Raw genomic sequence first — 121,896 nt, 5'->3', positions numbered from 1 at the left:
ATTGTCATTCCGAACATTTTATTCCGATCATTGGTTGTCATGGCTTCAGCGTGTTTTTTTACATGCACACAGCAGCGCCACATATGAATGGAATTGAATACGCTAATTAAGATCGGAACTCAATCGGGTCAAAAAAGTATTCATGTGAATATACGCTGCATACGGGTGAACGTGTAAACACATACAGTCATGTGAAGGTACCCTAACACACCTGAGTTGAGTCCATATGGCTATCAGAAGGATCGTGTGCATCAAATTCAGCCATATGAATGTACTCTTGTACTGCTCTGTATTGTAATGATGGCACCCTTTCATCAGTGCCATTGTTGTTAAACTATTGATGTTTGGGAGGAGGGTAAGACTTAGTACATGAACAAACAAGGCTTAGATTGTGGCATATGTTATGTTATATATTATGAATAAACACAACTTGTATATTCACCTTCATTTTTGTCCCAAAAATGATGCAGAAGCATCTATGTGAGTGCAAAGGTAAAGCACTAGTGACTCCCTGCTTCAACCATGGCTCTAGTAAAAGGGTCCTTTACTGAAATCCATGCCTACATCAGTACCTGTATCTATATCTGCACATGTATCAGTACCTCCTTACAGGCTGGATAATATGAAGAAGTGTATATAGATCACGGGACGCTGATTTAAATGTCTATGGCTTGCTCAGCTGACTTTACATTAGGGGTTGTGACAACAAGGACAGTCATGTCAATGAGGACGTCGTCCATTGGGATTGGCCAGTAGCAGCGTGTGGGTGCGGCAGGCAGAGCACAGCTGGATGGGGAGCATCTGGAGGGGGCGGCTCAGGCTGCAGGGCTCATTGGCTGAGGCTGGGGGCGCCTGCTGCCTGCAATAAAGTGAATGGCACAAGTGAATGGGAGCTAGACGCCTGGAATCTCTGCTCTGCATGAGAGATACAAGCTCAGCCAGGTCCAGGGAGCCCAGGAAAGCAGGGAAGGACTTACCTACCCCCAATAAATCAGCTCCACCAGTCCAGGGATTACACCAGGAAATCTTCTTCTTAGCCCTGTAAGTCACTATCATTTATTATACCCTATGGGGGAGCTGTATATAACTCTGAAGAACATAGGAACACGTGTTCCTCTAGCATCTAACCCTGATAATGAGAAACCCCCATATGTGACATATACAGTATATGTAATATATGCATATTAGAACATATGTTATAACTAGATCCTATATGTGTGCATATCTATAAATATGTATAGCATATGTAGTGAGGCAGTGGCACAGTATACACTGTATATCAATCTATAGAACATATGCACAAGAGTTCTTAGAACATCTCATTCTATTATGTATGTGATATATCATCGTTCCGTGACATAAGGCATACTGTTTTTTTAGCTGCTACATATCAGGGTTATCTTGTGAACTATTTGTCTTTTAAAGGATATTAATAATTAATAACAATAGTTATATAATAATCATTCCAGAAATTCCTAGTTTAAGATGAAGCCATGACTGATCAGTCTATAGGGGTTCAGTGAGGGGTCCCTGTGCAGAAGTGGAGGCTTGTGTCTGTAGACAGCTGCGGGAGGGATGATATTTATATAGAGATCTGGCTCTTGTTTACACCAGAAGTGAACAATTCTTGGGCTGCACAGAAAACTGTTTATGTGGGAACTAGTTATGGACAAGACAGAAAATCTCGAGTTTTCCTGGTTGGAAAAAGCAGAACACAAAAAAGCAAAGCAAATGACAAAAGTAGTCCATAAGTTCTTTAAGTTCTTATATGAGAGCCAATGGAGTGCTTTACTACGGATTCTGGAACATAACTAATTTTGTCGCAAATGTAAAGAATTCTGACACAACTTTAAGATGTTTAATTAAAAGTGCTGTGAGAAAATATAACGAATTTTGACAGAATTCTGCCAGGAAGGATCATTTACGGAATCAAATAGCATTTTATTGTCTGCACTCCTATTGTATAATATAACTAGGTTGGCTGAGATAATGTGATAGTTATGGAAGTACAGTTTCCTCTGCTATATGTCAGCTTTTCTGTACATTTCCCTCTGCTATATGTCTGCTCTTCTGTACATTTCCCTCTGCTATATGTCTGCTCTTCTGCACATTTTCCTCTGCTATAGGTCTGCTCTCCTATACATTTCCCTCTGCTATATGTCTGCTCCTCTGTACATTTCCCTCTGCTATTTGTCTGCTCTTCTGTACATTTTCCTCTGCTATAGGTCTCCTCTCCTATACATTTTCCTCTACTATAGGTCTGCTCTCCTATACATTTTCCTCTGCTATAGGTCTGCTCTTCTGTACATTTTCCTCTGCTATATGTCTGCTCTGCTGTACATTTTCTGCTTATTAGAGATGTGTTTACAGTACTGGCTATAACAGCTGCAGTATTGAAAGATCTCCCGGCAGCTGCTGCGGGCTGACATGCCAGGAGAGCTGAGAACTCCGGAGAGCCCGGCTGTAGCCATACACCGCCTCCTATACTGGGTATATATTATATACACATTCTGCACTGGGCAAAATCAGCCTTGCTAGAAATATAGCAATATGTTTACTATATTTATATATAGGAGGACAAAAATGATGTGCTCCCCTGTTAGCCAGAAAAAGCATTGTAATATTAAATACTCTTGTATAAAAATGACAAATATATTATTATAGAGGTGATACCTTTATTGGCTAACCAGAAAAAATATTTTTGCAAGCTTTGGAGGCTACGTAATGCATCTTTATCAGGCTCATCAATAAAGGTATCACCTCTAGAATACTTTTGCCTTTTTAATATAAGCGTATTTAAGATTACAGACGCATATAGGAGGGCAAAAGTAAATAAATCATTTTGAAGCTATATAAAAAGTGTTAGTATGTTATATTATATTACTTTAAACTGTATCTTCTATAGTTTCCATGTACACACGTAACTAATTAAGTAAATGGATATAAATGAATATATCACAAGCACTTATGAAGTAGGCAATCTCTATAAATGTAAAATATAGCTAAAGAAGCAATCTCTAGAGGTGTAAAAGATAGATAAATAGATTATATAAGTATCATATAAGTATGACAAGATGTGAGACAGAAGATAGACAAGACATATATATATATATATATATATATATATATATATATATATATATTATAAGTCACCACCTCAAAACAGATAGTGATATAATAATGTTAATATATGATGCACAACACACATTTAGCGTAAATATATCTAAGTAAGGAAGTTGTGTGATGTAAAATTTGGAATCGGAGGAAGAGGGACTGATATTATTTGTCTTTCTGTATCCCCGCTATGTTGCATTCTGCTGTATTTTATATATATATATATATATATATATATATATATATATATATATATACACTTGGTCTGCAGCTGTGAGTCTGGGCTCCCTTGGGATGTTTGCAGAGAAGTGCTGGGGTTTGGGGTCAGTATTGTATGTACATGGTTGTGGGATTGGGCACACCTGTCACTTAGAAGCCCCTTGGACGATTTATGAATGCTTCAGGAAGGAAATGCTGGTAAAATCTACTCTGAGATTTTCATGATTTAACAGGAACCAGACTGTAGCCTGGGATTACCACCCATGGATAGCAGGCAGCATACTGTATGGTACAGTATTTACAGGCCCCTGCTCCCAGTCATCAGTCACTAGGAACATCCATAATATAGAGTCACTTCATCATGCACACTTATTTCTTATATTAACTCTTTAGCACTGCGCGTCTACCAGCTGTGTGGTCCAAAAGGAGTGGTGTTAATTCTAACATGGGGTCAACTCCAGTAGTCATTAATCCCCTTTGTAAACTCTTAGGACATATCATGGGCACTTTGATTTTAATTGAAATCTCAAAGTGCTATCTATCTATCTATCTATCGCGAGTTTTTATGTACATATAATATATCTCAAAGTGATATATATATATATATATATATATATATATATATATATATATATATATATATATATATATATATATATATATATATATATTTCTTTTTACTGCACTGGGTCACACATTATCTGTGATATGATGTGCTCTATGGTGTACTTTCAAGTATACATTGTTTTCTTTTTGTCATCCATCTGATTGTGAAATTGTAATTTGGATAGCAGATTGTTTATCTCTGGACATTGGTGGTGTAGATCAGCCGATCTAGTTCTATCCTCTCAATCATTTATGTGTAGATCTCAGTGCAATCTGTGGTCCACTACATATTATAGAAGGCTGTATATACTATATCTTCATCATTATTTGAGCAATTCCCAATCCCACCCAGACATTCCTTGTAACACCCATATAATAAAATATGATAACATTTCTCCAGTGCTGAGATCCGGCAGCCGACATCTGATAGTCCACAGGTCGGGCAGTTCTAGATACATTAGTAATGGGCAAGTCATATAATAATCTGGGGGAGTGCAGATTTCAGCATCCGCCACAATATAAAGTTTTGTGCTGAAACAAAGGCTGGATGTGCTGCGAGTTCAGCTCTGGTCACCGCAGAGAAGTGACAGCTGCAGGTGCCGCTCTCACCCGGGGCCCCAGGGGCTCATGGAAAAAACGCGCAAGCATTATCCACACTGCCAGCTAGATCTACTCAGGACCTGGCCGGCTGATCTCTGCTTCCCGATTGTCCCAGAACACATGATTTATACGGGATTATGATAGTCAATATAAAGGTTACATAATACCCAGAATATTAGTAATATAACCAATGTACAAAGGACTGATAGTATTACGCATCGTAGCTGGATATAAAACCATACAGTAATTATAATAACTGTAAACATAACATCACAGCATATGGTAAGGTAGTAATAATCGCTATGGATGGGAAACATCAAAAGCAAGTTCTATATTAACTGCTGCTATTAACAATATTCATGATAATCCTGGTAAAATAACATCACCGCCTAGGACAAACAGGATGCTAATAATTTATAGAAAACACCTATACGCCTCAAAGTACTTTAGATCTGCATATATAAGATATTGGTTGGTTACCGGCTCACACAGCTTTATGTGTAGTACCCTATTTAGCTAAAAGATGTGTACCACTGTACAGAAAAAGTAGTTTTCTTTACCTTTTGTGTTACCCCTGTTTCCTCAGTTTGTAAGCGCTTGCAAGTATTCATTCCTATTGTTTATTGGTCTAATCTTCTGTGTACTACCTAATTTTGGATTTAAATGTTCCCTTTGATTGGTAAAGCGCTGCAGGATATGTTGGTAGTACAGTATTGTGCAAAAGTTTTAGGCAGGTGTGGAAAAATGCTGCAAAGTAAGAATGCATTGAAAAAATAGAAGTGTTGATTTTTTTTGTCAATTAACAAAATGCAAAGCGACTGAACAGGAGGGAATAAATCAAATCGGTATTTAGTGTGACCACCCTTTGCCTTCAAAACAGCATCAATTCTTCTAGGTACACTTGTACACGTTTTAGAAGGAACTCGACAGGGAGCTTGTTCCACACATTTTGAAGAACAAAGCACTGATCTTCTGTGGATGTAGCTTGCTCAACTCCTTCTGTCTTTTCATGTAATTCCAGACTGACACAATGATGTTGAGATCAGGGCCCTGTGGGGGCCATATCATTACTTCCAGGACTCCTTGTTCTTCTTTAGGCCACCTTCACACATACAGAATCTACTGCAGAATTTTTGCTAGCAGAATCATTTGAGAAATTCCATAGTGTTTACAGTACAGGCCAAAAGGCAAAATTTTTCTGCTGCGAGAAATTTCAAAAAGCACTGCGGATTAGGAATCCATTGCATGCCTATTTATGCAGCAGATTTTCACCATAGAAATCAATGAAAAACATAAAAGCTGCACCAAAATCCGCAAATACACTTTTGAAGCACTTCCACTCTGGAAACTGCTTGGAAATCTGCATTTGTTGATGTTTGAAAATGAAGTTTCCCAGTAAGAATTTTGTGCAGGAAGTACTTCTATCATATCACAAAAACACAACACATTTTGCAGCAGAAAATCTGCATATAAAAACACAGGTACATATGCAAAATCTGCAACAAAAATTGCAGCCTATTCTGTAAAGCTTGTTAACTGGCCATCTGCAGAAAAGCAACAGAAATTCCACAGCTCAGACGTGTGAGGGTAGCCTAACGCTGGAGATAGTTCTTAATGACTCGCTGGATGTTTGGGGTAGTTGTCCGGTTGCAGAATAAATTTGGAGTCAATCAAACACCTTCTCTTTTTGAAAAAAATGTTACTTTTGCAACATTTTTTTCCACACCTGGCTAAACCTTTTGCACAGTATTGTATATAAGTGAAGGAAGGGTTAATATAATTAAGGTTATAAAATGACAGATCACACTCCTACTAATATACTATACAGGCAGACTAGACATTTCAAAGTTAATAACAATTTTTTTTTTCTTTGCAATGATTGCACTTCATCCTTTATAAATGAAAATATTAGAATTATCATGGCAATGAAATTATTAGAAAGATGAGTATTGGAGTCACAGTGGGAGAAGTACATCAATGACACATGGCTGAATGGGGGTGAGATGATTCCATAGTTGATCCGAAAAGATATTCCTGGGATCTTGTTGCAGGAGGTGACACTGGGGTTATATATTTGGAAATAGACACAGTTCTATATCATACAACATAAGAAAGTATGTATTCCTTATTTGCAGGCAGTAGATACTGTAACACGTTTCCATTTGTAGAGTCACACAGCATCAGATACACAGCAGATTTAAAGTTCTGTGTAGGTAAAAACATTACACTCGAATATATTAGATTCGATTTTGATATAAAGCTAAACTTGATGATTTAACACGTGTATATCTTGTCTATATTGTAATTGGTTTTGATATAACATTACACTACATTGTCTAATATGTGTGGATATTATATCACTGTGTTGGACACTTATAACAAGTTTATATTTGTGTCAAGTATTACACTGTTCTGGACACTGTTACAACAGCTTCACATTGATATGTATAGTGTTATTAAGTTAATATTTTATTATGATATAATCGTTTACTAAATATTGTTGAAACGTATCAGTGTGTCATACTGCAGTTTTCTTGCGTGGACTACCAGTGTAATCAGTACCATTAGGTCAGGCTTATATTTGTGTGCATGATGTAGCATTGTACTGGATACTGTTATAAAAGCTTGCCTACATCGTGTATAATACAACCTTGCACATGTGTACATGATGTTCAATATGAAAAGGTCTCTATATACTGTATATGTATTCACTAACTACTGATATTTAGAACTGGTTAACCCTGCAATAACTGTTAGAATGTATAATGCTCAACAAGATATATGTTATGCCAGTCAGATTGATCCTATAACGGGTTTCTATTCAGATACCATTATAATAGGTGGATATACTTGTGTGCGGTCTTATAGTGCACCGCATTCTGTTACACATATTTACATTTGTATACATGATATAACGTTGCATTGAAAACTAATAAGGGGAGGTTTATGTATATGAATAATAATATGTTTATATCTGTTGATAAAGCTTATATCTGTCCGTGGTATTATACTGCACTTGATACTATTGAAACAGGTTTATACTTCTTTTCATAGTGTAACAATACAATGGACATTATAGTTTGTGGTATAATACTCCAGTTCATACTTTACAGCAGGTTTTTGTGTATGAAGCAAGAATGCACTAAATACAGTTATATCAGGCTTGTATTTGTGTATCTGAATAGCACATTAGATACTATTACATCGGGCTTATGTTTGTGTGTATGAAATAGTAAACTGGATGGTATTATATCAGGCTTATATTTGTATATCTGAAGTAATAGTACACTGGATACTATTATAGCAGGTTTATATATGTGTGTATGAATTAATAACATATTGAATATTATTATATCAGGTTTATATTTGTGTCTATGAAATAATAGTGCACTGGATACTATCATGAGATGTTTATATTTAGGTATATGAAGTAATGGCACACTGGATACTATAATATCAGGTTTATATTTGTGTGCATGAAGAAATAGCACACTGGATATTATTATATCAGGTTTATATCTGTGTGAATAAAACAGCACACTGATATTATTATTATTATTATAGTAGGTTTACATTTGTGTATATGAAATAATAGTGCACTGAATATTATAAGTTATTATATGTTTATAGTTAGGCATATGAAGTCATAACACACTGGAAACTATAATATCAGGTTTATATTTGTGTATATGACGTAATAGTACACTGGATATTATTATATGAGGCTTATATTTGTGTATATGATGTAATAACACACTGGCTACTATAAATAACTGGTTTATATTTTGGGTAATGAGGTTATAACACACTGGATATTATTATATCAGATTTATATTTGTATGTGTATAAAGTAATACGGCACTGGATAGTGTTATGAGAGGTTTATATTTGTGCATATGGCATATCAATGCAACAGATACTATTTTAACAGGTTTACAGTATACTTTATAATATCATAATGCTATATCTGTGTATAGTGAAGCATTGCTTTGAACATTATCTTATATTTGTGTGTATGGTTCAGCAGTGCACTGAAAAAGTTTTAAGACATAAAACTTGTGGGTGTAATATAATATTGCAGTGGATAGTATTATAACAAGGTACTTCAATGTATAACTTACCTTTCACTTGTGTATAATAAAACTATTTTCATGGCTGCATAACTTTAAAAGAATATGACTTTTATATAGTATACAAGGAATGTGATCTTCTTGCTGGAATTATTAATCCATCTCTTCTACAAAGATGCCACTTATGTCTTGTGAGCATCATGTTTTATTGCATGCAGTGCTTATTTAGATATGGAATCTACAGGGCATCAGTGCTATATTGTGTAGATCATGTTTTTCTCTTAACTGTAAATGGAGATCAGTATTAGTTAGAATATTGTGTAACATGTATGTAATAACTTGTCAGCACTAGGCAGTCTACATTAGATGACAGAAGTTTCTTGGAAATGGAGAGCTCGGTAGTCACAGGATTGCTTATTGGATGACCTGTCTACATATAAACATGTGTAATGATAGATCCACTGATAAATTAAGACTGGGTACATATGCATCCTCTGCTACCAATGTGTCACAGTATAAAGCATTCACTAATCTCCCTGCTGAGCTGGTTTATTTGATTTGCAGCTCTTTGACAAAGTGGAAGAAAAGGATTGTGGGATAGCCCTTTTGATTTGACAAGTCAATGCCCGGGATAAGGCCCATTTACATGAAATGAATGTTGCTCAAAATTTGCTCAAGCAAATGAGTGTGCGATAATCGTTATATCTAAATGTGAGCCATCATGCACTTTTTTGTCCGCTTTCTGTTTGTCACTCAGTTTCAGCTTGCATAAAAATCATCGCTGGCTCGCTTACTTCTCGTTACATCTAAACGCTCCCCGATCAGTGTTTTCCATAGAAATATGAGCACTGAACAAGAAGTGAACAATTCTCAGCGGTGATCAACCTGTCTAAACATTCTGCACAAGCGTGAACAATTAGCGGTGACATCACTCGTTTGTGCACTCATTCAAACGTGAATTGTCCTGTGTAAAATGGGCAATACATTTTCCTTGGCAGGAATGATAAATCATTGCTCATGTACTGATTTCATTAAAGGGTTTATATGAGAGTAGAAAAACATTGGTTCATCCTTCCAGGAATAATGTCAGTCTCTCTCATAGGTTGTGCTTGCTATTGTAACAAAGCTGCATTTACAAACAATTCCTTTAAAGAGACCCTGTCACCTACTTTTTGGAGTGTAAGGTACAATACGTCACTAAAAGGGTTCCTGACCACGACTTTAGGTGCAATTAGATGGAACAATTATCATTCCAAAATTCGTTCAAATGAACCAAAGTGAACCATAATCATTCAGTTTATACATGAGCCAAGACTGAACGACAAACGAGAATCATGCGCTTCTCATTCGTCGTTCAGTTTAAGCCAGCATAAAAATCATTGAACGATAAGTGAACGAGAAATTCACGATTCCAAATTATGATTTGCCTGTCTAAACAGGCTTCCCGAGCCTGAAGAAGCTGGTGATGACGTCACCAGCTCGTTCAAACAAGAATTGTGAGGTTCTCGTTACGTGTAAACAGAGAATAAAAATTGGTGTTTTGCATTTTTCTACTCAAAATCTGCACTCCAACCCAGAAGTTTGCTCATAAGTAGTGCTCCTATTGTCAGCCCTTTACAAGTAGTCGGTGGTACATAATGTAATCCAGAGATCCCCGCCCATCTCCCTCCAATAACAGCCACCCTGCTAACTATGTCACCAACAGGGACACTACAAATCCTGTACAGTGAGTCATCAGCTCCGAATCATTGCGCTTTCATAAATGGATCAACAGGTGATGGTGTCTGCTGGGTACCAGTATTTACGCTACATTTGACATGGCTTCATAAATCAATCTGCGTATGTCTGAGATTTGAAGACAAATAGCACTTTGACGTTGCAGTCCAGAGAGGGGGCATGGGCGGGCTAGGACCTGAAAAAAATGAATATGCATTACAAGGGCAGAGCAGAGTGAAAGAAAGGGTGTCAACAGAGGAATGATTGACAGGAACTTTATGGCCAAATTACTAGCAAACAGGGGTGGGAATTAAAAAAGTAAATGTATTGCAGCGCTCCTCGTCTCTCATAGAACTACAGGTTTAGTGCAGCTTGGGGAGTAAAACTAGCTGACAGATTCCCTTTAAGATCATACTTTTTCTATATACATTTGACAATTTAATTTTTAAGATATTTCTATACGCACAGGGGACTTCGAACATTATTTTTAATACATAATACATTGTCTGATCAATTTAAAAAAAAAAAGTATCAGTCGCGAATGATCATTTTACCCATTTATGTGAACTTTTCATTAAGTGAAAAATAGCTTAAAGGCCATCTACATACGGGCTGTAAATGCTGTGGATTTTCTGCTGGCGGAATCACAGTGGACATTCACCAGCGTTTACAGCACCAAACTGCAGTACTTTTAGAAGATGCTGCTGTTTCCAAATCCGCAGTATGTCAACTTATGCTGTGCATTTATGCTGCGGAATTCAACCCTTGCAATATAAGGGCAAAAACAGACGAGTGCTTGCGCTATTACGCTCTGTAGTGGCAAGCATATTAGCACATGAACTAGTTTATTTTTTGACTATTCAAGCTCCGCGCAAGAGCACATGAGTTTGAAGAAAAAAAAATGGGATGATAGGTCCCGCCCTATCTTTCTTGCATGTAGTATGAATCCCGATAGTGGAAACAAAACCATTGAAATTAATGATTTGATTTTATCCTGATTTTCACAGGACAAAAACAGGTCATTCTGTTTAAGCCCTAAGGGCTTACTCACATGGGCATATATCGGCCGGGTTTTCACGGCCGGCCGATATATGCTGCCCTTCTGATGCATTGGTTTACAATGCATCAGTGAACAGGGGCGTATATGCAAGGGGTTAAAGCGCCCGGTCAGGCGCTTCTACGCCACCGCTGCTGCCAGCTGCATAGACTCCTATGGGAGACAATGACAGCTGCCAGAGAAGGGAGGTGGGAGGGAGTTTAGCAGCATGACAACTAAACTACCTCCCCTTTCTCTTCTCCACTCCGCCCCTTCCTGCTGTTTGCAATGGGAGGGCCGGGGGCGGCCTCCACACCCCTCCAATTGCAAACAGCGACAAGGGGCGGAGATGGGGTGGGAGCTCAGCACACTAGCTCCCACCTGTCCTTGCACAGAAACGGTGAGGGGGAGGGAAGAGCTTAGCTGTCTTTCCCTGCCTGACAGCATATATGCCTAGCCCTGCACCCCTAAGGGCTTATTCACACGAGCGTATATCGGCCAGCGTTTTCACGCTCGGCTGATATACGCTTCCATCTAAGCAGCTCCCCCTTCCCTCCCCCTCACCGGCTCTCTGCCTCTCTCCTCCCCTCTGGCTGTCTGCAATGGGAGTGGGCGGGGCGGAAGTGGAGCTAAGCTTCTGCCTCCTCCCTGCAGCCAGCAACGGGAGTGGGCGGGATGGAGCAGAACTTAGAACTTGGAACTTAGTGGGTTCTATTCGCTGCGTATTGTGTGTGCAAATTTTTTGTGCACAATATGTTGTGCAAAACATCCATGTGAATCTATAGGTGCGGATTTGGCTTGTGCAATTTTGCATTGGAAGGCCTGCAGCAATTCTGCTACCTGTGTAGGTGGCATTAACCCCTTATGGTTGTGGCTCTTTTAATTTTTTTGTTGATTTTTGGTTTCTCTTCCCCACATTCAAGGAATCTTAACTCTTTATTTTACAGCCAACATAGCTGCTTTTTGCGGGACGAGTTGTATTTTTCAATGGTACTATTTAATGTATCATATAATGTTCTGAAAAACTTAAAAAAAATTCTAAGTAAAGTGAAATGGAGCAAAAACACAATTTTGCCATCTTTTGAGGGAGATCTTGTTTTTATGGTACACACAGTGTGACAAAACTGACATGATAACTTTATTCTGTGGGTCAGTATGATTGTGATGATACAAAATGTATTTAGATTTTTTTGCTGCACTAGTTTTTATAATTATTTTTTTCTGTTGCCATCTTCTGACCACTATAACCTTTTTTTATCTTTCTGTCGCTAGGGTTGTGGAGGGGCTTGTTTTTTGCGGGACGACTTTTGTTTTTATTTGGTATAATTTTGAAGTATTTATAACTTTTAGGACTTATTCACATGAGCGTATATCGGCCGGCGTTTTCACAGCCGGCCGATATACGCTACCATTGATGCACAGGCTCGGCATATATGGCAGCTTAGCTAGTGTGCTGAGCTCCCGCCCCCTCTCCGCCCCTTGCCACTGTTTGCAATGGGAGGGGGCGAGACAGGGTGGAGCTTAGCTCTGCTAAACTCCCTCCCACCTACCTTCTCCAGCCGCTGTCATTGGCTCCCATAGAAGTCTATGGCAGCGTCCGCAGTCCTGCCAGGAAGATAGTTCCAAGACTATCTTTTACACTATAGGAATACGCCTGTGTGATCTGATGCATTGGAATCCAATGCATCAGATGGTAGCATATATCGGTCGGTCGATACCCTCGTGTGAATAAGTCCTCAGATAGCTTTTTATAAATTTTTTTTTTAGTGACAAGGTGACCAAAAAATGCTCAATTCTGCTATTGTATCTTTTCTTTTGTTGACATACACTTTGTGGGATAAATAATGCATTATTTTACTAGATCGGACTTTTACGGACACGGCGATGCAAAATATGTTTGTTTTTTTAAGAATACAGGTGAAAGGGTTTTTAAAATTTTTTTTAATATCCTTTATTTTTATAATATTAAAAAAATTGATTTTCACTTATTCTTCCTATTTTTCAGTCCCCATACGGGACATAAACTTGAGATCGTTTGATTGCTTAAACCACATTCTGCAATACTTCAGTACTGCATTATGCAGTACATCTCCCTGCATTCTATTAGGATGGGCCACAGGCCCGTGCTAATAGATGAAAATAAATGACAGCCCTGGGAGCCTTCAGAAGGCCTGAGGCTGCCATGGCAACCGAACAACATCTCATGATCTCATCGCCGGAGGGGACGTTTGGGACCCCCGAACTCCAATCAGGGCATTTAAATGGCGCTGTCAGAATTGAATTCCGCAGCTATTCCACAAGTAAAAACATCATCAAATCTGCACCCTTTGGGTGTGGATTTGGCCGCTATGGAATTCTTGCGGCATTGCTGCATGTATTTTGTTGCTTAATGCCCGCTGTGATTCTGCCACATGAGAAGGCGACCTTAGACACATGGGCATAAGTACATTTACCTGCGCATTTGCACTGCTTATTTGCCCAATCGGTGTTATGTTTTTCGTGCGCCTGTGCGTGTTTTTGCTATATTTTTTTTGCGTGCCCATGTCATGTCGATTTGCGCATGCAAAAAAGCACGCAATCATGCTGCCATTGAGTTTAATGGGCAATTAAGTTAAATTAGTTTAGTATGTGCTATGTTCATGCAAATGCACACAAAAATAGAACATGCTGCGTATTTTTTTGCACAAACAAAATGCATGAATAAAATACAATCATGTAAATGAATCCATTGAAATGAATTGGTTTTATTCACTGCTTACTGCGCGCAATACGCTGCACAATTGTGTTTGTGTGAATAAGCGTTATTCTTCTTTGAAACATCAGATTGAATTGAATTGAATACTACCATTCCACCTGTCAATGGGGCATGTCTCTACACATTTGACCATATTCATATAGACAAAGGTATTCATACATTTCCAGGAGGAATAAAAGAGGAACAACACAAAACATAGTTATAAGAAAATATGCTTCAGAAATGTTATTTTAAGGGGAATACAACTGATTATGCTAAAACAGACATAGCAGATAGGTCTTCTTTAGGTGTCTTTATTCTGTGTCTCGCCATAAATTGGGACATACTTTATTAATCACATCAGTACATTAAATTGTCTTTATTATAATGGAATTGTGTTTCACCGAAAATAAAACAGTGTCTTATATTTATTTTTGCCCCAAAATATGCGCTAGGGGATGTCTTATTTTGAACTGGATGAGCGGCGGTAAACGATGTCCGCAGCCCAGCCAATACAAAAATATCTCCCTCCAACAGCGATGGCTGTGATTGGCTGAGCAGCCGCCCAGCCAATTACAGCCATTGCTTTGCACATTGAGTGTATGAATTGGCTGAGCGGCGGTGAGCGATGGCCACGACTGAAATTCAAAAGTCCCTCCCCCACACAATGATGGCTGTGATTAGCCAATTCATACACTTAATGTGCGCAGCCAATCACAGCCACCGTGTGTAGGAGAGGGATTTTGGAATTGGCTGAGCCGCGACCATCACTCACCGCCACTCAGCCAACTCATACAGTCAATGGGCCAAGTGATGGCAGTGATTGGCTGAGTGTGGCTGCTCAGCCAATCACAGACATCGTTGTGTGAGGGAGGGAATTTTGAATTGGCTGAGTCTATAGCGGGCGCTCAGCTAATCACAGACATCGCTCAAAGAACCAATTACAGCTATCGCTTCCTGAAGGTTGGATTTATTAATCCAGTCACCAGAAAGTGATGTTCCATGAGCTCTGAGGACTACAGGAACTGTGCAGGCCTCCGGAGAGCAGCAGGAGGGATCTGGACGAGCCTTCTAGGTAATGTATAACTTTTTTTTATGTAGTATAGCTAGGGCTTATTTTGGGGTAAGGCTTATATTTCAAGCCTCCACCCAAAAATCATGGTAGGGCTTATTATCGGGGTATGTATACATACCCTGGCACTTGCGCATCCAAATTTTGGACTAATATACTGAGTTAAAGGATAGGTGGAAAGACCAAAAGAAGGCTGTCAACTAGGGCACCATTAGGGAAAGAACAGAATTTATGGATTAAAGCATAAAGTCCCCACAAAACTTTGCCTTTTAAAGTGAAGCTGTCATCAGAAAATGTGCTATTATATAAACCACATTTTTGTGTTAACCATATTTTTTAATACTTTTTGGTGATTTTTTTTTAATATTTGGTCACTATCAATATTTTTAAAAGTTCCCAAAATTCAACATTTTTCACACTGACCACAGAGCCTAATACTAGTCTGTCACTGCCTGATCTGCAGAGAGAACTTTTCAGCAGTCATCGCAGGCATGTGACACCTCTATGTAGATAACACAGGATCCACCATTCACAATAGATGATCAGCTGTGACTATCTACTCCCCATCTTATAAAATGAACCCCGCACAGGTAACAGAGCACATCTAGAGCAGTCTCCCATACAAGTTAATGGGTCCCTTTCTGTCCATTGTGTGAATGGCCAATGAAGCTGCTGTAAAGCATATCTCTAAATGCTGTTAAGTGTAGCTCAGGAAAGATGGCCGCCCCATTGTCATGTACAGACAACAGAAAAAAACATTCAATGCTCAGAAAATAGAAAGAGTTTCGAAAAATGTTTCTCTTTCTAGTTTTAATTAGTAAAAAATGTGATATATTTCCTTTAAGTTTCTGTTGTTTGGAGGGTCCTGAGGTGGGCCACCACATGAGCTGTGCCAAGGATCTGAACATATTGAGTGAATGGGAGTCTACCAATTTCTGACAACTGTATTTTCCATATACCTTAGTTGAACCAGGGCCACACGCAAATGTAGCCACCTTTCTATTGAAGTATATGGAGAATGCAGCGGCAAAAAATTTATGATCAGGTAATGTTTGCAGGTAGCTGTACAGGGACCTCTAAAATAAATCTTACTGGTGGGCCTTGGGCACCTCAGGCCAACACTGGATGCAATGATGACGTTGTTACACAGGGACATGTGACCACTGCAATTAATCACCAGCCAAAGTGAACCAGTAATTCCCTGCAGCGGTCACACATCCCTATTGTCTGGATTTCATTACTGCAGCAGGAAATAGAGAGCGGCGGATGACGGGGCACTGTCGGAACAATGATCCATCCATGCAAGATGATTAGAAAAAGTACATCATAAGCATCCATGTAAAAATAACATTTCAGTTGGGTTTGTTTGATGAGAACTGAGAAGAATAGATGGGCAGCCAATTAGCAGAGAACCTGCTCATGGTTTATTCTTATTTCTCTTTGATGTCCACACTCATTATTAGTACTACCGGTATATGTAACATAACAGGGGCAATGGAAAATAATTCTCTATCAACTAGCTCTTTTTTAATATTTACCCTATTGCCTACCATTTACATATTAATTTGACAGAGCCAGTCACAGAGCCTCTGCAATAGAACTAATAATGATATCCACAGAGCAAAACCTGTCGAAATGTCCTAATAACAGAACAATATATGATCCCCCACCCACTAAAGGGTGATCACCTGAGATAACAAAGAGTGGGCAAAGAAGCAGTAATCCCTCCTATCCTTACATATAGCAGCTGTGTACATTCAAATGTACTGTTTTATGCTTTGTATCATAGTGGCAATAGTAGTGAAGAAAGTTTTTAGACTTTTACTAGGTTGCCTGGCCTTGAATCATAGCCAATATGTGCATGTTTGGCAGATTTATCTAACACTGATCTGTACTGACCTCAAAGCATATAAGCATGCTCTATTGAAATAGCTTTGGCATTGTAAATCTGTATCCTAGACACTTGGTCATCTAAACCTTACCAGTTCTATCATCAGAAATTTATGGAGCCCAAACAGTGAGACTGTTTAAGGCCCATTCCAACATAATAAAAATGTATCAAAAAAAAAGAACAGCATCCCTCAGACATAAGAAACCAACAAATGTGCAGGAACAGAGTCACCTGGTATAGTGGGGTCGCCCCTGCATGTGCGGGTGCACCGCAACACCTGACAGCTTGGATGGCCTTTTGTATAAAAACTCAATGGGTGGCAAAGGATCCTCATCTAATGTGGACATCCACCGTGGAGAGTGCCAGTTACAGCTGTCTGATCCAATCCAATTGTGTAGGATATCAGGTAGGAAAGAAAAACAATAAAGGAGGCAAACATTGCTCAAGGACTATCCTCTATGAAAGCAACTGATTAGTAGGTGAAAAAACTAAAAGGTAGATTACTTACTTCATCAGGATGGTACATAGGCCCATGGGGACCCTCTGTGTTCAGACAGGCAGTTATCCAAGTGGATGGTTCGAAATGACAGGAACCGACAATTCAAGTGGTGAAATGCTTACAATGTGTTTATTGGAGGTGAAACCAATAAAAACACAATGAAATGATGAATTGATGACATAAAACAATAAAATAAAATAAAATGAACATAAAATAAGGATGAATAAATAACATGGGTATATTAAAAATTGAGATATTCTGAAATGTGTTTCGGGGGTTAAAACTAAGCCACCCCCCTCTTGCAAGCAGTTCGCTCAGCTTTATATTCAGCCTTTAATGCATATACTCTAGGTCTGCCAATTCCCCACATATTTAGGACAACCATAGAAAGTATAGCTCTATTGCTCTGATGGCCACTTGGATCCTTTAGCAATCGGGGAAATGATTTGCATACTTTAGGTAGGTCAACAGGTCAACTCTAAAGATCCAGAAATGCTAATGTGTAAAAAAGGTATGCTACAATAATCTTATAATTCCTCACTGATGAATAAATGAGACTTGTGTCCTGTATTTCACTGTAGAGATCTATAAGCATGGTGCAATGTAAAAAAATAAACTAGAGATTAATCATGAATACAATGACAGAACAGCATGCTCAGTGTCTTGTAAACGTCCCATCCTGCTGTAAATCTAAGACCTTCCCAGGAAGTGTTAAAGTACATGTGAGTACAACTCAGGATTTACAGCATCCACGTCAGCAAGGGGGGACTATTAAAAGGTTATATTTTCTGCCCTGTAAGAAACAAACAAGTGAATGTTTACATACTCTTTTATGCTTTTTATGATGTTTTAGTTCACTAGGTTACTATATTTAAAACGTTTATAGTTGTAGGGCATATTCACATGTAGCAGATTTATTGCAAAAATGTATGCAACTAAAACAGATCCAAGCATCTGAATGGGGTTGATATGGAAGCAAGCACATGGATTTCTGTAAGCCCCATTTAGATGAATGAACTGTTGCAGAAATGTTTGCAACACATCTGCCACATGTGAATATACCCTTATGATATACAAACAGGAGAATGCAGTCCATGGGATGGCTATGGAGCTTTTGGAAAGAGGTCCTAGCTTAGCCTCCTTGTTCATGGTAGCACATGCTCCTCCCTGCCCCCCCCCCCCACTTTCACATTTGTATAAACCCCCTAAACAAGTATTCCCACATGGGCCTAGAGTTGCCACCCGGCCGGTAATTCACTAGCCTGGCCAGTATTTCTCCCACCCAAGTGCCGGTATTTTTTTTTTACATATTACAGGTTGGTATTTTAGTTGGGGCCATTCTGCTCGTTCTTTGGTGGGGAGGTCCATAAAGATCACTTTGAGAACGATAATGGAGACTTTACTGAGCACTTTAGATCCGGGATAAGGGACGTTTTGGGGGAGGACCTGCCTGTCAGTGACAGCCTGCAGAAAGTTACTGGGAGAGTCGTGTCATAGACTGCGCACTGCACTGACCTGTTGGGATCTGTACGGGGATTCTGCTGGCATGCGATACAATTGATTATTGAAATGTAAATATAACAAGTCTGTAATAGCAGTCATCAACTCTTGTGAAACTACAGCTTCCATCATGCTGTGTTATTCTGCAGCTGGCAGAGCATGCTGGGACTTATAGTTTCACAGGAGCTGGAGGTTAGCAGGTAGGGGATGACTTCCTCGGTGATGCACTCAGACCTGTGACATTGATGCGGCTGGGGTGACAAGTTAGTCGCCCCCAGAACTGCAGCAGTGATGAATAATAAAGGAGGAAAAAAATGCCACAATAAGCCATGCGCCCAAGCCACGCCCCCTTTTTTAACCATGGCCGGTATTTTTTCGTGACAAAGGTGGCAACCCTACCTGGACCCACTACCGCGTCCTGCTCCACCTCTTTGCTCTCCGCAGCATCCAGGCTCGAAGAGGTAGCTTGGTTTTAGAGAAACAGCTGAGCATCCTGTGCCAAACAGTTTCTGTAACTCCCATAGAAGTGAATAAAGGTTTCATAAACAATGAGGCAGAGCAAACTTTCCTTTTTCCACATCAAACAAGTTATGAAAACAGTGTAGTTCACTCTGCTACAGTGTAACTTCCTTGGGAGTTATGGAAAGAGCGTAGCACATGGTGCTTGTCTGTCTCTGTACAACCCCGAACTACCTCTCAGAGCCTGGATGTGGATGAGGTGAGGATGGAGGCTCCTCGTACTAGGAAAAAGTGCGGGTTCAAGAGTGCGGACAGTAATCCATCAAACATATATGGCTTATAGAGATGAGCGAGCGTACTCGGAAAAGCACTACTCGCTCGAGTAATTTGCTTTATCCGAGTATCGCTGTGCTCGTCCCTGAAGATTCGGGTGCCGCTGCGGCTGACAGGTGAGTCGCAGCGGAGAGCAGGCGGGAGAGAGGGGGAGAAAGATCTCCCCTCCGTTCCTCCCCGCTCTCCCCTGCAGCTCCCCGCCCCGTGCCGGAACCCGAATCTTCAGGGACGAGCACAGCGATACTCGGATAAAGCAAATTACTCGAGCGAGTAGTGCTTTTCCGAGTACGCTTGCTCATCTCTAATGGCTTATCCTGCGAATATACCATAAATCTCCGAGCTGTGAACACCCTTTTAATACAAGTAGAATCTTGGGGACTTTGGGTGCACAGGAAAATAGATCATGTTGTGTTTTCTTTGCACTACTGAAATGCGCCAAAAAAATATGCACATGTGAACGAAGCCATTGATATCAAAGCATTCTTTTCTCTGTGTATTTTACGTGCACAAATACGCTCATGTGAAAAGTGCCTAAGGCAAAATATAATGCTAGGATAAGGAAGCTGACCAGACAGCATGGGCGGTTTTATATCTGCGTCAGAACCTTTGGTTGGAGGTTCCGTCACAGATTCGGCTGAAAATACCGGAAGAAGCAGCACCTTTTCTTCCGGCCAAAAGCCGGGCAGCTAGGCATAAAGCAGGCGAACCCTATTATAGTCATTAGGGTCTGCCCGGTGCTGTTCAGTTCCATCCAGTGACGGAACCGTTTGGCCACAGGAATTCCCCTTTCCTTCTCCCTATATGGAGTAAGAAAGCGGAATCATCATCGCATGTGGGAAAGCACACTAAAATTCTATACAATTGTTATTTTGTCAGGGACCCAAATAGTTTTCTTAAAGAGTACTTGCATTTTGCACAAACTTTTGACATGTCAATAGTATTGATCAGCGGGGGTCCCGCTGCTGAGATCGCTGTTGATCACTAGAATGAGGGGGCTGCAGGAAGAGGCCTATAAAATGCTTCTATAGACCTCTATGTGGTTGTCTTCAACTGTCAGGAGGAGCCAAAAAGCAGCGAAGACAGCTGAGCAGGGACAGCGCTTGGGTGAGCACTGCAGCCCCTTGTTCGAGTGATCAGCAGGAGTCTCAGCAGCTAGACCCCCACTGATCAAAATTTTTGACAGGTCTATATGATACTTTTTTGGCTAACCAGAAAAATTATATTTGCAAGCTTTCTTTCTCTACAAATGTATTAACATCCCATAGATTTTCCTAGCTAACATGGTATCAAGCTATTTCTGCTCTAAATGCTGAAGTAAAAATGCCGACCAAAATACTGATGTGTGAGAAGGACCTTAAGACCATGCTTCTGTGGGTATTTGCACATGTAAAATATATCTGCGCAAACACAAGGAAGAGAACTAGAGATGAGCGAACTTACTCGTTTAGGGCGTTTTTGCACTCGAGCACCGCTTTTTCCGAGTAACCGACTACTCGGGCGAAAAGATTCGGGGTGCGCCGGGGGTGAGCGGGGGGTTGCAGAGGGGAGTGTTTGGGGGGGCGGGGAGAGAGAGAGCTCCCCCTGTTCCCCACTGCTACTCCCCGCTCCACCACGCCGCCCCCCGAATCTTTTCATCTGAGTAGTCAGTTACTCGGAAAAAGCGGTGCTCGAGTGCAAAAACGCCCTAAACGAGTAAGTTCGCTCATCTCTAAAGAGAACCCATTGATTTCAATGGGTGCGTTCTAATGAGCGCGTTTTGCACGCGAGGTAAAGAGTAGGACCTGCTCTATCTTCATGCGTTTTGGTCAGCAAAGGATGATCACCACTATGGGAGGTGCGCAAATACAAAAGGAGAAGGGTGAAACACTGCGCAAAAGGTGGGGGAAAAACACGTCTGTGTGCAAAATAGGTTGTGCTGCGTTCCTAAAAAAATGGCTGGTTAAAATATGGCCATGTGAAAAGTTACATTGGCTCCATATAGCAGTCGGGAGCTGAAATATGCTTGTCTGAAAGCTGCCTAAGGAGTTACGTCATGAAGAAAACTTTTTATATAGTCACTTTTGCAATCAGCTGATTGAAACAGATTCAATGGATCCTGGAATGGTGCAAGGAAGAAGGAAGGAAATATAGTGCTCATGTCAACCATACAAACGAACGGCTTACCATGTAATATCTGGGCTGGCCGTTACCGTTGGAGCGGTAGTACTAGTCACCCTTTGCTGGCTGCACCCTGCTTCGGCTCATAGCTTTGTATCTTTTGTATTTCTCTCCTTTTTGGCGTAAAGTTTCTTTTTGCTAAGAAAATGGTCTTACATCTTTGATGTGAATCACAAGCTGCTCTCATAAAATAAGTGTTAAATCTTCTGTCTTTGTTTAAGGCGGTAATATTACATAACGTCTGCTCACTCCTTAGAGCATGCTTTATAGTGACAAGAGAGACCGGTATTTTAGGAGTGAGGGATTACTCTTGTCCCGGACTGGAGGGTGTAGCCGCGGTACTCAGCATTTTCTGCTTACTACAATATCCCGCCTGTCACTCCACAAAACGAAGTGAATTGTTTATTTGACATTTATGGGCGTGTTTTGAGATGAAAACTTGGTTCTACCAAACAGGTGGCAGACCAGTCCCTCCCAGTCCACATTTTGTATCTATATCAATCCATATTAACCTGTTCAATACTAGAAAAGACCTATTATCTGTTTTTTGTTAGGACATTTCTATTTTAAACCTTCTGAGATTTGTTTAGGTGCTTTCACAAGGGACGGAATATTCCGCAACAGCGTTGCTTTATATGCTGGCATGGAATTTCACATCAAAATTTGCACTCCTCCGATGGTCGTTTCCTGGTAATAACCAGGAATTCTGAATTCTTTCATCACACATCGCAATTATTCTTCAAAAGGGCTCAGTCACACGAGCGGGTTTTTTTTGCGCACCTATGCATGTGACCGAAGCTTTGTGCCCATTGCTTTCAATAGGGCCGGCACTACTGCCGCCCCATTGAAAGTAATGGGATACAGGCAACCCCCACAGTGATTAAATCCTCGGCCAGGAGAAAGTGCTTCAGAACAGTTCCAGGGAGCCAGCGAGAAGACGAAGTTTTAGAATTGCCTAAATGCTTTAAGACAATCTGTATAGAGATGAGCGAACGTACTCGGTTCGGGTGTTTTTGCACTCGAGCACCGCTTTTTCCAAGTAACTGATTACTCGGACGAAAAGATTCGGGGGGCGCCGGGGGTGAGCGGGGGGTTGCAGAGGGGAGTGGGGGGGGGGGAGAGAGAGCTCCCCCTGTTCCCCACTGCTACCCCCCGCTCCACGACCCCGCCCCCCGGCGCCCCCCGAATCTTTTCGTCCGAGTAGTCACTTAATCGGAAAAAGTGGTGCTCGAGTGCAAAAACACCCAAACCGAGTACGCTCGCTCATCTCTAAATCTGTAGGACAAGACAGTTTTAAAAGTACTTTGACATAAGGTCATGCTCCGGCTTTTAGGTTTTGGGTTTTCTTTGTAACCCTATTCTAATAATTTTAGATGCTATTTAGTACATGCGGTCCTGCGAGACCCGATTTGCTGTTTGTTTAAAAAATAAACAAATCTCAAAAAAAAGATTAAACATAAATTTTGCACTGCTAACTGCGTATTTTGGTAAGGCAATATAAATAGTGATAACTGATAACATGTGAAATGTTTTGAGGTATATCCAAAGAAAGTAGAAGGAGCAGCAGACCGGTGCAAAAGTAGAAATTCACATCCTCAGAGCACAGAGGATGCCTCTTTATTAGATTCCACTGAGAAACATAGACAACGTTTCGGCTGGACACCCAGCTTGAAAAAGGCTTGAAAAAGGCTGGGTGTCCAGCCGAAACGTTGTTTATGTTTCTCAGTGGAATCTAATAAAGAGGCATCCTCTGTGCTCTGAGGATGTGAATTTCTACTTTTGCACCAGTCTGCTTCTCCTACTTTCTTTGGAAGTGCTTGAAGATTGGATCCATGGATCTACTTGGACCGTGCATCAGTTGTTCGCTTCCCACCAAGTTTGTGGTAAAAGTGTGTGCTGCTTCTCACATACAGTTATGTTTTGAGGTATAATTTGGGGGCCTGGTCTGGTTAACATATTGATGCTTAGATGTTTGTTACATTATATCCTATAGGGATTTTTTTCTTTTTGAAGTGTGATTTGGCAGAAAAGTGTGTCCTTACTTGAACCTTTACATGAGGCTGGTAAACGTTCATGTTTTGGGGGGAGGAAGGTAGGTTGCCCATTCAGAAATCTGCTAATAGGCCTAGGCTTTTCTGGCTATATATATATATATGAACCCCTGACACTCTATGTCCATCCCTGTTTAGAGATGAGCGAGCGTACTCGGAAAAGCACTACTCGCTCGAGTAATTTGCTTTATCCGAGTATCGCTGTGCTCGGGTCTGAAGATTCGGGTGCCGGCACAGAGCGGGGAGCTGCAGGGGAGAGCGGGGAGGAACGGAGGGGAGATCTTTCTCTCCCTCTCTCCCGCCCGCTCTCCCCTGTTCCCCGCTGCGACTCACCTGTCAGCCGCAGCGGCACCCGAATCTTCAGGGACGAGGACAGCGATACTCGGATAAAGCAAATTACTCGAGCGAGTAGTGCTTTTCCGAGTACGCTCGCTCATCTCTATCCCTGTTCAAGACAAAAATGTCCCTTTATATCCCCTTATAAAAATCTGTCTCATTAGAACTATTAACATATATGAACATGCAGTTTGTGTGCTCTGCCATAACAGTTATAATGTAACACTACTAATACATTTACATATTTAGAAAATTGAACTCCTTGTATATTTCATGTCTATGTGTCCACTGAATGCAGACAGATTCTTAAAGTCTGAATGGCTGGAAACAGAGATTAACAGCTATTTTGTGAAAGAGCATTGTAAAAAGCATTAGGCCCTTAAATGTAGGGCAGCTTGGCATGAACCTTTCTGTGTATGCCCTTTTCATATTGGATCAGATGGTATTTTAAGTTCACTGATCCTTCAAGTATGTAGACTGTTCTGAGAAAAATTAGTCACATTGGACAGGAGGCTTACTGCTGAAGACTGCTGACAAGTTAATCACCATGAAGACCGCTTCACACGGACATATGCGCAATTGCACGTGCCTTAGCGCAACGTTTTTGTGCTACAAACAATGCTTTTTTGTGCGCACATCGACATACTTTACTGTACTTTTTTTTTACCTCCAAGGCATGTTCATGTTTGCGGGACACAAAGACTCACTGATTGAAATGGCTAATTCGTATAATGAGTTCCAGATGGAATTATGCAGTGTTTCACACATCTCCTTGCGTATTCCATTTGCTCAACTTCCATTTACTTCCATGGTGACCTTTGGCATGCAAAAATAAAAGATGTTCTACTTTTTTTCCCGAAACCGAAATGAGCGTGCAAAATACAGAAATGTATACAAACCCATTGAAATCAATGGGTTCTAGTTAAAGATGAGTGAGTATACTCGCTAAGGCTAACTACTCAAGCGAGTAGTGCCTTAGTCGAGTATCTGCCTGCTCGTCTCTAAAGAGTCTGGAGCCGGCGCGGGTGACAGGTGAGTTGCGGGAGTGAGCAGGGGGGAGCGGGGGGGGGGGGGGGAGAGAAGGAGAGAGGGATCTCCCCTCCATTCCTCCCCGCTCTCCCCCGCCGCCGGCACCCGAATCTTTAAAGACGAGCGGGCAGATACTCGACTAAGGCACCACTCACTCGAGTAGTTAGCCTTAGCGAGTATACTCGCTCATCTCTAGTTCTAGTCTCTGTGTATTGTGGAAATGTAATTTTCCACATCAGAATTCTGCAGCAGAAAGATGCAGATTTTGCAACGGTTTTTAGAGTTGGAATTCATGCGGAAGATTCGACGGTTAATACTGCCGTGTGACCATACTCTTAGGGTACTTTCATATGGGACGGAATATGCCATCCCAGAATTCCATACCCGAATACACACTGTAGATTTTGATACAGAATTTTTAATTCTGTACCAAAATCTGCATGTTAGCCGTCCGGATTTTGGGGCTGAATATTCCGCAATAGGGCATATTCTGCAACATGGTTGCGAAATACTCTGTTCTGGGAAAAAGGTCACTTACACAAGCGTAATATCACTGAGCATTGCTAGCAACAGGGATTGGGGCCGTGACAAAGTCTTCATTTTCAGAACAGAGTCATAAAATACCATATGACACGCATGAACTCCCAAGTCATATGCTACTGCTTTGGGACACCATTCATGCTTTATACAGTCTCCAGGGTTTGACCTCTGGTTTGCATCAGCTTGTCTGTGATATGGAGTTCAGCAGGACACGTTGTATATCAGCTGCTACTCATTAATAGGTGCAAATATGTCAGAAATATGGCTGCTTACTGACTTCCATTTCTAGAACAATAAAGGAAAGCAAGCCCTCAGCATCTGCTTCCCAGTGCAGGTAGGTCAAGCGCTGGTTCAGTGGGTTCACAGCACTTATCAAGTGATCAGTCAGTGTTATCTTTAAACTGCGGCCTGTTCTTGGTTCTTGAGGACAGATTAAAAAAACTCACTGAGCGAATACAGAGTCAGCCGGTAACCCGGGGTCATCAGCGAGATAATCATCTAGGCCTGGTGTTTCCAATTCAGTCTCATTTTTTTCACCAACTTTGGGTGTAATAGAAAGACTTGATGATCATATCACCCGCTGTCATCTATGCTAATATTTGCTGGATTATGGAGACTCTGTAATGGACATGCATGTAGCTTCAACCTCTGACTACCAAGGAAGAGTCCAAGAACCGGATCCAGGATGGCTAACAGGTTAGATCACATTTTGTTTCTTAAACACAGACATTCAAAAGTCATTGATGTTATAACATAAGGAGTGTTCAGGATAAACACTCATTCTTGGGCCGGGTTCTCTTTCCAATCTTATGTTGACAGATAGACTTATGTAATTGTTGCAATTATTGATAGTCACTCTTACGCCCACAGATGTCACCGTGATGATCATAAAAGTGTAAAAATTCAGGATGTACGTGATGATCGGGACATACGGATAGAGGGATGCATCGATGGTAATACGGAAGTATATGCTGAAAATACCTATGAACACAATGGGGCAGATCTCTTAGGGTGGCTTTGCGCTTGCAAAATTTGTGCAGACAATACGCACACAGTGAATAGAAATCATTGGTTTCAATAGGTTCATTCACATGCATGTATTTTTAGGGCGCATTTTCGGCCCCCCCCAAAAAAGAACATGCTCTCTTTTTGCAGATTTGCAAAGGTCCCCATAGAAGGCAATGCGCTTGTAATATGCAGGAAAGTGTGTGAAACACTGCCTAACTCTGCTGTGCGCAGATGAACGTGTCCTGGACGCAGAAAATGTACAGTGAACTGCGCTATGTGTGAAAAAAAGCCTAGTTTATAGCGCAAAAAAGTTGTACTAAGATGTGCACAATTATGCTTACGCTCATGTGATGCCTGTCTAATATTAAGACTAGAGATGAGCGAGCATACTCGGATAAGTCAGTTACTCGAGCGAGCATCGCTCTTCTCGAGTAACTGCATACTTGTCCGAGCATATGCTCGGGGGCGGCGGGGGGGGGGGGGGAGCGGGGAGGAGTGGGGAGGAGAGTGAGAGAGATCTCTCTTTCTCTTCCCCCCGCTCCCACCCGCTCACCGCCGCTCACCCCCGCCGCCCCAGAGCATATGCTCGGACAAGTATGCAGTTACTCGAGACGAGCGATGCTCGCTCGAGTAACTGACTTATCCGAGTATGCTCACTCATCTCTAATTAGGACCAAACTGGCAGAAACTGCATGGAATTCATCACAGTGGCACACACTGTGTGGTGGATTTGGCACATCTTGATAGACGTGCTAGATTTATTTGTAGGCACTTTTCTTTTACACCGCCTTTTGGTTGGCTTATTTTACAGCATTATTTTGCAGAAAAATTGTGGCACACACTATTAATACATTTTGGTACAGTTAAAGGGGTTTTCCAGGCAGCCCTGACTGTCAGTGATGGGCTACAGCAGGGTCGGAGCAGAAGGCACTTCACCGACCCCTGCGTAGTGGCCGGCAGTCGTAATTGCAGGCGTAGTTCATAATGAAATCCATGGGAGCTGTGCTAGTAATTGCAGGCTGGGGTCCTATTGATTTCATTGGGAGCTGCGTCTGCAATTCTAAGCACTGGCTACTATACAGAGGTCGGAGTAGCAGCCTGGCACTGATAGCCAATGCTGCCTGCTAAACCACTTGAATGACTGCAGTTAGCCGTGCCCCTTTTCTAAACACTTTGCAAAACTAAAGCCCAAAAGTGTCTAGAACACATAACAAATGTGGCATGAACATCATTTTTTAATGCAATTTGGGCCAGAATGCCGACACATTTGACTTAATAAAACTCTTCCAATGTGTCAGCCTCTACTAGCAGTCTATTCCCAGAATACAGGATGCCAACAGTAGTTCCTATATTGCACTGATGGTTTTTAAAGTTATATTACAATTATGATTTATAGGGAACAGTAATAGAGCTTCCATAGAGGTCCATGAGCCATGCAGAGGGTTTACGGTTACATCCTATATGAATCCAAATTCATCTTGGCATACCCTATGGGATTCTGCATGTACTGTGGTACTCTTCTCTTTGACATCCACCCGCAACAGCAGTCATCAGCACTCACGCTTCATGGTTGTTAACTGTTTAAAAGCCCTGATCAGAGTTCAGGTATCCTGAACAACCCCTTTAGTGATAAGGTCACAAGGCACTATTTGGTTATGGCAGCCCAGGGCCTTTTGAATGTCAGCAAGAAAACCATATACTGCAATATTGAAGTTAAAGTCCCCTGAAAAAGCTAAAAAAAGTAGAAATTAAAGTTTTTTATTATAGAAAAACAAAGGGTATTAAATTAAAAGAAAATTCTCGTATGCCTAATAAAAAAATCAAAACATATTTGGTACAGCCACGTCCATAAATGTCCAGTCTATAAAAATAAAGCATTATTTATCCCGTATGCTAAACATTTCCAGAAAAAAAACCAACAGAATTGTGCTTCTTTGGTTACCGAGTCTCTAAAAAAATGTAGTAAATAGCGATCAAAAAGTTGGATGTATTCCAAAATTGTACCAATACAAAGTACTAGTCATCCTGCAAAAAATGAGTCCTCACACAACTATATCGAAGGAAAGATACTACAGTTATGGTGGTTAGAGGATGGAAAATGTTTCTTTTAAAGGTATTTAATTATAAATTAATTTGGTATCTTCATAAACGTACTGACCCATTAAATAAAGCTATCACATCATTTTTGTCCCAGTGCATGTGAATGTATATAAAAACAATGTGTGCCACCCACCCGAAAAAAATGGTGGAATTGCATTTTTTCTCATTTCACTCCACAAGTTTTTCAAAGGTTTTTAAGCACATTATATTGCACATTAAATAGTATCATTGAAAAATACAACTTGTCCCGCCACAAAACAAGCCTTCATACAGCTATGTCAATGGAAAAAGTAGGAATTATGAGAAAAAACTGACAAAAGAAAAGGTTGCATCCTTAAGAGGTTAATTACTTGTGGCTCAACAACATTGGGAAGATGGAGCTCTATAGAAAAATGTACAAAGGGCCCCTTCCATGTATCCAGTGTTTGCTTACCGACTGGAGGGGAGAAGCTCAGTGGAGAGCTCCCCTGCTCTGTGCTTTTCGCTCTTGTTTGCTCATGTTGCAGTTTGTGAAGAAACGGCTGTGTTCACATTCATGACTTCTATCAGAATAAAGCTGAGCTGACCCCTCTTTTTTGGCTAATAGCAGAATCATGGGCTACCTCTATGGAACATATGTTCTTGCTGAATTCCGCATGTTGCATCCCCACTTTAGTAGTTAATCATACTAGATGGGTGCATATTCTACTTCTGTATTGTGGTATCATTCGAATGCTGGTCATCCTCTCAGTCCTTCTTTTCATCCTGTAAAGGTCCATTCACATGGAGCAAGAAATCGTTCGAATGAGTGAGCGATGATGGAGTTGTTTGCTTTAAACATGCAGATAATTATTTCCAATTTTTTTGTCATTCGCTCATTCACTTGAATATTGGTCTTTCAGAGGTCTCTGCTAGTGAATGGGAACAACTGAACAATTACTTTTCACAGGTAACGACTTGTGAATGGCTGGACTACGATTTTTATGCTTGCATAAAATGAACGACGAATGATAAGTGAACAAATTATTTTTCATCGTTCAATCATTGGCCATGTTTACATGATTAGAGTTCAGATTCTTATGGTCCACCAATTTTTTTTAATGATCATTCTGTGTAAAAGAGCCCTAGGAAATCTCATTTATGTTCAATCAATATGTTAATGGAGGAAAGGGGGGAGGGGTACTTGGATATGATAAATGCTGGATGAATAATTATTAAACAATTACCGTGTTTATATGGTCAGATTCAGTACTTCTAACTCAAATTTCCATTGTAATTAGCACATTTGTTACTGATAATTACTACAGTTAAAGGGGTTATCCCACAAAAATATTGTTTATATTTCAATCCAGCTTATAATTATAAACATTATATGTATTTACATTTATTAAATTTTTTTTCCAGGACTCATGTTCGAATAGCGCCACCTGTTGTTTCTATTGAAGATCCTTTCTGTGTCCAGTCCATCTTAGTTAGGCAGGCAGCACATGACTAGGTCAGATACCAGATGTGGGATTTTGCAGCAGAATCTGACCCTGTGCCCGGCTGGTGACCCTCCATACCTGTCTTCCTTATCTGTACTGCAGATGGCTCGCTGCCCGACATGCGCAGTACAGATTTTCCCACGCTCTCGCTGGGTAAGGACGCGGAATCCGTGACCTGTCTGCAATGTTATTTGCGGACGGGCCATGGGTTGGAAGGCTTCCATTGACTTCAGTGGTAGCCGTCCATGTGGACACTGCACAAAAATAGTGCATACCGCTATTTTTCCTCCGCGAGCGGAAAATCGCACTTGATTTCCGCTCGTGTGCAGGAAAAATCGCCTTTTAATAGCATGCTATGGAAGGTATTCGCTGCAGAACCCTGAGAGCGGATGCCCGCCCCAGATTCCACAATGTAAATATGCCCGTGTGCAGGCGGGCGGCCTAAATGTTCCAAGGTGGACACACCCACTCAGGCTTGCTTCTATACAGTGGATCAGGGAGAGAAGCAAGACTGAGCAGATGGAACAATTACTGAGGTGGACACAGAATAGACACAGCAGGTGGCGCTATTCTAACATTAGTTCTGGAATATCTGGGGAGTGAAATATTTTGTAACCCCTTATGGACCAGGGTGTTTTGGTCCAGACATCTTTTAGGGATTTTACCCATGCGGTGGTTTTATTGCCCTATTTTTTTTTCTTCAGCTACCATAATTATTTTTATTGCTTTTTTTTCCATGACATAATTTAGTCTTAAAGGGGTTAAATAACTATAAATACATAAAAAATGTATAATTATGGGTTGGATTTAACTAGAAGCATTACATTTAGTGTGACAGCCCCTTTAATAACTGTGTATACCATATACCGTATAAAAGTTTATTTAAGAAATGACATAATTCAATAATTTTGTGACTTAATCTAATATTAATTTTCAGCAGTAATGCTCTTTATCCAGTGTGTGACTTGTCCATATTCATGTTCTGTTTTTGGTTATGTTAGCAGTGAAGTTTCTAGTGGTAAGCGTTCCTCTCTGTTTGCATGTTGTTTCCTCTGACTAATATGACCTTTTCCTCTTACTGTGGTTCCTATTTTAAATAGCCTGCATTGGAAATACACTGCTTTGTCTTACACGATGCTAGGTTACTGCTAAAGATTTGCTGTGACACAGGAGTAGATGGAAGACGCCACGCCACTAAGAGAGAATGCTGCTTCATCTCCTTCCCCTCCTCTTTCTGAATATTAATGTCACTTGGCAGATTGGATAATTATGTGACTGGGAATTGAATGAAGCTGGTTATTAGATGCCGCATACCTTGTCTGTCTAAGATGTTAAAGTAGGAGAGGTTCAGGACCTGTGATTTGGCTGAGATTCTGTAATGGAATGGTTTCATCTCATATGTAACAAAAGAAAAAAAAAGGTTTCGTGAACAGTGAATGAAGAAATGCTATCATTGAGCTATTACTTTTGAAAACTGTAAACATGAAAAAGTTTATTAAAAATGAATGTGTCATGTGATCTACTCGCATCTTACTTTGTCCCACTAAACCATGATGTAAATCTATTAACAATTTTGTACATAGGAATCATAAGATAAAAAAGTATGGTCCTGGTACTATAGACACAATAGCAATTGTGTATCCGCTCATCATTGATCACTTTGGAAACACAGTAGATTATATATATATATACACACACACACATATATATATATATATATATATATATACATATATGTTGTTAGCCGTTTAGCCGTTCACGACCCTCGTTGACCCTATATTCGCGCTCCCTTCATGTTTTTCGGTCTTGCACTGCTTCTTTCAGTTGTCTGATATCCATGCCAGTATCAGCTTTGATATATATATATATATATATATATGCATATATATTTATTTTGTGTATATACATATATATATATATATATATATATATATATATATATATATATATATATATATATATATATATATATTTATGCCAGTATTAAACTTTTTCTTTATTACCTGCATTATTCATAGTGTTTGAACTGAAAACAATATAAAGTTAATACAAAATGTGATCATTTAGTTTGCACGATATCCCAAGGCTTGAGTATATCCGTTCACATATGCAAGCATAATGCTGGAAGATGTGAATATATAGGGGTCCGTTTAGACCTTCCAATTTCTTGTTTGAACAAGTAAACAATGTCAGAGTTCGCTCATTCGCTCTTACAGCCTGTTTATACAGGCAGATACATCGTTGGTTAATTCAAATGACAAATCGTTCAGTCGTTCACATTCACTGTGTAAGTGAACGAGAACGGCCAAACGATCTGTATTTGAAGCAAACGATTAGTGAATGAGCCAACAATTATTTTTATGTTAGTATAAAATGAACGAAAAGCACTGAATGATTATCATTTATTTTTGCTCCTTTGAACGATTTTTTTGAACTATAATCGTTCCGTGTAAAAGGGCCTGTAGTCTATACTTATAGTTATACGTTACATTTTCCCACTTACTTAAAATTAGACAGGTGTGAAGTTCCTGTCATAAAGAGTTTATCATATAAACTAATTATTGTAAACATAAAACAAAATGTGTGAATAAAAAAGCTATGCTGTCATCAGTGCCGATAGAGATATGACATAGAGCTAGCGGAATAGGATATAATCTGCACAGCAAACAGGGAATTTAAGTGTGATTTGTGGAGTGTGATTGAAACATAGGAGGCTAAGTGAATTCCACAGGTAGATGTCAGAAGGAATTATACTATGAAGACAAAGATAATATTTAACAAGCAGTTTAGGAAATAGCAGTTTCTTGTAGCATTCACACTTGCATTTGTTTTGTTTTTTTTACTTTTTTTTCCTGTTTTGTCAGAAAACATAAAGGATCCTTTTTGATGGGTTCAATTCACTGGGATGCAAACTGATGCAGAAATGTATCATCCTGTATTTTGTATCAGTTCAGGCAGGATGTCTTTTTTCAGTATGAAATAACAAAATGCTACATTGTTGGGCTTCAGAATAAACACAAATTCTTTATCATTTTTATACATCATTTGTTCAAACAATTCAGATCAAATACACAAAAACATGTAAAAGAATAGCACAGAGACACCGCTGTGATCATGAATATGTTGTAATTGATATCAGTTTGTATTCCTGTGACGTGTAAGATCAAGCATGTTGTAATTTAAAAGAAAAAGAGAACATAAAAAGCTCTATAAATCCACAATGTGAGAATTTCATAAAGGCTTTAATGCAGTGGGCAGAACACTAGGAAAAAAACATCTTGGATGAGTTCAATGTGGCACGTATCTGGAATTTGGTGCCTGTGATTGTATACAGAGACATGTAGAGGATTATTTTCACTGATTCTATATAAATTCCTGAGCAAGAAATTGTGCCGTGCTCTAACGTCTGCTGTTTTAGGGCTTCTTTGGATGACTGTATTTTAGCGCGTTTTTGCATATGGAATAATCCTGCGAGCAATACTTAGAAATGAAAATGAACCCATTGAAATTCAATAGGTTCTATTCTCCATTTTTTGTGTGCACGATTCTGGTGGGTGCAAAAAGTAGGATCTGCTCTATTTTGTGCGCATTTGCACACGAAGGAGCCCAATAGAAGTATATGGGAGGTGTATAAATGCGCACATATGTACGCAAAATGCTGCACAAACCCTCGAACACTGGCATATTATTTGACTTAATAGCCATTTAATTCGAATAAAAATTCTATTACTTTCAATGCAGCCGGTGCTGCTGCCTCCCCAAAGCAATGGGATGAAGGCAACCCCTACAGCGATGATTTTCGGAGGGGGGGGGCTTGAAATATAAGCCCTACACCGAAAATCATCCCTAGCTGTCAAAAAAACCCAAAGAACGTAACTCTCCTAGAAGCACTGTCCAGGTCTTCTGACCATCCCCGGCAGACTTCTCTGTATTCTGGTGGCCGGAGATTAAAAAATACTCGCCTCCAGAAAGTGCTGCCTCTGATTAGCTGAGCGCTGTGACCAATCAGAGGCAGTGCTCAGCCATTCATTGAAGCCCCCCAAAAATCATCGCTGCAGGGGTTGCCTTCATTCCATTGCTTTCAATGGGGCGGCTGCAGCACCAGCACCTTTGAAGGCAATGTGATAGCATTGCCGTCCCCACAGGGATATAGGAAGTCCCTGCCATAACTGTCACAGTTGTGACAGGGGAGCGCGATGTACTCCCTATGTTTTCAATGGGGCTAGTGCTGCTGCCGCCCGCCCCATTCACTACAAGGTGAAACCCCTGGATGTGACAGTATCCAAAAGAATCCCCTGCTGCAGCTGTCACAGCCGCAGCAGGGAATAGCGATGGCACCACACTTTATGTAGAAATTTAAAAACGCATTTGCCGCTTCGGTCACACAATTTTTATACATGCGTTTTGTCCCAGAGTGGACTGTTCTGCTTATCAGGATTACAGGTGTTCTCTGCTGAGACACCCCTGTGAAGTAAGTTCCTCACTGGAGTCATATATTTTACAGAAGTCTTATTCACTAACTGGAGCGCTGGGGCTTTTTTATCGTCTAACCATAGCCTATTTTTTGCATTGAAAGGGAAAGACACTGACAGCCACAGATTGCCTATACAGTGGCTGCTGCGGTAGAAATATAGCATTACATGCTGGTCATGAAAATCCACACGTAAAATCTGCAGCAAATCCACCTTGTTTCAATTCAGTCTAGAACCTGAATAACACGTGTAGTTTTTGTAACAGTTTGAGTTTTTTTATACAAAGTAAAGAGAAATATCAGTCTTTCCTTTACACTGGGTTCGCAGACTTAGACCGGTTTTAGTCGAGCATATTGTAACGTGGATCCGTATTACAGAGGTTCTACAGATGACATTACATTGTTTGATCAGTGTTTGCCTCTGTATATTCTATTTTCTACTTCGCAAATAATGAACTGCATTCGCCCAACAGAAAATAATAGCAATACCGAGGCAAAGATGGGAAAAATAGATTATGTTGCATTTTTAAAAAATTTCTGTGAAAAATACATGGGAATTGATACAAAAATATTTACATTAGCTTCATATTACGGTTCATAAAACATGGACCAAATACGGAGCTAATATATGCTCGTCTGAAAGCAGCCTGAGGGCTCAGTCAGACAAGCGTTTTTTTCCCACATCTATAGGTGTGAAAAAACCCCGACCCTACTAGAACATATGCTTTCCAATGAAAGCGGTCACAAGCAAATGAAATTTGCTCCCGAAAAAAATAGGACAGCATTTTGCGATTTGCACAAAAACGCAGTTTTCATGTGAATAGATTCAAATTTGTCAATAGGAAATCCTACTGTCAAAGCCCTTAAATAAGCCCTAGCTGCAGGAAAAAAAAAAAATTCATCACCTAGAAATGCTGTCAGCATCGGCGCGTCTTCTCCTTGGGTCCCTGTAACTCTTCTTCATGTTCTTCTGGCTGTGGATAGAAAACCTCCTGCCTCCTGGAAGCGCTGACTCTGATTGACTAAGCGCTTTGACCAAATGGCTATGATTGGTCAAAGCGCTCAACCAATCAGAGGCAGCGCTTCCAGGAGGCGGGGATTTTCCATTCCCCAGCCAGAAGAACATGAAGAAACGTGCCTGGGACCTGAGGAGAAGACGTGCCAGAGCTGACAGTGCTTCTAGGTGATGTATTATTATTAGGGATGAGCGAGTATACTCGCTAAAGCACTACTCGCTCGAGTAATGTGCTTTAGCCGAGTATCTCCCTGCTCGTCCCTGAAGATTCGGGAGCCGCTGCAGCTGACAGGTGAGTCGCAGCGGGGAGCAGGGGAGAGCGGGCGAGAGAGAGGGAGAGAGAGATCTCCCCTTCGTTCCTTCTCACTCTCCCCCGCAGCTCCTTGCCCCGCGGCGGCTCCTGAATCTTCAGGGTTGAGCAGGGAGATACTCGGCTAAAGCACATTACTCGAGCGAGTAGTGCTTTAGTGAGTATACTCGCTCAACCCTAATTATTATTTATTTTATTTTTTTCCAGCATATGGGGCTTATTTTTAGAGTATGGCTTATATTTCAAGCCCCATTCTCCAAAAATCCCTGCGGGGGTTCCCTTCATCCCAATGCTTTCTATGGAGCCACAGCAGGGCCCACACCATTGAAAGCAATCGGATAGCATCGCACCCCTCTGAAAACACCTGTGACAGGGAAATACTTCATCCCGCGCGGAGTCTCCTCCTCAGTGAACACTGTGACAGTGCTTCTCCCTATGTTTTCAATGGGGCTGGCACTGCTGCCGTGGGCCCCATTGACAACAAGGTGAAACCCCTGGATGTAACAGCATTCAGAGGTTTCACATCCAAGGAATCCCCTGCAGCAGCTGTCACAGCTGCAGCAGGAGATAGCAATCCTCTCCCGTTGCTTTCAATCAATTTTAGGATTGTGTGACTGCATGACAAGTGTGAATAAAAACCGCGTCTGGTGCTTTACTCATGCATTTTTTATATATGCGTTTTGCGTTTCGTTTTCACGGACCTATACATGCGTGAAAAAAATGCTCATCTAACTGAGCCCTAATGAAAAAAAAAAACGCTTTAAATGCTGTTATTTTAGCTCAAAAACATTGTGGACAGATGTTACTTTGAATCTATCATGATATATACTTTTTTGTAGCCTTTCCAAACCGCAGCATGCTCTGGGTATGATTTTTTCCCCACAGGTTTCTTTATAGAAAAATGTAAAAAAAAAGTGAAAAATGCCAAAAGACAATGCATGTTTAAGGCTGGGTTCTCACGGGGCGAATACTCGGCGGAAATCTCGCGGCTTGGCTGCAGCGAAAAACCGCGGGATTTCTGCTGGGAGAACCGCTGCTTCAAAACCTGCGGCGGTTTTGAAGCAGCCCGGCCGCTTACTCTTCCGCTGCGGCCGGCGCTCTCATAGAAGAGAGCGCGGCCACAGCGAAAAAAAAAAGGACATGCTGCGGTCAGCTTAGCCGCAGCGGATGTGCTGTCCCGTGTGGACGAGATTTCTCAGAAATCTCGTCCACATGGCTGGCTAATCCCAGGATTAGCAGCCGCATGTGGATTTGCCGCGGTGAAATTCCGCACGGAATTTCCACGGCAAATCCGCCCTGTGTGAACCCAGCCTTAAATTTTACCAAATAAAAGATACCACCAAATGTTCTTTAAAATCGGTTGAAATTAGAGATGAGCGAACGTACTCGTTTCAAGTACTTACGCGCCCGAGTACCGACATTTTCGAGTACTTCAGTACTCGGGTGAAAAGATTCGGGGGGCGCCGGGGGGCGGGGAGAGGCGTGGCGGTGCGGGGGGTAGCAGCGGGGAACAGGGGGGAGCCCTCTCTCTCTCCCTCTCCCCCCCACTCCCCACTGCTACCCCCCGTGCTGCCACGGCGCCCCCCGAATTTTTTCGCCCGAGTACGGAAGTACTTCGGAAATCGCGGTATTCGGGCGAAAAAGGGGCGTGGCCGAGCACGTTCGCTCATCTCTAGTTGAAATGCATGGCATTTTTTACATACATTTGAAAATGTAGCAAAAATATTTCTATGAAGGAGACTTTATACTCTTTTTTTTTAAGATCCACTGCTGTTTTTGACTCAATTAATGTATCAATTCTTGCCTAAAAATGGCAAGTTGGGTTGGGGGAACGGGGGGGACTTTCCTTGTAGCCCATTTTCTATAAAGAGACATGGGAAGGGACGCCTTTTTTGTCTATGAGTGCACACAGTATTGCCATGTGTATACTCTTCCCAGAAGTGTGCGTCACGTACGTTTTGCAGAATTTCGTAACATTACACAAAGGACTTTTAAATAAATAGATTTCTGGTAACAGTCATTATTTCACATGTCAATGAGAATAGTGACAAATTATAGATCTGATTTTCTTTTTTAAGAAGAAACGTCATAACGTTATATTTAGGAGTTGGATTTCATCTTTGTTCATTTTATTTGGATATACATTGTATATTACTGACCCTCAGCCCTCTACTTCCATAGCAGTCAATTGCATATTCATATGCATAAATACATCTTTATATGTTTTGCATATTCCACAATCTGTGCATCTAATTTGTAAACAAGATATACTTTAATGCTAAAAAAAAAAAAGAACATCCCGGCTCGGCGGCCGATCTGCTGCTCACGGCAACCTCGCAAAAACGAGTTACTTCGCTGAAATGATTGCTTAGTTGCACAAATAATGTGACCGGCTTCACCAGACATGAGTGCTATTAAACAAATTGGCAGGAATATTAATATACTCACGTTACTCGGTGGGATTGATGAGCATATTGTTTTTATTCTTCCGCTCTCTGGCTAAATAGCAACGAAAGTGAGTCTCTTGCTCACTAGACTAATACATTCTTCTGATCTGAATCTGAAATAAAGTATATCTGATAATACGGAATTTTTGCTTCCAACACAGAACTGCACAATACATTTTATTTTCTCTTCCTTTATCCTTATAAACGCATTTCTTTAGTTTGCATCTTTTGTGATGGAGGTGAGTCAGGCCTTTTTTATTATTTGGGGTAAGGGTGCATTCACACGAACGTACATCGGCTCGGTTTTCACGCCGAGCCGATATACGTTGTCCTCGTGTGCAGAGGGGGGAGGATGGAAGAGCCAGGGCCAGGAACTGTGCTCCCGCCCCCTCTCTGCCTCCTCTCCGCCCCTCTGCACTATTTGCAATGAGAGGAGGCAAGACGGGGGCGGGGCTAATGTCCGGGAATTAGCCCCGCCCCCATCCCGGCTCTCCCCATTGCAAATAGTGCAGAGGAGCGGAGAGGGGGCGGGAGCACAGTTCCTGGCCCTGGCTCTTCCATCCTTCCCCCTCTGCACACGAGGACAACGTATATCGGCTCGGCGTGAAAACCGAGCCGATGTACGTTCGTGTGAATGCACCCTGAAGATAAGTCAGTATTTAACTTATAAGAATGTTTTTCCATCAATCACTAATTACCAGTCCTAACACATAGAATACTAAGTATGTGAATGCATGGTCATTACACACAGAAAATGAGTTTATATAGGTCTAAATCTCAGGATGCTAATATGGCCCTTCAGCGATGAGTTGAGGCCTTATTCACACGAACGTATATATGCCACTATTTAGCAACATCAAAAAATTGTGACCATCTGAAACATTGGATTCCAATGTATTCATTCAGATAAATGATTTTTGGCCGCACAAAAAAACGCATCGGGAAGCGCATTTATACAGTCCTGTGAATAAGGCCTCAGGCACAGGGATCATCATCTTATGTGGCAGCATTGAAAAGGCCTGATAATTCACTGGTTATAGTGGGGATGAAACTCTGGAGACATTTTTCCTCTATTTTAAAAATTTATATATCTTTATGCTAGGTGTGGATTGTGAAGATCTTTATGATATTTAGCTCCAGTGCAACTACCAACTTTGTCTGATAATCGGAGAGTAATATTAGAGGCTCCTTTGACACTAAACTAATTAAAGGATGCAGTAGCAACACTTCCTAATGAAAGATCGCCCGGCTTTGACGGGCTTCCAAACAAATTTTTTTAAATGCTATCAAGATATGCTTCTACTGGATTTACTAACAGTTTTTAATTAATCACTGCATCAAGGTATGCTTCCACTATCAATAAGAGATGCTATAATTGTCTTAATTCCTAAACTAGGATAGGATTTGTCTCTTCTTCATTCTATCATCCAATATCTTTACTGACCACTGATGTAAAAAATTCTAGCAAAGGCACTTGTAAACCGATTACTTTTGGTTATGACTCATTTAATACATGAGAATCAGTCTGGATTTATGGCGAACAAATCAAATGCTACAAATTTAAGGAGGCTATACTTGAATTTCCAGGCGAAACATTGAGTCAATGGGGGCAGGGCTGTTTTTCATAGGATGCGCTTTGGTGGTACATTTTTGGCATGGATTGAACTGCTTTATTTAAAGCCGGGTAAAAAGTCATATTTATGGATGGATGGTGTTAGAGAGGGGAACAAGGTAGGGGTGTCCCCTCTTCTCTTTGCCTTGGCAGTCGAGCTCCTGACAGTTTTCATGAAGCAATGGCCTGATATAGTTGGATTGCAGTATGGAGAAATTGAGCAATGTGTCTCATTATATGCAGAGGATCTGTTCTATATGGGGAATATGAGTAAATCTGTGGGTCTTTTTATATCTATTTTTGATATACTTGGTGAGATATCAGATCTTACTATTAATTGGGGAAAGCCTGTAATTCTATCTTTAGTTCCATTTCTAGTGGATTTTTCATTGGAACATACATGGCCTAAAATGGTGAAGCAGTTCAAACATTTGGGAGTTGTGGTATCTTCTAAACCCCAAGACTTTATTTCTGCCAACTTGTTTCCATTTATATGAAAGTTTGAAGATAAAGTTAAGATTTATTAAAATGGATTTGATGCCACAATTCCTCTATATATACTTCAAAATTCTGAAATAAGAAATCTGCTAAAATTAAACTGGAGACCCTTCAAAGGAAGAAACGGTCAGGTGGATTAGCAATTCCAATTGTTTGTATGTATTTTTGGTGTCTCGATTGCAACAGTTGAAGGGATGGGGAGGAAGAAATGGTGTGGGGTTGAATGTCAGATTAGTTTAAAAAAAATGTAGGTTTTAGCCCCTCTATATTGGTATGTGAGAGAGGGATGAAAGAAGGAGAACCATATCCAATAATTACTTTAATGATTAAATTATGGAATACATTTAAGTTAATTTTACAACTAGATGGATTTACTATTGACACCCCCCTTTGGAGAAACCATGGTAGGAGAGGGGTAATTTTTTTGGAACAGATACATTCAGGGGGACTTTTTTTATAGCTTTGAACAATTTAGAGAGCTCTTTGATGTTCCCCGTAGTTATTATTTCCAGTTCTTTCAGCTATGACATGTTTTCTGTCCAGGCATGGTCCATATTTGTGCTCACAATCGAACAGCCTTTGGTGAATTTTCTTGGAAGTTATGAAGTTATGAAGGCCATAACATTTTATTTATATAGATGGATCCTTTCTATAAAGGTAAAAGAAAAATGGGAAAAAGACGGGCCAAATTAAATATGATAAATGGGCCACAGTGTTGTGTACGATTCCTATGATATCTCTGTCTGGAAGTCAATGAGTATCGTAATTGTATTTAGTGCATAGAGTTTATCGTACTCCATTAAAGTTGATCTGTGTAAAAGCAGCTCTTATATTCTTTCCCTGATTCCTCTGTTTGCTGTTTTTTTAAAAATTAAATTTATTAACAACATCACTTGGAGACAGTTATGTGTAGATGTATTTTCTTAATAGTTAAAGGGGTTGTCCCGCGCCGAAACGGGTTTTTTTTTTTTTAAACCCCCCCCCCCGTTCGGCGCGAGACAACCCCGATGCAGGGGTTAAAAAAACAACCCCCACAGCGCTTACCTGAATCCCGGCGGTCCGGCGTCTTCATACTCACCTGCTGAAGATGGCCGCCGGGATCCTCTGTCTCCATGGACCGCAGGGCTTCTGTGCGGTCCATTGCCGATTCCAGCCTCCTGATTGGCTGGAATCGGCACGTGACGGGGCGGAGCTACACGGAGCTACACGGAGCCCCATAGAGAAGAGGAGAAGACCCGGACTGCGCAAGCGCGGCTAATTTGGCCATCGGAGGGCGAAAATTAGTCGGCACCATGGAGACGAGGACGCCAGCAACGGAGCAGGTAAGTGAAAAACTTTTTATAACTTCTGTATGGCTCATAATTAATGCACAATGTACATTACAAAGTGCATTATTATGGCCATGCAGAAGTGTATAGACCCACTTGCTGCCTCGGGACAACCCCTTTAACTTTGGTAACAACTGGTAAAACACACACACTTGTCATGTTGTGATCAGTTGGTTGGGGGCTTCAGAAGTTGGCATTGAGGGTTGCATGTTGCCCCTGGGTCACAGGTTGTGTATCCCTGCTTCAGACCATGTTAATGCAGTGCACTTTTAGTGCAGTTCTTTCAATCAAAGTGGGAGTAAGTTTAAAAAGAAGCCTTAGGCTGCCTGTCCACGGGCGGGTTTGCATTGCGTTTCCCGCGGTGATAATCCTTCCGCGGGGAACGCAATGCACGCATTCCATAGCGTTGCTATGGAAAGCGCAGCTCCCCTGTCCACGAGCGGAGAATCATTGCGATTCTCCGCTCGTGGCCGGCAATTCGCAGCATGCTGTGAATTGCCACGATTCCCCACGCCCAGCCTATCCGTCAGATAGGCTGACCACGGAGATCCGTCTGCCAGCTCCTGCTCACAGGCGGCAGCTCCCGCAGCGGATCTACCGTCACGGCGGCTACCGCGGCAGATCTACCGCAATGCCTGTGGACAGGCAGCTAAAGTCTCCATTCACATCTGCGTTGGATACTCTGTTCAGAGCCTACAATGCATATTTATCTTGAAATGCCGGATAAAAAAGTAATGCATGTAGGAACCGAACGGACCCCATTATAGTCAATGTGGTCTATTCGGTATGGTTGGCTTCCGTTATAAGACTGATCGGTTCATCCAGCAGCACAGTAAAAGGGAGTAGATCTAGCGTAGGATAAAAATACTTTCTCTTTATTGAAAAATCCAGATCTAGAGGAACAAGAAGCACGCACCGTCTTACATGTGCTGATCAAGTCCTGATCTTAATTAGCATTTTCTTGTCTATTCACACGGGTGGCATATCAGCGAAAGAATACTCTGCAACGTGGAAATCCTTCAGTCGGCAGAAATCCTCAGAATGACTGTCAATGCTGAAATAGAGCCAGCTGTGTTCTTTTCCCAGTGTTGGACGCAGCTAAACTCCCTGTGCAAGACCTATCTTTTGACGCGCCATATAAAAGCGTTCACCGTTTTCGGTCACTGATGTGGTTTTTTTTCCCCGGTGGGATTTTTTTATATACTTAACATTTGCTCATCTGAATGAATACATTTGAATCCAAAGCTTAAGATGGTCTCGATAAACTGCGTGTATACGGTTGTGTAAATAAGGAGTTATTCTTTGTGTGTTTTTATGGGAATATCTCTAATGAACCCAAAAGAAGCGGATAGCAGCAGGCAGCAGGGAAATACTGTGCCAAGACTTCAGAATGATAGGCATCCACCAATGTAAGACTTGCAGAAAACTTTGTGGAATTCACTTTCAGTTCTTCTTGAGGAGCATGCATGGCCTGCTAGCTGCTCTCTTCCAAGGAATGCTGCCATCCAATAGGTGGCGCTGCAGAGGTATTGTTCCATCTTCCTTATTTGCATATTTCCCAGAGGAGCATGCATAACCTTTTAAGTCTCCTCACTCACCTTCTAGGTGCTCTCCTCAAGGAGAGATGATACCCCTCCTGACTTTCAGTTCTGTAACGTGATGAAATCTGTCTACTTTCACATCTGCATTTGGGGGTTCTGCTTCCTGCTTCATTATGGGACCTGGAAAGGGGAATCTCCTGGACGAACGGATTCCTAAAGAAGGAAGGGGGTGGAGGGGGACAGTGTTTCTAACCGGTGAAATCAACCCAAAAATCATGTTAAATGTCAAGGAATACGCATATATAAGTCAGTAAGCAGTAAAAACCACAAGACATTCTGCTGTTTAGCTTAACTACTTTGTTGTATTAAAATCAGCATAAGTAGACGTGTTTTGGGGATGTGGCGCCCCTTCCTCAGTGACAAAAAACATTCTTGAAAGGGGGAAGGGAGGGGGGAGGTTTACAAATGCAAATAACATGGTACCGTTTTGCATGAAATGGAATAAGAATAAGATACAAACATATACATTAAATATTGAAAAAGGCCATAGAATAAATGAGGAGCAAAGATAATAAAAAAAAAAAAAACGAGAAAAAAAACTCTGCACATTTAACAAATGAACAAATAAATACATAGTTTCAAATTAAATTAGTCCATTAACCCTAACTTTCCAAAGACAAAGGGAGTAATTCCCCTTGCTTAAAGAGACAAAGGCAAATCAGCCTTATATATAGTTTATAATGCACATTTGTAATTGATAGTCTTTCATTTAAAAACAGAGCTAGCTGATCAAAATAGCATAACTAATAAAAATGCTTTATTAACTCTAGAATTAAAGTCAAGTTTATAACCTAAAAGCAAATATAAAAAACCGTGACAAATGAGATCAATTTAAAAAAAACAGTATCCAAGTTCAAAAGATAATTTATCTAATATAGAAACCACATTGCTCAACAAAAGAGGCAGCAATGGAGTGCGCATAATGGTATACAATATATATATATATCACTATGCTTGACTTGCTGACAACAGAAACTATTTGGGCTGTGCAAAGCTCTATTCTCACTTTAGTTCTTTTCTATCAATTGTCTTTTCCATTTGAAGGGTCAGATTAGTGTAGCATGTGGTGACATTACATACAGCAAAATAATAAAAAGCAATCCTGACGGACCGCCTGCAGACGGGCGGGTCGGATCCGGCGGCGAGAAGTCTCGCTGCGGGACCCGACCCGAGCGCCTGCAGGGAGGAGCGTGTATTCACCCACGCCCGGCGGCCCCGACTCTTTCATGTGCCGGCTGCCGGGCAGCCGGCACATGCGCAGACCGGAGCCGGCGGACGGGTGAGTGACGTTTCTGTGCGAGGCTCTGCGAACCCCGCACAAAAATAGGACATACCGTTGTTTGTTTGCCGTGCGACATTTCGCGCGGCCAAACCGCGGCCGTCTGCATAGGAGTGCGTATTGTAACGCACTCCTATGCAGGCTTTCAGTGGCGGAAATCCCGCCGCGGGATTTCCGCCGTGTGCAGGCGGCATCAAAGGAGGAATAGTTACTTATTGAACATCTCAATGGACTCCATAGAGAAACTTGGACACTATGGCATGATCATTATTTCACCACAACTCATAAGTGATGTTGAGTTGTTGTGTAACCCCAGTCTTACTGCACTGTCTCATTTTATTTTAGTATTTGAGAATTTAGAAGGTATTAAAGGGATTGTCTAGTCCTTAGGGCTTTTTTTCTATTGATGACCTATCCTCAGGATAGGTTATCAACAGTTGATCGGTGGCATCTGCTGCTTGGGATCACTGCTGATCAGCTGATTTTGTAGTGCTAATGTCAATGTGGCCAGCACTGGAAACACTAACAACATTGCAGCGGCTGGGTTCAGTACAATTGAATTAAATTAGAGTTGCACCTGCAATACCAACTCTGGCCACTGTACTATGGACAGTGCAGTCTGTTTTCTGCATTGTCCCTGCTGATAACCGCTGGGAATCAGCTGATTGGCAGGGATCCAGAGTGGTGGACCACCGCTAATCGTGTATTGATGATATTGATGACCTATTCTGAGGAACATGACATTGCAGGTCGAGAAGGACACTACGGCACTCTGTTGAACAATGCACCCTCTTCAAATAGCTGATTGGCTGGGAAGTATTGGTACTCCGCCCCACACACATATATATATGTATATGATATATATATGATACTGAAGACCTATCCTAAGGAGAGTTCATCTGTGTATTTAGATTCCAGAAAACCCCTTTAAGGGTACATTTACATGCTGTGGATAGTCTTCAGTGGAAAATCCACGTCAAAATCTGCATTTCCACATCAAAAACCACATCAAAATCCTATTAAAAGAGTGGATCCACACCAATGGTGCAGCTTTTGATGTGGAAATGATGCAGAGTTTGCTGTGGATTTTCCACTGTGGGAAATCTGCAGGATTTCCGCTAAGGGCTTAGTCACACGGGCGCATCGGCAGGTAGGAGACGGCCGCACTTCAAGACGGATGTCTCTCTGCAGCACCGGGAGAAAGAACATGTGACCGACTTCATTGCCGGTCATGTGTTCTTTCTTCAGTGCTGTGGGGAGTCATCCGTCTTGAAGTATGGCCGTCTTCTTCCTGCACTAAGTTCTCAGTCACACGGGCGCATCGGCGCTTGTGTACGGGTGCTGATGCGCCCGTGTGACTAAGCCCTAAATGTAAATGTAACCTGTGGCTGAGCATTTACACATGTATGTATAGGCAAATTTGGGTGGCTCTTATCTTGTGTGAATGCTGCCGATTTCCACAACAAAAAACGCATCAAAATTGGCACCATTGGTGTGGAACCACACTGATTCCACCCTTTCAATAGGATTTTGAAGTGGTTTTTGATGTGGAAATGCAGATTTTGCCGTGGATTTTCCACGCCTGTCAATCCGCAGTTTAAAATCATTGGCCAATCCCATATATATATGCATATTTATGGGAATGGCTGGTGATTTTATACTATGCCGTCTATCCTATTATTGTGGATGTTAGGATAAAGAGAGATTGTACATTTTGGATTACTCTCTGCGTAAACGTGTCCCGGACCAAGCAGAGGGGGCCAGTTTATGGTGGGGAGAAATAACTGTCACCTATCTTTCGACACTTAATGTCTTTGGGGTGTACAACTCCATGTCCTCCAAAGAGTAGGATTGCTCCACGATGCTGAAGGGGATAAAATTCTGTTCTGGATGTTATTGTTCTAATGTAGTAAATTGTTTAGGCATCATTTTCATCTCGAGGAGTGAATTATGCCATTATAATGATCCTAAAGGGATGTTTTATTTCAGACACACTTAATATTGTTTGAACATCTCGTGAAGTCGCTGTAGGGAATCAATCTTTATTTCTTCTTAAATCTGGACCACAACTCACTCCTAAAGGAGAGGAAATTGTGCTTGACAGATGCAATCATATGCAAATGGCTGTAGAAGAGGTGAAATTATCATGTGCAAACATTGGGCCGAAATTCCATCTGCCACCTTCTGAAGAAGGGCTCTTAATAAATTCTAAGACAGCAAAGTGACACACATCTTAATCAAGACTTAATCCCAGGAATTAATTCTATGTGAGTTTATGCATAATTCTAGAAGCGATGCTTGAAGAAAAAAAACCATGGCAGTTTTAGTGGCAGATGGACTCTCTGGACTTCATGCAAAGGCATTAAAAGGAGATAGAGAGTGGGAGACCCCTGAAATGTCAGACCCTGTACACAAATACTGGGCGCTGCAAAACCTTCAGCTTCTATTGCCGACTTCAAAGGTTGGACTTCCAATTATGCTGACATGAGAACAGCATACAAATGAATGTAAATACATCTCCTGTCGGGCTATGTCTCTTGAAAAGTCAAATCTGTAAAAGGGAAAAGAAAGGCCTTGTGTGCATACAAGCCTGGTCACTGCTCCGGAGAGGTTAAGAGTAGGCTTTTCATACGTAAATCATTTCGGTCGTGAGAATAAGGATGCAAATTTTCTGTTTATTTGGGGTCACTTTATATAAATATGTGTTTGCAAAATTGTATATATAGTGCACAGAATTACTTTAGAAAAGGCACCCTAAAGCCGTGATTTCCCGTATGAGAGATTCTCCTTGGGATTTTATACATAATATGGTGCAGAAAACAGGTATTGTGGTGTCTTATTGCAGTGTGAGGTTCTGATTCACTGACCAAGGTTTCCTCTAGAGCACGTGTCAAACTCAGGACTCCCTGGCCAAATCTGGCCCGCAAAATCATTTTAGATAGCCTGCGATGAGGATCATACGCAGAAAGACCAACTCTCCACTTTGCCACTTTGGCAGAGGGGGCGGCACAGGGAGCGGGTGTCATCAGGAGTTTGAGCTGTGGCGCACATCGATCTGTTCAACAACTCACAGGGGGGACAGCTCTGACCCCCTAGCCACCCTCCAAGGTAGGACACTTTGTACTAAAGAGGTGGAAGGAGAGAAACTCATCATAGAGCTCTATAGCCATGTTAAGGATTAGTTACATTTAGGGCTCATTCACACAGGTGGTTGCAGTTTTGGTCTGTGAAATGCACAGCGTTTTCACAAGCCGAAACTGTGTTCATTTTGACTTTTTTTTTTTAACCTTTCTTTTGCATGCATATTTACTGCATTTTTCATGTGCGCAAAAAAACGGCAGGTAGGTCCCATAAATTTCTCCTGTCTTCATGCAGTGAATACAGATGTATCAAGCTTATTTACGTGATCACATTGATTTAATTGGCAATTTCAGTCTGTAACGCAAACCAAAATAGGATATGCTGCAATTATTTTATGCGCAAAATACAGAGCGCAAATACAACTGTGTGAATGATCCCTCATAAAAGGCCCTTTGAAGGCAACCATAATGCTGATGTGGCCCTTGGTGAAGATGAGTTTTACACCCCTGCTCTGAAAGTACCGAAATCAGCATGTAGGAGAAAAGTTGCTCTGATATATGGCATGTGATAGAACATGTCGCAACCTTTTTAAAATGTGGAGTCTGTGTATTTCCACTAAGATGCGGTGACGCTGTCTTGTATTTCAAGATCCATATGATTCACATCCCAAATAGCTTCTGGTTTGAGTACGCAGAATAGGAAATTTGGTTGAAAATATCTCTATCAGGGCTCAGTCAGACTGGCGTTTTTTCGCGCGATTTGCGCATGCGCATGCGTCCGGCGATTTTATAAAACCATTGCTTTGCAATGGTATCGGACACATGAGCGCTTTTTATGTGCTCGTCCGATAAATTATAGAACAGAAATCGCAGATCGCACCTATCTGCGATTCCTGTTCTCTTCTCTATATGCGCTCAATGGGGCCGGCGGCAGCAGCGCCGACCCCATTGAGAACATATAGTAACAGCTGTGGAAGAGAAGAATGATGTTTGCCCATTGAATTCAATGGAGCCGGCAATACAGCCGGCTTCATTGAAAGCAATGGGCTGCCGGCGATCGCACGATGAATTTTCGGGAAGCGCTTAAAAATATAAGCCCTTCCCGGAAATTCATCCAGAAATGTGTAAAAACAAACAAAAAAAATATACTCACCTTGTCCCGGCAGACGGAGTTCAGCCGCGGCCGGCCGGCAGTTCTCCTGAACTGCTCTGAGTAGTATTCAGCAGCCGGGGATTTAAAATCCCCGCCTGCTGAATGAGCTGCCTCTGATTGGTCACAGCCTCACCAATCAGAAGCAGCTCTCACTCACCCATTCATGAATTCATGAATGGGTAAGTGAGAGCTGCCTCTGATTGGTGAGGCTGTGACCAATCAGAGGCAGCTCATTCAGCAAGCGGGGATTGCTGAATACTACTCAGAGCAGTTCAGGAGAACTGCCGGCCGCGCTGAACTCCGTCTGCCGGGACCAGGAGAGTATATATATTTTTTTTGTTTTTACACATTTCTGGATGAATTTCCGGGAAGGGCTTATATTTTTAAGCCCTTCCCGAAAATTCATCGTGAGATCACCCGCAGCCCATTGCTTTCAATTGGGCCGGCTGTATTGCCAGCTCCATTAAATTCAATGCGCTGGACAGCTCCGGCCCGTTTCTATTGAAACGCGGCTAGGAGCAGTTTTTCCGGGCGATTTTTCGGCCCCGGTCACGCGATTTGCGGATGCGCATCCGTGTGACTAAGGCCTCAGGGCTCCTGCAGATGCTTCTGCGCAATGTGTCTTTTTTGCACACATAGCAGCTCCCTGTAATCACCCATAAATATTCACCATGTGCAGCGTGTCGCCATCCTGTGAGGCTTCTGGTACTTTCTGGGTTTGTGAGAGAGCAGCTGAGGTTGGAGACGTCTTCTGATGACGAGGATGTTCTTTTGCTTTGGTTGCTATCATGCAGATATGGGCGTCACCTGAGCGGAGGATGTTCCTAGAAGGAGGAGTCGGCGGTTCTGGGTTCATCCTCTGCTGTCCCGGGGTGCTGGCCTCCGCTCAACTAAATTGTTGAGCATCTCCACTCAGTTGAGTATCCAAAATGAGACGATTCTAAACAATTTCCAAAATGTCTACCGTGCCTTTCCCGTAATTAGCTGTAAACTTTATAGTGTCCTGACAGGTGGCTGCAAAATTTTGCCGCTATGTTTCTTTGCCTGTTCGTGTGTAGTTCGTGCGCATTTGCGTGTCCCCATACACTCCTATGCGGGCCATTGGTGCGGACAAAAATAGAGCATGTTGCATATTTTTTCGTCCGACGGAAATGCGCATGCAAAAACTAGCAATGTAAGCAAACCAAGTGAAATCAATGGGTTATATTGTCTACAGTTTGCACGAGTGTATTTCCGTATGCAAAAACGTGTGCAAGTACCCTGTGTGAAGGAGCCCTTACACCACTTTAACATCTAAGTCAAAAGCAAAATTTTATTTATAGGACAAGTTTAATGTATTGGTGAAAGAGAACCTGCCCCCTTTGGGCTCACGCGCATAGTAATTGGATGCACAACCCCAGGAGGACATGCCGATCCTCGTTTGAACAAAAAAAATGACGTCCTCATTAGCCCGTTCGCTCTCGTGTAGTCTGTTTAGACAGGCAGATACATCGTTGGCTCATTCATAGGAGAAATCGTTAAGAATCGTTCAGTCTTTCACATTCACTGTATAAGTGAATGACTGAACTAGCGCTATTTAAACCGAACGATTAGTGTACAAACTAACGATGATTTTTATGTTGCATAAAATGAAAGATGAGCAAAAAGTGAGTGGTTATCAGTCGCTGACTTGTGTTTAGACGGAATGATCATTCACTTGTTTGCACGATTTTCTGAACGATAATCGCTCTGTCTAAAAGCACCTTAATTCTCCTACTGGAGTGCCTGATTCATACAAGAGCCAATGGAATTTTTTTTTTATTGGACTTGAATGAAACCCAAGAGACAAAAGCCGCCATAAGCATCTGTAGGTATATATAGGTACAGTAAGGCCCCATATGCTAGTATGGACGCTGTGCTACTACTACTTGGAGGCTGTACAAGGCTTCAGCTCTGCACAATTAGGACGTTACATGAGTAAATACATCTATTAGACTCTCTGTAGGAAATGCATCAGTGATTGACACTGGATCTGTTATATGGCAGCCCAAATCTATGTTCGATTTGCAGACATCAAAGTAATATGCATTAATGGGCCTCTTGGCACATAAGTTAAATGCTTTCATACCATTGACCATGTTGCATTGCTCTTTAGCCCACAACCCTTTTAATAGTGCCGTTTGAGAACATTATAGTATAGCAACCTGAATGTCCTCAAGTGCACCAGTGAAAGTCCTGACCTTTCTTCCATGTGCTGTACAATTTGTGGCATGCTCCAACATCTGAGATCAATAGATAGTATCCAGGCTACTTGGGAGGGCTGAGTGTACCCGAAAACTGGTCGAAAAAAGCTAAACAAAATAGACACAAATTAACTTATTAAGGAAGCTTTGCAATATTTGATGTATGGAAATGCCACATTGCTCCAAGCCCGGGCTCACAGGATCGCAATATGTAGCGTTTTACATGCGCATTGAATGGCGTATCCATGCGTATTTACGCACAGGCATGCATTTTTGCGCAAGCACGGAATGATGTCAGAAGTTGCCCAACCCAATGGAAACACCCTTCTAGCACTCATGATCACACAGGCGCCATATTCTTGTTAGCGCTCTGAAAGCCATGTCTTCACTAGAGGATGACGCTTTATTGGCTTGACAGTTTTTTTCCAATTTTACACAGCCACGGTAGCCCAAAAATGTAGCCATGGTATGCATATAATGTCCTCCAATATCCACAGACAACAATGAGTGGGTGCGGTGCCCCCTACAGGCTCCTGCACTGTCTGCTTACAACTTCCTGGTTTCTTTAACTTTTTTCGCATGTGTCCTAGCAACATGTGTAAAAAACATCCCAAATACTCACCCATAGAGAACAATAGGACTTTTACGTGTGTAATATGCAGAAAAATAGAACATGCTGTGTTTTTTGTTTTACGTGCGTAACATATGTATTAAATATACGCAATTGTGAATGGAACAATGAAAGGCAATGTATTATCGCTGATGCCGTTTCGTGCCTATTATACTCACGTATATTGCATGCATAATACGCAATGAAAATACTGTTGTGTGAGCCCGGCCTAAGATAGAAGAGATGTCCAGGCTAAATAAAAATATTCATTTTTACTTATTTATTCCCCAAAAATGTAGACTAGTAATGCTTTTATTTGTTCAGTGCCAATAAAGTATATATTGTTATATATGTATTCTCTCCCATCATCTATTTATACGCAGGACTGTAGGGGGCGCTCTAGTAACTATGTATAGATATATCAGGGGACAATACAGAGATCTCTCTCATCATCTGTTTACACCCAGGACTGTGACTGTAACAAGGGGGCATCCACTACATCTAGAGGAAAGAAGGTTTCTACACCAACATAGCAGGGGGTTCTATAGTGAGACTGTGGATGTGATGATGGCAAAGGATGTAAGGAATTTTTTTCACTTAAATGAGAAAAATTGGCTTCTATCCCATTGCTTTTTTTTGCCTTCCTCTGGATCAACATGGGGGGGGGGGGGGGGGGTAATAGGCTGAACTGGATGGACATATGTCTTTTTTCAGTCTAACATACTATGTTACTGTGACTTGTTTTGGCCTTTTTTTCATTGACATGGCTGTGTGAACCGGTCTTTTATGGACGAGAAATTATAGTTTTTAGGTGGTGTTTGTGGGTACATATCATCTACTATTTATTTTAAAGTTATAATATATTTATATACTTCTACATAGTAATGCATTGTGCTGTGTCATTTTGACATAGACTACTGTTAAGGCAACACTTAAAGGGTTTATCCAGGCAGCGGCCACCAGGAAACATTGGTGTCGGACCCCTGTGTATTGGCCGGCACCCGTAATTGCAAGCGCAGCTCTCCCTGAAATCAATAGGAGCTGCGCTTGTAATTGCTGCAGCAACTCCCATTGATTTTAATAAGAGCTACGCTTGCAATTACAAGCGCTGGCCACTACACAGGGGTTGGAGCAGTGCTTCCACTGTGATACAGGTGTATCCTGGCTGACACTGCCTGGTTAACCCCTTTAAGGCTGTCATACACATTAGAGTTAAGTTGGCCAAACCTGCGGATAATGGCAGAGCAGAATGAACCACTGATGTGTATGGGGATGGCTCAACTTTCCCACAGCAGATGATGTCGGAAGAAAGAAGGATCAGGGCCATTGAATTTCAATATTTGATCCTTTTGGCCATGCTGAACATTCCTGTATATGGGGGAGTCGGTGGAAACAGCTAACAGTATCCATGAACTTGTATGGCCAGGTTGAAGAACTGTGATTGCCAATATGGGCTAAAACGTGTATGCTTGTGTGTGTCTGTTCATCCGATGGTCATTTGTTCAATGGCTGTTCAACCATCAACCTACTTCTATCTAATGTGTATGGTCACTTCTAGTGTACAAATAACCCCTGGGGTCCTTTTTAGGTCAACAGTACTGACTACACGGGGATTGCCCAGTCCCCATTAGCGTCACCAGGAAACATGATGAAAGGAGGGGAATCCCCTTTGTTCATGTCAATGTCCCTCTTCATTAAAAGGTTAAACTTTCTAATACCGGTCGTTAGGGTAGGGTTTAGTCTGTCGTTACGCAGGTCCATCATGTTGTACTTTATTCTTTATTGTGCGGTAACAATTTAAATGTAAAAAGAATAAAAGCAAGCATTTAAAATACATTTATACAGTATATTGAGGGCTGTGGCCAACAGAAATGCCGGGCACCCAAAGAATCATAGACTACTTTTTATGTAGCAATGTATTGGTGAAAACATAATACTAACTTTGTATCAGACTCATTTTACATGGGCTGAGCAAGTTTATCGGCGCTCATTTAATGCCGTTCACACACGGTAGAAGATTACTGACATGGGGAAGAATGATCATTACTATAATCATATGTCCCCGTATAGCTATCATTGGTTGGCTGCAGATTTCACAGCTTACATGCAGCCAATGAGTGAGCATTTTTATGCTTGCATACAAGAAACAAAAGTTAGTGTTTGCTCGTTGATTGGCTGATCATGTACATATTTATACGGCCCAATGATGAGCAAATGTTTTTGTCTGATCATCAGGCAATGTGAAGGGTCCTTAAGGTAAATGATTGAAGACACATTTGTATAGTGGAGAAGGTTGACTGAGATAATGGGACTTTTTTGTGCTTTAGGTTTTGTATGTTTAAAGGGGTTGTCCCGCGGCAGCAAGTGGGTCTATACACTTCTGTATGGCCATAATAATGCACTTTGTAATATACATTGTGCATTAATTATGAGCCATACAGAAGTTATAAAAAGTTTTATACTTACCTGCTCCGTTGCTGGCGTCCTCGTCTCCATGGTGCCGACTAATTTTCGCCCTCCGATGGCCAAATTAGCCGCGCTTGCGCAGTCCAGGTCTTCTCCTGTTCTCTATGGGGCTCCGTGTAGCTCCGTGTAGCTCCGCCCCGTCACGTGCCGATTCCAGCCAATCAGGAGGCTGGAATCGGCAATGGACCGCACAGAAGAGCTGCGGTCCACGGAGACAGAGGATCCCGGCGGCCATCTTCAGCGGTAAGTATTGAAGTCACCGGAGCGCGGGGATTAAGGTAAGCGCTCCGGTAAGCTTTCTTTACCTCCCTGCATCGGGGTTGTCTTGCGCCGACCGGGGGGGGGGGGTTGAAAAAAAAAAAAACCCGTTTCGGCGCGGGACAACCCCTTTAATTAAAAAAAAAAAAGTGCAAAAGCAAGTATGAAATATTTAGCACTTTTTCTCCATGAAGATAGGGCATTTCCCTGTGTATGAAAAACAAGAAGAAACTTCTAGGCAAGGCCTTGTTATTCCACATAGTAGCTTTGTTGTAGCAAAGGTGGAAAACCTAGATCTTGACAGGAGGGATGGATGAGAAATGAGATCCTAGTGCTTGGGAGAGGTGTTAACTGCCCTTGGATAAAGACATAACTGCATCTTCAGATCTCCATTACGTATTTTGCTCATAATGTTGCTATTTCAGTCTGAATGTCACCTATAAAAGAAGAGGCCTTGCTCTCCCAGGGAGCTCTAAATAGAAGCCTTGCTAGATAATCTTTGATTTATGGTCTAGTGAGGCCTAGGGTTTAGAGTGAGTCTGCAATCTGCCAGGGGGGTTTCCAAGCCAAGAAAGCACACTGGGTTGGCAGTACATTGGGGAATTTATGTGTCTAGTAGCTGAGTGGAATGCGCAATTTAACCCCTTAATAATACTATGATGTAATATAAAGTGTATGTCCTTTATTTGTTTCAGGTGTTAACAAGTTAAATAGTTAGATAATTTGCATAATAACCATTAGGTCCAATTATTTAAGAATGTGCAAATAATTTTAATAGTGCAATACTGAAGCAATAATAATAGAAAGCATTAACATAGGCATAGGTTTCTAAATCTATTTTAAAAGTAACTCAAATTTGTTGACTAAGTGGCTATAGAATGCTTTAAGAAATGTTGGTTGGGGAGGGTATCATCTCTACTTAAGGAGAGCACCTAGAAGGTGTGTGGAGACACCGAGGAGGAGTGAGGAGACTTATTAGGCCGTGCAAGCTCCTATGGGAGACATATGCGAATAAGGAAGATGGAACAATACATCTGTAGCGCCACCTATTGGATGGCAGCATTTCTGCAAATCAATGTCAGACCCTTTATAGAAAACTTTATAACAATGATTGGCAAAAACTCTGAAACAGCTGTCTGTATATGGTTTTCTGGCCTGTGGTCAATTCCCAATCAAAGCAGTGACATTTATTACATTTTAATTTGATGTTTGGGTATTTTATATCTTATCGATCAGAGTTTGTGAGAGACAATAGAGTGATGTGGCAATATAAGAGCTTTAACTTTATTTGGTAGACTATTAACTTTTTACCCGTGGAATCCAAAGCAAGGCAGTGACTGTATGAATCCACTGTTCCAAGTTTGGAACATTGGCAGATAAAAGATTAAGATGATTATATGGCTATTGTTTGTGACTAAGTTATCTTTTTGCTCATTTTATATAGATTGTTATAGCAAGAGTTATTAGCGATTTAGAATGTGAGAACTGTTAAAAAATAAAAGAATTGCGTATTCTTAGCTATTATTTTTAAAATCAAATAATTTGGCCGTCAATACATTTTAATTCGTTATAGTTACGAAGTTGCAGCTAGGCTTTCTTTCACCCAGGGCAAACAAAAAAATTCAAGTCATGGCAGAGTGGTTTGCAGACCCCCACTACTCCCATGGCAGCAGAAACCTTGGGCACAGGCTAGCTAGCCTTCCTTATGCCCCTGCGGTTAAGGTACAAGTAGTGCTTATATGTTGTTTTTATACTATTCATATTGTTATTTATTTAGAATTTGTACACAATGTGTTCCAAAGAGTCAGAAATCACCTTTGAGGGACAGTATATAGTATTTTTAAATGACATTTCATTTGTTACATTGCAGTCTATATAATTGGAGCTGCTCTGTGAACTTGTCTTTAGAGCTGATCTGGCATCCTGGCGATCACAGGATCACTCACATTATCATCAGGACTTAAGGGGATTTTGTCACCTACTTTTAGCCCTATGAGCTAAGTTTATGAGCTGAAAGTAGGTGACCCGCTGAGTCTGTCAATGTACATGTTATACTTACCTTCCTTATCATTTACTAGAAGCCACTGCTCGGTGCATTGAGTGGCGCTGCTCTCATTTTATAATGGGTGGACTACTTAGCAGTGCGGCTCAATGCATTGAGCAGCAGCTTCCAGTGCTGACAATGGGGGAACGACAGGGAAGGTAAGTATAAAGCTTGGTTCACATGGGGCAAGATTGCCACGGAATTTCCGTGTGGAACGTCCCCACCGCAATTCAGCCCATGGCTCCTAATCCCAGGATTAGCCAGCAAAGTGGACGAGATTTTACAAAAATCTCGTCCACATGATGCGGCTAAGCTGCTCAAAAAAGTCAAGCGGCGCAGAATTCAATTCTGCAGCATGTCAATTCTTTTCTCTTTTCCTCAGCGGCCTCTCTCCTCTCTATGGGAGAGAAAGCCGCAGCGGAATGCCAACTGCGAAACCGCCCCAAAGCCTGTGGCTAAAGGCCACAGGTTTTGAAGTTGCACTTTTCCAGCAGAATTCTCACGGTTTTTCGATGCTGCCATTTCACGAGAATTCCACTAAAATTCCGTCCCGTGTGACTCCAGCCTAACACTTACATCCCCAGACTCAGTGGGTCACCTACTTTTAGCCCATAAGCCTAGCCTATAGGTTTAAAGTAGGTGACAGAATTTCTTTAAAGAAGTGTCTCTGCCGCCTCTTCTATTACACACACAGCTTTACAACAATAGTAGTTCTGTTTCAGTGAAGTTGGCTGGTAGAATGTTTACTAGTTTGACCCGCTCATGTATTATCCACTTATTGCAATGATGCTCTGTTTCTTTTCAGTTGTCACTTTGTGGTGCCTCATGGATTTCAACCTTCTAACTGACTCGGAGGCTCGCAGTCCTGCCCTCTCTCTGTCTGATTCCGGAACACCTCAACATGATCACAGCTGCAAGGGGCAGGAGCACAGTGGTAAGTACAGTCCAGCAACGTACTGCTAGAAATCATTAGATATAACCAACTTTTAATTGTAAGAATTCTGAGATTGAGTTTGGATAGTTGGACTGTTCTTGATCAGGACAAGCCCTGTATAGCATTCGTGGTGTAGATTCCATTCTGAAAGGCATTATCATTGACAAATGACTCTAAACCTGAGATCATAGTTTGACTTTTATAAATATTAGATCAATATCAAATTGATCAATCAAGTCGGGAGAGACTGGCAGGGAGCCACCCAGATGACTCTTTCCTCCGTTCCCGGCTGGTTTGCAAGGAGGGAGCCTGTCTGTATTTCATGCTACCATTGTTCAGATGGCATAAATCTCCCGGAAAGCTATATTTAGAAGCTAAGGCACTTTATTCTACGAAGCTCGGTTGGATTTCTGAGACATTGACCCCAGTTTGTGTATTTTGCACATTTGAAATCGGAGAGGGAGGTTGACAACATTTGCTCCTGACTTATCAAAAAATGCACAACTCTTTAAAAAAATCTGGAGCATTTCTAATTGTCCATTTGAATCTTTTTTATGTCTATAAATAAAATAATCATAAAGTTATCCGTGCCAAGACATCAATTACCCTGCTGCTGCTGCAGCTGACTTATAGCTTCTACCTCGCCATTAACATGTGAAAAGCTGATCACAACTTAAAAGAACCTATTAAGAGAGCAATTCGGTGCGCAAATAGGTGAAATAAATGAGTAGTAATCAACACTAACACTGTTAGTCCAAACCTTAGGAGAATGCAATAAATAAATGCCACGTTCATTGTACCTAAGCATCCACTATAATGGAACTACAGTAGCGTAAAAGCATGAAAAAGTGCCCCGAGCTGCTTGCTGGACTTCATTAGGTTCAACGGTTAATTGCACTAATTGGAAGGGTGAAGAGTCTTTCTTGAGGCCCTTATTGCTATACATACTTTGGAGTCGCATGTTGCCTATCCCTGCCTATTTTTTTTCAAACGCGTTGGATTTAGGGTTCAGCGGCTTCTGTATCACAGAAGTTAGATGCCAGCAGCTGGAGCGCCTCTCACAATATTGCTGACTTCTATTAGGCAGTTCAGGCAGACTTTCTATCTATCCTTATAGTGGGAGAATTTTACCCAGTGCTGATGAACTTGCAATTATGAACAGCGCGTCCCGCATGGTTTTCACTTTCTCACTGGTCAGATAATATATATTGATACTATTGTTTTGAATGTCACCTCTCTTGTTTAGCTCTGTTATAATTGCTTTTATTATCATTTTACCAACCCAGGGCACCTTTTTATGCTTTTCTGCCATTGTGGTGTCATTATAATGTATGCTTGAATGTGGCATTTATTATATTCTCCTATGCTTTGGACTAGCAGTGTTACTGTTGATTACTACCTGCTGCTTTCACCTCTTTGCGCACTGAATTGCTGGTGCAGTAGATACTTTTAATGTCTGTTATGAGCTACTTTATATTTAAAGCACTAAGTTGCACTTTTTTTTAATCATTGTCTTTGATAAATGAGTCTAAAAGTACGCTTGGAGCTCAACCATGCTGATTTTTCTTGCCAGTTTTCTTTTTTGGAGCGAGATGAAAAATGTTGCAAGTTTGGAGCTATTTTGACACAATTTTAAATGGGATTTTTAAGCCAAGCAATCTATATCAAAATCAAGCACAAAGTGGATAATAAGTGCAGGCCATTGGAAGATATTCACCAAATACAGAAAAAGACTTTAGAAGAAGGATGATAGCCACTATTGTGAACTACAAAGTCCAGAAGTTATGCTCAGTAGTTAAATTGGGATATTTTATTTTCACAGTCAGGTGCTTCAACACGCTACGATTAACATTAAGAAAAAAAATCGCTGGATCTTTCCAAATTGAATGATAATCATTGAGTGTAACGGCGAACAATGGAGCGATAATTTATTCACTTATCATTCATTTCATGCAAGTATAAGAATCGTCATTGGCTCTTTCGCTAATCAATCAGTTTAAATACTGAACGTTCAGTCCTTCTCAGTCACTAATACAGAGAACTGAACAATCCTGTAAAAAAGACAAAAAAAACCCCCAATTTATCTTTGTGTTTAAACTGACTGCCTGAACGAACGAGCAAACTGTGTTATAGATGGCTTACTTGTTCGGCCGAACAATTTCTCGCTCCGTTTAAAAGCCCCCCTCAGCATTGTGTGCATACCCAGCAGGTGAAGTACGACTTTTCTGTAGCTGAATTACAGCACAGTGCATGTAAGTGGCTGTAACAAACCCCATGTACAGGCTGTGTAAAAAAAACTGATTTAGGCCTCATTCGAAATCGTAATAATCAGGGATTAGCCACAATCGAGTCCCAAAATTAATTAGTGTTATCGTGCATTTACATGGGTGCATTGTGTGAAAAATATGCTGCAGTGCAGAATTCCATTAGTCAGCGGAAATCCTTCTATCAGCCTAAACAGCTTTAATAAAGCCAGCAGCCTTCTTTTCTGAGCGCCGGACACAGGTAAACTACCTCCCCTTCCCCTTTTTTCAGCTCTCATAGGAGTCTATAGGAGCTTCCTGCATTTTTCATCAAAACATAGGTCAAGACCTATCTTTGAACGCTATGAGAAAAATCGTTGGCTGAAAACAGTCGGTGATTTGAAGTTTGTACGGCGCGATTTTGTCACGTGCCCAAAAATCGCCCATGTGAACGAATGTATTAGAATCCAATGCTTCACATGGCCACGATTTTCGGACGACTGTTTATTTCGGCAAAATAGCCGCATTAAAACGCTTGTGAAAATAAGGAGCTTCTTACATGCGCTAATCATCAGCCAAGGCTGCATTTCTTAAATAGTTGTCTTATGAAAATGGAAGAGATCAGTACTTCTGTTCTTTAGCTTTCAATTTGATCCATAGATTCTATTATAAGATCTAGTGTTGTCTACATCAGTGATGTTATTACTGCGCCATCTAGTGGTTTTCTCAGTTAGTTACAATGTTGTAAAAAAAATACTTGATTACAGTGAACCCTTAAGAATTCGGAGGATTTCTGCATTGATTGCTAATATAACATGGTCTGATTGTTATCTAATTCACAATTGTAGATGAACATAATCTAACCAAACTATTAAACACAAACAGTTGTACCGTTCATGTCTTATATTGACCATACTGAGTGAACATCCACAGTGCAGGGAGAAATAGTAAATGAACACTTGAATTCAAATCTTGAAGATCCCCATTTAGCAGCAATCCCCTTCGTCAAATGTTTCATGTTGCTGCAAGTAGGATTTGCACAATATTGAGGAGGAATTTTGGACCCTTCTTCCCTGCATGTGTTTCAGTTCAATATTTCTGAGATGCCTTGCACACTTCCCTCTTCAGGTTGTGCCACAGCATCTTGATATAAGGTCAGTACTCTGACTTGGCCATTTAAAAACAGAAAAAAAATCTTCTTTTTAGGACAGACTCACACGGCCATACGTATAAAATGTAATTGCATATGGGCGGTGTAGATTACGTGCCCATAGAGAACAATGGTCGCTCTTACACATAATATTATTGCGCTATAAGCCCTAAGGGCGCTTTCACATGACAGTTTTTGTGTTCAGTTTTTTCCATTATACTTTCTCCTGGTTTTCAAAAACTGTCATGTGAAAACCCTTAGGGATGAGGTTTGGGTGCTGGTGTACAGTGCCCTGTTTCCTCCAAACATAATGTTGTGCATTTGTGCTAAAAAGTTCCACTTTTGTCCAATCTACCCATAAAACATTTTGTGAGAACCATCTTGGAACTTCCAGGTAGTCTCACGAAACCTTGAGACAGACTGCAATGCTTATTTTGCAAAGCAGTTATTTCCTTTGTGATGCTCTTCCATGAACACAATCCTTGTGTTTATCTCATAGTGGACAGGTCGATACATGAAGATAGGTTTTTATAGGTTCATAGAATCTTTTCTAGGTCTTTTGATGTTATCCTCAGGTTCTTTCTCACCTCCATCAGTATCGCCTACTCGTAGGGAAAGTAATAAAAGTTCCGATTTTTCTCCAATTGTAGATAATTTGTCTAGCTGTAAATTGATTTACACTCAGGTCTTTAACAAAGCTTTAGCAGCCTTTGCAACTTCATGCATCTCTGTAATTTGTCATCTGAGAGTTGTTAGCATGGAGGCATGAATCACACTGACAAATCATTGGTGAGAAGAGCAGGTTTGTCAGTAACCAGGCTTTATGTACTTTTATTTAATGAACAACGCATTTGTGAACACCACAATTCCAATCCCATCTTTTTAATTGATACATTAGCTATTGAAAAAGTAATTAATACAGAGGATGACTTGTTTTGTTGTACTGTAGATGTTTACTCAATATGTTCAATAAAATATATGAAAGGTACAACCGTTTGTGTCTTATTGGTTACATTATGTTTGTCTATAATTGTGGCTTGGGTAACTATCAGACCACATTTTAATAGTAATCAGTGCAGACATTCAGGCTATTGCAAAGGGTTTACTTACTTTTTCTTGCAACTTGAAGATAAATAAATGTATAGTTAGAAAGGTTTTAAAGCAGTTTTCCACTACTGTACTCTAATTCTGAGTTGATAGATGGAAGTCCCCTGTTTAGAATCCTCATCTATTGGTACAGAATCTCTCTCCCTGCCCAACCTAGCCATTCCATTCATTTGAATGAGATCTGTAGTTTCCCCAGTGGTAGCTCTGCAGGGAATTTGAACACTTATGGTCTGTTTAAATGAGCCAATATCTTGTTCGAATTAGCGAATGATGTCAGAGTTCGCTCTTGGGCAGATACATCGTTGGCCCATTTAAATGATAAATTATTCACATTCGCTATGTGAAACACTGGACAATTAGTGTTTAAACTGCCCGCAAAGTGATCGAGCCAGTGCTGATTTTTTATGCCAGCTGAAACTGAACTGCAAATGAGAAGTGCATGATTCTTGTTCGTCATTCAGTTGTTGGCTCGCGTTTAAACTAAATGATTATTGTTCACTTTCACTCATTTGAACGATTTTGTGAACAATAATCGTTCCATCTAAACACAGCATTACATATGTACACATTAGAACCCAATTTGTTTTTATCTTTAATCAATATATTTTTTGTAAATGACTACCTTTTGTAATTGGTTTTCATTAAAAATTTCTGATGGTTTGGTTTCTGTGCTTGTATTGCTTTGAGGACTAAATTTAAATTTCATCAGTGAGAGTAAATTGATGGGCTGTTTTTCAGCCCCTGATATAGCCTGCTCCCCTGTCATGAGGGTGGGAGGGGGCACATTACGCCCTGAGGAATTTCTGGAAGATGACCACTCAGGGGCTTTCTGCAGTAATAGGAAAAAGGCAGCAGATAGTCTGGGGGGAGAGCTCATTAATGCTGAATTTCTTGGACAATCACTCATTTGTAAGGGCATGTAAGTCTTCCACGCAGGGGAGTGCAGTCTATGGAAAGTTTATATGTCATTGTTTATTACAGTCACTCAAAGTCTTAAGAGAATAAAAAACCTGTGATATGTCTGCATCAAGAACACTACAATTACAGATAGCTGAATGATAGTGTTGAGAGATGCTGATTATCTCACCCGGCCCCCATGTCCTAGCATGCTGCACCTTGTAGTACTATTGTTTTGTTATGCTCAGATCTGTTCTCCAACCAGATCACCTGCCCGCCCCCCCCCACTCACCTGCCCATAGCAGATTTAGGCTGCTCTCACACAGGCAGCTGTAAAAAGGTCACGTTTTTAAGTGCAGCGTTTTACCGCGGTTTCAAACTGAGTTTTCAAATGTTTTGGGCGTTTTTAAATGCTCCCCATCATTGCAATGGGTGTGAGCTGCGTTAGAAATCACTGAAAGACACTAAAATAAAGCAGACAGCTTTAGAAAATCATAGTGTTAGAAATGCCACACTCAAATGCTCATCTGAGAAACCCCATTGAAATCAATGGAGCTGTTTTGCAGCACTTAACATTTAAAAAAACGCTAGTGTGAAAGCGGCCATATTATCGCCACGGGGAACGCAATTCAAACTCGCCTGTGGACAGGCAGCCTTAGGCTCTGTTTTCATCTATACTGTGCCTATCTGTTCCACCACCAATCTATTCCACACTAGTAAATAGTAAATGAGATAGCTGTATAGTATTGTGTGGGCATGGCTACTGATCTTCCAAAAGAGGGGAGGAGGGGCTGAGCTTGAGCTCCTTCATGAGATAGACCATTGAAAACATGAATGTTAGAAAGCCTACAAATCAAGTATGAGGCTTTCTAAATGCACAAGAAGGAAAGCTCAATGCAAAAACACACATAAGTGTATAATTTTTTTAAATGCAGGGACTTAGTAAGATATGTGTGTATTAATAATTTATGCACAAAAGTTTCTATAGCCTTTAAAGTAGTTATGATTTCCATTATGTATCATAGGCCATGGGTGTTTTAGTTAAGTGACACAGTACCAAACAAAAGCAGATAATTAAAATAATCCTTTTTAGGCACTGCCAGGGATCAGGTAAAGTAAATAAGGGTGATGGAATAAAACACCCACCAGGTGTGTGGCACCCGTTCGTGCCACACTAGATCTAATCAGACAATGAATCCAACCACGAAAGTTGTTCCACCAGAAGAATACACCTCCTCCAACCGGGGATCAGCAGCTTTTATTCATGACTTCAACACAATAGTATGAAATGCATAGATATAAAAGAGAAAAACAGGCACAGCGCTCAGGGGCGGAAATCAGAAGTGATACAGTTGGTCAGGAAAGGTTGGTAATTCACTGATAAACATGTGTATTTACTTAGAGGGAGGAGGTAGAGAAAAACTTCTCACACCCCTGCACCGCCAGGACATAAAAGATGGCTCTGATGCTGTAATAGAATCTTCAAACTTCAAAATCCATGTACCAGGACTTTATTGGTCTTTTAACGTGTTTTGAGGAAAAAATAAAACTGATCCCTTTCCTCAGGAACATATATATTAAAATTACACAGTGAAAATGACTGAACAATTTACATCCATTTATACGTAAATTTTTAATTTAAGATGCCATATTACTCCACAAGCTCAGTCACATGACAGGAAATCAACCTGATCACGTGCCTAAGTAGGGGACAGGGCAGGAAGTTCCATGTGTTTTACCCTGGAACACAAGAAAAGTTCTCTCAGGCAAAACAATAAATCTAAACATCAAAGTCTACCGCCATCTAGTGGACCATCAGAAAATGACTAGTCCCATGGAATACTTTATAAAAAAAATAGCGATTGCTGTTCAATGTATAAACAGACTATAAGCAAAGTTTAAAGCTGAATCAATAAAACATAAAACCTTATAAAATATACAAAATAATGATTGGTGGACTAAAAATTTTTACCCACCCGAAGACTCCTTTTGAGCAATTGTGTCCGGCAGAGGGCCCAGTAGTGAATCGTGGATCTCCTTTTTGAGGGTCTTTCACCTTCCCCTCTTTCATGAGTTGGAATTGCTGGTCCCTACCAGGGGCTTACATCGGCCTCATAGTACTATATTTACCAACTGACCAGCTCCACTGCCTAGAGTTTGGTATGACTGTATGGTTCATTGTATTATGCATCACATCAGCAATGTGAACTATTCATAACCATTTTTGTTTTGGTTTGGTTTAATAATATTTCTTCATGACTAACAGTGATAACCTCAATGTTTTGAAAAAATAAAGAATTTACAAAAAAAAAACTAACCCAGATTTTCCAAGACCTCATAAAGGCAGCAGGAGCCAAAGACTGAAAATGAAAGATACAAAAGAGTTGTTTTATAAGGCCCTCTCACAATTTCCAGTGGGATATACTACCTGACTACTTGGGTCCTCCCATGTATTAATATGAAATGGTGAGAAACTCGTTGCATGGAGCCATCGTAGATATTAAATCGATGTTTGTTATGATGTTCCTAAAGGTTCCGGATGGTCTAGCCAATATATTGTAAACCACACTGGCACTGTAGCAAATATATATATGACAGGTCATGTGAGCCTTAATCATCTCCTCAACTGGAGAGTTAATAGTGACATTTTTAACATTTATCGCCTATAGACAAGCAACTTTGAAATCTTAGTGGTGGACCAACAGTTGGTGTATTTGAGACCATTTACAGTTTGTTTTTAGGATACAAGGGGGTTAATTCATTCTTAAGAGTGGAGGCTTTTTCATAGGTTAGTTTTCCCCAAAATTGGGTCTTTTAGTAGTATAGGTCAGTGTTTCTTTGGAACTTGTTTATTATCATTACGATGAACATTAAATTTTGTGGGAAATGCTGTGGAGAAATCCTCCTTCTGATGCGGATCTGTATTAGTCTTAGACTGGAGCCAGTCATCCCGTGTTTCCCTCTTTATTTGGGCCAGGGAATGTGAAATAAGTTTTCTAGGGTAGCCTTTCCAATGAAAATGTTCACTTACCGTGAGGAGTTGGCTGTCCAAACACTGTTCTAAGGAGCAATTTCTATACATTCTTTTTAGCTGACCATACAGGATGTTCTTCTTCCAACTTCTGTCATGGCAACCTTTAGGATTAAGATAACTGTCAGTAGCCACTTTCTTGAAATGAGTCTTGTGCTTGACCACACAGTCTTCTGCACCGTCTGTCTCATGTACAAAGTGCAGAAGTATGCCCCAGCCTGACCGCTCGTCTCCAGACCTGAACTCGAAGCATCATACACGCGTCAGGCTGGGACACACTTCTGCACAGATGTTGCAGAAGACAGTGTGGTCAAGAGCATAGTATGAATAATACTATCCTCAACAAATTAATGTAGAATCAAAAAGATCACTGTTTAGGGGTCTATGTGTGCCATGAAATTTATACCACAATGATTTTCATTCAAACTTTCAATCAGAGACACAAATTCTCCTTTTGGTCCACTCCAAATAAATAACATATGATATCATCAATATACCTCTTGTAAAACCTAATTTTGTTATGCGATAGTAATGCCATCTTCTCTTCAAAACTTCCCATGAAGAGATTAGCAAATGAAGTCACAAATTCCACCCCCATGTGTACCCCATATTTCTCATTATAGACAAGTAATTATGGGTTAGGAACATTAGTGAAGTTTGAGAGCCATGTTTTGGTATAAAATGCTTCAAATTCACAAACCTATTGAACAAATTCATATTATTAGTGGAACAAAATGACAAACCTTTTCCAATACCTCTATTTCTTTGAAATTAAGAGTGTATTTAGGAATATTGAAAATTCTTTTAGATTGTAGATATTCGAAAGCTGTATGGGCTGGTTCAATTGCCTGGTCATTTTTAATTTTATTTGGTGCTCTTTTTTGTGCCTATCCTATTACAAACTCATATGAAGTGTCTTTTCTTTTTCTTCGAGGGTCCATAGTGATTTTTCTTTATCTCACCACTGGTGCCCTTGGCAGTACTGTAAATTCAGGGACTGGCAAACGGAATAACAGGGAGGTCAGCATTTAAATGCTACTCAGAATCAGTCTGGGTGAACGTTATAGAGGTATATTGGGGGACAGCTGTGAGAGTGGAGGGCCTTCTGATAGATTCTAAGGAATGGCTAAAAAAGTATCCTGTTCCGAAAGGGAGCTATCAGACAGTAGATCTCCTTCTGAAACATTAGGTGGTACATTATAGGTATGGAGGGTGCTTGTGTCCCACCATTGGGACATGATAAAGGAGTAAAAAGTTAGATTAATGTGTCAGAGCTATTAAAATTGAATATATTTGATGATAGAGAAGGTCGACCTGTTGTGGATAGATCTATCTTATTGGATAAAGGTACAGTATTATCACATTGAGGGGCGGCAGAACCTGCGCTAACAATAGATACCAACGATTCAGTATGGAAAACATCCTCCATGGTTGATCCATCAGTCTGATTATTGTTCGAACCTTGAAAGGGAGTAATCTATATCTTACCTAGATTAGGATTTCTGTTAGTATTGCATTGAAATTGACTATAATAAAAAGTCTTGGTCCTTAATGGCCCCCAGAAAGAAAAGTTCCAGTCGGGGGGCCTCCAACAGTCTACCTGGTGAGAAATCTGCTTTTCCAGCTATTCTTAGAGAATGTGATCTCCCTTACTCCCAAAACCTGCCCACATTATTGTCATAGTCCCCAATATCTCTTTACAATGTGTTGTGCTTTCTATACACTTACTTGGTACCAAATGTCTTTTCTTTTGTATTAAATGATCAAAATGTTATTTGCATAACTGTTGTATATGTTCACACCTAAAAACTATATTGTTACTCTGCTGTGTATAGAGCCAGCAGAGCAATATAATTCATATAAAATAGTATAATATATAAGATGGTTAATATTATGCATTTAGTAATTACATCATTGGAAGTCCATTATCATCCATTATGTGGAGGAAAACAGATTTACAAATGACTCCATGAAGAATTGGTACAACTGACTTATTGTTTTGAATAGAATAGTCTAAACCTGGTATAAACTAACAATAAACTTTTTAGCATTATCTCAACAGTACTAATTAGGCACATAAAATCCATAGCATTAAATTAGGATATCATGAGTTGTCAGGGGCATACCTGTACAATTCCTAATCTACCAGGTAGTCTATTCACACGTCGTATGTAGTTTATAGTCTTGGTTATTATTAGCTGTACCGGAAATTATTAGCTGTCTATTAAAGCTACAACATTTAAACCATTAGTGTGTTAACCTGTTTTGTTCCGCCCTGCTCTTGGAGACACCAGCTTCTATGTCCCTAATTCCACACACACCCTATAGCCTTACTCAGGCTCTGATATTATGCTTTTATATTTGGCATTGTAAAGCACCGCTGGGCAGGGCCTCAATTATGTGCGTGAATCAGTTCCATCACCTGCAGTTCAGTTTTTCATTAATTATGTACTTCTTTGTAATGAATCTATTATTGTCTACAAAATGAATATTATTACCATATTAGAATGAAGTGGAAAAAATAGTAGATTTGCCAAATATATATATACAGGGGGTGGACAAGAATATGGAAACACCAAAGCTGTAGTCTGCTTCTTTTTCATCACCACCCTACGCAATGATCGTCTGTCTCTGTCAGTCAATACGCATTTGCGTCCACGCTGGTGTTTGTCTGATGCAGTTTTTCCAGCGTGGTCATAATCTTGGATACTGTACCTCATGGTACAGCAAAAACTTTTTCTACCTTTGTTACAGAGGAGCCCACCATGCGAGCCCCAACAATTTGACCGCGTTGGAATTCTGCCATGCCTTGAAGACAAATGATGTTTTCCATGTGTTTGCGCTGTTATGCAGATCATTAGTTCACACAATTACAACATCGCCTACTAACTCGGCTGTAGCACACATGTATGGATCCCGGGCCATTAGGAGGGATCCACGTAGGATTTTAGCACTGACTTCCCCTTTTGATCTAGTTAAAATTTAATGGTAGTACTAGGAAATATATATTTATAACCCTATGTAACTTGAGGCATGCATTTCGTATGGTGTTTCCATATTTTTGTCCACCCCCTGTGTGTGTATGTGTGTATGTGTGTATGTCACACACGGCCCATCAGCTGCCCCTACCAAAGGGGTGACTCAGATGGCTCGAATCTTATTATTAGTTGTATAGTAGTGTTAGTAAAGGGATTGTCTGAAATAAATTTTCATTTTATTAAAAGGTCCCCCATAGCATGTCCCCCTGGGTGCCTGCATGTCCTGCCTCAACAGCTCCTCAACCCTGCAGTCTGTGTTTTGCTGCAGCAGCCTGTAACATCCCATAAATAAGTTGCTGCAGCCTGTATGCCACATAGGGGACCCGGAAATGCAGGTATGGGACATGCAGGGAACCGGGAGAGATGAGTATAAGCTGGTTTATTATTTTCTCCCCTGGCCAAGAGCGGAAATCAACTGCGATTTTCCCCTCGTGGGGGAGAATCGCAGCATGTTCTATTCTTTGCATAAAATCACGCGGACGGCTCCCTTTGCAATCAATGGAAGCCATCCGTCCCACGATATTCCGTGCAGTGGGCACTGTGGAAGTATCGTAGGAATCTGTGGCACAGCCCAGCACTGGCATGTCATGCGCTGCACTGCGCATGTGCGCCAGCTCACCGGGCAAGATACTCGGGGCAGATCCAATGAGGTGAGTATTGGGTCTCTGGGGGGCGCTGGGTCTGATTCCGCTGCAATTTTTAAAAAGGTGTGCATGTGTTTTTATGATGCTTTTTTGCTGCAATTCAGAAACACACAAAAAGCAGAGTGTGAATGCAGCTGAAAAGTCTTTTTATTAGCATGAGTAGGAAGACTGGGTACACAACGGGTGGAATTGCCACATAATTTCCGTGCAGACTTTCTGAACGAAAATTTCGCAAGCAATTTTTATCCTGGAATAAAGCAGCAAAGTGGACGAGATTTGCAAAAATTCAAAGCCGTGACATGTCAATTTTATCACCGTTTCCACTGTGGCCATCTATCCTTTATATGGGGAGAGATGGCCGCAGCAGAATGTAGGCAGTGAGGCCGCTTCAAAACCCACGCCGAACGGTTTGAAGCTGCATTTCTGCTGTGGAAATCTTGCGGTATTTTCATGCGGTCCCATTGAGGTTATTCTGCGAGTTTTTCGTGGGATTTACACCCCGTAGGACCACAGCCCAATGGTTGCATCTTTTTTTTTGCTAGAGTAAGCCAGAATCCTTCTGCACACTGAGGGGTAAGCACCCCGGAACAGCTGTCTGTGCATAGAGTCTGGCTTTGCTTTCTATTCCCGGTCATTGTTACAAGGTTTGTATAAAGAGTCTGACATTGACTTGAAGGAATACTGTCTTCCAATAGGTGGCGCTGTGGAAGTATTGTTCCATCTCTTTCATTTGCTATCTTGAGAATCACATGGGTAGAGTTACTGGATAACCTAAGATATATGGAAAAGCTTCGATGCTAGGATCAAGATGAGGATCTCCTTGTGGTCGATCTGGACAGACTTTAGAGGCTTGCCCAATCCATAAAGGGATAGTGTTGGGTGGGCTGCTTCTGACGGGTACACCATATTAACTTCTCTCATTCTTCCCCCTTTTGTCCTCCTTCCTTCTCTATTTTCATACTCACTATTATTTTCTCTTTGGTTTCTACTAAGAGTTTATTAAACAACTATCAGGTGTTGTCTCCTATATTAGCAACTAGAGATGAGCGAGCATACTCACTAAGGACAATGACTCGATCAAGCATTGTCCTTAGCAAGCACCTGCCCGCTCAGAAAAAGAAAAGGTTTGGGTGACAGGTGAGTTGCGGCAGTGAGCAGGGGGGAGCGGGGGGGGGGGGATAGAGAGAGATCTCCTCTCTGTTCCTTCCAGCTCTCCCTTGCCACTCCCTGTCCGCCGCCGGCAGCCAAACCTTTTCTTCCGAGCAGGCAGGTACTCGCTAAGGGCAATGCTCGATCGAGTAATTGCCCTTAGCGAGTATGCTCGCTCATCTCTATTAGCAACCAATATGACGATTTATGTCTTACTTAATATTCTCATTCTACTGTTACCATATATCCCATTCGAAATAGGTAAAATTGAGATAATTTCCAAAAGAGTCGACACAGGTTTTGTTTTGTTTCATGGTTTTGTTACACTTTAATATAAAAGAAAAGCCGTTATTGTACTAAAATAGAAGAGACAATGCGAAAAGTTATGACAGATGGGTATTGTGTCTCATTGTGAAAAAATTGTTGAACTTGGCCTTCAATAAAAACCTTTTAAACATAAAAAGTGCAACAAAATCCACACCAATTGACCAAATTTGCATCTGCGCTGCGTTCTGCGGACAAAAGGCAAATCTAACTAGTTTTCAGAAATGTGGTAATGGGCTTATAAACCTCTGTATAATGTGTAATGGTAGTCATGCCCATTGTTACCCAGTAGAGATGAGCGAGCATACTCGCTAAGGGCAATTACTCGAGCGAGCGTTGCCCTTAGCGAGTACCTGCCCGCTCGGAAGAAAAGATTCGGGTGCCGGCGGGGAGTGGCAGGGGAGAGCGGGGGGGAAACGGAGGGGAGATCTCTCTCCCTCTCTTCCTCCCGCTCCCTCCTGCTCACTCCCACAATTCACCGCTCCCCTACGCCGGCAGTCGAATCTTTTCTTCCGAGCGGGCAGGTACTCGCTAAGGGCAATGCTCGCTTGAGTAATTGCCCTTAGCGAGTATGCTCGCTCATCTCTATTACCCAGCTATTTGCGAAGTTTTAAAAAAAAGGCAAAACAACTGTGGGCTGTGGCTTTACTGGTCATTTTTTAAAGGGAAGTGACATTTGAGTCAATAAATTAAAGCTTAATAAGTTGCTTTGTTATTGGCAGAGAAGAAGAAATCAGATCAAACTTTGTGCCTTCAGTAAGATTGCTGCATTACTATATCCCCTGGTGGTGAATCAAATGCAATACAAAACCTCGAGCTTCAAACCAGACGCTGCCCCATGTCCTGTATCATTACGTGACAGTTATCTGAAACTTGATTATCGCCCCTCAGCGCCAGCTTATTTTCTACTGTTTTCTTTTCCAAGCAGCTTAATTGTGTTAGTTTATAATCTCCCATAAGATAAAAATAACCTTTATTTCTGCACGCGTGTTCCTCTTTAAGAGAAGCCAAATGCTAATAACACCGCAGTGACTATATATCAGAGCCAGATGCACTAGCCAAATAGTTTTATTATATCCCTAGTACTTAAAGAGGATAATTGACCCAAATAATTTCCATAGCATTTTTTTTTTTAAAAGGTCATCCAATGAATGATTAATGATACGGAGAAGTATTTTGTACTAAGTATTTTACACTATTGTATGTTCTGTCATTTCTAGTGGTGGACCCATAGTAGAATCTGTGTTATCAAACGGAACTCATGAATTACGAGAGAGTATGATTATTTTTATGTAACCATGAATAACGCTGTGTAGCTTTACGATCTAAGGCCTCTTTCACATGAGTGATACGTATTCATGCTGGCTACATTGAGGCTGAAAATTGCACGAATAATGAATAGCCGCGATCAAGTCCCGATCAAAATTAGCGTTTTCATATCCATTTACACAGGCGGTTCCTGCTTGGACATCACTCGGTTGACAGAAATCCTCGGAATGACTTGTAATGGTTAAATAGAGGTTGCTGTCTTCGTTTCCCAGCGTTGGATAAACTCCCTCCCCCTCCTTTTATGTTCAGCTCCCATAAGAGTCTATGGGAGCCTCCAGCGTATCTCGGCAAAAGATAGGGCAAGACCTATCTTTAGACGCAGCATATAAAATCGGTGACCGAAAACGATGTTGCATTTTTGCCAGCACAATTAGTTTATGCAGCTAAAAATCACTCATCTGAATGAATACATTGTGATTTTTGTCCGATTTTTGGACACAGCTACATAGCTGCATATATACGGTCGTAAGGGCTAGTTCACATATCTGTGCTTTCGGCTATCTGAGGCTTGACTGGGACAGCACAAGAACCCATAATAGTCACTGTTCTAATCCGCGCATCATTTTTTCACATGGATACGTGGATTTTGTTAGAGAAATGCAAAATTTTGATCCAATTCGTAGAAGAAACCCGTCCATTCAAGATAATGAGATGCAAAAAAACGGACATTCATGGACGCCGTCTGTGTGCTCTCCATTTTTCATAGATCCGTTACTAAGAGATGTACCAAAAAATGTATTGGGGTCTCATTTCCCTTTCTTTTGCGGACATGAAAAATGGATTACTTAAGTAAAAAATAAGGAGACACGCTGACCCCATATGGAACTGCACTTGGTTAAAAAAAACACGGATTAGTCTTTATATGCCTGTATGATTTCAGGCTAAAGCTGGTTCCGCACACAACATTTTAAGGAAAAATACAGTGATATTTGTGCTTTTTTTTGCAACTTTTTTGTGTTGGCAGGGACAGATAAATTAAATGTGCTACTGCATACATGCCCTATAAACTCATGTTAATCATGACGAAATCTAATGTTGTTTTTAAAGTCTCTCGGATCACAATTCATGTCCATTCTGCAGATAAACCTCTTGACCATGTCTATGCATAGAGTTGTTACTAAATGAATTGGCTGGTTAAAGCAGATCAGTCATTAGACTATACTGCCCTATGGAAGGACAGCATAGCACAGGAACAAAAAATGGCACAAAAAATATTGTCCAATTTGGCTAATTAGAGAATACAATGTATAGATGTAATTGATGAGGATTGTGTCCCTCCACCTCCTCCTCGCACCCTCTCACAGTAATTGATGGGTGAGTCGCTTCTGTGTTTCTGCAAAGACTTATCAGCACTCAAGGAGAAGAAATAAAATGTAACATTCATTATCAGTTAGGCCTTAGTCAGACGGGCGTTTTTTTGCGCGATTTGAGCATGCGCATAGGTCCGGCGATTTTTTAAAACCATTGCTTTGCAATGGTATCGGACACATGAGCGCTTTTTATGCGCTCGTCCGATAAATTATAGAACAGAAATCGCAGATCGCACCTATCTGCGATCTGCGATTCCTGTTCTCTTCTCTATATGCGCTCAATGGGGCCGGCGGCAGCAGCGCCGACCCCATTGAGAACATATAGAAGACAAATCATTCTTCTCTGCCACAGCTGTAACAGAGAAGAACGATGTTTGCCCATTGAATTCAATGGAGCGGGCAATTCAGCCGGCTCCATTGAATGCAATGCGCTGGACAGCTCCGGCCCGTTTCTAATGAAACGCGGCTAGGAGCAGATTTTCGGGCACCGGTCACGCAATTTGCGGATGCGCATCCGTCATGCGATCTGCAAATCGCGCGAAAAAACGCCCGTCTGACTAAGGCCTTAAAAGGATTCTGTCACTAGGTTCATGCTGCCCTAACTACCTATAGCATCAACCCAGGACAGCTATGCTCATTACCCTTGTGTATGTTTTATTCTGAAACACTGCAGCATTTCAGAATAAACACAATTTGAAGTTTGACTCTGAGCTCTGAGTCACAGAGGCGGGCCGTGTCAGCTTTTGCCCGCCTGCAGCATGCAGATTGACAGCTTTCTCCCCTCTTGTTTGTGGGCATAGAGATGTCACTCTAGAAGATGTGGGTGCGGAGCAGCCAGTGTGGTCCGCCTTCATGACTCAGCTCCGAGTCAGACTTCAAGTTGTGTTTATTCTAAAACACTGTAGTGTTTCAGAATAAACCATATATGGGGTAATGAGCACAGCTGTCCTGGGTTCATTCTGCCCATGATTCAAGTAGTATGAACCGGGTGACAAAATCCCTTTAAATAGTTTTCCGGGACTTAACTATAGATGACTAATCCTCTGGATGATTTCCAGGGTCCATCACTCGGCACCCCCAGCGATAAGCTGATATTGGGTCTGCTGTCAGTGCAGACAGAGCAGCAAGCTGACAGCTCCATACACATTGCAGCAGCCTGGGTTCGTAACTGCAGGCACCACACTGCATTATTATGTCATTTTGCAGCAATCTAGCTATAGGGAATACAAAGGAAGCAATTGCAAAAAAAGACAACATAAGAAGACATCAGTAATAAATGACCAATATTTGGCGGGGGTCCTGTCACAAACTTTGCAAACTTGCTTAAGGGATTTGGCCACTTTATATATAACTAGCGTACCTGTCACGCATTGCTGCGAAGACAGACATACCTACATACATTCGTTTTTATATATCTAGATAGCAGCTTTCAAGTTACCTCAGCGGTATAATATATAGCAACCAATCACAGCACAGCAGCTTTCATGTTACCTCAGCAGTATAATATATAGCAACCAATCACAGCACAGCTTTCATGTTACCTCAGCGGTATAATATATAGCAACCAATCACAGCACAGCTTTCATGTGACCTCAGCAGTATAAGAAATAGCAACCAATCAGAGCACAGCTTTCATTTTACCTCAGCAGTATAAGAAATTGCAACCAATCACAGCACAGCTTTCATTTTACCTCAGCATTCTCAATATCCAGCAACTGTCTTGCGAAACGTTCAGTGGATGCATCATTTTGTAGTTGAACACGCATCCCGTTGCTCGTAATGCCTTTTGCTTTTGTGCTTGAGATGGAAATCAAACGATCTTTGTCTGGGGGGCATAACTGTCGACGATGCTCGCAGGATAGGTGTACTATGCCAGTAATCTTCCCAGGAGTGTACTCAACAACTTCCCAAAGTTTCATGGCGATTAGATGAATGGTGTAGTAGCGCAAAAAGGACAGACAGACATACATTCCTTTTTATATATATAGATGACATCAGGAAGTGAGAGAATTAGATTCCGTACGTAAAATTTGGACGCTAATTATTTTGCGCTTAGAATTGAATAATCGAGTTGGGACCTATTAACTTTTCCTATTTATGCCATAATCAATGCTCGTGACAAATTTCAAGTTTCTATGACATTGGGAAGTGAGAAAATTAGATTCCGTACGTAAAATTTGGATGCTAATTCTTTGGCGCTTAGAATTGAATAATCAAGTTGGGACCTATTAATTTTTCCTATTTATGACATAATCAATGCTCGTGCCAAATTTCAAGTTTCTATGACATTGGGAGGTGAGAAAATTAGATTCCGTATGTAAAATTTGGACGCTAATTCTTTGGCGCTTAGAATTGAATAATCAAGTTGGGACCTATTAACTTTTCCTATTTATGACATAATCAATGCTCGTGCCAAATTTCAAGTTTCTATTACATTGGGAAGTGAGAGAATTAGATTCCGTACGTAAAATTTGAACGCTAATTCTTTTGCGCTTAGAATTAAATAATCGAGTTGGGACCCATTATCTTTTCCTATTTATGACATAATCAATGCTTGTGCCAAATTTCAAGTTTCTATGACATTGGGAGGTGAGAAAATTAGATTCCGTACGTAAAATTTGGACGCTAATTCTTTGGCGCTTAGAATTGAATAATCGAGCTGGGACCCATTAACTTTTCCTATTTATGACATAATCAATGCTTGTGCCAAATTTCAAGTTTCTATTACATTGGGAAGTTTGAGAATTAGATTCCGTACGTAAAATTTGGACGCTAATTCTTTGGCGCTTAGAATTGAATAATCGAGTTGGGACCCATTGACTTTTCCTATTTTTGACATAATCAATGCTCGTGCCAAATTTCAAGTTTCTATGACATTGGGAAGCGAGAAAATTAGATTCCGTACGTAAAATTTGGACGCTAATTCTTTGGCGCTTAAAATTGAATAATCGAGTCGGGACCCATTAATTTTTCCTACTTATGACATAATCAATGCTCGTGGCAAATTTCATGTTTTTACAATATCGGGAAGTGAGAGAATTAGTGGCAATGATGGAAATCAAACGATCTACGTGGGGGGGCGTAACTGTCGACGACGCTCGCACGCGCGCCATTTATCAGAGCATAAATGTACTATGCCTATAATCTTCCTAGGAGTGTACTCAACAACTTCCCAAAGTTTCATGGCGATCGGATGAATGGTGTAGTAGCACATAAAGGACAAACAGACAGACACACACACAGACAGACATACATTCAATTTTATATATATAGATTAGTGCAGGGCAGTAGATATTATAAATATTGGTGACTTATTAATACAATGTAATTAGTAGGTTTCCCTTGTTTTGTTAAGCCACGACCCCTCACCATAATAGTCTTCTATCTGACAGCACTGCTGTTTTGTGATGTAACCCTCTGCATCAGCACCTCTGGCTCTGCAACTTTGCCCCCTTCTTGCCTATCCTGTAGCTTTTCTTGGGTCATCATTACACAGGCTTCTTGTATTCGTCTCTCCAGTTCGTCAGGATCATGGGTGTTGCTGGGTGTCCATTGTAGACAGGTGCCTTAAGGTGACCCCACAGGAAGAAACCCAAAACAGTCAAGCATAGAGAATGTGATGGCCGAGGAACAGGGCTGTGTTGTCCAATCCAGTGGGTTCCAAACGGGCATGTGAGCCGCTGATGCACGTTTCTCTGGAAATGAGATGGAACGTCATCATGTTGGCCTAGTGTTAGAAAGGTTTACCTATTGCCTCTCATTTACAGTGCGATTGTCACATTACCAGTTACCATTAGGTAACTGATTTGTTTTAATTTACCGCTTGCAGTAATTCATTTGTGGCATCTTTTAATTGCCACCAATGAATAAATGCATTATTACACTATTTTTTCTTAAATTGATTCCTTTCGATTATTTTAACAGACATAGGCCGCCTGCAGACGAGCGGGTCGGATCCGGCAGCGAGAATTCTCGCCGCGGGACCCGACCCGAGAGCCTGCAGGGACGAGCGCGTACTTACCCGCGCCTGGCGGCCCTGGCTCTTTCATGTGCCGACTGCGGCGCAGCCGGCGCATGCGCAGACCGGAGCCGGCGGCCGGGTGAGTGCGAGCCCCGCACAAAAATAGGACATGCCGCGGTTTGTTTGCCGCGCGAGATTTCGCGCGGCCAAACCGCGGCCGTCTGCATAGGAGTGCGTATTGTAATGCACTGCTATGCAAACTTTCAGTGGCGGAAATCCCGCGGGAAATATCGCCGCGGGATTTCCGCCCATGTGCAGGCGGCCTTACCTGTATACAATGTAGGAAAGGTATCTTTTACCCCTGGATAGGTTTGTCTATGAACACAAAGGTAACCAATAGCTTTAAAGTTACACATCTGATGTAAGATAGATCCAGCATAAAAAAATATTTGTAATAGTAGTAATATTAATAATGTGCAAAATATATAATATGCAAAGCTGTGTAACATGATCATATTTCTTACACTCTCCCTTATGAATAAATTCAGAGATTGTCTTTTCTGCCACCTTGACATTGTTACACAGGATATTGATATATTATGGTGTTAGAAGGAGAAGCAGACATAATTCTCTAAAGCACACACCATTAAATATTCAGAGGCTAATGTGTGAGCATACTGTATGTCTGTAGAAGCATTGGCACACCGGGGTGATTTTTTTGTTTTTCTTTTAACATATTAACAAAGTTTGTTGATTTTAAAACCCATCAGTGAGATTTCAGTGTTAAGATGACTTTGTTTATGGGTCACTTTCCTATGTTCTCAACAAGGTTAGGGTGAGGAGGGTTTAAAGGAACAAAAAGCCCCTTACTTGATTTGATATTCAGACCACTTAACAAATATGCAGAATATACAGAACATAGATTTAAAAGAAAAAACAATCTAAATTTTGTATTTTTCATGGCCTTTTTTTTAAAAACACAGTATGACCAATTTTTTTCCGTATTTGCCTCTGTGTCGCTATTCTTTTCTATTGGGTGAATACAGATCAGTATTTGCCCCGTAGAAAATAAAATAGTGATGAAATATTGATGATATACAGTAGTAATGCCATCTATAACATGTCTGCAATACAGATCTGTATTATGGACGTGTTACAATACACTTGTCTGCAAATAAGAAAGATTGAACAATACCTCTGCAGCGCCACCTATTGGATGGCAGCATTCCTTTAAATCAATGTATGACTTTTTATCAAGCCTGTAAAACAATGATTGGGAATAGGAAACTAAGCCAGAAAACCATACACAGACAGCTGTTTTGGGGTATTTGTCCCTAATCAGTGTGCAGTAGGTTTCTGGCTTAAGCTAGTGAGAGGCCTGTGGGTCAAGAGGGGTGTCGTCTCTCCTTAAGGAGAGCACCCAAAAGTGTGTGGAGACACCTAGGGGGTGAGTGGGTAGGGGATGGCATTGTCTCTGCCCAAGGAGAGCACCCAGAAAAGGTGTAAGAAGACACCTGAAAAGTGAGTGAGGAGACTAAGGCCTCATGTCCACGGGGAAAATCAGGCCCACTACGGATTCTCCATGGAGAATCCGTAGCGGGTCCCTCCTGCCCGGCGGACACGAGCACTGAAAATAAGAATAAACTTACCCGCAGTGGACCGGGCAGGTCTTCTCTTCTTCACGGCCGGATCTTCTTTCTTCGGCCGGCGGATGTACTCGGCACGCCGGCAGCGTGCCGCGCGCATGCGCCGGGCTCATCCGCCGGGCCGAAGAAAGAAGATCCGGCCGTGAAGAAGAGAAGACCTGCCCGGTCTGCTGCGGGTAAGTTATTCTTATTTTAGGTCTCCTGCGGATCCGGACGGCTTCCATAGGCTTCAATAGAAGCTTGCGGGAGCCGTCCCGCGGGAGACCCGCACGAAAATGGAGCATGTCACGTTTTTTTTCATGCTCCATTTTTTTAAAATTCACTTTTATTGATCATCCGCAGGTATTTATCTACCCGTGGGGGGTCAATGCATCCCTATGGGGTGCGGATCCGCATGCGGGTGATCCACTGCGGATTTAAAATCATATTTTGCCCGTGGACATGAGGCCTTATAAGGCCATGTATGCTCCTCTGGGTAATTTATGCAAATAAAGAAGATAGAACAATACCTCTGCAGCGCCACCTATTGGATGTCAGCATTCCTTCAAATCAATGTACGACTTTTTAACAAGTCTGTAAAACAGTGATTGGGAATAGGAAACTGAGCCAGACAACCATACACAGACAACTGTTTTGGGGTGTTTACCCCTGAATACCCTTGTCTGAAACCAGTCTCAAGGAACAATATAGTGCTCGTACGATGAAGCAGTTTTAACACAAATCTAACCACCTTTTATGAAAGCGTATGAATGCATGATGCACTAAGTGATGTCATTTACCATAACCAGGAATTCAGTATTTTTAATGAGGGTTGACATTGGCAAAAGTAGCTACAGAGTAAAATCCCAGTCTGGCCAAAGGTCCTATGGGAATTATTTTCTATGTGGCAAATTATTTCTACTGTGTTGAAAAACATTGTTCGTTGTCTTTAGTGGAAATATCATTATACGGTAATATGTATTCAGTAATATCTGAGAGAAAATGTAAATGGAACAATAAGTAAGAACCAACTGATTGATATGCTTATTGTCGATAGTAAAGCGATTGTCTGGTTTAATAAAAAAAACATTTTCATGTACCCTACTAGGAGATTCAGAGTTATTAGAGGTGGTTCCCAATTCATGTCCCTCATTTATTAGCTTGGGTGGAGATTGTCTACAAACAGCATCTCCGACTTGGCATCTATATGTTTGTTACTTGAACTTCCCATTGATTTTAATGAGAACTGTGTAATGATTCATTTCACCTGTAGTAGTACCACACCTCCTGCCGGGTAATCCCACAGATTATAGCTGATCATTGGTGGTTCCCGCAGTAAGACACCTTGTGATTCGTTTACTATTAGGGGATCCTTCTAACAAAAAGTGGTTGCCTAAAATGATAAACTATTTAATATTCATAGAAATGTCTTAAATTAACACAAGATATGACTCAAAAAAGGTTATAGACTTGGAAAAGTTTGACTCATCATTTGTTATAAATCATTATTCCGTAGACACAGAAAAGTCCCAGCAGAACCAAACAGATGACTCAAACCCTGAAGATGGTTCACTAAAGAAGAAACAGAGGAGACAGAGGACGCATTTTACTAGCCAGCAGCTGCAAGAACTGGAGGCCACTTTTCAGAGGAACCGATATCCAGACATGAGCACCAGGGAGGAGATTGCCGTGTGGACCAACCTCACTGAGGCTAGAGTCAGGGTTCGTACAAAATATATTCATTCTTATCAAGATGCCTATTAAAAGTGAAAATAATTACCATGTTTTCCTCGAAGTCTTCAAATATTGCTTTATCTAGATTTATTTTATGAAAAAAGTAATCACTTAATAGCATAGCTCCTTTTTTCCTGCTGCAATATCCATGTTAGATGCAGATTAAAAATCCAAAGGATGCCTTCAGCACAAGGGAAAATTGGGCAAAGTGCCCTAGAAAAATTACAAAGTGGCCCTATGTTCTAGGGGTTTCCATACTAGCAGCAAGTATGGCAAACACAAGTAGGCAATGGTCGGCAAACCAAGAGCCGTAGCAACGAAGGTGGTAGGAGGAGAGAAACTTATGCGGCGTAGCCTATGTGGCATGCATAGCTCACTGCAGCAAATTTTCTACAAAGCATAGAACATCTTAGGACTGGAGTTAAACATTAAAGGTTTTTTTTGGGCAAGTACTATTGATGGTCTATCCTCAGAATAGGTCACTAATAGTTGATTGGCTGGGGTCCACCACTCAGGAATCTGGTCAATCAGCTGTTTAGGTGCTTGCTGTCAGCGCCACAACACAAGATACGGAGCAGAAGTAGGTTGCTGCGACCCCTGTGTAATGGCCAGAACTGGTTATTGCAGGTGCAGCTCTCATTAGGCTGAGCCTTCAACCTGAATGGATTGCTTTGCAGTTTTAGATGTGCAAGGAATAATTCTTTGCTATGCTAAGTGTACCAAAGATCACATTGTGACATCCCTCATGGGTCTAGATAAATAACAGAAAAAAACATTAATTAAGTTCATTTTAAAAAACCTACACCGTTAAAAAAATTATGTAATAAAGCCCCTCATAGGCCCCCACTAAGTAATAAAAGCCCTTATAGGTCCCCACTCAATAATAATGCCCCTCATAGGCCCCTATTCAGTAATAAAGCCCCTCATAGGCCCCTATTCAGTAATAAAGCCCCTCATACATCCTAATCCCCACATCAGTAATAGTGCCCCTAATAGTTCCTAGCCCCCACCTCAGTATTAAAGCCCTTTATATATTAAAATTTTAAACATATTTGGTGGTCACATGATCTACCTGGAACTCAGCGGGTGAATAGTGTGGGCCCAGACTGCAGAGACCAGGAGTAGGAAGGGCGAGCGACACAAGTGAGTATTGTTTTTTACTTTATTTTTGCACAGTCACCAAAACCAATTTTACAACATTTTTTGCCACTCTACCAGGCCGAGGACCAAATGTCCCACTGAGAATTTTCTTGGTCAGTTCAATGTTCAATCAGCATTTGTATAGGGTTTTGTTAAACCCATTTCCATGCAGTTAACTATAGTTAAGTCGTTGATTTCTTATTTGCAGCTAGTATGCTGCAAGCACACAATCTTTTCTTCAGCATTTTCTGCGGAAAATCCCCAGCATTTTATAGTAGCAGCGATGTGGATGATATATCAGGAAATGTCATCCACACACTGTGGAAAAACTCTGTAGCAAAACATTTGACCTGTGGGGCAGATTTTAAACCTGCAGCATGTCAATTTTGTTGAAGATTTTCAGTACAGATCTCACTTCTTCAAATGAGGGAATGAAATCTGCATATTTTGATATGGATTTTGATACGGATCCTCAACGAAAATCACAGCGGAAAATCTATAACATGTGCACATAGCCTTAAGGTGAGATGGGATAGAAGAATCAGTCAATCACAAGATGTTTATATCAGTACATGGTATTTCAGAACATAAGTAAAGCACGAGAGGAGTTTCTCTAGGATAGTAGCACCACAGGTACAAGAACTCTGAAGTGTGAAAGTCGATCTCCATCTCTACTGTATAATAAAGTATTATATACTGTATTGTATATTAAATGCTATATAGAATATAAACTATTACAATGCTGTTAAATATGTTGTTACCATGTTGCCGTTGTTTAAGTTAATATGATGTCTTTCTCATATCTGTAGGTGTGGTTCAAAAACCGGAGAGCCAAGTGGAGGAAGCGAGAAAGGAATCAGCAAGCTGAACTCTGCAAAAATAGCTTTGGAGCCCAGTTTAATGGACTCATGCAGCCCTACGACGATATGTATTCTGGATACTCCTATAACAATTGGGCCACCAAAGGCCTTGCAACTAGCCCCCTCTCTGCCAAGAGTTTTCCATTTTTTAACTCCATGAATGTAAGCCCTTTGTCATCCCAGCCAATGTTTTCGCCACCCAACTCGATTGCTTCAATGACCATGCCTTCATCTATGGTTCCTTCAGCAGTGACTGGAGTTCCAGGCTCTAGCCTTAACAATTTGGGAAACATTAACAACCTTAATAGTCCCAGCCTCAATTCTGCTGTTTCAGCCAGTGCCTGTCCCTATGCCTCTACAGCTAGTCCCTACATGTACAGGGACACTTGCAACTCAAGCTTGGCGAGTTTGAGGCTGAAAGCTAAGCAACATGCCAACTTCACATACCCAGCAGTACAGACTCCGGCTTCCAACCTGAGCCCTTGTCAGTATGCTGTGGACCGGCCAGTATGAAGGACCACATGCCAAAGACTCGATGGTAGCCATAACACGGAAGATCCAATTGCCCTGCAGGAGATGTCTTTTTTGAAAAAAAAAATAGACATGAAGTTTCTCTGAGAAATCATTTCCATTTTTAAAGCAAGAGATAAAACTGCAGACTGTATTTTGTTTTTTGGTTCGAGAGGACATTCTATATGCATACTTTATCAGGAAGACAGTGTTTCCAACCCAAAGAAAACTGAATTCCATGGTCATGAGTAGTCTTGCTTTTACAAGGCAAGTTGTTTAATTGTTGTGGTTTTTATTAAGGCTCCCGGTCTTTGTACAGTTGACTGAACCCAGAGACGTATAATATGTATAGGTCACTTGAATGTAAAGAAGATCAACGACTACTTATTTATCATAAGGATGACCCAAATATACAAAAGTCAGTGAATTATACTGCAGACATGTGCATGACCGTTAAAGTTGTCCCCTGGCAGCCACACATGTAATCTAAGGAAATAGGATGTATATATATTATAAAGATATAAATTGAAACTTTTTTCTTGTTTTGTATGTGGAATAATCTATAAAATAGAATTTAAACATAAGACAATGCTTGTCCCAGGTGGTGCAGATCGCAAGGCAACAGACCATATTTTTTGCTTTGAGCCTGCTTGGGATTACTTTGAAGGTGTAACTTTTAACAATGGTCATTTCTTTTTCAACAGATTTCAGTGCCCCTATTCCCTTTCTTCTTTCCCAATTCCATTTGAAAAGCAAAAAAAATAAAATAAACGTTGAATCATTTGATTTCTAGATGTCTTCTTATTGATGTTACAGTTCTTCTTTTACCTGCAGAGGACTAACACTTGCTATCTTTATATATCTACCCCCATATTATATATATATACGTATGTGTGTGTGTTTTAGCTGAGTACTTCTACTTAAATACAATGCCAAATTGTAAAACGCATAATTACGTTTTTGCAGCAGAGTGGTGGAAATAAACATTTCCATTTTTTACCCATTGATTTCAGTAGGTTTTTAAAAAACTAAAAGTGAACAGAAAGTTTTCTGCTTGCTTTGGTTTAGGTATTTGTTTGAGCTGCTGCACTATTTAACATAGTAACATAGTCTGAAAAAAGACATACCTATTCTCATCCAGTTTAGCCTATATGCCCCCAATGTTGATCCAGAGGAAGGCAAAAATAACCCCAATGAGGTAGAAGCCAATTTTCCCTATTTAAGAGCAAATAGTTCCTTCCTGACTCCAATCTGGCAATCAGAATAATTCCAGGATTATTCAGATTACCCTTCTGAAGTAATCAGTGACTATAACATGTAATATTATATTGCTCAAGAAAGGCATCCAGGCCTCTCTTGTACTCTTTTAGTGAGTTTGCCATCACCATGTCCTCAGGCAGAAAGTTCCATAGTCTCACTGCTCTTACAGTAAAGAACCCCTTTCTATGTTGGTATAGAAACCTTCTTTCCTCTAGATGTGGAGGGAGCCCCCTTGTTACAGTCACAGTCCTGGGAATAAATAAATGATGGTAGAGATCTCTGTATTGTCCCCTGATATATTTATAAATAGTTATTAGGTCGCCCCTCAGCAGACTTTTTTCTGAACTAAAAAAACCCAATTTGATAACCTCTCTGAGTAATATAGTCCATTGCATTTATTACTTTAGTTGCCCATCTTTGCACCTGCTAAAGCTCTGATATGTCCTTCTTGACTGCCGGTGCCCAAAACTGTACATAATATTTCATGTGTATGGAAAGGAGAATTAAAGTGTTGGAAGAAAATGGAAAGCTTTTTGGAAAACCATTGACGTTAATGGGGGAAAAAAAGGGGGCTGTTAATTTCTATTTCTCTGCTCCAAAACACAACAGAGAGATGGAAATATGACTGAAAGTTTAACGCAGATGTGAATTGAGTCTGACAGGAATTTGATTGAAAGCAGTATTTCTTTACATAGGGAAAAGAACAAGGCCATAACTCCATAGACATGTTCTCAGCACACAGTAGAAAGAAATTGCAGGGGAGGCCGGTGCTTGCGCAATTCTGTCATCTAAATCTGGTGGCCAGGATCTCAGTAGCGCATGTACACTAGCTCTTGGCCTGATCGGCAGTTACCGCTGCACTCTGCCATTTCTTTCCATAGAAGAGGTGTTCTGTTTCCGTAGCAACGAACAGTAAACAACCAGAGGGTAGAGGAATCAATATCTGCATTATCTGGAGAACGGAGCATTTTGGAAATAAACATCTTATGGGTGAATGCATTGTTTTGTGATTTCAAACATATTGAAATAGGATTCCAGAGATGAGAATTCCGCTTTAAGATATTGACTCATAATTTTCTGAGCATTTTTCTCAATTGTGATACATGGTTCCCAGGTGGCAAAACCAAAAAGAAAGGAATAGAGCACTAGGTGGCCAGCTAAAAGAGAAGAGCAAGAAAAAAGAGGCATTGACTAATGTTCTCACAGATGTTTTATCTAACTATGGGAACGTATGCACCACAACTAAGGATAGAAATACAAAACCAAAGTTAAACTTTATAGGTGAGGTTTGAGTAGAATATGGGGCTTTTAGATAGATTTATACATTTTTAAAAGTCTCTAAATTTTTAAGCTGTTGATGAATGGTGTGAAAATTGTAAGAATATCTCTAGTTATACGAGATATTTATAGATGTAACAAATTTATCAGAATCATGTGACAATATAATAAATTTGGTACAGGGAGAGGAAAAAAGCGTACCAAAAAAGTGTCATGTATAGTGCAACAGGGGGGACTTTATCATCAGATGAATTTTTATAACATATTAAGGCTGCTATTACAGGAGTGCTGTTACCGCTGGTGTAATAGCATCAATTGCAGGGCTGCAGGTACTATGGGAGGTTGGCGAATTTAATCCTGTAGTTTAATGTTTTGCAACATTTTGTTCTTTACTTTGTTGGTGTCTGTACCCTCTGGTGCTGGAGCTGAGGTAATTGGATGGTGTTGTAACAAGAGAGTTCCAATGTGGCACAGAAAGGAGAAATGGGTTTTGCCTGTGAGCGTGCTCGTGAAGATAAAGCCAGAAGGTGGTAGGAAAGTAGGACTGTGGCATATGACCAATAGCAGCACCATCTGATTGCCAGCATAGTTCTGAGGAGAAGCCGCCTGGTAACTGCTTGGAATAAAAGTTTCTATGTTGTTGCAATGGAGTGTTTTCCTTCGTTAAACCCACAACAGCAGGGGCACCAAGTTGGTAGGCTTTGTGGGCAAAGTTTTTCCAGTCACCATAGAGCCAAGACCAGGAAATGCTTTAGAGACTGCCATCCTCCCGGGCCCAGTGAGTGAGACTGGTGAACCCAGTAACGCTGAACTTCAGGTCTGTTTCCAGATTTACCTGCCAGTCTTACATTACAGTTCCGCCTGGCAATCGCTGAGAAAATGCGAGTATTAGTAGCAGTCACTAGCACTTGTGCAATAGCAGCTTTAATGGGTATAGGGAAGCCTATATAGACAACCTATAAAAGTTAACAATCACTAGAATTCAGCCACAGATTACTGGGTGTGTGACTTCCGAAACAACTACTACTCTCCATGGTTGCCAACTTAAAACATTTGCTAGAAGGACTTCTATCTCTTAATCCTGCATGCAGTCAAAGTTTCCGAGGATTTGGGAGAACTAAATGGCACATGCCTTAACAGGCGTAGAGTAACACAGCCTTTTTTTAGTAATCCCCAACTGTGTTGTGTGTGAATACCTCTGGCATCAAGATGTCTGTAGAATGTTTTCTAATAAACTTTTTCCTGAATTCCTAAAGTATTTGGTAAGCTTCTATCTTCTGAGACGTGGTCATACGTGACTTTCGTAGTATTTAATTTAACTTCATAATTCCTTATGAAGCAGGTAATATACATGATCTAATGTGTAAAGCTATGTGGCATCTTACTTTGAAATGAGTGATTAGTTGATTCATGATTCTATCACAAACAGACAGCTATAATAGTTGTATGTCTATCTCCACCAATATACACATACAGTAAAGGTAAGACTACTTTTAAGGTACACGTAGTGCAGAAAATATAGAGGTTTGTATGAGATAAGAAAAGCATGTCTGCCTTCTTCCAGGAACTGCACCACTCTTGTCCTTGGGGCTGTGTCTGGTATGGCAGTTCAGCAATTTGCACTTGAATGAGGCTGAGTTGAAATGCCATCCAACCCATGGACAAAGTTGGTGACGTTTTTTTGGAGAAGGCAGACATGCATTTCTAATTTCATAAAACCCTTACATTTTTTATGTGACTTTGTGTATACACATACTGTTGAGGGAAAATCACCCTGAAACAGTTGTCTGTGCATGATTGGCTTTGGCTCATAATTTCCAATCATTGTTCCAAGGCTTGTTAAAAGATCTTACATTGCCTTCCAATAGTTGGCACTGCAGAGGTATTGTCCCATCTTTCCATTTGCATATTTCCCAGATGAGCATTGATGGCCTTATAAGTCTCCTCACACCTTACAGGTGCTCTCCATAAGAAGAAACAATACCTTTCCTAACCCATATATATATAGGCCTCTCACTAGCCGAGCCAGAAACCTGCTGAACACTGATGAGGGGCAATCATCCCAAAACAGCTGTCTGTGCATGGATGGCTTCGGCTTATAATTCCCAGTAATTGTTAGAAGACTTTTTAAAAGATCTTACATTGACTTGCAGGATTCTTTCTTCCACACAGATGAAAGACAGATCTTCGGGACTTCGGCTGTCACAAATGAACCTGATGGTTTTGTTACGACCTGTGCGATCATCGTGATTTAACCCATCATGATAAATACAATGCTTAAGGGTGTTCTGTCAGCGCTCTGTTGCTAGGCCTACTTACCAGTTCTAGTGCCCACTTTCCCCACCAGTTCCTTAAAGGTCTCCTCTACTTAGTGATGACTAACCAATTGGTAAAGTTTCTGGGCATGTGATCATTATGGTTCTCCCAGTCACGATGGTCACAAAGAAGTTTGTTTTCTAAACAATTTTCTCCCACTGCTGAACTTTTCAGCCTTCCTTACTCTCCTCTCACAGTAATTTTGTTGAGGAGAGAAGAAACTGACTGCTATAGCAGCAACGTACTGTGAAACAGTGATACATATATACAATATAATACATTGTATCACCTAACCCAAACCATAACCCTAAACCTTGGATGCATTACACCCCTCCCCTATCTACACTGAGGCAGATTGGGTCCTTTGATTTTGGGTTCAATATAATTCATCCATTTAAATAATTAATGTTTTAGTGTTCACTAGCTATTGTAAAAAAAAATGAAAAAAATATTTTAAAAAGTTTTTAAAAATATTAAAAAAATTACATCTTGCCAAACAGTAAAAAGGGCACAGAAGATGTTTTCCACAGACGAGGCATGTGCACTCCTATGTTCTAGGAGTGAGCGAAGCTCAGGGAGTGAAGTCGCCTTTGATGGATTTGAATGCAGCGACACTGACAGCTACATTGATCACAGCAACAATAGCGTGCATTTAGGTCCTAGAGCATAAATTATCATAACCAGCGACCAACCTTTAGAAAGCATGCCAAGTACCGGCTCAGAGGCCAGTGCAATAAAATGTTACTGAAGTATCTATTTCAAATCTGCAACCTCCTAATATGCGAGGAATGGGGACCCACTGACATACAGGAAATGGAAATATCTGTGGCACTATAAGGTCTTACTTATAAACAAGCCCCATTCTCAGAACCTCTATCTTCTCCGCACGTATAAACAATACATGCTATAAGACTCTATAATGCTTCTGCACTTTACCAACAATAGTCAGTGTCTGCCAAAGAATTCCCCTGACTACAATAGATTATATAAAGTTTGCCCTCTTAGAATATTTTTTAGAAATTTTCTGAAGCTACATACCCCCAATGAAAATCTGTCTATAGATGAGTTTCTAGTCAAGTGTAAAGGTAGGCTGCATTCCAAGAGGTATATTACTGCCATGCGCTATGAAATGACATTTTATAATCTCTGCAAGAGCACCTTAGACTATGCAAAATCTTTTTGTGTCTACCAGGGCAAAGATGCCCAACTGAATCCCCCAGTTTATCCGCCAGAATTAGAGACTACTGGAAAAAGTATCTGGGAGCTTATGGGCGCCCTTACTTTAAAAAGGACACGCATTTTTATGGACAAATATTACACCAGCATTCCTCTGTTCAAACACATATAAGGTGCAAAAACAGATGCATATGGCACTGTTCATGGCGACAGATAGTGCCTTCCACAATCTGATAAGTTCGAGACAAAAAAAGAGAGTCAGCTGAATTTTTCTAGAGAAACTGTATGTTGAGAAAAAAGATCACCAATAGGAAAATAAAAACCTATCTTCATAATTGAATGCAACAAATATTTGGGTGGTGTTGACTTTTCGGAACTAGTGTTAAAACCATATGAGGTCATGAGGAGATCATACACCTGTTACAATGAACTGTCAATTTGTATTATCCAAATAGGAATGTACAATTCATTTATTATGTACATTTATGAACAGCTGTTGTTCCAGAATCAAGGCCCAATATTGTCCCTAGAATCTGAGGGAGTGCGGATACTCAAAAAGTGAACATTTTTGACAGCAATTCCTTCAACCCCAAATATAATATAAAAAATACCCACAAATTAAGTGCTGTGTCAGCAATAGCTATTATTTTTGCCCAAATTGTTCATTCATGACAGCCTTGTAAAAGCAACCTTAAAAACACTTCTATCTGCAATTTTTCTCTTTTCTCCTACTATGTTATTGCTTACCAAGGAAGGATCATATTATTGGTTTATATTATAACCAAGAGAAGGGGGGATCATTGTGTGGAAGTGTTTTTTTGATCTTACTAAACAAAATGAAAGGATTAAAAAAAATCTTTCATTTTACAATATAAGAGCTCCGTGTGGCACAGAGTTTTATAGCAGCAAAAATGCAGTCTTAAGCTTTCGCTCACGACCTGAAGGTTGCGGGTCCAATCACCGCTTGGTTCAGTTCGCCGGCTCAGGGTCGACTCAACCTTCCATCCTTCCAAGGTTGGTAAAATGAGTACCCAGCTTGCTGGGGAGTAAAAGATGACTGTGGAAGGCAATGGCAAACCACCCTCCAAAAATAGTCTGACAAGAAAATGTCACGTGGTGACATCAACCTAGGAGTCAGTCATGACTCAGTGCTTGCACCAGGCGACTTTACCTTTACCTACCCCTCTTTGAATACCTATTAAGTTGTATAGTGCTCTTGTGCCTCTGGACATGATATCATATCCTAGAGGTTGGTTATGTGCACAAGTGGGATATCTTTTTACTGAGAACAAGTTACTGTACAAATATGTGGTTGATTTCGTTAAGCCGCAAATAGTGTGCCCACAAAAAGTACAGGTGACTCTATACCAAATTGGAATATCTTCCTACAAAAACTGACAAATGTAAAATTCTGTTTTCTGCATTAATTGCTAGTAAAATGTGGTTTAACAGTTGTCTAAGTCACAATTATAGACAAACATAATCTAACTAAACTAATAACACACAAAAAGTTGGCTTATTGTACTTTACACCAACTTCCCGGAACACCACCCAGCAGAAACCCAAACTAGGCAAGAGAAACCATAAACTGTATAATTTGGGAGGGGCCAAAAAGTTGCACCTTTCATGTCTTTTATTGAGCACACTGAGTAAATATGCATAGTTCAGGAAGAAAAAGTGAACATCTTTGTTAATGACTTCTCCATAGTTAATTGGCAAAAGGTGTTTCAATTAGCCTTGGTTTCCAAGCTGCATTTTCTGCATGCGATCGCAATTCTGCCCATCTGCAGCATCCAATGGGTGTTTAATCTTTGTAGTATAACTGGCACGACACGTGCCATTAGATGCCGCAGGTGTAAACCGAGCCTTAAAGGGATTTTCCTGGTGTTTAAATTAAAAAAATTCCAAGAGTAAAATTGCATTCTCATCAATTTCACAGTCTCCCTATCTAGTGCTGGAGCCCCATGTTTAGAACCTAGAAGAAATAGGCTGGTTGTGCCATTCATTGTGCATGTGACTGCTTAGTCAGTCACAGACTTTAGCAGTGAGTCTTCAATGGTTGTGGAAGCCTATGAATGGTTGAACAGTCATGTGCACAATGTGACCACCCATCTGCTTCTTTTGGGTTACCAGAGCTCCAGTGCTAAATGGGGAGCCGCTGGACTAAATGAGTAATAAGTATACATTTTTCTTTTTTTGGCACAAGATTTTCTTTTACGTACCAGAAAACCCCTTTAAGGAGATAGGAATGTGAGCATTGGTTTCACAGATATTTTGCCCATAAACGGAGGTTGTCCAGGGCTAGAAAAACATGACTGTTTCCTTCTAAACACAGCACCACCATTCTCCATAGGGTTGTGTGTGGTATTGCAGCTCAGCTCCAATGAAGTGAATGGGAGCTGAGTTGCAATACCAATTACAACCCAAGGACAAGGGGGTTGGGGCACTGTGTTTGGAAGAAATCAGCCATGTTTTTCTAACTCTGGACAAACCCTTTAAATAAAGGCACACAAAGCCTGGTTACTGCCAAATGTGTTCTTCTTAAGAAAGATTACTGTGAACCATACCTTGATTCAAATAACTTTAACAAGACTCTGAATATATGTTATAAAGATGCCTGAATCTGGAAAAGGCTACAGATGCATTGCTAAAAACCTGGGTTTACATCAATCTATGTTTAGCTAAAATTACATTGAAAGAGGTGGCATTTTTTTGAAAATACAACGTGCACTAGGTAAGGTACTTTTTCAGGAACTTTCCATGAATGTCTCTACAGGAAAAAAAATGTGTTAAAAATGTTTGTATAAAATGCCACCTATAAAAAGCATGTAAAAACCACGGCAGTCCCACCCAAAAAAAACACAACAAAAAAGTGTTAGCAGCCTTAATAACATCAAGTTTTGCACAAGATGCTTTAATAATTGAAAATTAATCATTATTTCTTGTGCCAAATGATTTAAAATAACTTGTAAAGAGCAAACAGGGAACTTTTTGGTGCCCTCTGGCATACTGAAGCCAGGTGTTTTCATTGTCTGTCATTACAGGCGGAAGCTGATCAAGGAAGCGTCTCTTGTGAGAATAGACAGCGTTCAAGAGAGTTGAGAGTGGACAATTAAATTGCAGGATTTTAACCTTCAAGGGTGGCCTGAACATGCATTATTGTAAATTGGGCTAGCCAAAAGGGATACATTTGGTAAATCTTTCCTACAAGCTACACAAAGATTGACATATTAGTGGAAAGCTGTCTAGACTAGAGAAATGGCTTTCTTCTAAAGGAAGTTTGAAAACTGTTACAATCATAACAGCTTTTAGTCATAAGTGAGATGTGTCCCCGAGCGCTGAGATAATTGTCCGGTTTAATTCTGAATACATTAGACTCATGTATATAATAGGTCAGAACAAACACATTAGTGAACCAGAAGATCCTCGTGGAAGCAGAAATGTACATCAACCTCTGTAGATCAATTAGACAATTTTTTCAGAAATACAATATATATATATATATATATATATATATATATATAGAATGCAATTATATTTTCCATAGAATGGCCAGATTATTTGGTACTAATTCATTTACCTTGTTTTGGTTTTGCATTAGCTATGTTCTGAAGTAGGTTTTCAGTACAGTAATAATGTGGCTTTTATTAAGCAAACCATAAAATAATGTAAGTGCCACATCATTCCAAAGTAATACCTCTATATGCCATACAGCCCATCAGACCGGAACACAGCATGCAGTCTTGTCAAGCAGGCTGGATCGCTTAAAAGGTAAACTAAATTCTAGATGCATTTGAGGTGGGTGTGCTTTTGCACTTCACGATTTGTCAGTGTACTCTTTCGCTCTTTCAAACTGTTTATACAATCAGATATATTGTTCGCACGCTAAATCATTCAGTCATTCACATTCACTGTACCAGTTACAGTGAATGTGAATGACTGACATACGAATGTGAAGTTACAGAAACCTTTAGACTGGCAATGTATCTATCCAGCTGTTAAATAAAGGATGTACTTTTTCAAGTAATCATGGAAAACCAACTTTTACAAAAAAATTTGATAGATACTTCCCAAGTTGAAAAGTAAATGGTTTGCACACAATGAACTAGCAGAATTCAGTTGAAAAGGTGCGTATATAAAGACAAGGTTACTCGTCTATAATAATCATCATAGCTTGGTGAGATTTTTTCATTTAAGCTAGCCACAAACAATACTTGACTCTGATATTGTAGCGTTCAGTCCGCTAACCTCTATCTCCCCTCACACGACTTGGTCAATTTTCAACCACCAACTCACACTCCCCCTTTGCTCAAAGGCACAAGAAAATGGTTAACTGTATAAAACTGGATAGAGTAGCCATTTTATTAACAAAATATACATATAACATGTAAAACTATTGCATGATATATTGTAAAATGTCTCACATACTCGCACCAACTACACCCATGGAAGACTAAGACAGAAAAAGGTCCTTCAAGTTTCAAAGTGTAGTGTCATTCTGCCCTAATAATCCACTTACCCCTAACTGTCTACCACAGGTTCAAGGGCGCCATGACCAACTGCAGTTGGCTTTTTATATTTTACACCCACTCCCCAGGACACTCCCCAAGCAGGAACCCAAATTAAGTCAGACTAACCATAAACTGTGTAATCCGGCCATACCCATGATGAATTCCCGCGACTATTAATTTTTCCACCAACTCTCAACCTGACATTGCGAGCATAACACTGTTGCAACTTCACGCATGTAGTTATGAATGTGAAACCCAACAATAACACCTTCCACTCCAAAAGACAAGACAATGAGGCAATACGACAAAGAAATGAGATGACAACAGAATAGAAAAGAAGCATACCCTTCACTGCTGACATGCTACAGTAACAGGCTAGGAAGGTCAGGAAGGATTTTTCGTATTCACCTAGTTCCAACTATCATTCACTCCACTCATCTACCTCCCCTCCTTTCCACCATGGTTTTCACCCTGAGTTCGATCTTTCTATATCATGCGGCTTATGATTCACATTCTTATTTCTATGAACTCTTTATACCTAGAAGTGAATGTTAATAATGTAAGGAATATGAGTAAGATGTAGCTATAAGAGGTGCAGAGGTATCAGTCACATTTGGGTTCTCATGTCTGACGGGACCCAGAGATCCTTTTGCCATACAAGGGGACACCTGTATTATAAATGGCATATGATAAGTGAGGGCCCCCATTATAGGTTTGTGAGTAGTAGGTTCTAACAATACAGCATTTAGGACAAATGTTTGTTAATGAGTAGAGATGAGCGAACGTACTCGTCCGAGCTTGATACTCGTTCGAGTATTAGCGTGTTCGAGATGCTCGTTACTCGTAACGAGTACCACGCGATGTTCGAGTTACTTTCACTTTCATCTCTGAGACGTTAGCGCGCTTTTCTGGCAATAGAAAGACAGGGAAGGCATTACAACTTGCCCCTGCGACGTTCAAGCCCTATACCACCCCCCTGCAGTGAGTGGCTGGCGAGATCAGGTGTCACCCAAGTATATAAATCGGCCCCTCCCGCGGCTCGCCACAGATGCATTCTGACATAGCTCAGGGAAAGTGCTGCTGGTGCCGGAGCTGCTATAGGGAGAGCGTTAGGAGTTATTTTAGGCTTCAAGAACCCCAACGGTCCTTCTTAGGGCCACATCTAACCGTGTGCAGTAGTGTGGAGGCTGTTTTTTGCAGTGTTGCACATTTTTTTTGTATATCGGCCGTGCAGAGCATTGCGTCCTGCAGTAATTTTACATTGTCCAGGGCCAGTAGTGGTGAGGCAGGGACAGAAGACATATTTAGTGTATATAGGCAGTGGGCCTTTCCAAAAACATTTGGGAAAAAAAATCTATTTGGGCTGCCTGTGACCGTCCTCAGTGTACTGGGTCTCTGCTGGGGGTAGTTGTCCTAATTCATACGCAGCCAGCTAAGTGTTGCAGCAGGCTTGCGCAAAATTCTTTCCTGCCTCTGTGTTGCCTCTTACATCACCGCTGTATTCCTGTCCACAAGTGTACTGGGTCTCTGCTGGGGGTAGTTGTCCTAATTCATACGCAGCCAGCTAAGTGTTACAGCAGGCTTGCGCAAAATTCTTTCCTGCCTCTGTGTTGCCTCTTACATCACCGCTGTATTCCTGTCCACAAGTGTACTGGGTCTCTGCTGGGGGTAGTTGTCCTAATTCATACGCAGCCAGCTAAGTGTTACAGCAGGCTTGTGCAAAATTCTTTCCTGCCTCTGCTGTGCGTTCCGTAAGCGAAGTCAGCCTCCAACCACAGGCCAATAAGCGGCACATTTAATTACAGTGTTCTGTTTCTGCACTACTGGTAATACACCATGCTGAGGGGTAGGGGTAGGCCTAGAGGACGAGGACGCGGCCGAGGACGCGGAGGCCCAAGTCAGGGTGTGGGCACAGGCCGAGCTCCTGATCCAGGTGTATCGCAGCCGACTGCTGCGGGATTAGGAGAGAGGCACGTTTCTGGCGTCCCCACATTCATCTCACAATTAATGGGTCCACGCGGTAGACCTTTATTAGAAAATGAGCAGTGTGAGCAGGTCCTGTCGTGGATGGCAGAAAGTGCATCCAGCAATCTATCGACCACCCAGAGTTCTGCGCCGTCCACTGCTGCAACTCTCAATCCTCTGGCTGCTGCTCCTCCTTCCTCCCAGCCTCCTCACTCCATTACAATGACACATTCTGAGGAGCAGGCAGACTCCCAGGAACTGTTCCCGGGCCCCTGCCCAGAATGGCCAGCAATGGTTCCTCCCCCACCGGAGGAGTTTGTCGTGACCGATGCCCAACCTTTGGAAAGTTCCCGGGGTCCGGGGGATGAGGCTGGGGACTTCCGGCAACTGTCTCAAGAGCTTTCAGTGGGTGAGGAGGACGATGACGATGAGACACAGTTGTCTATCACTCAGGTAGTAGTAATTGGAGTAAGTCCGAGGGAGGAGCGCACAGAGGATTCGGAGGAAGAGCAGCAGGACGATGAGGTGACTGACCCCACCTGGTTTGCTACGCCTACTGAGGACAGGTCTTCAGAGGGGGAGGCAAGTGCAGCAGCAGGGCAGGTTGGAAGAGGCAGTGCGGTGGCCAGGGGTAGAGGCAGGGCCAGACCGAATAATCCACCAACTGTTTCCCAAAGTTCCCCCTCGCGCCATGCCACCCTGCAGAGGCCGAGGTGCTCAAAGGTCTGGCAGTTTTTCACTGAGAGTGCAGACGACCGACGAACAGTGGTGTGCAACCTTTGTCGCGCCAAGATCAGCCGGGGAGCCACCACCACCAGCCTCACCACCACCAGCATGCGCAGACATATGATGGCCAAGCACCCCACAAGGTGGGACGAAGGCCATTCACCACCTCCGGTTTGCACCGCTGCCTCTCCCCCTGTGCCCCAACCTGCCACTGAGATCCAACCCCCCTCTCAGGACACAGGCACTACCGTCTCCTGGCCTGCACCCACACCCTCACCTCCGCTGTGCTCGGCCCCATCCACCAATGTCTCTCAGCGCACTGTCCAGCCGTTGCTAGCGCAAGTGTTGGAGCGCAAGCGCAAGTATGCCGCCACGCACCCGCACGCTCAAGCGTTAAACGTGCACATAGCCAAATTTATCAGCCTGGAGATGCTGCCGTATAGGGTTGTGGAAACGGAGGCTTTCAAAGGTATGATGGCGGCGGCCCCGCGCTACTCAGTTCCTAGTCGCCACTACTTTTCCCGATGTGCCGTCCCAGCCCTGCACGACCACGTCTCCCGCAACATTATACGCGCCCTCACCAACGCGGTTACTGCCAAGGTCCACTTAATAACGGACACATGGACAAGCACAGGCGGGCAGGGCCACTATATCTCCCTGACGGCACATTGGGTGAATTTAGTGGAGGCTGGGACAGAGTCAGAGCCTGGGACCGCTCATGTCCTACCCACCCCCAGAATTGCGGGCCCCAGCTCGGTGGTGGTATCTGCGGCGGTGTATGCTTCCTCCACTAAACCACCCTCCTCCTCCTCCTCCTATGCAACCTCTGTCTCGCAATCAAGATGTGTCAGCAGCAGCACGTCGCCAGCAGTCGGTGTCGCGCGGCGTGGCAGCACAGCGGTGGGCAAGCGTCAGCAGGCCGTGCTGAAACTACTCAGCTTAGGAGAGAAGAGGCACACGGCCCACGAACTGCTGCAGGGTCTGACAGAGCAGACCGACCGCTGGCTTGCGCCGCTGAGCCTCCAACCGGGCATGGTCGTGTGTGATAACGGCCGTAACCTGGTGGCGGCTCTGCAGCTCGGCAGCCTCACGCACGTGCCATGCCTGGCCCACGTCTTTAATTTGGTGGTTCAGCGCTTTCTGAAAAGCTACCCACACTTGGCAGACCTGCTCGGAAAGGTGCGCTGGCTCTGTGCACATTTCCGCAAGTCCCACACGGACGCTACCACCCTGCGCACCCTGCAACATCGGTTTCATCTGCCAGTGCACCGACTGCTGTGCGACGTGCCCACACGGTGGAACTCTACGCTCCACATGTTGGCCAGGCTCTATGAGCAGCGTAGAGCTATAGTGGAATACCAACTCCAACATGGGCGGCGCAGTGGGAGTCAGCCTCCTCAATTCTTTACAAAAGAGTGGGCCTGGTTGGCAGACATCTGCCAGGTCCTTGGAAACTTTGAGGAGTCTACCCAGATGGTGAGCGGCGATGCTGCAATCATTAGCGTCACCATTCCTCTGCTATGCCTCTTGAGAAGTTCCCTGCAAAGCATAAAGGCAGACGCTTTGCGTTCGGAAACAGAGGCGGGGGAAGACAGTATGTCGCTGGATAGCCAGAGCACCCTCCTGTCTGTATCTCAGCGCGTTGAGGAGGAGGAGGAGCATGAAGAGGATGAGGAGGAGGGGGAAGAGACAGGTTGGCCCACTGCTGAGGGTACCCATGCTGCTTGCCTGTCATCCTTTCAGCGTGTATGGCCTGAGGAGGAGGAGGAGGATCCTGAAAGTGATCTTCCTAGTGAGGCCTTTTACAGCTTTCTGGCTCCCCAGCAAGACTGTGTCACCGCTCCCCAGTCAAGGCTGAGTCGGCGGGAGCACTGTAAAAGGATGGTGAGGGAGTACGTAGCCGATCGCACGACCATCCTCCGTGACGCCTCTTCCCCCTACAACTACTGGGTGTCGAAGCTGGACAAGTGGCCTGAACTCGCGCTGTATGCCCTGGAGGTGCTTGCTTGTCCTGCGGCTAGCGTCTTGTCAGAGAGGGTGTTTAGTGCGGCTGGGGGAATCATCACAGATAAGCGTACCCGCCTGTCAACCGACAGTGCCGACAGGTTTACACTCATCAAGATGAACAAAGCCTGGATTTCCCCAGACTTCTCTTCTCCACCAGCGGACAGCAGCGATACCTAAACAATATGTAGGCTGCACCCGCGGATGGAAGCATTGTTCTCTATCACCATCAAAAACGTGGACCTTTTAGCTTCATCAATCTGTGTATAATATTCATCCTCCTCCTCCTGCTCCTCCTCCTGAAACCTGACGTAATCACGCCGAACGGGCAATTTTTCTTAGGCCCACAAGGCTCAGTCATATAATTTTTGTAAACAATTTTTATACGTTTCAATGACCATTAAAGCGTTGAAACTTTCACCTCAACCAATTTTTATTTTAACTGGGCTGCCTCCAGGCCTAGTTACAAATTAAGCCACATTAACCAAAGCGATTAATGGGTTTCACCTGCCCTCTTGGTTGGGCATGGGCCATTTTTCTGACGTACATTAGTACTGTTGGTACACCAATTTTTTGGGGCCCTCGCCTACAGTGTAATCCAATTAATTTTTTGCCCACCTGCATTAAAGCTGACGTTACATCAGCTGTGCTGGGCACTGCAATGGGATATATTTATGTACCGCTGGTGAGTTCCAGGGAGCCACCCATGCTGTGGGTCCACAGGGAGTTGTAACTGCATGTGTCTACTTCTAAAGAACCCCAGTCTGACTGGGGCATGCAGTGTGGGCCGAAGCCCACCTGCATTTAACATGACATTACCTCAGCTGTGATGGGCAATGCAATGGGATATATTTATGTACCGCCGGTGGGTTCCAGGGAGCCACCCATGCTGTGGGTGCACACGGAATTCCCATTGCGGAGTTGTACCTGCCTGTGACTATTTATAAAAAACCGCGGTCTGACTGGGGCATGCAGACACCTTGACAGAATGAATAGTGTGTGGCACATAGGTTCCCCATTGCTATGCCCACGTGTGCAGCTCCTGATGGCGGTGGCACAGGATTATATTTGTCATTGCTTCTGTACAGCATTGTGGGCTATCGCCCCGCCCCTTTTAAAGAGGGTCGCTGCCTAGCCGTGCCAACCCTCTGCAGTGTGTGCCTGCGGTTCCTCCTCATGGCATACGCACTTATAAATAGACATGAGGGTGGTGTGGCTATGAGGCCAGCGTGTGGCATGAGTGCAGCTGAAGGTTGTGCAGGGACACTTTGGTGTGCGCTGTGGACACTGGGCCGGCCGGGGGGGGGGGGGGGTTGGGCAGCATGTAACCCAGGAGAAGTGGCAGCAGAGTGTCATGCAGGCAGTGATTGTGCTTTGTTGGAGGTAGTGTGGTGCTTAGCTAAGGTATGCATTGCTAATGAGGGTTTTTCAGAAGTAAAAGTTGTTGGGAGGGGGGGGGCACTCTTGCCGCTATTGTGGCTTAATAGTGGGACCTGGGAACTTGAGATGCAGCCCAACATGTAGCCCCTCGCCTGCCCTATCCGTTGCTGTGTCGTTCCCATCCCTTTCTTGAATTGCCCAGATTTTCACAAATGGAAACCTTAGCGAGCATCGGCGATATACAAAAATGCTCGGGTTGCCCATTGACTTTAATGGGGTTCGTTACTCGAAACGAACCCTCGAGCATCGCGATAATTTCGTCCCGAGTAACGAGCACCCGAGCATTTTGGTGCTCGCTCATCTCTATTAATGAGCAATAACATTCTTGTCAACAGAAATTTCCCTTAAATAGGACCCATCTGCCACTGACATTATATGTTTAGGCAGACCTACAGTACGTGCAAGGAAATGGGGGATTGTTCTCATTTCTCTATGATTTATGGAATGTGTAATGGAAATTGCACATTCATCTCTTTCCTTTACTTACCTTTCATTATTATTTTTTTTTCTCAAATTAGAAACAGCAGCAGTTCTTGGTCCGACCCCTGGGAGAACCAATCTTCATCACTTGGCTTGATGTACTCTCTCTAGACAATACTTTCTGTCCATATTAGCTTTTGCTTTCACTAGCCTTCCTTCTGAAGCTTGGGGCTAAAGCAGAAACTTATGCTGTGAAACTTTTATTAAAGGATTTGGAGTCAGATCACGATGATTGGAATCAGATGGGCTGCCACCAAAATATTTCAATCTAAAAGAAAACACAATAAGTTTCTCGACCAGGCTTCTTTCTTGGCAGCAGCCTTGGGTTAGATCAAGAAGACAGTAAGAACAATGGTCCAAGAAACAATACATTTTTCAGCCTCAGTTCTACAAAAGGGAATATAAGTAATTTGTTCCTTTCAACACATACTCTGCATGTTGAGGCTGTAGAATATTATTCCCTATGATTGTTCACCATGCATCTCCTTAATGATTAATGATGGCAAACACTTTCCATCATCCTGTAGTGTCAGTAAATCTTTTTCTACTAAGTAAACTGCTGAACTGGAAGAAAGCTACCATTACCAAATCTAGACCCACATTCGGAGTTTCAGGAAAATCTTCACAAGACACATGTGCGTCTTGTAAGGAACTCAACATGTCAACTATATGATTGTTATGTTAAATAACATGCAATAATTGTTTATCAATAACCTATAAATTATGTCTTCTTGCACTGTTCTACATTAGGATTGCAAAACTACTGTACAAAGGATACTTTATAATGTTTTAAGATTGCTAGAAATTGAAGGCTTATAGCAAAAATAAAAGCAAAAAAAACCCCTACAAATAAGGAAAGATAGATTCACTCCACGTTCTGACTTTATATGTTCAACGCCACTCCATTCATACAGGAGATATGCAGGATCCCTGTTCTTGTGATCAGTGGGAATCCTAGCAGTCTGACCCATCTGATCCGGCACTTATCCCTATTCTGTTGCTTGGGAATACATTAAGATTTTGGGATAACACCTTTAAATAGAAAATATAAGTTAGAAGCCACAGTAATAATTAGATAAGAGAACTAAACAATATCAGTTCCCTATTAAATGTAAATGGTGGGAACCTTGCAAGTCCCCAAGGAGTTCTGTGACCGTATAAAAGGTAAATGCCATAGGCTGAGTGTATTTACACAGGTCACAGAAGTCCAAGATGACACCTTACATTCATTATCGTTTTTAGTGGAGGGTACATAATCCCATATGTTTTAATGTAACAGGGAGAGGGGAATAAATGCATGTAGGACACCTTTGTCTGCAGCTTATCTCCTGTGGATAAGAAAGAAACAAGCATGTTGAAATCCAACTGTGATTAGCCCTGATTGGCTAGGTTAAGGTACCTGTCCCTGGGACAACTGGTGTCACACAGGAGCGCTCCCAAGTCTTCTTCCAGCTGCTCGCCTCCATTGACATTGAACACGAAGTCGTTCAAAGATTGAAGCCTCCTGTTTACACTAAGGAAGAAGTCACTCTCTAGACGCTTCGTTTCAGTGAGCTGAAACAGAACAACTAGTGACTGATTTCTCGCTCGGTGCCCTGTCGTGGCTGTGTATACACAGTATGACTATCGCAGAACATTGGTGTTTCAAGCGATTATTCAGGTGCTAATTGTTCTGCCTAAGGGCTTACTCACATTGCGCAGAAAATGGAAGCCATTGTTTTTAATGGGTTCATCCTCACTTTCGCTTTTTTGCATGCAACATAATAATGTGACATGCTCTACTTGGGTGTGCATTTGTGCACCAAATGTACCAATGAACTGTGCAATTTGGCAGGGAAATTGATAACATCCGGGACTAATTGGGCTGTACAGCTTTTTAGATTGCAGATGTGTCTTGCGCCGATGTGAACGGTCCCCGCCAGCGCAGAAAATACAGCATACAGATACGCACGTGACAGCACGACCTTCACAGCGCAAAAAGTCACGGTTTTGCGAGTGTTTCTTCTCCTACACTTGTCTGAAGGAGCCCTAAATGTACCTTTGAATGGGCTATACTATTGTATGGATTCCCATTGAAAGTAATGGGGTGCAGACTTTCTATGGAATTGTCGCGAACTCCACATTAAATCTGTAGCAAAATTACCCTGCACAAATATACCCCAAGGGTACGTTCACACAGAATTCAACACAGATTTTTCCGCATGCATTCCAACAGTAAAAAATGCTGAGCAGTGAATTTCTTCTCGGATTATATATATATATATATATATATATATATATATAGCTGCAGATTCACAAATGGATTTAGCCTTTTTCAATGTGTAAATTCCGGTGCGGAATTCTGTGTGGAATCTGCATCAAGAAGTGACGTTACTTTTTTTTTACACACGTGGATTTGAAATCCTTATGCAGAAAAAATCTGTGTCGTATAGCCTACAGTGAGGATTCCCATTGTAAGTAATTGAATGCGAATTGACACAAGATCAACATGCATTCAGTGTCAAAATTCCGCTGTCTGCATATACCCCATGTGTTTGCAGTCTCTCAGTCTCACTCACAGTGTATCTATTAATCTGATCTAGTCTGACATTGGCAAGAATGGACTGATTATCAAGGTTTCTGGATTATTATGGATATGTTAACCCTTTCCAATTCACTGTCTGACGTCTGAAGACATTATGATTTAAGGCTGTACAGCTCCGATATTGGAAAACCTCCGTTGGGGTTCTCTTACTGTATATTGCCAGCCTCTCTGCTGTAGGAGCGTATCCAACACGTCACCTCATGCAGTACTGGCTTTAGCCAGCATATTGCGCCATTGTATAACGGCAGAAAAAGAGTAAACCCCCTAGGAAAACCAGGATACAAATTGGATTGGAAAGGGTTAAATCACCCAATAATAATCATTAATAAATGTCTATTGCAGAAAACTGAACCCTTGAAGGGAGGCTCTAGTACCCTGTTGTACCGCCTCTTGCTTGGATACAAGATGTGATACAGCAAGACGTGGAGGCTCTAGTATCGTGTTGTACAACCTCTAGCTTGGATACAAGATGTGATACAGGTGGCATGAAGGCTATAGTACCCTTTTGTATCACCTCTAGCTTGGTTACAAGATGTGATACGGGGCGGACATGGAGGCTCTAGTACCCTGTTGTACTGCCTCTAGCTTGGATACAAGATGTGATGCGGGCGGGTATGGAGACTATAGTACCCTGTTGTACCGACTCTAGCTTGGATGCAAGATATTATACAGGCGGGCATGGAGGCTCTAGTATTCTGTTGTACCGCCTCTAGCTTGGATACAAGATGTGATACGGAAGGGTATGGAGGCTCTAGTACTCTGTTGTACCTCCTCTAGCTTGGATACAAGATGTGATACAGGCGGGCATGGAGGCTATAGCATCCTGTTGTACCGCCTCTAGGTTGGATACAAGATGTGATACAGGTGGGCATGGAGGCATACCGGTTCTGTATGGTATCCTGTGGCATAACAGTCCACATTTGCTATAACTGAGCCTCTAGATTGTACAAACTTGTAGGCATCCTAAGTTGGTGTCCCAGATGGTCCCATATATGTTCTATTGGAGATAAATCTAGCGATCGGGCAGACCACAGAAATGTGACAACATTGTGGAGGCTCCTATGACCCCCTTGTGTGTGCGGCCAAGCATTATCCTGCTGCAAAATGCCTCTCGGAAGCCGCCATGAGAGGAACACATGTGGCTGCAGGATGTCCTGAACATATCGCTGAGCTGTCATTGTTCCTCGTACCACTACTAGGGTGAACAACTGTTGTAGGCGATAGCTGCCCCAGACATCACACCAGCAGTGGGGGCAGTGTGCCGCTCCACAAGGGAGGATTGTGCCACTCACCCCGAGGTCTCCACACATGAACATGGCCTGTCGTCAGTGCCCAAACTAAACTTGGATTCATCGCTAAATCACTAAAGACAACCCAGTTTCCCTTCGTAGCATCTAGTTTCATTGTTCATGACACCATTGCAAACAGAGGTGACAGTGGGTGTCAAAGGCATGTCCTTCAGCCAAGTGCTTGGAAATTGTTCTGACAGACACAGGGACCTGTAATGATGGTGCCACCTGTCTCTTGATTGCAGATAATAAATTAGTCGGAGCTACTCGGGCTTGTTGGATGATCAGGTGATCCTCTCTACTGGTGGTCTGTTGAGGATATCCTGAGTCTGAACACCTTGTATTCGTATGCTCATGCATCCACTGGTCCCAACACCTTCTAACAATCTGGTCAAAATGCCCAGGTGGCGGGCATTTTGTCGATATGACCATCAAGCTTCACACATTCCAATAATGTGCCCCTATCACTCTGTTAACTGAATGAAATCTCTTTGGTTGCATCATATAGATGAAGAGGTCCTGCAGCACCACTTTCAGTACCCAATCATGGGGAAGAACTTCTGCACAGCCGATCAATAAGGGTGAACCAACCTTTATATATCGCAGTCCAAAATCAACAAAGAAGATCCGCAGCAGACCAGAGGATGAAGTAAAACAAAGTTCTTTTATTCCAAATCCATAAATGGTACAGGCAGCGACGTGTCGACCGTCTCCGGTCTTTATCAAGCATCTTGATAAAGACCGGAGACGGTCGACACGTCGCTGCCGGTACCATTTATGGATTTGGAATAAAAGAACTTTGTTTTACTTCATCCTCTGGTCTGCTTTGGTTGCATCATAGAGGCATCTAGTGGTCAACAAGCTCTACACAAGCGGAAAAAGAGGTCACTACATACAAGGAGCCTCTGAGAGCCTTTTATAGGCCAACGAGGGAACCACTTTTAGGGCCTCAGGTGACAAGACCATTCATCTAATCACAGCACAACTCTAATTTTGCATATCTGCCTGAAATGTAACTGCATGCCAAGTTTTGGAGCAAAGCAACAACTTCTGTGGTTTAATTTTTATTTAATTTTATTTTTTTTAATGGTGTACTTGTCTGTTGGCTATGAGTGCATCCCTATTGTTAGCAGGTGACCAATATCTTCTCCTATTGTAAGACTCTGTTCACATTTCTGGAATTGAAGAACAAAAAAAGTGAATTCAAGATCCATCCAATGACGGGAACCTGCGGCACCTGATGGATTCCATTGACTATAATGACTTCTATCGGTCCCCATCATGGTGGCTGTCATTCTGCAAAGCAAAATAGTGCAGCATAATGTACTATGGTTTTCAGAATTTGTGACGGAAAGAAGGAACAGAAATATGAACACTGCCTTAAAATGTAAAATATTAAATCTGAAGCTTCTCTCACACCTTTATAACGTGGAAAGAAGCTTCTAACAGAAAGAAGACCAGGAGTGTAGTGCAGAGGTAGGTGTAGCGGGTGCACAGCTAGCAATTGTACCTAGGCCTTTGTGCTTGAGGAAGCTTCTGCCACATAAGTAGACACGTGTATTAAAAATGGCACATAATAGGTTTTGAGCTGAGAAGATCACAAATCAGAAAACAATATAAAATAGTCTCACAGCCTAAATCAATTTCCGTCTATTTTATAATTATGACTTTCTTTTGACGAGACTAAGAAATCATTTGGAAGGCTAAAGATAATAGAGGAGGTCATAGGGTGTGCTCTTATTGTGCAGTGCCATGCTGTCTCGTCTACATGGTCTCAGGGTATCTCTGAAGTTATTCTGTAACTTACAATCTTTGTCTGCAACCTATTTAAAGAGATTCACTGGGAATTAGCAAATATGGTTCAAATTATAGAGCACATCTATGCATCCAACTCTTAATATACACTTATGAACCAAAGCTGCAAGAGGGCATCTATTGTTCATAGAGGTGGACGGCTTTCCATTGCGATATTCACATATATGAAGCATGAATGTATGTGTATTTGGAGCAAGTATTTTATTGCAAACTTGTACAATGCACACATTATAGAATAAATGTCATAAAATCAATGACATTTTAATTGTCACATTGCTGTTTCATTCTTTAGAGAAAATGTCTACAATGCAGTAGTGTACATAGCATAGAGAGGGCCCCAAAATTCAAAATGGCACTCTGTTACTGTCCCAGGTATTGGTGGTCCTATTGGTTGTCACCCTGTTTTCCAGTTGATTGGTGGGGCAGGGGAGCAGCAGCAGTTCCCACCGACACTCATCAATCAGCTGTACATACAGACGGCTCTCCTCTCCCACTATGGAGTCGGCAGCTGTATGATAAGGAGGGGAGGAGAGACACCCGTAACTACAGCTGACTGCTGTCCCTTCCCATCCCACCAATAATCTGTATATATGGGCGGCTCTCCTCCCCTGCTATGTAGCCAGCAGCCATGTGATAAGGATCGCACTTCCGCTCCATATCAGGGGAGGAGAGCCACACCTAGGTAAAGCTGATTGGTTAGTGTCAGCGGGAACTGCTGCTGCTCCCCCGTTTCCACCAATTAGCTGTACGTATGGGTGGCTCTCCACCCCTGCTATGAAGCCAGCAGCTGGGTGATGAGGAGTGGAGAAGAGCCATCCATAAGGTACAGCTGATTGGTTAGTGCCGACGTGAACTGCTGCTGCTGGCCCGACTACACCAATCAGCTGTATATATGGACGGCTTTGGATGCAGTCCTGGCCGGCAGCTATGTGATAAGGACCTGTAATCCTTTACACATGGCTGCCAGCCGGGTCCGAATTTTGTCACATTCAATTTATAGGACGCACTGACCTTTCCCCACACTTTGGGGGGAACAAAAAGTGCGTATAAAAAGTAAAAAATATGGTGCTTACCAAGTGCAGGTATCAAACTGTTCTATTTGTTTGTCTATGTTGCAGATTTTCTGCAGGATGATAATAATTGTCTTTAATATGTGCTTAGCGGATCTGGGTTATAGGGAAGAAAGGCTGAATTTACACCATACTTTTCTGGTTTCGTATATCTGGAAATAAAGTGTATTATATGACCAAAACTAGAGATTCTGGGAGTAAGCTTGTTTCTTAATCCATACCGTGTGGACCGCTCGATACATATATATTCGATTCATGCTTAGACCTTTATGGGTATATGGCGTCTACCTCTTCATGACCGTAGTGTGATCACATGCTGTTATGGATATATAGGAAGGTGTTTTTTGCAACCTGCATGGCCTTTCCATTCGGTCATTTTCAGGTGATGGTATTTTGGACATAATATATTGTTTTGTCTAACATGACAGTATTTAATAGATGTATATAGGAGTCTCATAGAGGCTTTATGTGAAAACATCTGCAGTACCTGCTTTACTCTTGATTCAACCTACATGTATGGATAGTTGCTGCGGTGTTTTATGTGAGGGCACCTTCTGTCATCTAATTTGAATAGACATGAACAATTTTGTATCTATATCTGACCAAGAGACTTTCCTCAAACATCCTGATTACGGGGTGTAACAGGATGGTGATAGGATGTTCCTTTTGGGGGTCTCTCTTATCAGGGCAGTTATGTGCCCTGTGAAACATCTAAAGGGTTAACACATTTCCTAAAGGCCGTTTTGAATACTTTGAGGCTGGTTTCACACTGTCGGGAATCTCATGCGAGTTTAGTGCATCGCAAGACTCACAAAACACGCGCAAATATGAACCCTATTTTTTAGAATGGAGTCATATACATGAGCCATGTTTCATGGCATGTCCTATCTTTTCACATTTCTTGGAACGCATTGCCCACTTTTTTTTTTTAAACGGACAATAAAACACATCGTACGGCGTTTCCGATTGAAAATAATGGGAAATGCTTGCTGATCCTGTAACGTGCACGGAAGCCGCGCTGGAGAATCACTACTTCAAAGAATTGTTGGGAGACGTTTTTTCCATTAAAACACCAAGCATTGGCGTGAAGACACTTATTGGGGAATGAAATATCGCTCTCGCCCAAGTGCAGGTAGCCTCAGGGGTGCAATTTTTTAAATAGAGTGATTGATTGGGGGATTTCTAGTATATGGGCCCTTAAAATCCATGTCAGAACTGAATTTGTCCTTAAAAAAATCAGCTTTTGAAATCTTCTAGTAAGTGTAAAAAACTACTGCTTAACGTCTATACTTTGTGGAGTCCTAAAAAAAAAAAATAACACTCAAAAGAATGATTGCAAAATAAAATCGGCCTATGGTAAATATGAATTATGAATATTAACTCTTTTGTGGTTTTTTTGACCATCTATCTTACAAACAGAAAAACTCAGTTTAAAAATTGCTAATTTTTTACAATTTTTTTTATTAATAAAGTCAAAATTTATTGATGAAAATTTACCACTAACATAAAGTACAATATGTCGTGAAGCAACAGTCTCAGGATAGCGTTGATAAAGTGACAGGTGTCAAATTTGAAAAATAAGGCTTGGTTCTTAAGACCAAAACAGGCATGTCTTTAAGGGGTTAATAATAATTATTTAGTTGTTTCCACCACAATTTAAATTGTGTAAACCAGTCTGCACACATCATAAGACAGGATGCCATCAGCAATGATAGAGAAGAGTAAAACTGAAAGCCTTTGTTTCATTCTTGGAATTGTGCTTGTCGGAGGATTGTGATGGTCTAACCTCAGCCTCCGGCAGAGTGAAGTGTGTGCATTGCATGTAATTGCCCCCTAATCCTTGCCTCACCCTGACTGGCGGAGGAGGAGGAGGAGGATTTAAGGGGACCACACATCGTGACAAATTCATTCAAGGCAATTTTTCTTCTCAGTCTCCCTGCTTAATCTGTACAAATAAACTTTAGTTACACCAAACACAATTAGTTGTACGGCAGGATCGGATTCACTATTCCATTAGGATGAAGGGCGTCCTATTTTACCTCTTCGACAGAAATTTCTGCCACACTGTTCCCGCTTTAGAGAATCCTCTTGAGAGAACAACATGGTAGTAGTAACGTTCTAATGGGCACATTAAAAGGATTTCAGTTTTTTACCTATTCTGGGACAACATAACACCCGTGAAAATCCAGAGGTGGCAGGTCATGTAACATTTTTACTACAGGGACAGGTGTCATCTATGTACCATGTATTATTATCATGGTGTTTGTTGCAATAAATGTGATGCAGCTTCTTTCTCTGATCCATCCAATATAACCCTGGTATACAAACTTTCACACGAGTAGTAGTATATCCTCTGTAGAATAGCTGTCCTTAACAACAGACCAAGTGTTATGTAGGCATATAAATGTGATGCAGCTTCTTTCTCTAGCCCCTCCAATATAATCATGGTATACAAGCTTTCACACGAGCAGTAGTATATCCTCTGTAGAATAACTGTCCCTAACAACAGACCACGTGTTATATAGGCATATAAACATGATGCAGTTTATTTCTCTGTCCCTCCTATATAATCATGGTATACATGCTTTCACAGCAGCAGCAGTATATCCTCTGTAGAATATCCAACAGTAGCATAGCTATCAGGGTTACAATTGAGACACGGACCATAAGCCTGGGGGGCCCAAAGGCCCCCCGTGCCACAAAAAGAGCTATTGCTGCCCCCCACTCCTGATCCGGAACTCTCACACAGCGAAGTTACTTGCAATTCTTTTCACAAAGGAAGAAAGCAGCATACACAGATCTTCTCATGGATAATAGCATTTATCCCCTCCCTGGCTCTTGTGCTTCCTATACTGAAACAGGATGGAAGACCGGCGGAGAAGCGGAGTTCTGTTATTGGTTAGAAGCGCTATGTATGCTTCTCCCTGCCTGTGTGAGTAGAATTGAAAGTAAGGCTGGGCTCACACAACCGTGTTTACCTGCGGGCCACGCGTGTATCTCTCAAGCACATACAAGCAGCCAGTACGTAATGATATGCGTACTTGCTGCGTGACGCCAATCCCCATACACTATGTTGGTGTCTGCCAAGATAGGACATGCCACGATTTTTCCATGTGGGTAATACGTGCGCAATAAAAACACAGGTGTGAGTGGCCCAATAGAAATCAATGGGCTATTGGCATCATGTGTTGCGCAATGACAATACGCCCACATGAGACTGGCCTAACTTTACTGTGTGAGAGATCGGAAATGGGGGTCAGCATGGGGAGAAAGTCTGGTTGAGATTTGTCCTGCTGGGTGTAGATTATATGCAGGTGCAGAGGGGGCCACAGTGGCAATAATGGTGGGAATACTAACACCTCTGGCCTTTTTGTATCTGAAACCCTCATTGCAGCCCCCTCTGTGCCCCCTTCCTAATTGTGGCTTCTTCTGTGCCAGCCGCTATTACAGTGTAAGGGCACAGGGGGGCGACTATTAGAATGTGGGGGCATGCTGACTTGGGCATTTAACCCCTTAGTGACCAAGCCTGTTTGTGCCTTAATGACCAGGCCAAATTTTGCAAATCTGACACGTGTCAATTTAGCATGGAAAAACACCAGAAAGGTTTTGCATATCCAAGCAATTCTGACATTGTTTTTTCGCCACATGTTGTACTTCATTTTGGCGGAAAAAAAAGACCGATAGAATTTGTATTTATTTATTAAAAGCGCCAAAATTGGGGAAATTTTGAAAAAAATCGTCATTTTTTCACATTTCCAACTGCAATATCTCAAATATGTGCAAACATAATATAGAAATTTTTGCTAAGATATATATTTCCATCCGTTTACTTTATTTTGGGTGCACATTGGAAAAACTTTCGTTTCTTTTTAACCATTTAGGAGACGTACAAATTTAACATTACTTTTCAGCATTTTGAGGAACACTTTGTTTTCCTACACCAAGCCAAGATTGGAAAGGCTCATAGGTGTCAGAATGATAGATACCCCCACAAATGACCCCATTTTAAAAACTACACCCGTTACAATGCAATTTAGAAGAGAAAAACTAAGATTTCATATTTTTGCAAATATGTCATTTTAAAGACAGGAATTTTTTCTATAGTACACATGAAAATGAGGATTTGCACCCCAGAATGGATAAGCCTGTTTGTCCCGCGCTCAGAAACATACCCATTGTGGCCCTAGTATTACGTCTGTATGCACAATGGGGCCCAAAATGAAAGGAGCAACCGGTGGTTTTCAGAACAGAAATATGTAAATATGAAATATGTAAATGAATCTCAGCCAAGCCGAAGGAAAAAAATAACGATTTTCATTTTTTTGGTAATTCTGTCATTTTAAAAGCACTTTTTTTGTACAGCACATATATGAATGAAGACTTGCACCCCAAAATGAATACTCCTGTTTGTCCTGTGCTCAGAAACATACCCATTGTGGCCCTAATCATATGTCTGGATGCACGATGGGGCCCAAAATGAAAGGAGCAACCGGTGGCTTTCGGAACAGAAATTTTACTAGAAGGAGATTTAGGCCCTATTGCACACTTGTAGAGCCATTGAGTGACCAAAACGATGGAGAACCCCCACAAGTGACCCCATTTTGAAAAGTAGACCCCTTAACGAATTTATCTAGGGGTGCGATGACTTTTTTGACTTCACAGTTTTTGAATGAATCTAAGCCAAGCCGAATGAAAAAATTATGATTTTCATTTTTTTGGCAATTGTGTCAATTTAAAAACAGTTTTTTTTGTCCGATGTACATAGGAATGAAGATTTTCAACCCAAAATGGATACCCCTGTTTGTCTCGTGTTCAGAAACATACCCATTGTGGCCCTAATCTACTTACAGGACACATGGCTAAGCCCATAATGGAGGTAATGCCCGCTGGATTTCAGGGCAGAACTGAATAAATTCCAGGCCCCATTGCCCACTTATACGGAAAAAAATTGACTTCCTAAAAATAATCCCCCTCCACCCCCCCGCCATCCCCATTTTTTGGCATTCCCTAAATATTAGATAAAGGTAATAATATAAACTGCGTTTTATGTCCGAAGACAGGGGTAATTACGGAGGCTGGTTGGGATGGGTACAGGGGGCAAGAAAACCGTGTATCCCCCCTCCTCTCTTGCTTTTTGGGGGGTATTTCGTAACCTCAGCGGCAGGTATGGGGTGTAAAAAGTGGCGCTCTCTGAGGCTTTGTTATCTTGCTGCGGTGCAGCGGTCTTACACAGAAGGCGCTCAACAAGGTGCTCCTGGAACTGCATGAAGGCGAACGTTCCCGGGGCTTCTTGTAAATTGCGTATTACAGGTAGCGGTCTGAATAACGCCGGGCTCACACGGCCATAGGTGGAATCCGCTTGCGGAGGCCCGCAGCGGATCCCATCTGTGAGCCTGGCTGTGACCCTGCGTACGGCCGCGTAATGTACTGCGCATAACTGTCTATTCACACAGGCGGTCATGCGCAGTACACCGTTGTTTGTTTGCATTTCCTGCTCCGTCACTTAGAGATGACCCGGGTACCCGCAGCCCGTACACACTGTGTTTGCATATGGGCTGCGGGTATGTCCGCGGTCATAGAGCACAATGGACTCTAGGTCGCGGATATCCGCGGTAAAATATAGCATGCCGTGTTCTGTTTCTGCGAGTGAATTCCGTAATTCCAACCCGCTTATTGGGGGGAATTGTGTAATCCAATGCATGTGATTGATCCGTGGATTACCGCTGATCAAGCGCATGCAGAACCCATAATTCCTCTCCGGTCATGCGTAACCGGCCTAATGTTATATCGCTAATTTATCACGTGACCGGGGACCGCTCAACGAGGCCGCTGGTCACTGCTCCAAGCACTCAGCGACCGTTGGTCGCTGGGAGCAAGGAGATTTAAAATTTCCTGGGCTCCCTGGCTCCTGCGAATGTGTCCGGCATTTTGCCGGCGGGCGCATGCGCAGCAGCCGGAAGGGTCCATGGAGGATAATCGCATCTGGATTCAAATGCGGAAGCCTCCGAGAAGATGTTTCATCTCCCCCCACTGATTGCATCGGTGAGGGGAGATGAAACTGCCACTTTTTAAAGAACTTTTACGTGATCGCCATTATGCATTGGATAACGGTGATCACGTGACCAGTAACCGCATACCACAGCTCCCCGTGACATCTCCAGGCTCTTGGCTACCTTTGGTAGCCAGCAGCAGGGAGATTTTAAATTTCTTGGGCAATATTTCACTTTTGCACATGCGTCTGCCATCATGCTGACGGGCGCATGCGCAGAAGCTGGGGTAAGGTCCGCGGATGAACATCCCACCAGGGAACAAATCCTGGGACCTTGGGTACGTAATTTCATCCCCCCTTACGGATACGATCTGTAAGGGGAGATGAAACTTTAACTTTATAAACGTAACTTTTTTTTTTTACTTTTTAACTTTATATGATCACCGTTATCCGATGGATAACGGTGATCATATGACTGGAAACCGCATACAGCGGTCCCCAGTCATATCTCCCTGCACTCAGCTATCTGTGACAGCTGGGTGCAGGGAGATTTGGAATTTGCCGGGCTCGCCGGCCCTCTGTGCATGGGCGCCACATCGGCACATTGCAGAAGCCAGCAGGGGGTCCGGAGACCGGCCGGAGGACATGGAGGAAGCGGGGTGAGCATTCACACCTCCCCTCATGGATCTGATCCATGAGGGGAGGTGAAACTTTTCTTTTTTTAACACTTTTATTCACTTTTCCGCGATCGCCGTTATCCATTGGATAACGACGATCGCGGTACCGGGGACCGCTCACCGCGGTCCCCGCTGACATCTCCTGCCTCCCGGCTACCTACAGGAGCCGGGAGCCAGGAGATTTTAAATTTCCCGTGCCGCCGGGCCTTCTGCGCATGCGGCTGACGTAATGCTGCCTGGCACGCATGCGCTGAAGGACGGCTACGGGGCCCGGAGCATCTGGAGAGCGGGGAGCAGTGTGGCGGACCTCGGTGAGTAATTTCAGCTGCCCCGATGGATCTGATCCATCAGGGCAGCTGAATCTTTAACTTTTTTTCAACCTTTATTTACTTTTTTGCAATCGGCGCTATCCACCGGATAGCGCCGATCGCAATGCCGGGGGGGGGGGTCCCCGCAGCCCGGGATGACAGCTCCATGCTGTCAGCTACCTGCGGACACCGACAGCATGGAGCTGTCACGTCCAGAGCCCGAGGGGCTTTATTCTCTGCAGGAGACGTGTTTTTACGTCCTCAGAAAATAAAGCCCACTTCGGGAGGATGTAAAAACACTATGGGCTGGTCGTTAAGGAGTTGAATGCCACTGTCAAAACTGACAGCACTATTTAAAAATTTAAAAGCCGCGATCAGCGTGAGCACTGATGGCAAGTGTCAGCTGTCAACAACAGCTGGCACCTGTCATGTATGGAGCGGGATTGGCTCCTGATCCTGTTCCATACAAACCCTGCACCTGGAGGGCATACTTGTATGACCTTTAGACTTAAGGGGTTAATCTTTTAAGACTCTATCATCGTCCCTTGCAGCTAGTGCAGCATCAGTCGTCCACTGAACCACTTATGTCCTATGGATGGTACGAGCTCACAACTGACAGCCATCCTCGAGCTCTAGCATCTGTGATCAGTGCAAACACCAATCCTCACTGTTAACCCCTTATATGCTACAGTTAGTGTTCACCAGGGCATGTAAAGGGATCACAGAGGGAAAGCACTCCCTCTGAGACATCATCGACCCTACGCTATATAATCACAGATTTCCAATGAGTTGCCAATGCAACTGGACGCCATACAGTGGCATCCTAGATCTGCTATGGTCTGTGATCGCTATGATTAGCAATAATACATTGCAGTGCAGAAGTATTGCAATGCATTATCAAAGCAATCATAGCATCGTAGGCTCAAGTCCCATACAAGGACATAAAACAAAAATAAAATGAAAATAGTTGAAAATGTCGCCTTTGTTTAAATAAAGTAAGAAACAAAACACTGCTGCTATTGCCGCATCCATAGCGACCTGTACAGTAAATGGAATAGACTTTCTATCCTGCATGGATAAAATGAGTCAAAATGCAATTTTTGTTCTTTTCGCCTCCCATAAAAACACATTAACAATGATCAAAAAATCTATATGTACCCCCAAAATGCTACCACTAAAAACTACAGCTCGTTATGCAAAAACAAGCTCTCACTCAGTCCATCAAGGGAAAAATAAAAAGTTATGGCTATTGTAAAGTGCAGGTGACAATCCCTCAAAACCCATCACATTGTCAGGTCCAAAATAGGCCTCATCACTAAGGCGTAAGAGACCCAGTGATGCAGCAGAATGTTTCGGCAGAACACGGCCAGCAGCTATGAAGACCAGTAATCACAGCGGCACAAGCTGAACATTTTGCACCTGGGCCGATGGGCCTTTAGCTACTTTAGTGGCCCAGTATAAGCTTTCCTGCCCCCTCTATAATGTCATACATGAAATATATTGTCTTGATGTACTGTACAAAATGTCTTGTCCTTCTGTTGTGTATGTTGCACAGCTACAGTGTGTGATGGGTTAATGCCTGCAAAATATGAGCTGTCTGCCTGGCATATATTGTATTTCAGCCGACTTCAGTAGCGGTGAGCCATTCCAGCGACCTCATTGGTTGTTGAGTACACACACCCCTTTGGAGATCTGCACGAGTACTAGTTCACGAGACCCGCGGGGGGTTATGGTTAGGTTTAGGGGTTAGGGTTTAGGGGTTAGGGTTGGGGTTTAGGGTTGGGGTTAGTTGCCGACCCTCCTACGGCCGTGCTGCTGCTTATTTAACGGGCCGCCCACTCGTGCACATCTCCAAAGGGGTGTGTGTACCCAACAGCCAATCAGGTCGCTGGAACCACTCACCGCTACTGAAGTGCGGCTGAAATACAGAATATGCATCTGCCTGTGAATGTATCAATTCTACCCTGTCATGTGGTATGAGAGAAAGTATAAATGTGAGTGCTTGAGGGAGGGAAAAGGTCTTCCATTTGGGTCTTTAATCTGTCTTCCTCCTAACATAGAGGCATGGGGGCACCTTCAGCCCTCATGTGTTGAAGATGGAAGAAGAGGAGAGGTTTTGCCGGAAGACGTGTCTTCAATTCAAATTGGAAGTGAGCCCCAAAGAGAGAGAGAGTGAGCAGAGTGCAAGTGCAGTTGGTCAAGGCCTAATGCAGAGGTACTCAATTGTCTGTGTTGCACACTCAAGCGTCTTGAGGTCTGAGTCCCGCTGAGTTGAAGTACCTGTCTGCTGGAGAGTCTGTGGAGTGACCCTACCACTCTCCTCCTCTGGAGTGTTCCACTTCCAGGAGCGGTACCTGACAGATGACTTGGCCTGCAGGGCCGGTATCATCTTGAGTTTCCTCCCTGACCTCAAATCTCTTGTTTTACCTGCACTAGTGTATCTTTTGAATTTATGCCTTGTACTACTAAAGTGAAGTTTTCAGTTAAGTTATTTCCAGGCCCTGACTGTTCCCGGGGACCTGAGGTAATTAAATTGTCTGTGGCTGATTTATTCACCCAACGATGGTCATGCCGGGGGGTATTGGAAAGGTGGCATCACACGTGACAATTCCTTTACACCTGTTACCCTGTTTATTGTGCATCCCTATGCCGGGGGTGTCCGGAAGAGGCCCAGCGCTGCCCTAACCTTGGCTGTGTGTATCCCTCCGGGAGGGAGCGTGGTAGGTGCTGCCGTGACAAGCTAACACTTTACCCTCCCAGCTCCTCAGCGTATGTCATGTGTCCGGGGGCACCCTACGGGATGCTGCACTACATCCGTGATCTCTAGCCTATATTATATATGGCTAGGTCCAGGCGTCCAGTGAAAAAAAGCTGCCCATATGAAGGACGGAAGATACAATTTTAGCAAACCTTATTAGGCCTGTACCTGTCTTCTGCCTCTGGAAATAAAAAATGTGTTCATATATTCACTTACAGCAAGCAGAGACCCTGAAACTGGGGAGGAACTGAAAGGCAAGGCATACTGGAAAGAGGAATAATGTTTCATTATACAATAAAGAAGCAAAGCGATAGATTTTAATGGTTTCGTCTTCAAGAGCATGTTTCTTGCGCAAAATTCCTAAGTGCGAGAAAAGTTAGGTCTTGCCTTATCTTTTTCACATGTAGTTTTTATACATGCAAGAAAAGAGATCCTGCCCTATCTTTCTGTTCTGTTTTTTTAGCGCAAAGTTTGAATGTGCTATTGAGTTTGCAAATTTGCCCACCGCTATAGAGTGTATTTGCGCATGTGCTCATTTGTCAAAGCCTTTAAACTACTGATGCATATTAAGCACAGTGTGCATCAGGTAGTCAGAGATCAAAGGGTCCCTTTAAGGGGGTTGTACAAGATTGACTTTTAACACCTATGTGGATAGGGAATGACTTGCGATTCTGGAACAATGCCTTTGACCCCTTATGTGCTTCTTCAGATGGGTGGATGCGCAAATATGCTTGCTGTTACGGAGTATATTAGCTGTCAAAAACGTTTTTTCTTTCACCATTTAAATTCCACGCTATTGCACGTGGTTAAAAAAAAAAAGCAGGACGATAGGTCCTGAAATCAATGCTTTTGTTTCATCATATGAAAATCATGCCCACAAAACATGATAAAAACACGGCTGTCTAAAGAAGCCCTTAGGATTAGAGAAGAGCGAGCACCTGAATGCTCGGGTCCTCGTTATTCGAGTCCAGCTTTTCGTAAAATTCGAGAGCTCTACTCGAGTAACGGACCCCATTGACTACAATGGGAGGCTCGAGCATTTTTGTATGTGGGTCGCCAGGTCCCGAGTTTTTTTGTTTTTTTGTCTCTCTCTCTCGGCGGGGAGGGGCCAAAACAGGCACGTCACAGCAGGGAGGAGCCAAAAATTTGGGCGGGGTCAAACACGGGTGATGCTCATTCGAGTAACGAGCACCATCGAGTATGCTAATACTCGAACGAGCATCAAGCTCGGCAGAGTACGTTCGCTCAACTCTACTTAGGATGTGACCCTTTTTTTTTACATTTTCATTTTTTCCTCCTCACTTATTGTTCTATTGACGTAGCCATCTAAGGGCTTGTTTTTTATGGTACTAGTTGTACTTTGCAGTGGTATTCAATGTACCAGATACTGTGCTAAAAACCTTTAAGCAAAGTGAGATGGAAAAAACCCACAAATTCCGGCATCTTGGGTGGTGGTGGTGGGGTCTTCTTTTCACAGTATACAGGGACGCATTTCCTATGAACCCCCAATAATAAAGTAATGAGCTCATAGGAAATGACAGATTTCCTTTAAAGGGGTCAGGGCCCTTTTACAAAGAACGATTCAATCAAAAAAAATCATTAGATTGTGAGAAATTGAATGATATTCCGCGCTCAGAAATAGGACCACATCTGTCTGAGCAATGTCCGGTGCTACATCTAATCACCATCTCATCATCTGTTCTCAAAACTTGTCAGCTGCACACAATAGAAAAAAAATTGATATTTAAAATGAAATGGTCAATTTTCCTTATCATAGGCTGCCCTCTAGTGGTGAAGTTGCTAAGTGACCTAAATGAAATGCTTACATGTTAGGCTTATGTAGTTAGGGCTCCTTCACACGGGCATATGCTTTTTTCGCACATTCCTTAGTGCAACACATTTGCACTATGAGCAAGGCTTTTTAGCATGGGTATCGGCATATTTTAATATACTTTTTGTGCTTGCAGGGCATAATTTTTTGTGCACGCGACACAACCATGCCTTGATTTAAATGCGTATTTAACCTTATGAGTTCCAGATGTGTTCTTTTCCCCGTGGAATTGCTCAGCGTATTGTGCATCTCCTTGCATTTTGCATGCGAATTTGTGCACCCTCATAGACTTCTATGGGACCACTGGAGCGCAAATTAGCACAGAAATACAGCATGCTGAGTTTTTTTTTTCCGAAAAAAGAATAAAGTATTGTGTAGTGTTAGCCAGTAGAGCAAAATGTGATTGTACTCATTGAGAACAATCCCATTTAGCATTTTTTTTCTGCAGAAAAGCGCCCACAAGAAGGGGAAATGTGGACAGAGCCATTGAAATCAATGGGTTCTATTCTCTTGAGTACTGCACACAAATTTTCAAAACACAAGCAAATACGCCCATGTGAAGGAGCCCTAACTGTCATACTTATAAAACAGTGAAAACTATTGCAGAAACTAGTAATGTTCTACAATACAAATATAATACGTGCTGCAAAATAATTATTTTTGCCACATATTTTAGATTTGTATTGTAGAACATTATTAGTTTTTATGGTATAAGTTCCAGGATTTTTACTGTTATATTGTTTATTATGTACAGGATGCTATAATAATCCGCTTATTGTAATAATAATCTTTATTTATATAGCGCCAATCTATTCTGCAGTGCTTTACAACTGGACGGATAGCTTGTGATGAGAGGATGAGAGTCACAGATTATTGGCTGAGTGAAGAGCAAATCTGAATTGGTCGATGAAGACAAGAGAGATGCTGAATATAGCTATAAGGGCTTAAACAGACGAGTGCATATGGCAATACGCTCGCTCCTGTGCAGTTTTTCTGCACAGTCATTGAGTGTATTTTGTCAACGTGCCTGCTCAAATACTGAGCACCGCTTGGTCACACGGGCGGGTAAATCAACCTGCCCTGATTTAAATGGCTTATTAGCCTAACGCGGTGCGGATGATCACAGTTATGCACAGTGTTTAGCGCCTACCCACGAGTGCAGATATGTGTGTTTGCGCACCTCCCACAGACCTCTATGGAGCTCTTAAACACACACAAGATAGAGCAGATCCTACTTTTTTGCGTCTAAGGGTTCTACTCTCTGCATTTTGAGGTTTTTCCCACCCGCAAAATTGTGCTAGTCTGTTTAACCCTTTCCAATCCAATTTGTATCCTGGTTTTCCTAGGGGGCTTACTCTTTTTCTGCCATTATACAATGGCGCTATATGCTGGCTGAAGCCAGTACTGCATGAGGTGACACATTGGATAGGCTCCGACATCAGAGAGGCTGGCACTATACAGTAAGAGAACCCCGACGGATGTCTTCCAAAATTTAAGCTGTACAGCCTTAAATCATAATGTCTTCAGAGGTCAGACAGTGGATTGGAAAGGGTTAAGACCTTAAAGAAGGAAAATGGAGACATAGTAATAAATTGGTGCTGTGTATGGGAACAGCTGGTGCAGATATCGCTGGATGGAGCTCTTCTGCTGCTATGCAGTTGAGGTGAAGACAGTTTTCTCAGCCCCACCTTCACCTTGCTACAAAGCTGAAGAGGGGTTTTGTAAGAAAAATGTACAGCATAGGCTAATTAAACATATTGCAAAATTGCTTAGAATCGCGTATTCTGTACATTAAAAAAAAGTGTGGCTACTCTTTAAGGCATAAAAGCATGTAATCACCAAGTTTTGTGCCTTTATAAATAAATATAACCACCAAACTAGTTTGCCTCTGTAAAGATGTGCAACCACCACGCCTATTGCCTCATTGTGAATAAACGCCCATTCTACAAAGTTCTGCTGTGCCCATGTCATTTTCTGTGCCATTCTTGACTGGGTTTGGGTCACACACTCTGGCCTAAAGCACATAATGACTGATACCCTTAGGTCAGTTTCACACAGGTGAACAAATCGTGCGAGATTTGTGCGTTTTGAGATGCACAAATATGAACCCTATTCTTTTGAATGGGGTCATACAGATGAGTGATGTTTACCTGCATGGCACCCCGATGCAGGAAGTAAATCGCAAAATGTTCTATCTAGCTGCGTGATCTCACATCATAGTCGCATTGTTTTAAATGGGCCCAGCGATAGCAGCGTGGGCCCCATTAAAAGCAATGGGAGAACTCTGCAATCCTTTGCTGCGGCTGTTACAGCCATGCCGGAGGATCCCTGCATCCCCGAAGTGCTGTGAGGCTGTTTTCACGTGAAAATGCTGTGTATCCACGGAGTTTTCACATGGTGGTGAGCGTAATATGGGGGTGGGATTCACAGCCCCATATTGCACTGGCCAATGTGAAGTTAGCCTTATAAGGCCCTCATACAGATTTTGCAACTAGGCCCAAGAGCT

The 121,896-nt window shown here is 41.9% G+C and overlaps 1 protein-coding gene across 1 annotated transcript; it reads left to right on the top strand.

Annotated features, from left to right (window-relative positions):
- The first annotated feature begins 889 nt into the window (after window positions 1-889).
- Window positions 890-84,679, top strand: PITX3 (paired like homeodomain 3). Its single transcript, XM_066598752.1, has 4 exons — window positions 890-1,041; window positions 57,733-57,861; window positions 81,186-81,391; window positions 83,353-84,679. Exons 2-4 carry the CDS (start codon window positions 57,753-57,755, stop codon window positions 83,914-83,916), a joined length of 879 nt encoding a protein of 292 aa, XP_066454849.1. The 5' UTR covers window positions 890-1,041; window positions 57,733-57,752; the 3' UTR covers window positions 83,917-84,679.
- Window positions 84,680-121,896: the final 37,217 nt, after the last annotated feature.

This window comes from Eleutherodactylus coqui, chromosome 4, assembly GCF_035609145.1.
Source record: "Eleutherodactylus coqui strain aEleCoq1 chromosome 4, aEleCoq1.hap1, whole genome shotgun sequence".
Lineage (NCBI taxonomy): Eukaryota > Metazoa > Chordata > Amphibia > Anura > Eleutherodactylidae > Eleutherodactylus > Eleutherodactylus coqui.
The sequence above is the reverse complement of the archived record's forward strand: the minus strand, read 5'-3'. Positions and strand labels throughout refer to the sequence as shown.

What these genes read in the sequence shown, in the direction of transcription:
- PITX3 (XM_066598752.1), top strand. Translation starts at nt 57,753, where the DNA reads ATGGATTTCAACCTTCTAACTGACTCGGAGGCTCGCAGTCCTGCCCTC. An exon ending in CAAGGGGCAGGAGCACAGTG is followed by an intron (nt 57,862 to 81,185) that starts GTAAGTACAGTC and finishes ATTATTCCGTAG; the next exon opens with ACACAGAAAAGTCCCAGCAG. An exon ending in TCACTGAGGCTAGAGTCAGG is followed by an intron (nt 81,392 to 83,352) that starts GTTCGTACAAAA and finishes TCATATCTGTAG; the next exon opens with GTGTGGTTCAAAAACCGGAG.